Raw genomic sequence first — 144,179 nt, 5'->3', positions numbered from 1 at the left:
ACAACTTGGCCCTAATATTCCTGGTGGCATGTTTGATTCAGAAAGGGGCATCCAGACGAAATCACATTTGTTTTGTGAAGAAGAGAGAGAGACTTCATTTTGTACCAGGCTGAAGGTTTATGGCTGGTTAAGATGAAGTCAGTGGTGTCTGATTAACACCACTGGGTAAGCCTTCACTCTGGCAGGACCATCCCGTTGCCTGAATTGGTCTTAGTGAATTGTTAGCATGTAATGATTCGAAGTTGAGGAGACCAACTAGCAGATTGTAGAATGCCCCGTAGGACCTGATGGTCAGAGCTGAACTGAACAGAGCCAGGAATGGGAGGAAAATGGCAGCCAAACCTTTGGTGTCACTTTTTGTTCCTTGAGTGGTCAAGCAAGACTGTCTAAGTGACTGTGGAAGGCAAATGGTTTCGGTAAGAGCTTCAGATCCTCGTGGTGGCTCAGGAGCATGAAACAAGAAATGGACATGTGTCAGAAACTGTCAACCTTACAGTTACTAGTATAAGGGATCTTGTACACACCAACAGAGCCTATAGGAGCAGATAAACCCTATGTAGTCATTCACTCATTCACTTAGCAAATCTATAGCTCAAATGATAGGCGCTAGATAAACAGTGGGAAGTGGAATGACAAGGTGAGTGGTCGGGAGGTTGGTGGGGCTCCCTGGGGAGGGACACTGAAGCTGAGACTGGTAGATCTGAGTTGGATCAGCATGTGGGGTTAGGAGAAAATTTTGTTAAAGATGGAAGATACTAGAGTGTATTTGCGTGTTCATGGGAGCTCCCTAGTGGACCGGGACAGAGTTAATGTGCAGGAAGGCTTGTGGCTGAAGGAGCAGAGTCCCTGATAAGTTGTAGGAGGAGGGACTAGACTTCCACAGATCTAGGGATGCCACTTCCATTGCAGCAGAGGAGAAGGGGAGGAGAGAGTATGGATGCTGGCGTTTTGGAGACTGGCCATGGGAACATCAGGGAGTTCCGAATTCATGGCTCTTCTTCATAGTAAAGTATGAGTCAAGGTCCTCTTACTTGTGGAAGTGGGAGATGTAAGAGGGTTGAGGACTGAGGAACATGGTCCTTGGGGAGGGACGAGAGGAACACAGCATGATGACAGTGCAGTGCCAGGGTCCCACTGAAGGGTACTTATCCTGTACTTACAGTGGCATTCTTCTTGGTGATTTTGCTCCAGTAATCCTTGCTTTTAGATGCAGGTTCAGGGAAGGTGAACGGTGGGGGTTACTTAGGGTTCTGGGGTTGTCAGAAGAATGTGATAGAGGTTAGAAAGGGCAAGGAGGCTGAGGCCAGCTGCAAGAGAAGGATGTTTGTGGTGGACCATGGAGTCTGAAAGGAACAAAGAAGAAAATGAAGACAGGTGGGAAAGGTGACAAAGAGGAAATGGTGGAGAACAGTGCATTAGAGGCCCGTTGAACCCGAGGCCCCTTTTTCCATAGGGCATTTAAGCCATAGGTGTAGTCAGAGAGTAGGATTATCAATTCATGGTTTTGGAGGCAGAGTTCTAGTGAATTTGAAATCCATGTGTAAGAAAGGAAATTCTGATACATTCATGGAACTTGAGGATATTATGCTGAGTGAAATAAACTAGACAGAGAAGGACAACTGCTGAATGATTCCACTTACATTGAAGCATCCATCTTATATAAAAACAGCTGTGTGAAATTTTAACCCTGCTATTTGGCTTCTGTAAATTCTTGCTTGCTAAGACTACTCCCACTTCAGAGAGGCCATTAAACCTTCCCCAGACAAGGTTATCAGTGCTGGCGCCAGGCCAGGCCTCTGGTTGAGGTCTCAAGGCCCCAACACATACGGGCTCTTTAAGCACTTGCAAAAGGGGCTGGAAACACCCCATATTTGGGAGACAAAGAAGGTAAAAACATATAAATAGGGAAAATCCTGCATGTTGGGGCCCAGAATTTGAGAGACATTTTCCTCTGGACCAATGCGTAATAAATGTAACTCCATCTCTCTAAGTATTGCTTTGTTCTTCTTCAGTTTTCTGTAACATTATTGGTTCCCTGAACCGAGGAACAACTGTGCTTGGCCTTTTTGGCCTCCGGTGAATGGGCCAGGTTTGGGGCCCGGGGAGCCGGATAGGCCTCCGGGAGGTGCCACTCTGCTGATTTAGAAGAATTGAACCAGGGGACTCCGGGTGCTCCCGGACCTCAGCCCAGGACTCGGCCGGCATCTGGAGAGAGTGGATGGACACTTCTGGACCTGTCGACAGAATCTGTAAGGTAGGGGCCCCATCAGTTCAGCCCACTCCAAGTGAGTGGAAGGGGGAGCTTGATCACCTCCCCGGAAGCTATACGGCTTCCTCAGGCAAATTAATCAGGAGTCAGGAATCAGGTGATTGTTTAAACTCTGGGTAAATATCTGGTAGAAGTCAAAAACTCAGACTAGCTAGTATATACATGTGGGACTCTGGAGATGGATGAATTCAGATTCGATTAAGGAATTATGAGTTCACTCTGCTGTTTGTTTGTGTGGGACTAGCCAATTTGCTACCAAGAAGGGGGACTGGACACAGTCTTAACTCCTCTGGTAGGTTCTCACCAAGATGTTGGTTGAGAATTCTGTTCTGGGGCATGGGTGCCGGAGTGCCCCCATGCCCATCTGGGGAGTTGGGCATTGTTTCGTTTATCTGCTCAGCTCCAGTTTGGGCTAGTCTACTGAGAGAGTGTGAGTATGGATGTTTGTTGTCATTAACTGGTCTGTGTGAAACGAAAGCTACTTTGATTTATTCTGCATTTCTGTTGATTCATCTGGCTAAAATGTTTTATTTATTAAAGGCTGAACCTGTAATGGCCTGCAAACGTCTTAAGCAGCGCTGCTGAGTTATTTTTCTCAGAGATGTTTGCTCTCTATCACAGTGGGAAGGATCAGCCCACTTAGCTAATAAAAATTTCTCTCTAATTTTGTATAAGTAAGGGTTTCAGTTTGCTCTGATTTGTGAATTGGCTGTATTAACTTGAAATTTTAAAGTCCTAGGGTTAATTTAAAGGTATAAATTTATGACATTTCAAAGAACAAAGAACTTTTATTTATGGCTTTCTTATCTCTTTTGGTGATCGGAGACTTCCAGGGGCAGAGCTTACAGCTCCGCAGGGTGGAGAGATTTACAGGCCCTGTTCCTGCCTGTGACATCATAATCCAACGTGAGGACAAAGGCTGAAGTTATTAACTATCTATGGACCCCCGATTCTAATAGCATCTGTAACTGGATTAAAGATCTTTTCTTTTAGGAGGCCTTCCAGGCTTTCAGTTCGCAAGAAATCTCCCTACACACCCTTATCTTCCTCCTCCCTATCTTTCCAGGCTGACTAAGAGTCATTTTTCTCCACAGGTCGGACCTCAGCCTTCTAAAGGGAGGACTACTACAGCGGTAGTCTGTAGTTTTCTCTGAAACTCACACTGTTTCTATTTCTCCCCTCTGTAGGAAGTGTCTTCCTCTGACTCACAATTGGAAAGAGAGACAAGCAACTGGACTGGGGGACAGGACGGGGGAGGGGAGGGGTTTGTCCGCAGTTAATTATGAAGCAGGGAGAGATAGGTTTTTGTTGATTTTACTGGCTGCAGACCGCTCTGCTGGCGTAGGGGTATGGTCCAGGTGTCTTATCAGAACTTCACTAGATTTAAGGTCGCAAGTTTTCTGCAAGCATAATTAATCTAGCTGCCCTGGTGATTTAAAACTAGTTGCTAGGCAGACTCATCCCCCAAGAGCCAGATGAAAGAAGGGGGTGAGGGGGGCTGGATGCCTGAGCTGCCTGCAGTGGCCCTGGAAGAAGCCTCAGCAGCAAGAAAAGCGGGGGACACCAGACATTTACCTGACACTAGAGCTGCCCTGCTGCTGCCCAGTGAGTAATGAGTGTTTTACAACAAGCAATACAAGACTTAGGCTTTTGGCTCCTTGGCTGCAGCAGTTAAACCAGAAGCCAGTGACTGCTACTAGCCTTCCTGCAGCCCCAGGAATGAAGCAGCAGGCTCGGGATCTGTAAAAGCAGCAAATAGAGCTAGTGAAAGCTCCCTGTTTGCAAATGTACTGAAAGGGTTCAGTACCTTTTGCTGCTGGAGAGGAGGGGCTGAGATCCCTTTCCAGTGCACTCCCTTGGGAGAGGCCTGGTCCCTGCTCTGCCACAAAGGGGACTGGCAGGAAGACAAGGGGTCTAATACCCAAGCCACTGCCACAGAAGCATTTTGCAATATGCAAAGCTGTTTCTAGCCGCAACTCTGGCTGTTTTGGACTGGCAGCTTAAAGTCAAAGAGCAAAGGAAAGGCATTCTCCCTGGACCGGGGAGCCTTCAGTACTTTGAGATTCTCCAGGAGAGGAGGAGTCTGACTGAGGGATGGCAGAGACCCTGTTGGGTTGGAAGGACGATTTAGATGATACCTGTGACTTCATGGACATGACTCCAGAAAGACAAGGACAATTTTGCTTTGTGTAGGAAGGTCAAGAATAGACTTTAGTCACCACCCTAAGATATTTGTATAGTCCTACCATATGTCATATATGGTAGCAGAAGATTTGGCTACCTAAGGTGGCCACAGTGCCAATGTTATTATCTTGCAGGCCTGTGTGACCATGCCCATATCAGGGGTGGCACAAACCTCAACTTTAGGAAACTGGGTAAGGCCTGTTTGGAACAGAGGGAAGTAGTGAGTACCAGCCCTTGTTACAGGAATTGCAGACCCTGTGAGGTCCTGTGACATATGAGACCCTGTAAAGCAATAAAGCTCCCTTAGTCCTTTCTCAGAGGGCATGTCACCCCTCCCAGAGACCATATGAAATTTTAAGGACAAGTTAAGTAGGGGGAACCCTACTACAAGGACAGCTATAATTGTCTACTTGAATATAGACACATTTTGAATTTCTCCTTGTCATTTGAAGACAGTTATATTACTCTGAAGAATCCATAGAAAGGACTGACAAGGAAAATCAGAAGATCTTAAAGCAGGTCAGTATATTTTTCTCCTTATATATAATTCCTCTGAAATTTGGCAATGCTTAATAAATCATGGCAATACATTTCTCTGCATAAATTCAATAAGACCGGTTTCTAATAGTGGTTTTATTGACCGGAAACTTTGACTGGAGTGTCATGTTTTAAAGAGCCCTGTCTGAACTCTGAAGACTTAAAGCCAATAAGAGTGCCATGGAGAAAGTCTGGTATCCTGCTTGGGAGCCCTGAAAATGGCTGGCGCTGGAGCGTCAGGCCCATGCCCTATCATCACTGGCAGTTGGTCAGAGTAGAAGGGGAGCAATAAGGGCACCTCTGCGTCCCTGCGGAACCCCACACACTCTAGGCCGTGACGAGTAGGAGGGCTACTGAGATGGGCCTTAAAACCTAGGGCATAGGCCCAGGTGGAGTCGCTGCAGGTGAGGGATTCACCTAACTCAGCAGATACTACAGGCAGGCCTGAGGGCAGCTGGATGGCTTGGCTTCCTGGCCCTACAGGGCACAATAAGATTCAATCATGAAATTTCAGCAAAGGTAGTCAGTTACCATTCTTGTTGTGTTTATGCAAACAATCAGGCCAAATTAAATACAATAGGTAAATTAGTCTTTATCTGGCTCTTTTGATAAACATAGAGGTAATTTTGAGGACAAAAATTCTATTTCAATAGAGGTCATTAAAACTGAAATGTTTTCTTTCCCTTCCACCAGACCAATTGTTACAGTTTGTCTCTGCCAGGTCAGTCACAAGCCCACCTCCTTCTGTGCCCAGGCCTCATCGTCCCTATGACAGACGGCAAGGATCTCTTGGTTCTGAGAGAAAACTCCTTCCCTCCTCAGCACGAAGCAGCTACAGACGAAATTCAACGTCCATTTTCCCTAAAAGAATTCAGAGCCAGGATCCTTGAGGTAATATATTAGGCAGTTAGACAGACATGAGCAGAGCAGGAATGATGGGCCAACTAGCGCTACAGGATGTAACTAAGTCTTTCCGCCTCAATGTATGTGAGACAAGGGGCATAGGCAAAGAGGTACTCACCAAAGTCTCAGCCCCTAGAAAAGGCTGGTAGCCTATTTGTCCAAAAGACTTGACCCCTTTGCATTTGAGTGACCTACTTGCCTCTGGGCAGTAGCAGCAACAGCTATGCTTATTGAAAAAGCAAATAATTTAACCCTAGGGCAGTAACTAATCCTAACTGCCCCACATGAGGTCAAGGTTTTACTCCAGAACACACTAGAGCACTGGATGTCAAACACTTGAGTCACCCAGTTTCAGGCTCTCTGGTAGACAAAAGAAAAATCAGTAACAATTTATACTGATAGCAGGTACGCATTTACAACAAGGTAAGGGTTCTCCACAGAAGCAAGAGGGAACTGGGCCACAGATGAAGCTGCCCGGGAGGCTGCCCTAAAACCAGTGGGGCCTCTATAGATTCTAGTGACTTTTCCAGATCCTGACCTACCCAATCTAGAAAAGCTAAAATCCATAACCAGTCTTTATTCAAGTTCTTACAGGCTTTACAGTCTATCCAGGAAGCAATCCAGAAGCACATCTGAGATGCTCTGCCTGTACCAACTTCTGGTCTGGTTCATCCCTTCCACCCTGGTGACTCTGTTTAGGTAAAGAAATTTGCCACCCAAGGACTGACTCCTACCTGGAAAGGACCACCTCCATGGCAGTCAAGGTCAACGGAATCCCAACATAGCTTCATCACACCCAGCTTAAGACAGCCCAGGAAAAATTGAGAGTCCAGGACTCTTTGGACTCTCTAAAGATTACTCCTGGCCCTCATTCCGGGCCCTTATTTATAAGCAGGCCCACTAACTTTATTAGGCAGAAAATTAAGATTATAGTCCTCAGGGGTAAATATAACTACAATGACTAAGAGTCAATGATTTGACTCATGTACATAAAACCAGTGGGGAATGAAGCATCCATCTTATATAAAAACTGCTGTGTGAAATTTTAACCCTGCTATTTGGCTTCTGTAAATTCTTGCTTGCTAAGACTACTCCCACTTCAGAGAGGCCATTAAACCTTCCCCAGACAAGGTTATCAGTGCTGGCGCCAGGCCAGGCCTCTGGTTGAGGTCTCAAGGCCCCAACACATACGGGCTCTTTAAGAACTTGCAAAAGGGGCCGGAAACACCCCATATTTGGGAGACAAAGAAGGTAAAAACATATAAATAGGGAAAATCCTGCATGTTGGGGCCCAGAATTTGAGAGACATTTTCCTCTGGACCAATGCGTAATAAATGTAACTCCATCTCTCTAAGTATTGCTTTGTTCTCCTTCGGTTTTCTGTAACAACATGAGGTATTTAGCATAGTCACATTCACAGAGACAGAAAGTAGAATGGTGGTTTGCCAGGGGCTGGGGGAGGGAATGGGAAGTTATTTAATGGGGACGGACATTCAGTTTTGCAAGATGAAAGAGTTCTGGAGGTGGGTGGTGATGGTGGTTGTGAATGTGCTCCATGCCACTTACAAATGGTTAATGGTAAGTTTTTTATGTGTATTTTACCACATTAAAAAAAAAATCAGGTGTGACCCCAGGGTGGGAAGCTGAGGAGAAGGACCTCAGCTATGAGGTGGTGAAGGGAAATTCAGAGGTGGAGGTTCTGAGAGCTGGAGAGGCTGCGATCCAGGGGCTTCAGTCTTCCAGGAGCAAGGGCATGGTCGGGAGGCTGGCAGAGGACAGCCCAGAGGAGAGGAGGAGGTGGCAATGCCGACTGGGATTAGCATCGGGGGAGCAGACCTGACAAGATGGCTGGGTGTTTAGAGGGATGAGGAGCCTCCCACTCCACCTTGGCTCTGAGATACACACATGGTAGAGAAGGAAGAGAGCCGGTTGAGAGGCAGCAGGAGAAGCACAGTGTTGGGGGAAAGCAACGTTCTTGGTAAGGCAGGAAGGCAGAGGGAACTGTCTAGAGAAGACAGACTATCAGACATCCCAGGGTGCACAGGGAGGAAAGGGGTGGTGGCGGTGGTTGCAGAGTGACTGTGTCAACAGGGAACTTGAGTTTAGGAGACATGCAGGGCATCAGCCCCAGCCTCCTGCTGCTGAGGTGTGGATAGGGTTTGAGGCTTGAGGAGGTGTGCTGCAGTTCCTGGAAGTAGGGTGTGCGATGGCAGTGCCTCTCCCACTCAGCTCAGATATGAACTTAGACACAACACAGTTTCCCAGAGAGCCAAACCAGGAACCTACTTACCAACCCTGCCTTGCTCATTTCATGGACAAGGAAACTGAGGTTAAGAGAGGACAAATGATTTTCTCAAACCAACCAACCTTGGACTGAAAACTCAGATTTCCTGTTTTCCACCTGGCTGTGGAATGTCAGTAGCTCAAGGGCCCCGATGGGGTACTGAAGAAGGCTGAGCACCATGAGCTGCCCTACAGGGTTAGTAATAAAGAACGTGTGGCAGGGAAGCAATTCATGGAAGTGGAAAGGGTGGGAATGAGAGAGGAGGTGAGTGAGAGGCCACAGGGAACCCAGGCTGGACCCATGCCCCCTGATTGGCACTTGAAACTGTGGAACGGGTCAGACAGGCACCCACCTTCCCTAGAAAAAGCAAAGGCTCTGTTCCGTTCCCAGCACCAGGTCACTCTGACAGAGAAGCAACACTGTCCTGTTAATAACTGAGAAAGCCCAAGGCCAACCAGCAGAAGCCAGCTCCCTTGTGGTTGGAGATTTAAAATTCATGAAAGGAAACATAAGGAAATCTCTCTGGGGGGATCTTCAGCAGTGGAGGGGGGTAGTTAGGACAGGGTACTTGGGAAATTTTATAAGCTATTGCTGGGCCATATCTGAGATAGATTGTAATAATCGTCTATGCCCTCCAGCTATAAGCAGATGCTGGGTTTTTGCATTTGTGAAATGTCCTGGTCACTGGCAAGAAACATCCCTTGGTTTATGTGTTTAATCCAGATCCTGCAGAACTGACCCCATGGGTGGAGAGCCATGGGGAGTGTGACATTTGGGAGACACCCGGAGCCCTGATCTCAGGGGTGAGCTGGACCAGGGCCCCTTCTCCCATTCTCTCTTTATTCCATTTGTTTTCTAAATCCATGAGTTTATCTGAAGAAATCTGGGGGAAGCTGCAGAGTCGTTTTAGAATACAGAGTTGGGGGCAGGTACCCTGGGTTCTCTGGTGCTCATCTGGCAAATACTAAGTATGCTGTGTACCCCCACATCCAGTGGCGATGCCTTTGTTCTAAGGGGCTAGAATACTTCCTGTCTCATCCCCTGGCATTGTGTTATGAGCTGAATCGTTTCTGTCCCCACCCCAATTCATAAGTTAAAGTCCTAACCCCTAGTAGCTCTGAATGTGACTGTATTTGGAGACAGGGTCTTTACAAAGGTCATTTAAGTAAAATGAGGTCATTCAGGTGGGCCCTCATCTGATAAAGCTGGTTCCCTTATAAGGAGGGGAGAATAGGACCCAGGCATGTACAGAGGGAAGACCGTGTGAGGACGTGGGGAGGAGAGGCCTCTCCAAGCCAAGGAGAGAAGACTCAGGAAAAACTAACCCTGACAACACCTTCATCCTGGACTTCCAGCCTCCATAATTGTGAGAAAATAAATTTCTGTTGTTCAAACTGTGAAATGTTGATATAGTTGAAGCCATTTAAAAATAGAAGTAGGGAAGCCTTGCATATCTTACTCCTCCAACCTTTGGAATGTTTGAACTTGGAAAAGTAACCTTTGGACTGGGCCAGACAAATATTGTGTTTCAAACCACTGTTTGCAAGTTAATACGGAAGCAGGCATCCTGAGTACTGGACTGAAAATTAAAGGCATTCTTTAGAATTAGCATCACCATGTATAGTTAAGAATAACAGCTTAATAGCTCCTTTATTCATGTAATTATACCCCTTCCTTTTCCTCATAAATACCCCTTGCTTTCACTCCCTAATCAAAAGACTATTTGTGTGTGAAGAGTTTCAGTACAGGCCTCCCCAACATGTGCCACTTTGGCATTTAAATCATTTTGAGCTGAAGGCAATCAAGACCCTGCAGTCTCATGAAAAACGTTTACCTCTCCCTTACATAATTTAAATTTGGGTCCTTGCCCAGAATAAGTTACCATCAGAAGTAACTTTTCATGACCTATCTAGATAGTAGGGCGGGACAAGACTTTAATTACTGAACATATGCTCTTCTTATTGTTCTCCAGTGACCTTCCTCCCCTCTGAAGCCCTAAGGCGCCTTTCCTCATCCTGAGTTCCGAATGCCAAATATAAAATTTTCCCTTTCTGTCTCTGAAACTTTCATGTATGTGGGTATCTGGTTCTCCCAGGTATGCAGTGTTCCCATACACATGTATGGAATTAAATTTGGTTATTTTCTCTTGTTAATCTGTCTCATGTTTATTTGAATATTAGACCAGCTGGAAGAACCTAGAAGGGTAGAGGAAAATTTCTTCTTCCCCCCCCCCCCTCACAGGTTTCTGCCTTTATCAGTGTTTTCCAAATAGCTATCCTTTTTTATCTCAGATAAACACTTGTTGCTTCTCAATTTGGTCTTTTATTTCCAGGTTAACAAAACCAGCCAATCCGTATATTTTGTTATGGCAGCCCAAGCAAACTCATACAGCGTAACTGGGGACACCTTATTAAGTGGGAAAAAGGGCTATTTCTTGGCATACACCCCTCTCCAGGACCATAGGGCAGGATGGGAGGTTTGTCTGAATGGAGCTTCTCCCTGACCCTCCTGATGTATACTAAATACCCACCTGAACTGAAATGTGCAAGAAGATGTGTGGGGAAGGTCACTGTCAGTGCAGAAGCATGTACCTTGTTCCTGGTTGCCTGTGAGAGGAGAATGGATGAATGTGGCTGCCTTAAGGCTGAAGTCCTTACATTTTGGGTTTCTTTAAAAAACAAAAAACAAACAATGTAGCCTGTAAAACCATGTAAAGCAACACAGGCTTCTTACAACAGAGCTCAGGAATGTCTAGTCCTTTCCGGAGCAGCCACAGACACACATGGTCTTCGGCTTAGCAACCTATGGGAACAAATAATTGACATAAGAATTAAAATTTTGGACCAGACCCAAGGAGGGGCCTGTGCCTGTGGGAAGGCATCCTGAGCGGCTGTCCTGAGTATGAGTAATCTAGCTGCCGTAGTGTCACCGCAGCTGGCCGCTGTCCAAGCGCTGAGCGAGTAATGACTAACCCAGCTTCCTCTGGGAGGGAGGAAACAGTTAAAATCTTGCAGCAGCTGCAATCACCTGGGCGTGGCTCTCTTGTCTGACTTTGGCTTCAAGGATCCTGGGCCTAGGAGCAGAAGCAGGAAAGCTCGGGCAGGGCCGGGCCGCTGTGCATTCCGGATGGCCGAGTTGGACCTAATGGCCCCAGGGCCACTGCCTGGGATCGCAGCTCACTCCCTGGTCACTCTTAGCCCAGACTCTGGGTCAGCCAGCCCAGCAGAAGAGGACAAGGGCTCCCTGGAGAGCCCCCAGGGAGAGGTGGAGGGGCCGGGCGCTGGCTCTCAGGATGGTGGCAGTAGTGAGGAGGAGATCCCATGTGACTTCTGCCTGGGGACCCCCAGGGTGAGGGCGGTGAAGTCCTGCCTGACCTGCATGCTGAACTACTGTGAAGAGCACCTGAGGCCACACCAGGAGAACAGCAAGCTGCACAGCCACCAGCTGACCGAGCCCGTGAAGGACCGGGACCTGCCCACCTGCCCTGCCCACCACAGCCCGCTGGTTGCTTTCTGCTGCCCGGATCGGCAGTGCATCTGCCAGGAGTGTGGCCAGGACCAGCACAAGGGCCATGCCTCTGTCTCCCTGGATGTTGCCCGCAGGGAAAAGGAGGCAAGTGCCAGGGTCCACTTGGGAGAGGGAGGTGGGGAGGTGCTGTGCCCCGGGAGGGGCTGAGCCACACTGCACCTCCCAGGGTGCTCACTTCACTTCTGAGCTCTGGGTTTACCTGAGAAGGACTTGACCCCTGTAGCCAGCTGCGCCCAGTGTCCATATCTGTTTCACTTGGCTTTGGAAACTGAAGTAGGTCACTCTGTCCCCATAGAAGTCCTGCTGCCTCTGTTCTGTCTCTGCCTGTGTCTCCTCATGCTGGCTTGTTTCCTGCTGTTTTTCACGCAGCTTCCATCCTTGTTCCATGTTTGGATGTGGGGTGCAGAAGCTTTGGGGCTCGGGGCAGTGATGGTCCCCTCTGCCTAGGTCTCTGTGGCAGTCAATGAAATGTAAAGCTTGGCACAAATTCCAGAAAAAAGAATCAAACCTTTCCCCTAATTTCTCTTCTTCCCTCTCCCCCAAAGAGGAGACCAGTAGAACGTGCCCCTTAGAGGTACCCAGGGTGAAATTCTAGAGCTTGAAAAGGGCTACGATAACATAGAATTGGAAACTTACCTCCAGGCACAAAGTCAAGGACACTTGACTCAGGAAAAATACAAGTTCCTTATCAGATAGAGGCATCAGGAGCGGCAGAAAACACTGTGCTCATAACCTGTAATTTTATTCCCATCAGATAGGGAAACTGTTCTAGAACAGCTATCCCTAAAGCTGAGAGCCTGGTGTTCTTGGGAATGGATTTAGCAACTTTCTATACTTTATTTCTCAGCCTTGGACTTCCCAGTGAGGAAGTGCAGTTGCTTTTGTCCCACATTCCTTGTATTCTCACTGCTGGCGGGTTTCTGTGATGCTCACTGCTCACACGGCAGGCCCATTGTTGTCTGTGGACAGGAGAGGCAGCAGGCTTCTGGGAAGGGTAGTTTACTTGTCAGCCCCACTCCCCGCCCTGGCCCTTTCTTAGGCATAGATCCCATTAGTGTTGTGGGAATTGTTTTGGAAAGCACTGTAGTCCAGATGCCAGTGAGTCTCCGTTTCCAACTCTGGGAGCCACTCGCCAATAGTTCCTGGAGTTTCCAGTGTCAGGGAATGTCACCCATTTCTCTACTTTCATAACCATGAACAGGCTCTCATGAACAGATAGACAGGTCAAAGGGAAAAGCTCATATAACTGAGGAAATTAGTCTCTGCTGAGCACTGCTATGTGCGAACTGCTCTCCGTGGATTTTCCCATCCAGTCCTCAGATAACTCTAGGAGGTGGCTATCTTTTGTCTCCACATTAGTCTAAACTTGCACAGATGACTAAGTCATGGAGAGAGGAGTGAGAGCTCCTGGGAGCCACCCCACTGGAGGAACCCGAGGGATGGACCCCAAGATCACAATATGGTAACCTGACTTTTTTTGTACTAACAGCCTAGCACACATACAGCAGAACTCTTAAGACAAAGAGCACTGCTTTTCCTTGGGGTATAATGTCTGGATTTCTTACACTTCACTGGAAAAGTGATGTGTGCATATGTTGAAAAGCAATATCCACCAAATACTGCAATAGATTATACAGGGAGAAGGTTCCACGCCCATCCTGCATCTCCATCTCCCTCCCTGGAGGCAAACACCACCATCTACACTTCCTTCTGTTTTCTTCTTTAAATTTAATTGAAAAAAATTTTTAATCCTTACCTGAGGATATTTTTTTCCCTTGCTTTTAGGAGAGAGTGGAAGTGAAGGAGGAAAATGGATAGAGGGAGAGAAAGAAAGAGGGAGAGAGAGAGAACTCAAACATCATTGTGAGACACCTCTATTGGTTGCTACTGGCTGACTCCCTCATGCACCCCAATGGGGGACTTGGAGCAAACCTACAACCCAGGTGTGTGCCCTTGACTGGACCTTCAGTGTGTGAGCCAACATGCTAACCACTGAGCCACCGGCCAGGGCCCTTCTGTTCTCCTGAAGGAATGTTCTGTGTCTATAGCAGCATAGATACAGAATGAATTTTAAACGTAGTGTATACTGATGCATTACAGAGACTTAGGGTAACTGCAATTCTGAGCAAAAAGTTGTGTAGAGCATGTGTGGACCCCCAAATTCAGACGCCCTAAGGGAACTGGTAGGATAAAGTAAAGACAGCTGGGTAGGGGTTCTAGGGAAGGTTTTAGTGCTTAAAAGCAATCATGGTTATAAATACAGTGCGACAGCCCCAGACCCCAGATTTTTGGTGATGGCCCCAATTCACAGGCTCTGCTTTCTGGTCTGCCTAAGAGAGTTCTTATCCTGCCCACCCTGGGTCCTTGTTTTCAGCTCCAATAGTCAGTTTACTCTGTCAGTGCAGCCACACTCTAGATGGCTTTGCCAAATCTTAGGAGCCAAAAGGTTTCCTGCGCGGAGCCCAAGGAACTAGTCCAGAAGACGCAGTACCTCAAAGAGGCTGCAACTGCCACCAGGATTATTTTGAAAGTTTTATTAGATAACATTACATTCCCTTCAGCTGGCCCAAACCTGCTGGCATTACTTGCTGAAAATCACTTTGGATCGTGTTAAGGGCTAATTACTCAAGCAAGCATGTTGTGCATAGAAAACTGTAAGTAGCATGGTCAGCCATGAGGACACAAAGTAGCCGAAATCCGCATCAGCGCAGAGCAATTTATGTCTCAGTTAACCAAGGGAGCCCTTTCTGAAGCTCCCATAGCCTTTAACTATGCCAGGGGACAAACACTGAGTTTGGGAGTTCTGGGTGTTCTCGATTATTTGTTCTATTCTGCTAGACTCTTCCTAATGGGACCTCAGCACTTCCCTTTGCTCCAAACCAGCTTCCCAAGGCCCCTTCACTCCAAAGAGCCTCTGATCTTACCTCCTCTCCCTCCTCCCAATCTCAGGCTCGCTGCTGTGGAGCTGTGCTACGTGCATGCATGGTCAAGTGTGCACTCTCTCTGACTGCTGTCCTGTTTGTTCTGCCCCATGAAATGCACTAGGCTCTTTCCTGTTTTTCCTCAAGTTTATCACTTATTATGGAGTGCTTCCAATGGGCTGTGTCCTCACAGCTGACCATGCTATTTACCCTGTCTGTCCTTAGGGACAGGAAACCAAGGCGCATTCTGTGGCTCCCTGGAATGCCAAAGGGCTGAGCAACACAGCTGCCACGTGATCAAAGAGGGTGTGGTCATGGCGCTGAGGTCAGGGCAGGCAGGGTTCTTGAGGGAGGGAAGACTGATCTGGGCCCTGACTCAGATCTTGAATTCCATTAGTGACGGCCACTGCACTCCACATGAGCACTGGTTCCAGGAGTTCAGGACTGTGTGCTGCCCGCAGACACTGTCTCCGTGTGGAACAGGAGCCCAGTTTCTGAGAGCTCGATATCAGTGCATCTCTGGGAATCAGTGAACCAGCGTCGCTTACAGCCTGTTTGCTGGCATCCGGGAGGCAGTGATTGAAGGCCTCTCAGGAAAAGAATTTCTTCTAGAAACTGAGGAATGCCTTCGACTTAGTCTTATGTAACTTGTTTTTCTTAAACATTCCACCAGGCTGTGTGTCTTTCAAGAGCAGGGAGGATGTCATATTTCACTGGACTGGCACATGGCCGGTTCTGACCGATGACTGAGGAGTGAAGTCAGGTGGGAACCAAATGCAAACACTCCCGAAGGACCAGCATCTTGTGGTGGGAAGTACAAAGGAACCTCCACCATCCGGAATGTTCTGCTCTTTTCTCGTGCTCTCTGCTCTTCCTGTTTGCATCTCTAATCTGGTTCCTGGCCATGGAGCTCTGGGTGGCCATCTTTGCCCTGTAGATAGAAACGAGGACAAATCTGTGACATAGTCCTGTGGCCCTGCACCAGAGGGGATACTAAATGACTTGATGAAGATAGTGCAGGCAGCAACCAGGTCTCCAGACTCCAGATACGGTGCCTTTTGCACATTTGTCATTGTCCTGCTGAAGTAGGCAGGACGCTGTGCCCTTCAACATAAGGGTGTCTCTGCCATTGACACTGCTGTCCTGCTTGGGTGCCCTGGCCTGAGATGTGTATGGCTGGCACTGTAGGAAACCCTGAAGCCACAGTCTGAGCCACCCCATAATTTTTGAGGAGGAGGAACAACTGGATATACTGGTTTCTCAAAGTGACCCCACCTTTTGTGGTAAACAGGAGTAACTTCCCATGGGGTGACTCACTCAGAGAGGTCACCCTTAGGTTTGTAGGAGCCTTTTTCTCCTTTTATGGTGGTTTGCAAAAGTGAGAGAAGTGCCTCCCTGGAGACTCTGGGGTCTCCCTGTGGCTCTGGCTCACACTGGGGCGCACTGCTTCGCCATATTCTCACATTGCCAGGGTGCTCTGTTGTGTCTGCATCCACTTTTAAACAGCGGCTCATGTTCCTTCCCCTCCTCTGGAAAAGGTCACTGCGTAAACCTTTTAGACCAGCAATCGCCAACCGGAGGTCTGAAAGGTTGGCAACCGCTGTTTTAGACAGATCAAGATTCCACAATTGCCCCCAAATAGGCCAGACCCCCGCCCCCATCCTCACTCCTGGACATCAGATCTCAGGTCTCAGGAGTGGGAGGGAGGTCACTGGGGTTCCCTCGGCTCTAAGTCAGTGCCCCAGAGCTGAGCAAGCAGTACCTGCCTGCCAAAGCTCCCTCACTGGGAGGCCTGGGTGTCCCCAGGTTTCAGTGGGAGAAAGGAGAGACACTTCATTTGTAGCCTCTGAGTTCTATTAGGGCACAATGACTCACAGCTCTGAATGCAAACAACCTATTAAAAGCAATGACAGCTAAAGCTATTCTTTTTCTTTTTTGCTGCCTCATGCCCTTGTGGAAGCAGGAAAGTGAGAGGGCCTGGAAAGTTTTCAAAAGCTTATGTTTCATGCCTTGGCACATTTTGTGGCAGAAAGTGCTTAGGGTGTCCCAGGAGATGAGAGTGAAGCTGGGCAGTGGGGTCAAAGCAGGCAAACTGAGGTTCCCAGGTGGGCACTTGCCTTGCTGGTTCACTATGCCTGCCTCCAGGAGTGAACAAGAATGCGTGGTGGAAAGCAGCTGTGGAGCAACAATACTAAGGATACTGACGAAGGTGATGGCACCACTGGCACTGATGCAGCATTTACAATGCTCCAGCTACTGTGCAAAGTTCTTATTAACACAAGCTACCTCATTTGACCCTCACAGGAACCCTGCAAATTATGACTACACAGGTGAAGAAAAGGAGGTGCTGAGGTGTTAAGTAGATTTTTTCAAAGTCTCAGCTGCCGAGTAGAAAGCCTGGGATCCCCTCCATCAGCTCCAAGCCCATGCTCCTTGTTAGGTTATTCTGGCCTAGGTCAGATGGCCTGGATTCAACTCCATGATTGCTTGATGTTATCATCTGTAAATGGAGATAATGACCTTAACCTTATATGGATGTAGTCAGGATGATATGAGGTAATCTATATAACTGCTTAAAATAATGACAAGCATGCACCATGTATGTGCTCCCCATATTATAGCCAGTTCATGCTGCGTTCAGCCCCAGGAGGTGCTGGCACACAGATGACCCTGGGCACCTCCATTTAGGGTGCTTTGGGGTGACTTTGAGAGCAGCTTCCGAGGTCAAACTTCCTTTCCATGGAAGTAAGTGGAAAGTGCTATTGCTCCTGGGACCTTCTGTGCATGCTGGACTCCTTCCTACCTAATGCTGTCCTTTTCTTTTCTTAGGCTGAGCTTCGGAGCACCCAGCTAGACCTGGAGCGGAAACTCAAGTTGAATGAAAATGCCATTGCCAGGCTCCAAGCCAATCATAAATCCGTTTTGGTAAGTCTGATCTGGGTCACCTGTCAGGCTTCAGTACACATCTGGATGCAGCTGCAGGCTCAACAAGGCTCATCAGGGTTGTAGAACATGGGGCTGCAGGCCCAGGGGCTCTTTGGGGTCTCTCAGCAAATAAGAATTATAGGAACAGATACAGTCAGCTACACCACTGGGTGGCTAACCTTGCTGTTGGGATTTCCTATGAAATTCAAAATTGGTAGTGAGTGACTTTTTCATAATATAGAGTAAAAGCAAGACTAGTCCTGTAATAACAGCATTATTTTTACATTTGCATATTCTTTCTTGAGCAGGAGAAAAGGGTGTGGAGGGCTGCAGGGCGTGTTTAGATAGCGCTCCAGGAACTATACATAATCATTGCTTTTCCACTTACATGTGTGTCACTATGTCCTGGCAGCCAGAAAAGAGCATTGGAAACTGCTGGATTAGTGGATGGTAGTTGTTAAGGTCAATGGTATGCAGGCTACTTAGTGTTAGTCTCTCTGGTTTTGTGACCACTTTCCATATAAACTGTATGTAGACCCAAACAGTCCCACAAATGTTTCTCATTAGTGGCAAACCAATAACCACTACTCAGAAGAGAACTCAATACACCTACCCTATGGCAGTGAATCAGCAGCATCATCTTTGTATAACAAGAATGATTCTATCCCATCCATCCATCCATCCATCCATCCATCCATCCATCCATCCACTCATCCATCCATCCATCCATTCATCCATCCATCCACTCATCCATCCATCCATCCATCCATCCATCCATCCATCCATCCATCCATCCACTCATCCATCCATCCATCCATCCATCCATCCATCCATCCACTCATCCATCCATCCATCCACTCATCCATCCATCCATCCATCCATCCATCCATCCATCCATCCATCCACTCATCCATCCATCCATCCATCCATCCATCCATCCATCCATCCATCCATCCACTCATCCCTTCATCCATCCACCCACCCATATGTAATGCATGTATTCATTTCAACTTAATTTCCTCCTCCTTAGTTCTTACAACTAACTAGCTGCTGAAGGGTAAACACCTCTTTCTTATCCACATAATCATATGAAAAAAAGAAAAACAATTGCCCATTTGAAGCCTTATAAACCTCCAGAGATTGTTGATTTCCAGGCTCTCCATAATCTGGAGAACCACACAGAGCGCCTTGCCTTTTCCCAGTTCTTTCATTTTCAGACACTTAGATCCCTACCCAGCTCTCTTCATAATTGTATGGTAACTGGCGGAGGTGGTTATCACCAGGTCACCATGTACAAGGGACATGAAGACAGAGATATGATAAAACTTGTCTGGGGCCTCCAGACTGATGGAACAGGTGAACATGGGACTGTTGCTCCCTTGACCTAAGAATGACTCAACACATTGGCAGATATGTGCACCATCCCTCTTTACACCATTACCTTTGGTACTTCTATATGTTCGTGGTCCCTCCTTTCCATAATCTTTATTTGTCATCATTTGGGCAGTAAATTAAATCCTTCACACATTCCATTTACATGCAAGGAAGAAGTACTTCTCCATGGGAACGTTTAGGAGTGAGAGGCTACACATAATAGCAGAAGAGTAAATCCACCAGCATCATTTGAGGCCTCCTGTCTACAACTCTTCCTCAGGAGGACCCCTCTCAGGAGGAATTTGGACCCTGAAGTTTGTCTTTAGCCTTATGCCTCTGAGCTTGATGAAATCATGCTTCTATGAGGAACCTACATGTCATCATTACAGGGAGTAAGTGGATTGGTCTCCATTCCCACAACATCCCAGGCCAAACCAACCTTGTCTTGCTAAGGCAACAGGAAAGCAAACACCTGACCAGAAGGACTAAAAATCACGGACTCTCTTCCTGAAGAAGAATCAGAAACCAGCCATTTTCAAATAAAGAGTGACCCAGCTTGTTAGCACCAGCAGAAATTTATTTTTTTCCTGTTCATGTAGTTATTCCCTTCTTTTTCTCATAATAAACCCTTGCCCTCATCCTGTAATTGGGACACTGTTTGGGTTTTTGCCAGAATTGGTGTTCTCTGAGCTGCAATTCTTTTTAACTCCAAATAAATGCTTGTTGCCTCTGAGGAAAGAGTGAAAATAGGAAATATATAAAATGAAGTCACTTTTGCAAAGCTGCTGACATTATTAACATTATGGAGGCTGAGGCATGAGGCAAGACTCTAATCTTGTCCTAACTATCCTGGGAACTTAAACTTTTTGAACTTTCCAGTCCTGTGTCAATGCCTGTATACCCATCCAGCAGACCTCCAAGAACCCCAATTCCCTCCTGAAGGGCTCACATGCCCAGACTGCCTGACATCGGAGTGACATTCATTATACAGACCACTGTATGTGGCCAGATCCCCTGGGACCCATCTCCTAGCTTACTTGACACCCAGCATCCAGACCATCTAACAGCCAGTTCTAGGGCTAAGAGTGTAGGGCTCATTGTTCATGAGAATGCAATATTTTTACTGTATTTTAAGAAATCTTAACTATAGTAAAAGAGAACTATTTATTAGAAGAACTGTAAGCATCCACTCATCCATCCATCCATGGATGTTTGAGAAAGCATGTATGCAGGCAGGGAGGTTTGAGAAAGCATGTATGCAGGCAGGGAGCTTTGAGAAGTGGGACTACCAAAGGGAAGCGGAAACCATTCACCATTTGGATTGATATTGTAAATGTGAGACTGACTGAAGGCATTTATAAGATGTTCACCTGTGAAAGAACAGAGTCCCACATGCACAGTGCCATTGTGACAGCTATCACTCTGAGTTTGTTTTTCTGTTATTTGAATGTGGCACTCACTCTGCACCAAACATACCCTAAACATTCATGCCTGGCAGGGTGCTGTAAACTTACTTGTGCTTTTGGCGCTGATGGCCTCAGTGGGCTGTTTAAGCAGATATAACAAAATGCTAAGGAAGCTAATTCATGCTTCCTTGTACAAAGATGCCAAAATATTAGTAACCACAATAAATATAACTCTAAAGTACATTGAATTCTTGAATTACCCTGGTAGAGAAATTGATTTCAGAATGTTGAATAGCAGCCCGACTGTCAGAGCCGGAAGGCGTCTGGCACACATACAATTCACTCTCATCCAGTGGATGAGAGCCTAAGTGAAGGATGGGTACACAGTACTTTTACATGCTGGGGAGTAAATCTTTTCAGAACCCAGGGTTCATATGAGAATAAAGCTTCCTTTTACAATAGAAACTTGTTCCTTAATCTCTTTATCAGGTTTACATTTCTGTGTGTTTAGCTTCGATAGTGGTGGACACCTTGCTAACAGGTTCTTCGCTGTCCTCCCCCCCCCTCCCCGTCCTTCCCGGCAGGTGTCAGTGTCAGAGGTGAAGATGGTGGCTGAGGAGCAGTTTGGGGAGCTCCTTGCTGCCGTGAGGAAGGCCCAGGCCGACGTGATGCTCTTCCTGGAGGAGAAGGAGCAAGCTGCTCTGAGCCAGGCCAATGGCATCAAGACGCACCTGGAGCACAGCAGCGCGGAGATGGAGAAGAGCAGGCAGGAGCTGGGCAGGATCGCTGCCATTAGCAACACCGTGCTGTTCCTGGAGGTGCGGCTGGGTGGGGGCAGAGGTGTCCGCAAAGGACCACCAGGGAGTGAGCTGGCAGATGTGGGGATGGAGCTGCCCTCTGATCAGTGGGAGCAAGGGGGACAGAGAGGCAGGGCTTGATTCAGCAGAGCACAGGAGAACAGGAAGGGCAGGGGAGGCTTCGAGAGCCAGAAGCTGGAACCAGTCAGGGCAGATGAGTACTGCTCAGAAGAACCTTTCAGGGGTTTGAGAAAGCATGTATGCAGACAGGGAGGTTTGAGAAAACATGTATATAGACAGAGAGGTTTGAGAAAGCAAGTATGCAGGCAGGGAGCTTTGAGAAAGCATGTATGCAGGCAGAGCTTTGAGAAAGCAAGTATGCAGGCAGGGAGGTTTGAGAAAGCAAGTATGCAGGCAGGGAGCTTTGAGAAAGCATGTATGCAGGCAGGGAGCTTTGAGAAAGCATGTATGTAGACAGAGCTTTGAGAAAGCAAGTATGCAGGCAGGGAGGTTTGAGAAAGCATGTATGCAGGCAGGGAGTTTTGAGAAAGCATGTATGCAGGCAGGGAGGTTTGAGAAAGCACATATGCAGGCAGGGAGGTTTGAGAAAGCATGTATGCAGGCATGGAGGTTTGAGAAAGCACATATGTAGGCAGGGAGGTTTGAGAAAGCAAGTATGCAGGCAGGGAGGTTTGAGAAAGCACGCTGATTTGGGGGATTAGGTGCTTTCCCAGAGATGGGAGAGGAGGCTGGCCAAACCTGGCAGGCATCTGGCTATGAGAGAACTTTGCTCTTTATCAGGGAGTCACAGGAGTGGTGGAGGACTTCAGATGGAGAAGGGATGAACTCAGAGGAGTGTGCTTTAGAATCACTGTGATGTGGTGAGGCCTGCCTGGCAGGGTGAGGCTGGAGGCCTGTTACATGTGCAGGGATTGAGGAAGGCCCTGCGAGGGGGGACTTTCATTGCAGTGCACGGCATGCAGGGCACAGCCATTAGAGCTAGACCGAGCCCCTGTACTATTGCAGAGGAGGAACACTTGGTTGGGCTTCAATTCTGTCATCTTGGATCTATCACTAAGTAGCTGTGTAGTTTTTAGCAAGTCACTTAACTTCTCTGGGTCCCAAACTCCTCATTTATCAAAGGATCAGGGCAGAGTAAATACTTAGTTTCTTCAGATCCAATATCCCTAAATACAGATAATTTTTCTCTATTGCATTTTTGAAAATTTCCCTTCTAGTTATAACAAACATAAATGTTTACTGTGTGAAAACCAGAAAAATATGAAGGAAAATAATCACCCATACTCCCACCACCTAGGCAAACATAGTTAACCTTGTAATGAGTGAGAGAAAGAGAAGCAAGGACAAAAATATGGATGGAATATCTTTTTGTTAGTTCCTTGCTTTCCAATATCAAAACATGAAGAAATTATGAATCAAAATTGATTCATGTCAAGAATTTCTCCAAAGAGCCAAAACCAGTTTGGCTCAGTGGATGGAGCGTCGGCCTGTGGACTGAGGGGTCCCAGGTTCGATTCCTGTCAAGGGCATGTAACTTGGTTGCGGGCACATCCCCAGTAGGAGGTGTGCAGGAGGCAGCCGATCGATGTTCCTCTCTCATTGATGTTTCTAACTCTCTATCCCTCTTCCTTCCTCTCTGTAAAAAATCAATAAAATATATTAAAAAAAAAAAGAATTTCTTCAAAGAGAACATACGCAATTTCTTCTCATTTTCCTTTTATAGCTTTAGCATAAAAACTTTAACATGCACAAAATATCTTAGAATAAGTTAACTTATTTACTTTGGGGAAAGATAATTTCCTTTTCCCCAAATTTCTAGCCAGCTGACATGATAACAGCTATTGGATAACCTATCCTTTCTCCGCTGGCTACTTTTATGGTGTATGGTTCAAAATCTATATATAGTGTTACGATGTTCATCTACCTTTTTCTATCAACTCTCTGGTTTGGACTGTTTCGTCTTTCTCATTGATCTATCTTATCATTTTGGTACAACTGTTTTCATCACTAAGTTTTACACTGTACCCATTCTGCTCTTCAATGCTTCAATTACGTTTGAGTTTGGATAACGTGTTATGTCTGAAAACAACATTTCCTGATCATCACATTGTTTTGAAGCATCACTGACTTAATGTGATTATATCTGTGGAATCACTTTTCAAACTCCAAATCACAGTACAAGAATGAGAGGAAATCGTGAACTCAGACAGGAAAGCAGCCAGCATTCTTGTCTGAGGTCTTATCCGTGCACCTCTGAGCATCATACCGGTTCCTCCATTCCCCACTGTGGCTTATCTATATAATAAAAGCCTAAGCAACCATAACAGCAGAATGACCAGAACGACTGGTCGCTATGATGTGCACTGACCACCCGGGGGCAGATGCTCAATGCAGGAGCTGCCCCCTGGTGGTCAGTGTGCTCCCACAAGGGGAGCGTCACTCAGCCAGAAGCCAGGCTCACGGCTGGCAAGCGCAATGGTGGTGGCGGTGGTGGCGGGAGCCTCTCCCACCTCCGCGGCAGTGCTAAGGAGCAGGGAGCCGAGCAGTAAGGAATAGTGAGCAGGCGAGCAGTAAGGAGCAAGGGGTCCTCGACTGTGAGAGGGATGTCCGCCTGCCGGCTTAGACCCGCTTCCTAGAGGGAGCGGGTCTAAGCCGGCAGGCGGACATTCCTCGAGGGGTCCCAAACTGCAAGAGGGCTCAGGCCAGGCTGAGGGACAGGTCCCTCCCCCAGTGCATGAATTTCATGCACTGAGCCTCTAGTGTCTAAATAATTCTAAAAAGTCCTGAGAGTATGAGCATAGCAGGAATATCACCTCCTTTGGCTGTTGGCATTAAATGTGTTTTTGGCTTCAGTTTGGGCTGTGTATTGGAGTTGCTCATGGGCATCTAGTATCTCTTGATTTTTAAAAACCCACTTTCCCAGCATAAAAAATAGATGGTTTCTATGTTGCTAGCCCCTGAGCTGCACATATGACATACTTCCTTTGTGAAGTGCACATTGCCATCGACCCATTTTATAGCAGCAGAGAGGGACAGGATGAGGAGAGCAGCCAGTTAAGGAAACACAGAAAGTAGGGCAATGCCATGCTTCCCTCCCTGCAGGAGTACTGCAAGTTTAAGAACACCGAGGACAGTGCCTTCCCTAGTGTTTACATAGGACTCAAGGACAAGCTCTCGGGCATCCGCCAGGTCATCATGGACTCCACCGTGCACCTAGTCCAGTTGCTGCACAACTATAAGGAAAAGCTCCAGGCGTTCGCGAAGGATGGTGAGAAACTTCCTGTGGGCTGTGGTGTGTGTCTCTCGGAATGGTTGATGGGGAAGGTGAGAGAGAGAGCCAGGGGAGGAGGCGAAATCAGGGGGACATCTCATTTGCAAAGCCATCAATTGGCTAGACTGTATTCCTAATGGACAGGTCTTGATTTCATTTTCCAATTGAGACCCAGATAATAAGGTGGGCTAGTCACACCATTGGCTGATATTTCTATATCTCTCAGATTGCTAACACCTATGCTTTTAAGTGAAATACAGGCCAGTCTGACATCTTTTTCAGACTATTTTGCTTCATCTATGAGAGAAATGTGGTCCATTGAGCATGGTTCTCTGAGATGTGATGAGGCTCCAGCCCCATCTCCCTCTGGGAAACCTGGGGAAGGGTGGCTGGGAAGACCTGCTTCTAAGTTCTCTGACCACCCGGATGGGTGTGCATTCACAACTCTCTGCCTTTCTAGAGGAATATGACATCAGAACTCAAGTTTCAGCTGTGGTTGAGCGCAAGTATCGGACCTCAAAACCTGAGCCCAGCACCAGGCAACAGTTCCTCCAATGTAAGTGTGACAGCTCTCTTCCTGGTTATTGACATCGGTGCAATGCTGTGCTGAAGCAAGAATACCTTCTCTCACATAGGTTTCGGGTTCTTGCAATCTTTGGTCTGTCCCTAAATGGTACATTTAGAAAAGTTTAATTACAATTGTTTTTAACTTTTCATTTTGAAACAATTTGAAACTTAAAAAAATATTGCAAAAATAGGACAAAGAGTTCCCATGTACTTTTTATCCAGCTTTTCCAAATGTTAACACTTTGCATAACTGCAATACATTGATCAAAACCAGGACATAAACATTGTTGCTACAGTGATACTAACTAATCTACAAAATATATTTCCATTTGACCAAGTGTTCTAACCAATGTCCTTTTTTTTTTTTTTTTAACCTGAAGTCCAGTCCAGGATCACAGGTGTTTCCATGCCTCCTTAGACTCCCCCAATCTGGGTCTGGTTCCTTAGTCCTTCTTTGTCTTTCGTGACCTTGGCACTTTTGTACAGCCTAGTCAGCCGTGGGCAAACTACGGCCCGCGGGCCGGATCCGGCTGTTCTATCCGGTTCTCTTGCTCTCCCCTCCGCTCCTTTACTTTGAATTTATATTAGTTCACACAAACACTCCATCCATGCTTTTGTTCCGGCCCTCCAGTCCAGTTTAAGAACCCATTGTGGCCCTCGAGTCAAAAAGTTTGCCCACCCCTGGCCTAGCTAGATACCAAATGGTTCCCCATGAAGTCTGGCTTGGCCAGGATTGCATAACACACTGTCCTATCATTATGTGGTATTGACCTGGTCTGTTAGCATATTACAACACTGCGCTGCCAGTCAACACTTTATTATGGTTAACAAGCCCATGAGGTTTCATCGCCTAGTAGAGGAAGGACTGCATCTGCATGCTAAGGCTCATTTTTGTGACATGGCTAATTCATCTTTTTGGAATACACCATTGAACTCTGCTTCTTATTGTTTTGGGGGATGACCCCTGGCTGACCAACTCCTGGGCCCCTTTTTCTCCAGTTATCACATGCAGCTTCAGGTTCTGATGCCTGCCTCCTATTCCTGCCACAGCTCTGACTTTTTCCAGGATCTCTTGGTTTCCACACAGTTTCTATGATTTATTCTTGCCTTCTCCTGACAGTAGAATATCTATATTTTACAAACATATATGATTAATACAAGAAGCCAAATAAGCTTCATTCTTAACATTAAAACAAAAATGACACATATCCTATTACTAGAGGACCGTGCACAAAATTCATGCATGGGGTGGGGGGGGTCCCCTCAGCCCAGCCTGGACCCTCTCCAATCCGGGACCCCTCAGGGGATGTTCGACTGCTGATTCCAGGGATTGGGCCAAAACTGGAAGTCAGACATCCCTCTCACAATCTGGGACCGCTGGCTCCTAACTGCTCACCTGCCTGTCTGCCTGATCGCCCCTAACTGCCCCCCCCCCCCCCCGCTGGCCTGGTCTCCCCTTAGTGCCCCCCCTGCTGGCCTGGTTGCTCCCAACTTCCCCTCTCTGCTGGCCTGGTCACCCCTCACTGCCCCTGGTCTGGTCACCCCACACAGCCTGCTGTTCAGTTGTTTGGTTGTCCCTCACTAACCCCTCTGCTGGTCTTGCCCCAAGCAGCCTTCTGTTCAGTTGTTACTGTGAGGGCGTCATGACCAATTTGCATATTACCCTTTTATTAGTATAGATAATCTATTTTCTTTTGCATGACAAATATATTTTTGTACACCCAATATTAACTATTTCTCTTTGAGTGTTGTTATGAACCTTTAACCTTTGTAGACTCAGATGTTTCACTTTTCAAAGTTCTGGAGCTCAAATTGCCAATTTGATCATTTGGAGCCACTTGCACGCTGGCCTCTTTCTCTTTTAAACATTGGCATTCTACCTTTGATATCCTTAGAAGTATCATTGCTTTTAGGGGTATTCCAGACCTATTCTGATTTTCTTGTCCCCAAACATAGAATCACCTACTCTCCTGGGAGTCCTTCATCCCCTTAAATGAGAGGAACATTTTTGTTCAATATCTGGTTGCCGAAGATTGCCCAAGGAGTTGGTGGTGGGTAAGAGTGATACTGGGGATACTGTTGGGGCCACTTTTAGTAACAGCTGCAGACTATATGCCTTTGATGGTCCTCAGTTTACACTCATTTTCCCTTTAATTCCCTACACTGCTGTGTCCTTTTATTCCAGGATGTAGTCTCATTGACTACTAAGAATTCCTCTTACCAAAGGAATTGGGAAAGCTCCAGATTAAACTAAGGACTTTTTAAGTTAATGGATTTTAAAATAGCCTTTAACATGCACACTCATTTGGCAAGTACATACTACGCATCTTCTCTGAGCTAGAACCCCAGGAGAGAGTCCCACATAAAATGCGCCTCTTACAGGAGGAGGACAAGCATGAAACAAACATACCAGTAGATTATTACACATTGTGATGAGTACCACGAAGTTTAAAAAAGCCAGAGAGCCCAGTGATGGGAGTGCTTTGGTCAGGAGTCACAGGGAGCCTCTTTAAGGACAGGAATCTCAGCCACAACCTGAAAGGATCAGTAGGAATCCCCAGACCTGGCTGGGGCAGCAATGACATCATGGAGGGAATGGCCTGTGCTTAAGCCCTTAAGGGGGTTCAGTATTTGGTGAGTCTGAGGTCAGTGGAGAGGGCAGTTGACAAGGCTAGAGACACAGGCAAGGACCCATCACGCAGGGCCAGGTAGGCCAGGGTGAGGTGTTGCTGCTTTATCTGAAGAGCAAGGGGCACCACCCAAGGGCTGTAAGCTGGGGGACATGATTCACCTTGACCTATATCCTGAAACAAACACTGTGGCTTTATCCTGGGGAGGTATGAGAGGGGGGCGCGGGAGAGCAACATGACCAGAAAGGAGCCTGTAGTCGTAGTCTGGGCAAGATCCGTGGGAGGGGGTGGGTGAAGCAGTGCCCTGGAGAGAAGTGGGTGGCATCTACAGCGCTTGCTGATGCCTGTGCGTGTGGGGAGGGGCAAGGTGGGGGTGAGGATGAGGGCAAAAGAAATGTTGAAAATAACTTTAGTGAGATTTGAGCAACTGGATGCATGGAGGTGCTATCATTTTCTGGGACTGAGAAGAGATGTTTGGGGATTGTTTGAGAGTTCATCAGGCTAAATATTGGTCAGATATTAAAAACCCTCACAAGTAACGGATAAAATGTAGATATACACTGAGTGGCCAGATTATTATGCTCTCTGAACGCATAATAATCTGGCCACTCAGTATATATTAGAGGGCCGGTGCATGAATTTGTGCATGGGTGGGGTCTGGCCAGCCTGGCCAGGGGGAGGGGACATGGGCGGTTGGCCAGCCTGCCTGCTGGTTGAACTCCTGGTCGAAGGGACAATTTGCATATTATCCTATTATTATGTAGGATATACACTGAGTGGCCAGATTAATCGGGCCACTCAGTGTGTAAGTGCCTGTTCCCCCAAACCTTTGCCAACACTGGATAGAATGGTGCCTGGTTTTCAGCACATATTTGTTGAAAGAATGAATAAGTGAATCTATGGATTTTATTTCTTGATTCAGTTCAGCAAATAATACAGGAAATGCCAAGCAATTTGAGCTTCAGAAAGAAAGGAAGTGGAGTGACGTATTGAAAAGGATCTGGGACCACTTTCAACATATGTGTGTGTGGGTTTCTCAGACACACAATTCTCTGAGACACCAGCTGGGTGGGCTATAATTTAATTCAATTCTGACACTGTCTACCTGGAGATGGTGTCAGATCCCACAGGCTAACAGCTCAGTCCCATAAAATTGCTCCCACCCACTTCAGATGCTATTCACAAGTAACAGGTTATCCACAACTTCCATGCAATTTAGCTACAAATTGTAGGTTCCCATGACCCCTCCTTGGTTGGGTTAATTTGCTATAGCAGCTCACAGATCTCAGGGAAACATGTCTACCAGTTTATTACAGGACATGATAGTGGACACAGGCGTACAGCCAGGTGAAGAGCTACAGAGGGTGAGGTCTGGGAGCGGCCCGAGCTCAGGGGCTTCTGTCCCCGTGGAGTTGGAGTGTGTCACCTCCCAGGGTGGATGTGTTTACCCACATGGAAGCTCTTCGAAGCCCTTACTAATGGGATTTTTAAATGGAGTTTCCTCATGTAGGCATGATCAATTCACTCCATTTCCTGCCTCTCTCCCTTCTTTGGAGAAGTGGGGGTGGGGCTGAAAATTCCAACCTTCTAATCATGGCTTGGTCTCTGCCTCATCCAGGAGCCATCCAGAGGCCCACCCCAGTCACCTCATTAGAACAAAAGTCAGTCCTATCACCCAGGAAACTACAAGGGTTTCAAGAGCTCTGTGCCAGGAAGGGGTTGGGGCAGGGACCAAGCATGTACTTCTTATTATAAATCACAGTATCACATTGTATTCCATTTCCTGGTTCGCTAACCACGGGGCAGCAACTTCCTTCCAGGGGACAGAGCAGCCTGGGTAAGCAGAACAGAGAGATGGGTGCCTTCTCATACTTTGGAGGACTTATTACAGGTTTGAGGTGCTCTGTTGGCTTTCTGACCAACTCTCCCTGACTTCTGTATCTCCTTAGATGCCTGTGACATCGCGTTTGACCCTGATACGGCACACAGGTATCTCCGGCTGCAGGAGGACAACCGCAAAGTCACCAACACTACACCCTGGGAGCATCCCTACCCGGACCTCCCCAGCAGGTTCCTGCACTGGCGGCAGGTGCTGTCCCAGCAGAGCCTGTACCTGCACAGGTACTATTTCGAGGTAGAGATCTCTGGGGCAGGCACCTACGTTGGCCTGACCTGCAAAGGCATTGACCGCAAAGGGGAGGAGCGCAACAGCTGTATTTCAGGAAACAACTTCTCCTGGAGCCTGCACTGGAACGGGAAGGAGTTCTCGGCCTGGCACAGCGACACGGAGACCCCACTCAAAGCCAGCCCTTTCCGGAGGCTGGGCATCTACATCGACTTCCCGGGAGGGATGCTCTCCTTCTACGGCGTGGAGCCCGATGCCATGACTCTGGTTCACAGGTTTGACTGCAAGTTTTCGGAGCCAGTCTACCCAGCCTTCTGGCTTTCCAAGAAGGAAGACACCGTCCGCATTGTGGATCTGGGCGAGGAGCCTGAGAAGCCTGCACCGGCCTCAGTGGAGGCTGCTCCTTAGACTCTGGATCCACATTCCAGATGTTGGCTAACTGCAGGGCAGCACCTTCCCCGCTGGGGGCAGAAATCTCTGCCAGGAGTAGCTGGCTTTAGAAACATGTGGGTCAGTGAATGAGAACAAGAGTTGCTAGCTTCTCCCTTTTGCTCTATGCTGTGCTGTTCTTCGAGTCATGTTCAGGTGAAAGTCCCTTTTGAGTGATACTCTAGTCTCCCATCTTTGAGTGACATTCTCCTGTCTGACAGGTGAACGGCACATTGTACTAGAACTGGTAACCAGGAATCTTCAGGAAGATAAAAAAAAAAAAATCACAGAGTAATCACAATAAATTGCTAACTTTATCACGCATTTCCTAGGTCCCAGACACTGTTTTGAGTGCTTCCTGTGCATCAACCCAGTGACCCTCATACAATCCCATGGGTAGATGCTCATATCAGCCCTAATCTGCAGATGCGGAATCTATGGTCCAGGGGGGATAGTTCACTTGCTCAAGGTCACTGTGGTCACATGGAAAGTGACAGAGCTGGGGTTCAGACTTGAAGGGATAACATTAAACTTTTAACCACTATACCATGCTGCCTTCCTCACTACATCGGGGGTGTTGTGATAAGGGAATAAACTACATGATGACCTGTTTACATGGCAACAGAGCATCCTAAACCCTCCTCTGAGAGTTTGCAAATCTCTTTGCAGCCCCCATCTTTGACGGGACTCTGTAGCTGTGCTGCAGCAGACGACTCACTTGTGCCTGTTTGGGACAGCAAGGATGATAAGAAGTGTGTTAGTGCAGCCAAGTCTAAGACCCCATGACTTCTGGGCAAGGGGCTCATTCCTCTCTTCTGAAGTCACCTGGAGTATGTGGACTCGTGATTTCTCCTTCAAAGGACAGTTCTTCAAGTATTTAAGGGTGGCGTTCACAACACATCCTCCCAGGAAGTTCTTCACACTGTATTCCCCACTTTTCTTGTTTTCACACTTTATTTCCCATTTTCCTTCATGATTTCCAGGTCTTTCACTCCCCTAGTATTTCATCCTCCTTTCCACAGAGGTGGAAATCCATAAGATTTATGGCGAACATTCACATTTTTTATTTAGGCAAACGACAAACTATTTTTAAATGAGTTTCTGAGATATAACTGGAAGCCCCTGTAGGAAATATAACTTCTGGTTTTGTGTCAAAGAAAACCTGTTCACCCGGCTGCTGATCCCCTGTAAAAGAGGTAGGTGAGAAAAGAAAACAAAAATGTGATATTGTGATTTATAATAAGAAATACGTACTTGGTCTCTGCCCCCTCCCTGCCACTGCCCCTGTTCCTGGCACAGAGCTCCTGAAACCCTTGTAATTTCCTAAGTGATAAGAGCACTAAGAGCATCTCTTGTTCTATTTGTCTTGCCATTGACCAGTCTGATGTTCCTATCTGAAGAGTACATTATTACAGCATCACTTGACTTTTTCCAGAGACCCTGAACTATTATTTGTATCTGAGAATATATATGGTGTAGGATTTGGCATCTTTACTGAATTCTTTTTTTTTAACATATTTTATTGATTTTTTTTACAGAGAGGAAGGGAGAGGGATAGAGAGTTAGAAACATTGATGAGAGAGAAACATGGACCAGCTGCCTCCTGCACACCCGCTACTGGGGATGTGCCCGCAACCAAGGTACATGCCCTTGAATGGAATCAAACCCGGGACCCTTCAGTCCGCAGGCCGACGCTCTATCCACTGAGCCAAACCAGTCAGGGCTCTTTACTGAATTCTTAAAAATTTAAATTCTATTGAATTATTTTTTTTTTACTTGAATTTTAAATTTCATCACATTATTGCTGCTTGCTGAGATGGTTTTGATTAATCATTCTATTTCCAATATATTAGCTCTCCTTCCTAGCCTAGAGTCACCTATACAATTGTTAACCTTTTCTTCTTAAGTCTTGATCTTATTGATACCTACATTGTTTAGGGTAGGGCCAAATACAGAATCCTGCAGCACACAGTCAACACTCTTTGGGTTTAATTACTCAATAAGTTATGCATCAGTAGAACTTTTGCCCCTTTGTCCACTGGACCCAAAGAAGACCCCTTTTCAGTGGCAGAGATCAAGATAAGCATTCCTTGCTGCATTCCTATGCCTGCAGTCCTTGATGTTCCTGTCTAACTATCCTCTCAAAAGAGAAAATGAGATCCTCTTGGCCTGCTTTGCTTTATTGAGCCCCTGTGGGCTGGTGGTGCTTGTCACTTTCTTTTCTAAATGCTCACAAAATATTTAATAAACCATTTAAGAATTCTGCCGTGGGCTAACATTGTTTACTAGTCTGTTGTTTCCAGAATCTACCTTATTTTTCTTTTTAAAAATCAAAACAATTTTCCTGTTCCCACCTTCTACCATTCTCCTTAATTTCTCAAACAATAAAGCCTAGTGTTTAGTCACATTGACAAGTTGTGTCTGTCATGAGATGTAATCCGTTTAGACCAGAATACTTGGCTTAGATGAAAGGAACCCTTTGGGTGTCTCCTCACCTGTTGTGAACGTTGTTCCCTGTCAGCTCTTTTCACCTGTTCTCAGTTTCAAGACTTTTCTTCTTGATATAAAAGATCAAAGCAAAATTGAGAGTTGGGGATATTTGCTTTCTTTCTGTCATTGCCTCAACTGATAGGCTTTTCTCTTTTCTTGGTCTCCAAACTGAAAATTGCCTAAGACTCACAAATTTTTTTGAAAGAAAATAAAGGCCTATTTTATATTCTCTGTCTTTTCCCCAACTGTGTATGTCATTTTTCTGTATTTACCCACCTTTATTTCCTCTCATTATGTAGACTCATTCTGGAAAGAAAAACAAACAAAAACTGAACTCATCAAGAACTCCTTTTGGTGCCAAATTATTTGATTCCATTACCAGATCATTTGTGATTGGAAAGTCAGAATGCGATTTTAGCCACTACATAAATGTATTCTATGTCAACTCTTTTTTAAAAAAAAATATTTTTTAAAATTTTTAAATTATAGTTGCCATACAATATTATATTAGTTTCAGGTGCACAACCCAGTGATTAGACATTACATAACTTACAAAGTGAGCATCCCAATAAATCTAGTTCCCATCTGACAAAATACATAGTTATTATAATATTATTGACTATACTAGTGGCGTGGTGCACGGGGGTGAGGGGTGTCCCTCAGTCCGGCCTGCACCCTCTCCAATCTGGGACCCCTCGGGGGATGTCTGACTGCCGGTTTAGGCCCAGTCCTGCAGGGGACATCCCTCTCACAATCCGGGACTGCTGGCTCCTAACCACTCGCCTGGCTGCCTGCCTGATTGATGCCTAACTGTTCCCCTGCCTGCCCGATCGCCCCCAACTGCCCTCCACTGCTGGCCTGATTGCCCCCAATATATTTTACTATCCCTTTTTTCAGTCTGTCTCTTGGACACAGCATATGTAAGGATCTTGTTTTGTTATCTATTCAGCCACCATATGTCTTTTGATTGGAGCATTTAATCATTTGCATTTAAAGTAATTGTGGATCGATATGTATTGCCATTTTATTATTCACATATTTTTTATATTTTTTTCTTATCCTTAAATTCCTTTAACATCCTATATAATAAAGAGCTAATATGCAAATGGTCATCATACCCTCACGCTGTCACACCGTAATGGCTCAGACACTCAACAATGGGGAGAAAGGAATGAGGACCAGCCAGGCACAAATGAGCTCATGAGAGAGGAATGGTGACCGGCCAGGCACAAATGAGCTCTCGAGAGAGGAATGGGGACCAGCCAGGCTGTGGCCCAGGAGAGGGACAAGCCACCAGCCCTGTGGTCCCAGGCGTCTACAGCTGCAGTCCGGGTGAAGCCGCCTACCCAAAGTCCCCTGTGGCTGTGGCCAGCCCAGGCAAAGCCGGCCCGGGTCCTGGGTACCTGCGACCGGCCAGAGGGAGGGAAGCCTGGGTCCTGGGTGCCTATGACAGGCCAGAGGAGGGAATCCTGGATCCCAGATGCGGGGCAAGGCAGAGGCGGTTAGGAGCAATAAGGCCAGCAAAGGAGCAGTTAGGGATGATCAGGCCGGTAGGGGAGCAGTTAGGGGCGATCAGGCAGGCAGGCAGAGGTGGTTAGGAGCCAGCAGTCCTGGACTGCAAGAGGCAGTTGGACATCCCCTGAGGGGTCCCAGATTGGAGAGGGTGCAGGCCAGGCTGAGGGACCCCCCCACTCTGGTGCGTGAATTTCATGTACCAGGCCTCTAGTTTCTTATAATACTGGTTTGGTGGTGATGAAATCTTTTAACTTTTTCTTGTCTGGGAAGCTTTTTATCTGTCTTTTTATTCTAAATAATAGTGTTTTGGGGTAGAGTAATCTTGATGAAAGTCTTTACATTTCATCACTTTGAATATTATTTGGCAATCCCTTCTGGCTTGAAATGTTTCTGTTGAGAAATCAGCTGATAGTTTTATGGGAGCTCCCTTGTAGATAACTACCTGTCTTGCTCTTGCTGCTTTTAAGATTTTCTCTTTGTCTTTAACTTTTTGTATTTTAATTATGATATATCTTGGTGTGGGCCTCCTTGGGTTTATCTCGTTTGAGACTCTTTGTGCTTCCTGGACTTGAAGTTTATTTTCTTCACCAGGTTAGGGAAGTTTTCCACCTCTTTTTTCAAGTAGGTTTTTAATTCCTTCTTCTCTCTCTTCTCCTTCTGGCGCCCTGATCATGCAAATGTTGGTACACTTGAAGTTGTCTCAGAGGCTCCGTAAATATCCTTTTTGGATTCTTTTTTCTTTTTGTTGTTCTGATTGGGTGTTTTCTGCTTCCTTAGCTTACAAATCACTGATTTGATTATGTGCTTCATCTACTCTACTGTTGATTCCCTGTAATGTATTCATTTCAGTTATTGTAGTCTTTGTTTCTGACTGGTTCTTCTTTATGTTTTCTATCTGAATCTTTATTTTTTTCTTTCTCTTTGTTGATGTTCTTCTACTCTTCCCTTAAGGTCACTGAGCATTGTCATAACCAGAGTTTTGAACTATACAAAAGGTAGATTGACCTATTTTGTTTAGTTCTTTTTCTGGATATTTTTTCCATTGGTTTTTATTTATTTTTATTGGTTGATTAATCCTCACCTGAAGATATTTTTCCATTGATTTTTAGAGAGAATGGAAGGGAAGGGAAGAGACACACAGAGAGAAACATCGATGTGAGAGAGAAACACCGATGTAATGGTTGCCTCCAACACAGGCCTCAACCATGATCTGGGATCAAGCCTGCAACCGAGGTATGTGCCCTTGATTGGAATCGAAACTAGGACCCTTCAGTCGATGAACCAATGCTCTATCCACTGAGCAAACCAGTTAATGCTCCATTGATTTTTAGAGAGGGTGGAAGGGAGGGAGGGAGGTAGAGAGGGAGAGAGAGGGAAACACTGATGTGAGAGAGACACAACAATTGGTTGCCTCTCATGTGTGCTCCAACTGGAGCCAGGCATCAAACCTGCAACCTAGGTACACTCCTTTGACTGGGAATCAAACCCATGACCCTTCGGTGCATAGGCTGATACTCTAACAACTGAGCCACACAAGCCAGGGCTAGTCTGTTCTTTCATTTGGGACAAGTTTCTTTGTCTCCTCATTTTGGCTGCCTCCCTGTGTTTTTTTTTCTCTCTGTATGCTAGGTCTCCCAGACTTAATAGAATGGCCTTATGTAGTAGGTGTTCTGTAGGTCCCATTGGCATAGCCCCCTCAGTCACCTGTGCTGGGTGCTTCAGGTGTGCCCTCCATGTGGGCTAAGAGCACCATCCTGTTGTAATTGAATGTTGATTGCTGCTGGCACATTAATGGGAGGTATTTACCTTCAAGCAAATTGGCTGTGAGGACTAGCTACAACCACTGTGAAGAATCTATTGTGCAGGATCATGACACTTCATTAGGCTCCAATACCCCAAAAGTCCTTCCCTTGAGTGTGTTGCTAGTGGAGGTGGTTGGTTGGTGTTTATGTGTGGTATGAGCTGTTCACTGGGTGCACTGGCTCTGGGGTCTCCTGGGAGGTGCAGGCCAAGGTCAGCTGACACATGTGTCTTGCCTGGGGCCACCCAGCATAAGCTACAAAGCAATATGTAGATGGCTACTATTATGCTGAGGTTAGAGGTGCCCAGGAGAGACCCAGCTGTGAACCAAGGCTGGCTGCTGCTAGTGCCAGGCCTGGGGCCACTTAGCAAGTGGTTTGGGGCATTTTAAGGCCAAATGCTGCTTGTTTGAGAGATTTTAGGGAAGTCCACAACATGAGTTAAGACAGGCGGTTTGCATGGAAAGGCACTGGGTGGTCCTGAAACTTGAGTGGGGTAGGGTCTCAGGGAATCCCCAGGTTGGGGGGGAACAGTGTTTGCCAGGTTGATGGAGACTCAGATATGGTGCCCACCTGCCAGCTCTGCAAGAGCTCAGCAAAGGAACAATGGCCTTTGCCAACACTTCTGTTTGGGAGAAAGCTGCCCTTCTAGCCCTTGCCCTGATGCCAGACAATTCAGTTCCTCCCTATATGTCCCTGGCCCCTTTTGAACTGCTGCCCCAGTGCTGGAGCTCAGAGTGAGTGAGTCTGAGTAAATTTGTGCACAGGCCCTTTAAGAGGAACATCTGGGACTCCAGAAGCTCTCCATGTCACTCAGCCACAATCCCTGTGGTTTTTATAGCCAGAAATTATGGGGACTTCTGTACTTGGCACTGGAATTCTGGGCTTGGGGGCCTGGTGTGGGGCTGGAATGCCTTCCTCAAAGGGGACTGTGCAACTGAAACATCCCTCTGGAATTTTAGCAGTCACATGTGGTTGCGAGACCCACCTATCCACATCTCTGTCCCCCTCCTACCATCTCCACATGGCTTCTTCTTTATATCCTCAGTTATAAGATTTCTGTTCAGCATTTCAGGTGATTCTCAATGATGGTTGTTCTGTAGTTTAGTTGTAATTTTGATGTGGTTGCAAGAGGATATTAGTATTGCACTTACATGCTGTACCAACTTGACTGGACTTTTTGAAATACAAAGGCATATGCCATTTTCTTCTAGATATCTTATGAATTCTGAGTAAATTCTCACAGTTTTCCAAGACTCATGATAAAATGATGAGATATGAATACTTGCTCAATCTTAGAGCCCCTGTCTCTTCAACTTGATTCAGCATGTTTTTGGAATGACTGTCTTCAAATCAAATCAATTCAATTATAGCCACTGTGTTAGATGCTAAGATATAGTAACTTAGAAGATAACTAGCTGTGTCTTTTGATCACAAGAAGTTGATTTTGGCCAGTGGACATATGATAAAATGCTTATGTCACTAATCATCAAAGAGATGCAAATTAAATGACAATATATCAGCTCACACCTGCCAGAATGGCTACCATCAATAAATAAACAAGTGTTGGTGAGGCTGTGGAGAAAAGGGAACCCTAGTGCACTGTTGGTGGGAATGCAGACTGATGCAGTCATTATGGAAAACAGTATGGAGTTTCCTCAAAAAATTAAAAATGGAACTGCCTGCTGAACTAGAGATCCCACTTCTGAAAATATACTCCAAGAATCCCCAAACAGCAATCATAAATAACATATGCACCCCTATGTTTATAGCATAATTATTTATAACTAGAGGCCCAGGGCATGAAATTCATCCCTCAGCCCAGCCTGGACCCTCTCACAGTCTGGGAGTGGGCCTAAGCCATCAGTCGGATATCCTTAGCACTGCTGCGGAGGCAGGAGAGGCTCCCGCCACCATCGCTGAGCTAGCCAGCCATGAACCCGGCTTCTGGCTGAGCGGTGCTCCCCATGTGGGAGCACTCTGACCACCAGGGGCAGCTCCTGCATTGAGCATCTGCCCCCTGGTGGTCAGTGCACATCATAGCAACCAGTTGTTCTGCCATTTGGTCGATTTGCATATTAGCCTTTTATTATATAGGATAGCCAAGATCTAGAAACAGCCCAAGTGCTGATCAACAGATGAGTGGCTAAAAAAACTGTGGTATATTTACACAATACTACACACTATAAAAATAGAAGGAACTCTTACCCTTTGTGACAGCATGGCTGGACCTGGAGAGTAATATGCTAAGCAAAACAAGCCAGTCAGAGAAAGATGTATCACATGATCTAACTTATATGTGGGATCTAATAAACAAAATAAACTGGCAAACAAAATAGAACCAGAGGCATGGATACATGGAATAGACTGACAGATATTAGAGGGGAGAGGGGTGAGGGTAACTGGGTAAAAGAAGGTGAAGAGAGTAGCCAAAAAAGATATATAATAGCTTATGGACACAGACAACAGAGTGGTGGAGGCAAGGGGAGGGGTGGCAGGAGCTGGGTGGAGATTGGCAAACAGGGGAGGGCAGGGAATGAGGGACATTTGTAATACTGTCAACAATATAAAATTGAAAAATATGTTAGAAAAAGACAATAATAAGAAAGTTGGCTTAAATTAAAGTGAAAAGTGTTTATATGTGAAGACTAAATAGGAGTCTACTATTCAAGACAATTATAGATAAAGCAATATATAAAATAAATTCCTGATTTACATGTCCTTCTAATTTAACATTTTCTCAGGCCATCTTCAGTGACTGAATTTTATATTGTGTCATTGACTGACCTCCTCCTTGATTGCTTCCCATTTCTATGCCAACGGCCCCTATTCCAGAGGCCACCAATCCAGCCCCATTAGCCTTAGACAGAAGATGCAAGGAAAAGTAGTGGGCACATGTCCTGCTTCTTATAGCTTCCTCCAATATGAGCACTGACTTCCCCCTCACTACACACCTGTTATGAGACATGGTGGTGAGGCAGAAGCCCTTGTAGGGCATTCACTGTACCAGATGTATCTGATAGGCACATGCAGGTACATACTGTGGCTGGCTCAAGTAGAGTGACTGGCCATCCTAACTTTGCTGGAATATGCTTAGTCTTTATCTCTATTTCTGGTTTGCTCCATAGTCTTATTGAGAATCTCTCTGAAAGGAGGACACCAGGTACTGGAAAGGAAGAAGGGAAACAGGTCATCTAACAAGAATCAAGGATTGGCATAGCAGTGATCAGTCATTTGAGGTTCAAATTTTCACCCTAAGTTAAAGACTTGCATAGTGAGTGACCCTGATGATAACCTGAAAAGAGGTGTGTGTGTGTGTATGTGTGTGTGTCATATTAAAAAAAATCTTTAAAAATCCTACCAAGCTGCCATTGGGTGTTCATGGCCTTTTCAAATTATAATGTACTCTCCAGAAGTTTACATAAAACTCTTGTTATTCTTCTTTTCCAGCCATGCCTCTCAGACTCCTCTTGCTACTTCTTTCTGCTTCTCCTTCAGTTCAGCCAGTTTAAAGATTAATTTTGAAGTTGACTTTTATTTTCTCACAGGATGCTCTAGGCCTGTGGTTGGCAAACTGTGGCTTGCGAGCCACATGCGGCTCTTTGGCCCTTTGAGTGTGGCTCTTCCACAAAATACCATGGCCTGGGTGAGTCTATTTTGAAGAAGTGGCATTAGAAGAAGTTTAAGTTTAAAAAATTTGGCTCTCAAAAGAAATTTCAGTCGTTGTTGATATTTGGCTCTGTTGACTAATGAGTTTGCCGACTACTGCTCTAGGCTTTATGCTGTGATAGTAAGGCAGTAGGATTGGCTTTGTGCGCCTGGTGGCTAGCCTCTGCCCTGGCACGCTGACCCTCGCTGCTGGAAGGGCCCAGAGAAACCTGTGTGAGGTGGCAGGTGTGGTAAGAAACGGAGACTACCTTAGAGGTCCACTCAAGTGGCTGACTCCTGGTCTGTCTTATCCAGCTCCCTCTGGAGGAAGACTAGGATGACTGGTTCTGTGCGATGAGCTTATTTGTCCTATTAGTTGGTAAAATCAACATAAAGTGGAATAATAGCCCAAAAAGTATGTGGTCTGCTTGTTAGTAAGTTTGCTTACTCTTCAACAACCAGTGTTTCCACTTGGCAATATTGTTCATTTCATTGTTCTCATCCATTCTTCAGTTTAGTTTTCCTTTTCCTTTTACTTTTCATCACATAAATTCTGTGCTTATCTCAGTAGCCATGGCTAGTACTGGCCAGGGCCAGGACCCCAACTCTGTATCCAGTTGGATGGAAGGGGGATAGGTTGCCAGGTGAACATTACTCTTCTTACTATTTTTTCTCCATCTTCTCTTCTACCATCCTTTCTCTTTTCTCTTTCTTTCCTCATTTATTCCATTTATGCTGTTTTTGACCTGCTCCTCAAACTGGCTACTGTAACTTTGGGGTTTCCTAGGCCCTATCTCAGAGAAGTGAACTTCCAGTTTTACCCCAGACCACAAAGTCCTATGAAATGTATTATTTGTCACTCTAGTTTTCATCATTGCGGCCTTCAACTTAGGCATTCTACTGGTGGTATTTGGCTGTCTCAACTATTCCGGGCCTCAGCTTACCCATATATAAAATGGGAGCATTGGAGTCCCCACATGTCTCCTAGAGTCATCCAGGTCTAAAAGCTGGCCCTTTTCTTTAATTTTTTTTTAAATTATTGAATTTATTGGTATGACATTGGTTAATAAAATTATACAGGTTTCAGGTGTACAATTCTATAAAACATCATTTGTATATTGCATTGTGTGTTCACTACTTCAAGTCAAGTCTTCTTTTGTCACCATTTATCCTCCATTTACCCTCTTCTACCTCCCGCACCCCACCCCTTTTCCTCTGGCAATCACCATACTGCTGTCAATGTCAAAAATATGGAAGGCTTCCAGAATTTACATGTCATCCTTGAGCAGGGGCCATGCCAATCTTCTCTGTTTCATTCCCATTTTAGTACATGTGCTGCCGAAACGAGCACAAACCTGCCTTTTTTCATAGTCACTTTTGTAGCCTTAACCAACACATCCTGTGTTCACCAATGATAAACATAGAGCAGAACCCATAAAAAGCCATTAAAGCTACTGTGACATGATTTTTAGGGCCTAGATTTTTAAAAAAATAACTAAACTAGACAACTACCACACAGAAGCCCTCACCGTCTCTGATATCTCCTCAAATATGAATAAGAATGTATGATAGTGTATTGAGCTAGTCAGATACATCAGAGGTTCCGGGTCCTCTTTCTCTCTTCAAACCTACCTCTGGCTGACATGTTCCTGTGCTGAAGGTTTGCTGAGGTCCTTAAGTACCCTCCAAAAAGCTTAGATTTTTTTTTTAAAGATTAATGAGAAGAAAGGGCTGTAAGATTGGGAGTACCATTTTTAGATACCATTTCCCATCTCTTATCTCACTTAATCTTTGAAGCCCTGTGAGGTAGATAATACTTTCTCTATTTCATGGAACAAAAGTGAGAAACTGGTGGCTCAGACAGGTTAAGTAATTTGGGCAAGGACACTCAATAATACCTTTTGAAAGAGTTAGGCATTATGTTTATTTCTAAAGTGAAGTCATATTTACAGGTATTAAGACACAAACATCAGTGGTTTTCAAAGTGTGGTTTCCTCAGCAGTAGCAGCACCTGCTGAGAAGTTACTAGCAATGCCCGCTCTGGGCTTCAGCTTAGGTGTACTGATGCAGAAGCTCCAGGGGGCCCAGCACTGTTTTCATAAGGCCTGCAGGGAAGCTGGCGCACATTTAGGTTTGAGAGCCACTGGTTACCTCCGTCCTCTTCATTCTGGTCTGTTCTTCAGCCACCAATAGCAGGTGCCTGTGAGTTTTAGTACAAACAGGAAGTTGTGCCCCCCCCCCCCCGCCCCCAAGGAAACACTGTCTTCCTGGGGATTCAGCGGTTTTAGCGAGGCTAAGAACTTTTCTGTGCTCTCTTGGTTCTCCCCGTTCTGGATAGAAAACATTTCTAGCCGGTGCCCTTATTTCCCATCTGCTTCTTTCATAGCCAAAAGGCAAATTGGCGACCTGGAAACTCAACGATTTCTCATGGACAAAGACTTTATCATTTAACTTGGTCATCATGATGGGAAAGTGATGGTTCAAACGTGACAGTTTTCCCATTTTCCCTCATGATAACAATACAGTAGACCCCCTTATCCGTGGTGCTGCTTTTTGTTGTTGTTAATCCTCACCCCAGGATATTTTTTTCCATTGATTTTTAGAGACAGTGGAAGTGAGCAGGGGAAGACAAAGAGAGAAACATCAATTGGTTGCCTCCTGCATGTGCCCCAATCAGGGCTGGAAATCCAGCTGGTAACCAAGGTAGGTGCTCATAACCAGAATCAAATCCCAGACCCTTCAGTCCTCAGGCTGATCCTCTAACCACTGAGCCAAATCAGCTAGGACCATGGTGCTGCTTTTTAAAGTTACCTGAAGTCAGCTATTGTCCAAAAATATTAAATGGAAAATTTCAGAAATGAATAATTCATGATTTATAAACTTGGCATCAATTTGAGGAGCATGATGAAATCTCACGCTGCCCTGCTCCTTCCTGCCTGGGATTGAATTGCTCTTTTGTCCTGTGTCTCCATGCTGGATACACCACCTGCCTGTTAGTGACCTAGCAGCCACCTTGGTGATCTGATATTTGGAGAGAGAGACCCCAGTCACATAAAATTTTTACAGTATATTGTTATAATTGGTCTATTTTCTTATTAGTTGTTGTTAATCTCTCACTGTGTCTAATTTATAAATTAAACGTTATCATAGCTATGTACCTATAGGAAAATACATAATGGATACAAGGTTCAGTACTACCCAAGGTTTTAGGCATCCACTGGGGGTCTTGGAACAAATCTTCCACAGATAAGGAGGGACTACTGGTATTTTGCTTGTATTTTTCATCTCACATTATAAAGTGCCTTTTACATATGTCCATTCATTTGACCCTGACACCTGCCTGTGAGCTAGGTTGAATTATAATTTCCATTTTATGAAAGGGAAGCAGGCAGAGGGCAGAAAGTGAGTTATCCGGGGGTATGTAGTTGCTCAGAAGCACAGTCTGACTTCATTCCACACTCCCTTACCCTGGGCCCTGAGCCCTTTCCTGACTTCCCGCTGGCTAACCTGGGCAGGCAGCTTTGGTGAGAACCTGAAGAGCCTCAGGTGCAGTGTTAGGGAGGCACAGAGCCAGGCGGGAAGCAGCAGGTGGACCTGCCAGGTTCTCTAAACCACATGGCATGATGGGAGAGGATGTGTAGATTTGGGGCGGGATGGCAGGGCTTAGTCAGAATCATGAACAATGAATATATCAGTAGAGGGCAGAGAGGAAAGCTAGGGGTCTTGTCTTCAGGGTGCTGATAGCCTGGATATCTGAGAAATACCTATTTCTCAGCCCAAAGCCTTCCTAGGAGAAATGTTTCCTGACCTGGGTCTCACTCTGGCTGAGACCTGTTTGCCTGCTCACCTCTTTGGCTATCACCGAGCCACTTCTCCACTATGAGAAATCATTGAATTTCCAGGTTGCCTATTAGCCCTTTGGCTTATCCCATCTGGTCATCTTGTCCTGCCCTTCACCAAGGCCACTTTCTAAACTCTACCATCAGATCCCAAATGACCCCTGAGCCAGGTGAGAGGCTGTGTGTGCGTGCCCATGTGTGCACATGTGCATGTAGGGTGGTGAGTGGAATGGAGAGGCAGCAGAAGTAGCATGATCATCTACTTTGATGAATGTAATCCTCACATTACATTCTGCAGGGTAGGGAGGATCATGTGTCATCCACAGGAAGGAAACTGGCCTCAGTGAGGCTGGAGGTACTTGTTTAAAGCCACACCTCTGGGATTCCACCTAGTCTCTCTGACTCCCCTCCACGGGGCCACAGTGGGCCTCTGAGCATGGGAGTAAAGGCTGTTGGTTAGTAAAACTGCTTCCTTCATGTATATAAGCCTCACAGATTAAAATCTTAACTTGGATTTTAAAAAACAAGCTACTTTTAATTTTAGTTTGTAGTCCTCTGCTTTGGGCCTCCTGCCTCCTACCCACCCTCCTTTGTCTGGCCTTCCGGATAGATTACTAGATACCAATCTCCTCTTGCCTTTCAAATATCTCTTCAGATAGAAGAGGCTGAGCTATTAGTACTGTCCTCCCCAGCTTGATTCTTGTCCCACACCCAACCCTTGTATGGGACTGCCATTGCAAACCACCTCTGGCAATGATTTCCAATGCCTATCTTTAACTGCCAGGTCTCTAGGCTGGAAGTGTTTATGGCATTGCAAATCTTCTCTTTAATCTGGAGTAATAACCATAAAAACAACAACAGTAGCAGTGACACTGGCCTTGCACATTTGCTTTAATCCCAGAAGGTAGCTATAATTTTTATTACCTGCCTTCATCTCTGCCATCTTCATCCAGGTAGCTTACTCAAGACCATGTGGTTCCTAAGTACCAGAACCAGTGTTTGAACCTCGTCTTGTTTGAAGCAGAATGGTCTCAGTGTGCTTTCGAGTCTCTTCTCTGTACTGCCAACATTTATAAGGGCATTTGGGCTGCAAGAACAAGCTGGGTAGCTACGTTAGGTCATAGTCTAGTACAGTAATTTTTCCCAACTTAGCAGCAGTACATCTTTGTTAATTATTTTGAAAAATTTCTAACGGCTATGTGCACCCTTATGTTGGCTCTAATGGCCCCAGTCATCACTCCTGAATGGATCATAAGCCAGAGTTGAAAGGTAAAGATCTCATGAAATAAGTAAGTTATTTTCATGTCATTTTTCTTTTAAAAACTACACACACACTCGCATTATTTCTTTACATGCATCTCAATGTATGAACATACACACATATAAACATCCTAGTGAACATTGATTGCCTGGCTGCCAGAAGAGTGATCCCAATGACAATAATGATGATGGTGACAAGGGTACAATAATTAGCATTTATTGGGGGCTAATTATGTACTAGACCAGTGGTTCTCAACCTTTCTAATGCCGCGACCCTTTAATACAGTTCCTCATGTTGTGGTGACCCCCAACCATAAAATTATTTTCATTGCTACTTCATAACTGTAATTTTGCTACTGTTATGAATTGTAATATAAATATCTGTGTTGTCCAATGGTCTTAGGCTCCACAACAGCGGTTCTCAACCTGTGGGTTGCGACCCACAGGTTGAGAACCGCTAGCAGGGTCGCCAAAGATCATCGGAAAACACAGATATTTACATTAAGATTCATAACAGTAGCAAAATTACAGTTATGAAGTAGCAATGAAAATAATTTTATGGTTGGGGGTCACCACAACATGAGGAACTGTATTAAAGGGTCGCGGCATTAGAAAGGTTGAGAACCACTGTCCAGACAAGCTCCTAAGTGCTTTGTGTATGGTAGCTCATTTAATCCTCACAAGGACTTTACTAGTATGAAGTAGGAACTGTTGTCTCAATTTCCCAGATGAGGAAACTGAAGCGGAGAGGATGAAGCAATGTACCTGTGTTCACAGAACTAGTAAGCAGGTGGGCTGGGATCCAAACCCAAGAGTCTGGCCCAGACCCCACACTTTTCCCTCTGAAGCTGCCTCCTAGGCACAGGGGTGGGCATGTAATTGAGGTTGGAAGTCCCCAAGTACTCTCTTTGTCCCAGTGAAAATTTTTCCACTAAGGAGTGCTTCCCTAAAGAGGTTTCTGGTTAGCATTCTCAAGCAGCTAAATAACTTAAATTTATATTAAACACTTGTGTTTTTACTTTGATGATGAGTTAAGAAAATGAGTGTAAATATATTCACGATCATTGGGATAGCCACTTTATAATCAAACAGCTATAACCATAAGAAGTTACATCTAATTTTATATTCACAAATATTTAAAAGTCATTATAACAATACCAATTGAAGCTCAACATCAGGCTACACAATATTTTATCCCTTTAAAAATGGTCCATATATTATTTAAATTTGACTAACACTATTCTTATTCTAGAAATGAGATGACCAGCCCTTTCAGAATATACAGCAACTGCCTCCACAAAAGCAGTGCCAGGTTTAGGAGATTTACGGTAAAACCATGTTTCCTAGGAGTTCAGTACCAAAAGCCAGACTTCTACTGGCAGTTTCTGGGAGAGCTAAGCTTTCCATCCATCTCAGAGGTTTGCTTTTTCTCTGGGAGATGTTTGTAATAGAAAAGCGTCATTTGGGATATTTATCAGCTTCTCCTGTCCCTCTGCTGTTTGGTGGAGCTGACCACGGGCAAGTATAAAATGAGCTGGTCATCTCGGGATTATGGACAACATGGAATCAAGGCTCAAGACTGTCCCCTATTTTCGCTGTGAGAAGGGAAATGAAACTGTGCCCGTGTGTCAGAGGTGTGAAACTTGCATCTTGGCTAGGAAGATCTTCTCCACCAAAGAGTGGTTCCGAAGGGTTGGCGACATAGCTCAGAGGAGGTTTCTAGTGAGCATTCTGGGACAGTTAGATAGCTTATATTTGTTACACTATTTCCAAACAATCCTTCAGACCACACAGGGGAAGGATTTCATCTATAACAGGTCCCGGATCGACCTCAGCAAGCAGGAGGGGGACATCATGAAGTTCTCCGTGAACCAGATGTTGGATAGGACAATAGAGCAGAATATGAGGGAGATATTGTGCTGGTTTGGGAGCAGCACCCATCGGACTAAGGCAAATTACACACTCTTGCTGCTGCAGATGTGCGACCCCAAGTTACTGCTCATTGCTGCCAACGTCATCAGAGTCCTGTTTCAGAGGGAGCAGGATACCATTTTAGGTAAACAAGGCTACAGGTAGAGACCAGAGGGCCCAGAGACCAGGAACCAGGCTCCCGGAGTCAGTAAAGGAGCCAGAGTTGTGGACAAACTTAGGTAGATTGGGATTTTCTAGAAAGCAGAATAGAGTCCTTTGCCCCAACACCAGATCCTGTTTACCAAAGGAGAAATTGCTGAATGTAACTTCCTTCCAGAAAATAGTTAAATGACAAATGCAGGAGGGTGTATGGAACTTTTAACTGTCAAGCCTTTTTAAAACGGGTTTCTGCCTCCCTTCGGCCCAGAAATGGCTAGTCTGTGTGTTTATCACTTAAGGCTGGTGTGATTCCTGCATCAGTGAGCTAGAGATTGGACTGGCCTTGGGAGGGATGTGAGGGGGAAGCTATTGAATTGTTTTGTCCTTTACCCTTCACTGCAGAAACCAGGCCAACAGGTCAAAACCTAGGGCTTTATTTTTTCACTCATTCCACTATGTTCCTTGCTTGCACATAAAATCTAGCCTTGAAATGGAGTTTATCCAAGGCTGGAGCTAGCGAAAGGGCTAAGTAAGGCTAGCACAGTTCTTAAATTTAGCTTGTATCAGAATCCGAGGTAGGGCTTACAAAATCACAGCTGGCTGGGCTCCCTCAGACCTCCTGACTCAGCAGGTCTGACAAGGTGCATTTCTAACAAGTTCCTAGCTGATGCTGATGTTGCTGGTTGGGACTTCACTTTGAGAGCCATTGATCTAATGCAGTGGTCGGCAAATTGCGGCTCGTGAGCCACATGCGGCTCTTTGGCCCCTTGAGTGTGGCTCTTCTACAAAATACCACGGCCTGGGTGAGTCTGTTTTGAAGAAGTGGCATTAGAAGAAGTTTAAGTTTAAAAACTTTGGCTCTGAAAAGAAATTTCAATTGTTGTACTGTTGATATTTGGCTCTGTTGACTAATGAGTTTGCCGACCACTGATCTAGTGTGTGGGTGAGAAGATCTTGGAAATGTTTGGCCAGCTCAATCAGGGAAGCAAAAACAACCAGAAAGGAGGCAAGAGGTAGATTTCTCAGGGGTCCAGGAGTGAAAGGTCCAGTGTGGGGAAGCACAGGTTTAGTGGAGATAAGAGCAGGCTGGGAGGGAACTATCAGGTGCAGGAGTTTCAGAGTGTGAAGTCTTGAATGATGGAAATTCCTAATGTCCAGGGGACCTTATAATTGTAGATGAGTGGAATCCAAAAGGATTTTTAAGCTAGATGAACTATGGGCTATTAGATCCCAATATATGCCACTTGGCTTCTTTTTGCATTAGGGAAGTGAAAGAATGATAATCTGAAAGGAAGAAGTGATGAAAAAAATTAGTCCAGCTCCTGAATTTCATAGATAAGGAAATCTGAGAGACTTGAACTGGGTCACCCAGCCAAGGGGGTTGAAAACCAGAACTCCCTGAGCATCTCCCACTGTGCAGTGCTACCCCTCACCACAAGGCAGGGCAGACTACAGCAGGCCTGGCCTTTACACCCACATGCACTGCTCTGTGGTTTACTCTCAAAGGTTTTCATCACCCTCCACAGCAATTAGCTACTTATATTAGGGTCGAGCCCAGTTACAAGTTGTGCAACCTTCTCCTTGTCCTAGGGGAGCTTCTTTCTTAAAAAGTTAATTTTTTTTTATTTTGACTAAAGGATACTTATTCATGTCATTGAAGAAAATTAAGTAAGAGCTCCAGAAAAGCAGTCCCTCTTCCAGCTCTTGCCCACAGCTCTCTCATGCTCTCTGTTAAAGAGCTCTGATAAATTTTGCTTGTAGGTAGGCTGGCAAAATCTAAGTAGGGGCCTTCTGTGATTTTTGCATAGAAACTCAGAGGCCCCAAATGAAAACAGACATAATTGGCCTGGCCCATTTTATGTAGATTTAAAAGAAACAAGTAGAAATTAAATAATTTACTGCCATTTTTCTTCCACACACCTGCTTAAAGAACAACCTTGTCTTGATCTTTTGTTTTTCAGGACTTGGTCAAGACCCCAATCATATGCTTTTATTTCCTGAGAAATACTACAACCCCCAGCTTGATCCTTCAAATGGCTACTGGACAGCCAGAACCAAGAGCACATCCTTCCCTTTGTCCAAAGATTCAGGGGGAAAAAGCTTGCTTAAAAATGTTGGGTGGGAAACATCTAATACTGGTAAGTTGGCTTGTAGTGAGAAAGCCAATAGATATGAGATTGGGCAGCCCCAGTGGAGTTGGAGGGGCTGAGAGGGCAATAGCGTCTGGGGATGACAGATTTGGGGAATTAACCTTCATTTTTCACTTATGCTGTGTTGGAATCTCTGGGAAGGGGAGAAGCAAGGATAAAATCAGTTATTATGACCCAAAAGTCTCCAGCAAGGTGCCTTCTGAGAGCTACCTGAGACTAGAGATCAGACAGGAAACTCTCAAGGGCTTCTTTGGAAGCCTCTCTCTGTCCCAGGCTAAGTTCCTTGTTTAGCCCCTGACCTGTGGCATGGTTGGCACCCCTAGAATTCAACCCACTCTTTTTGAAAAATGCAATGGATGTTTTTGCAGCACTGGATTCCTTGAATAGGAAATACAAGCAGTGGGGGATTTGAACCCTGACCTCAAGGCCTTTCTAAGTTGGACATCAAAGCAAGACATATACAAGAAACAATGACAGGAAATATAACACATAGGTTCTAAACCATTTTTGTATAGAAAATTTCAAAAGTAGATAGATTCCATCTATATATATAAAAAGCCAGTGATCAGAATGCCATAATGACCTAAACGACTGGTTGCTATGATGCCCACTGTGGCCAGCAAACTGGCCTGATTGGGGGTGGGGCTGGCGGCCAACCTCCCACAACCCCTCCCCCCCCCGGCTGCCCCATCCCTGATCGGCCTCTCCCACCCCAATTGAGGGTGGGTCGGCAGGCCAACCCTCCACAGCCCTTCCCTCCTGCCACCCTTGCCCCTGATGGGCCCACCCCACCCCAATTGGCCTGCATCCCTTCCCCTCAGCTGGCCCTGCCCCGGATCATCTCCCCTACCCCAATAGAGGGTGGGGCCAGCCAGCCAACCTCCTGCAGCCCCTCCCCCACCTGGTCCTACCCCAGATCCGTCCCGCCACCCCAATCCAGGGGCAGGGCTGGCCGGCCCACTGCCCACAGCCCCTCCCCATGGCTAGCCCCACTCCAGATCAGCCCCCACCACCCTGATGGGCCCACGGCCCCTCCCCATAGCCAGCTCTGTCCCGATCATCGGCCCCCCCACACCAGTCGGGAGTGGGGTTGGCCGGCCAACCTTCCACAGCCCCTACCCCGGCCGCTGACTTCCACCCCATTTGGGGGTGGGGCCCACCAGCCAATCGCCCTCAGCCCTCCCCCCAGCCAGCTCAGCCCTGATTGGGCCTCAATCTGGGTGGGCCAGCTGACCAACCTCCCGCTGTCTCCTCCTCCCAACAGGCCTGGTCCCAATCCGCTGATTGGAGCCAGGGTGGCCGGACCCCATCCACGCATGAATTCATGCACTGGGCCTCTACCATTCACATAACCATCACCTAACTTCAACAATTATCAACATCTTACCAATTTATTTCATCCATTCCCCTCTTTTAAAATTGTTTACAGTGCTTCCTTAATTTGAAGGAAATTCCAGATGCCATTCCTGAGCAGGGCAGGCTTTAAAACTACAGACATCTCCTTGAGCTGGGAAGGTTGGACAGTACTTGCATATTTGGTTAGGGAGCTTCTAATTTCATTTTTGCAGAAGAAATGACAAAACTCCAGTAGCCTTAGGGCAGACTCTGATGCATTCTGGCCTGGAGTTACACGGAGACAAACCATGTTCCTTTCTCTGGCTTGGTTCTAGAGGGACAGTGGAAGAGTTCGCTCCAGTGCATTTCCGAGATGAATAGGCTATATTCCAGAAGAGCACACATGCTCAAGGCAGGGTACATCCCCTCCAATCTGTTGGTTGACCTGGATGTTGTCAGAGACTTGTCTTCTGGAGCCTGCAAATACCGGGACTTCATCCGTCAACTGCCCATCCATCTCTCCAAGTATATTCTAAGTATGCTGGGATGTATTGGGGATTTCTCAAGAGTCTTCCCTTTGCAATCCAGTTTAAAGGGTCCCAGGTTTATCTATTCCCGCCCCCCGCCCCTCCAGGTATGCTCGATAAAAACACCCTGAACAGATGTGCCTCTGTGAGCCAGCACTGGGCTGTATTGGCAAAGAAAGTCAGGAAGGACTACTCGATACATTCGTTCATTCACAACCAGATCGCCTTACTGCAGGTACTCGTCGGGAGGGGCGGTCTGCAGACTGGCCTCACTTCCTTGTGGAGGCTGGCTGACAGGGGCCTTTCAGTCCACTGAGCAGACCCTTTGAATGGCCTTCTGCTCCATTTTGCTGCTTCATAGGCTTCAACAGTCACTTCCTTTCTGTGTGGACTCCCCATTAATCTATACCATTGTGAGTGCGTTGAGCAGGGACAACATGTAGAAACCTATCAGGAAGAGAAAGGCAGAGCCTTGGGAAATCATGTGAAGCAGGGAATCACCTCCTACCCCTGCCCCAACCCCTGACCCCCGGCCCCGAGAGCTGCACTGTGGCTTAGGCAATCAGGAAGTCATGTGTATGTTTCTAGGTCAGCCTGACACAGTACACAGATGTCTACAAGGCCACAAAGTCTATTTGTAGGTTAAAATGCAATTTTCTCTGGCATTTTTACTTCCGTTTCTTATCTGAAACCTAATTCAAATCAAGGATTCTTGGGAGCTAGGATTTTTCCCAGCAGACAGATGAGAGAAGAGGAGAAGAAGCAGGCATGGTGAGGCAGTTCATCCTCTGGAAAACGGGATGGCTGACCATCTCTTTCTGGTCTCGTTCCAGATCTTTAGTATTATCCTCCGTAAGCCAGTCTACACACACTATTGCCTAACTGGCCAGGCTCAGGCCTCCCTGAGTCAGAGCTCACCCCTGTTTCGGATCTTGCCAAACACTAGTTTTTCCCTTCTCTCGGAGAGAGGAACCAAGAGTAGCCATTTTCTGTTTCCCCACCAGGGTTCCTACACAAAGGGAATCGATCCCACCTATGCCTGCAAGCTTTTCGTCCCAGTTCCTAAAATGACAGATGACATAAAGCGCATACGTGTGAAAAATCAGAAATGGAAACTGAGAACAAAGGTGGGTTCTGATGGCATTAGGGGCAAATAACTGTGAAAATCATATCTTATTGGCCAATGAAGGCTGAAGTCCAGGCTCAGTCCTTACATAGGGTATAGGAAATGGGAGGATATAGGATATAGCATATGGATATAGGATACTGGAAGTGATATTCCCTACGAAGACCAGAATTCTGTGCTATGTGTCCTTTAGCTTAAGTTACTTCCTTTCTTTAAGCCTGAAATGCCTCATGTGTTAAACAAATGGATTAATTTGGTTGTCCTCTCAGGGTTTGTCCTTACTTCAGATCCCATTGCTATGTCCCCAGCACCAAGTCGTCTGGTGCAGAGCTCAGAGCCAGGAGCAATGCTAGTGATAGCTGGGGTTTTCCTCCACACCTATCCGTCCATGCATCTAGAGGCTGCAGGAGTCTGTGGCTCTGGAATGAGAACAGGAGGGCCAGTCCAGAATGTTCAGGGTCCAGAATGAATTAAACTTTCTCACCTTTCACATCCAGGTTCATTCTGATTCTAGGATGGAAGGGGAGAGTTACTTAACCATAGATCTCCCTACCAAATCTTAGGCAATAATGAAGAGCAGATGGAAGACCCTGAACTCTATGTTCTGCCTATCCAGGCATGGTTCATTCCTAGAACCATTAGATTACTGCTTCCTCCTCTTTGCTCGAGCGCCTTCTATTTTGAAACTATTCAATGGGTCCTAAAAGAATATTTAATGAGGGGTGGTCAGACTGTAGCTTCCCATAAGAAAACTGCATTATAAATGATAATTTGAGAAATAGAAGTGTCCAGAGAGACCATCTAGTTCATATGTCTGTAGAGGCCAGACAGGTCCCATGAATGAGGGAGGTGGTGGTGTAAGTAGTAAAGAACAGTGGAACAGTGGTGGATTAGAGGGTTCAATTCCCATCTGAAGGGGCCTGTTGATATTCAGCTAGAGCTAATTATTGCCATGGGAGACTGTGAAGCTCAACCCCCTAGACCACCTGAACTTTCGAGAGAAGTTAGAAACCTAAATTATCATGTGACATTCTTTGCTTTTTTAAATGCTGGCAACTAATTAAAAGCATTTTTAAAAAAATATGGGCCAAGGTAAATACACTTTTTTACCTCATTTGACTTGCAATTTTTTAAATCTTTGAGTTGGTCCATTCACTCATTCTATAGATAAAGAAACTGAGGCACAGAGAGTTTCAGGATCCTAACCAGCAGAATAACAGAGACAAATACAAATGAAATGCTGACTTGCTCTTCCAAAGCCTGTTGCTCTGTTAGGTATAATGAAACGAACATGCTTCTTCCTTAGGTGAAAGAGCTATAAGTGCCTGACAAAAAAGAACCACCCAGACAGGGTTTAATATTTTAGAAATGTATAATTTAGGGAAAATAGAGACAATGTGAGGCCAGATGAGGACATGTGAAGCAGTGAGACAAAACAGTGAAGGGGTCTGCTAGGAAAAGGTGGAGGTTGAGTGCTGCTGAGGGGTGCTGATTGCAATAGGTACTGAGCTCAAACCGTGTGCCAGGCATGGTGCCTAGGGCTTTGTACACATTATGTAATTGATATTCATCATAGGCCAGGTATATAGCATTGCTCTCAGTTTATGGATGTGGAAATGAAGGCCATGTTGCTGGAAAACTTGCCCAAGCTCCCATAGCTGGTCAGTGGCAGAGCTGGAATTTGAACTCAGGTCTTGTTCCTCCCAATGACTCTACCATGTAGATTCTAAGCTCTCAAAACTTAATTAATGAGCAAGAGCCAAGGAATTCCAGCATGACTGTGAGAAGCCAGGGAAGCCTCATTTAATTCAAGGCAGATAACAGAGCTGTTTGGACTCTGGACTGGCCCTCTGGAGGGGAGGCAGTTTGATAGATTCTTCTGGGAAGAGACTTGTAGGTGGATATCACTACTTAGTTAAGATTAAGAAGGAGAGTAAGGTGCCCTAACCAGTTTGGCTCAGTGGATAGAGCGTTGGCCTGTGGACTGAAAGGTCCTAGGTTCGATTCTAGTTAAGGGCATGTTCTTGGTTGCAGGCACATCCCCAATAGGAGGTGTTCAGGAGGCAGCTGATCCATGTTTCTCTCTCATCGATGTTTCTAACTCTCTATCCCTCTCCCTTCCTCTCTGCAAAAAAAGCAATAAAATACGTTTTTTTAAAAAAAGGAGAGTAAGCTGAGGAAAGCAGCCATCCTGAGGAAGAGTCTACAGGCATGAAGATGCCTAAGATTTGGAAGGAGACTTAGGAAGAGATGTCCCTAGAAGGTCTGTCAGATGCAATCATGATGGTTTGGTCTTCTTTGCTTTCATGACAAACTCACCCTGTGTTTTGGTTGCCTGGTCGTATATTATTTTCTGCTTTTGGAGAGGGAAGAGTATGGCTGGGAAGAAGAATGGAACTAGGAGTGCAGTTGAGTCATCTGTGCCAGAATTCAGCATGCCTGGCAGGCTATAGCTGCTCAGAAAGTATTTGATTAAGGAAGGGAGAGAAAGAATAGGGAAGAAAGGAGGAGAAGGGAAGAAAAGAAGGAGGGAGGGAGGGAGGGAGGGAAGGAGGGAAGGAGGGAAAGGGAAAGCAAGCACCTCTGCTGATATTTGATATATTGATTTCTCCTCTCTGGGGCTCAGATACCTCATCTGTAAAATGATGAGAGCACTTTGTAGGGTGAATGATGTACTTTGCGAGGCAGCTGTAAGGAGAAATTAAGGTTGTAGATGTATGAAAACTTTGAAGCGCGAATGCATAGTGTGTGTAACAGTAATTTCACATATTGCAGTTCCCATGAATATACTTTGTACGATTAAGTATATGTAATGTAAATGTGAAACCCTACTTGTATGAAATGGCTGGTCAAAAGGGACCTGTGCCTTTATCTGTGAGTATACCCTTTGTGAGCTCATTTTTTAAAAAGTTGAGCATCAGTAATATTGAAAGTTCATGGAATCAAAATGCATATGAAACACAAAGAAATGGGAGAAGAATTAGGACCTTGAACTCAATATTTTCTAACTTACAGATTACCTTTCTGCCTGCTTCTTGGCCCTTCCCCATGACCACATAGCAACAGCCACAGCCTGAAGAGGGCCCTTGTGTCCTTGCCAGGGGAGACTCTAGGGCAGGGGTGGGCAAACTTTTTGACTCGAGGGCCACAATGGGTTCTTAAACTGGACCGGAGGGCCGGAACAAAAGCATGGATGGAGTGTTTGTGTGAACTAATATAAATTCAAAGTAAACATCATTACATAAAAGGGTACGGTCTTTTTTTTTTTATTTCAATAGTTTTAGTCATTTCAAACATTTTAACAAGAAGAATGTAAACACTAATTATTATAATTTGAAACTTCAAAAAATGGAGGAATCATAGCACAATAACATACCTTATATTGAAGATGGCAAAGGCAAAGTAAAATTGCCTAACAAAGGAAAGGTACAAAAGCCTTTCAAATTAAACTTAAATATAATAAAATAATTTAAAACTAAAACAAATAGAAAAGAACAAAATGTGTAAACAGTAAATTAAACATTTTCTTTAGTGCAACTTCCAAATTATGCCCGGGACGTAAATGTAGATGGCAATGTAGACTGGGTTGAAAGGTTTTTGGTCTTTAAAACATCAACTTCAGTGGGGACAGTGTTGTTGGTCTCCTTTTTAGCTAATGCTCTGATACTGTGCTCTCCAGGGGCGTGTCTCCCTACATCATCACGATAACGTGTCTACGCATTCCCAGGGTGATGTCGGGGGACGCGTCCGAGGGCATTACAAGGAGCCTCTGGAAGATTGAGCAGTCGTTCCTTCTACTGAATGGGCGGATATAAATCCGCCCACTCAGAAGAAGCAGCTGCAGCCGTTTCCCGACGTTGCCATGTTAACACTGCTGCTGGTGAAGGAGCGGAGGGGAGAGCAAGAGAACCCTCCGCTCTTTCGGCTCCGCGGGCCGGATAGAACAGCGGAACGGGCTGGATCCGGCCTGCAGGCCGTAGTTTGCCCACGGCTGCTCTAGGGGATACAGGGGTAAAGTTGACACTGTGCTTTGACTCCAAGTGTTCCCTTGTTAGAATGACAACAACTTGTGGACAGCATACCAGAACCAGGAAATCCAGCAGATCCAGATGGAGGAGAGAAATGTCTTCTGTGGGAGTTACAACATCCATATTCTTTCTGACACGTAGGTACTAGGGTCTGAATCTAGGTCTTCAGAGATCCTTGAATTGCCCACACTGGCATCTTAGGATTCCCATGACCCTTGTTCACTTGGAAAGGCAATCCTTCCTCACCTCAAGCTCTAAATTAACATGAGAATAGGTGCTTGATTTTTGCACTATTATCAGCAGTGAGTGGGGGATATTTTCCCCTTATAAATTTTGGGTATACTGACCAACAAATTTATGGACAATTTATGTGCATAAAATCTTTCTTTTTTAAAATATTTTTATTGTTTTATTCTAATTTCAGAAGTAAAATATGCTTAGTGGGGGGCAAAAATCCACCAAATGCCAGAAAATGTATAGAGAAAAGCAAAGATCTCTTATAATCTTGTCTTATAGAGATAACCACCATTAATATTGGTGTCTATTCTAGAATTTTTTTGCATGCATAAATATATATTTTAAATAGAAGTGGATTATGCTATCCATATTTCTGTAACCCACTCCAGCAAAATACTGTGGGTATCTTTCCATATTAAATATGAAAATAGTATTTATGATAACTACATAGTGTGACATCATTTTGATATGCTGTAAGAAGACCCTTTAATAATCAACTTTCTGCCATACTTTAGGCCTAGGATTTCACTCCTCTTTCACAAGGTTTTGTGAAGGCCATATCTATTTTATTTTTGGCTGTGAGTCATACTAACGAATTGCATATTGACCAGTCCTTTAGGGAAAGACAGAGCACATAGGAGACAGGCAAAGTTGACTTTTTATGAGTGGTATGGTGATAGGTACTCTTTAGAAAAGATGGTGACTAATTGGACTCAAGGTAGGACAAATGCAATGAGGACAAAATTGCTTCTCATATTTAGAGTGACCATACATCCCTTTTTACTGAAACAATCCCACTTTACTCTGTGATCCTGGAGTAATTAATAATAGTGTCCCCTTTCACAATAAAAAATATTTGGATAATAAATTATTTGGTTATCTTGATCATATTTTATCTATTTGCTAATAATAGTATGACTGAAAAATTAATTCAACTCACTTTGTTTTATCAGACTACAAGCTCAATGAAGTCAAGGTCCATATCTTACTCATTTTTGTATTCCTCATGGCTCCTATTAGCTCAGGACTTGGAACTTAATAGATGCTCATTGGATATTGGTTAAGAAAAAAAGAGAGAGAGAGAAATAGTGGTATATGCAGTGGGTATAGGGCTTCCCAACTGTGTTCCTCTGAGGTTTTCCATGAAAAAGGTTTCTGTGTTTAAATAAGTTTGGAAAATACTGCATACTCTATTCTCCTATTCTCTCTCTTGGGGATTTATCATACATTAATTAGCAGATTTTTTTTTTTGTAGTTTTTGCCCTTTGTCTTTAGGTTTTAAATTTACCCAAAATGGATTTTTTGTTATGCTATGAGGTAGTGATCTATCAGGGCCCATTAATACTAGGCCTTTATCTCTGCTACTGTCCTTGTTGGAAGGCCTTGACTTTTCATATACTTGCAGGTGAAACCACTGTGCTAGTGAGTTCCAGGCAGGACACTAACTCTCTTTTCATGGATCATCCTTTTTCCTGGCAACCTAGGTGGGACAGAAATAGAGTCATTCACTATTCCGGGGGAGATGTGGTAGCTGTGTCATCCAATCGGAAGATCCAGCTTCTGGACGTCTTACGAGCAAAGGAGATCCCTGTCCAATTCCGAGGCCACACTGGGAGTGTCCGTGCCCTCTTCGTGTGTGAGGCGGAAAACTTTCTCCTGAGCGGGAGCTATGACCTGAGTATTAGGTGAGTGGGCCAACGAGTTGTGGTTCCTCACCAACCCAGGGCCTAAGTCCAGTTTGTGGAACAAAGAAGTACATATACTTTTTCCCTTTTGTAGTTATTGAAAAGTTATCCTAAATAATACCAACTTCTAGAATAGCCCACATTTTGCTTTTTTGGCAAGGTAAAAACCAAAAACGTGTATATTGTTTAAACTTTGGATGAGATGGGCTTATAACAATGATCAGATCTACTAGTATTTTCTAGTTGAAGACTGTGAATCAGAAAGTATCTTTTTAACATTTCTAGATGAAGGCCCAATTTATATTTCTTTTCATAGATTCCTTCAGGGGAAAGCATTTTTTTGTGGGTATGAAATAGGATATGGAAGTAAAATAGTGTTTGAAATGTATATATACATTTATTTTTAAAGAATTATAAGGACCATTGTACTCATTACTCAGGCCAAGAAATCAAACATTGTCAGTCTCCAAATCCTATTATGTGCCTTTCCCTTATTGCTTCTTTCTTCTTCCCACCCAGAGGTAATGTTATTATAAATTTTATACTAATTATTCTCTTGTATTTTTTATTGGTTTATTTATAGTTTTGCAACCTAGTTTTATATCTCCAAATATATTTATTACTTTGGTCCATTTTTTAACTTAACATAAATGGAACTGTTTTGAAAATTCATTCATATTTGATTTCTTGCACTGAACTATGATTTTGAGATTCATCTATATGATGTAGGCAGCAGTAATTAATGTATTTTTACTGAGATATAGTGTTTTATTGGACGAATATATCTTAACTCGTTTATTTATTCTGTTGTTAATGGATATTTTGATTGTTTCTAGGTTTTCTATTCTTTCAAGGAGTGATGCCATAGGTGTTCTTGGATTTGTCCTCGGTGCCTGTATATATGAGTTTTTAGAAAAAAATTGTATTGGGGGTATAATTGTCATATAACATTTCTGTTTTAGGTATAAACAAAACCCATCACCACACATAGTTACAATTTTTTTTGTTGTTATGATGAGAACTTTTAAGATCTCTCTTAGTAACTTCGAATATATGGCACAGTATTGTTAACTGTAAGTGCATGAATTTCTTATCTTTATTTTTGACAGTATTGCAGGTGTACTCCATTTCCCCCCACTTTGCACCCATCCCCCCAGCTGCCACGCCACCTCAAGTATTCCTCACACTATTGTCTGTGTCTATGGGCTATGCATATGTGCATATATGTTCTTTGGTTGATCTCTTCCAATGCCCCCCACCCCACTCTCCTCTGATGTCTGGCAGTCTGTTCCATGTAACCATGCCTTTTGTTTGCCAGTTCATTTTGTTCATTAGGTTCCACATATAAGTGAAATCATGTGATATTTGTTTTTCTCTGACTGGCTTATTTCACTTGGCATAATCTCTAGGTCCATCCATGCTGTCACAAAGAGTAAGAGTTCCTTCTTTTTATAGCTACATAGTATTTCATTGCGTAATGTACTATGGCTTTTTTATCCACTCATCTATTGATGGGCACTTGGGGTATTTCCAAATCTTAGCTATTGTTAATGCTGCAATGAACCTAGGGGTGCATATATTCTTTCTGATTGGTGTTTTAAGTCTCTTGGGATATATTCCCAGAAGTGGGACCTCTGGATCATACTGCAGTTCCATTTTTAATTTTTTGAGGAAACTCCATACTGTTTTCCACAGTGGCTGCACCAATCTGCATTCCCACCAGCAGTGTACTAGGGTTCCCTTTTCCCCACATCCTTGCCAGCAATAGTTAGTTGATTTATTGATAGTAACCTTACTGGTAGGTGTGATTTGAGACCTCATTGTAGTTTTAATTTTCATCTCTCTGATGATTAGTGAGCATTTTTTATATGTCTATTGACCATCTTTATGTCCTCTTTAGAGAAGTATCTATTCAGGTCCCTTGCCCAAGTTTTAATTAGATTGTTTGTCTTTCTGTTGTTGAGTTATATACGTTGTTTATATATTTTGGAAATGAACCCCCTATCAGCTGTATCATTAGCAAATATATTCTCCCATACAGTGGGCTCCCTTTTCATTTTGTTGATGGTTTCTTTTGCTATGCAAAAGCTTTTTATTTCATAACTAAGAACTTTATAATGTTGCTATTGTAAATAGTAGTTTATTTTCATTTATATTTTATTTTTTTAATCTTTTTTAATTTAATTTTATTTTTTTACATTTTTTTAATTGTTTGAAGTATTAAAAATAGTAGTACATATGTCTCTTTTTTTCCCCCCAATGACCTCCCCCACCCTCCCCTTCCCCCCAGTACATGCCTTTACCTGCCCCCCCCGCCCCCAGGGTCTTTTATCCATTGGTTATGCTTATATGCATGCGTACAAGTCCTTCGGTTGATCTCTTACAGCCCGCCCCCCCCCCCCCCACACACACACAAAACCTCCTCTGCTTTCCCACTGTAGTTTGACAGTCTGTTCAATGCTTCTTTGCTTCTGTATCTATTTTTCCCCCTTTTCTTTCCTTTAAAAAATCTTGCCTCTGCAGACTAGAAATAAACATATAATAACAAAAAATGTTTGAGTCCCAATTTCAATGTCCAACAGTTCTGATTCCCCGTTTCAATGTCAAACAGTTCCTTATGTGTACATGTCAGCAATGATATCTGGATGGTGGGCACATGGTGGCAATGCAGGTCCGACCCTCTCTGGTTTGGTCCTAGGCAACCTGCTGCGTCACATAGCTTCTGACTGCTAGCGTGGCAAGGCGTCGTCAGCGTCTCCCATCTCTGGACTGTTTCTCCTCTTGTCTTCGTGGTTGGAGCAGACCTGTCAATTCCTCTCTGTTGCAGGAATCCACATGGTCTTGGAGTTGTTTTCTAAAAATATACAAACATATTCTCGACCAAAAGTTAATAAAGGAATCTTTTCTATATAATTGATTTGGGATCCTTTTAATTTTTGCCCAAACAATTTTCCTTTGTCTTATTTAGACACCATGTGTGTTTTTCATGGGTATCTTGCTTTATCGGGGGATCTCTGCCCTTCCCAGCTGCAAACTGTCTCACCAGCTGCACCTCCTTTGCCAATTCAGGCTGGATTCCACTCGTTTCAGCTGCTCCCTCTATCTGCTCTGGGACAAGGCTCAGGACACGTCCGTCTATTCTGCCGCCATTTTGTCTCCCCCTCATTTATATTTTAAATTGATTATTACTGGTATGGAGAAATGATAAAAATTTTTCTAGTTTGATTTTGTATCCAGCAACTTTGCTAATGTTTCTTATTAATTTTAAAAGTATGTGTGTTGATTTGGTTTGTCTATGTAGATGACCTTATCAACTGGAAATAATGACAATATATTACCTTTTTTCCCAATAATTGTAGTATTCTTTTTTTGTTCTTTCATCCTGACTTTGCCTGGGCCTTCCAGTTAGACAGTAGTAGTAAGAACAGGCATCCGTATCTTGGTCTCCTTTTTGAAGGGAGTACATTTATAGCAAGTATATTTATAAGTTTACAAAATCAAAGAATTTTTTTCTATTCCTATTCAACAAGTGTTTATCAAATACATATTCTGTATGTAGTTAGAAAAGCAACCTGGACACATGGTCGACCATGTTGCTAGAGATGGAAATTCAAAACATGTGTTTTTTTAGACTACTGGGACATGGTTAAACACACTGTGGGTGCATAGCAGGCTCTGACAAACAAGTAAGGCCATAGGACACTTGGGAATATTAGAAGAAAATCTTCACATTCAAAGAATGTATTATTAATAATTATTATATTTTACCATTAATCATATATTATGCCAAATCTAATAATAACTGTATGAGTCAAGTGCCATTATTATCCTCAGTTTACAGATGAGGAAACTGAGGTACAGAGTGGTTTATTAAATTATCCAAGATCACACGGCTAATAAATGATGGACCTGGGCTTGGACCTCAGGCATCCTGGCTCCAGAGTCTGTAACTAAGCATTACCCTGTGACCTGCCACAGAAATAATCTGGCTGAAGTGGAAATCTGTCATAATGGTAGTTAAGAGACCTCAGGCAAGCCTGTTTATTAAAAAGCAAGTATGACACATACATGTTTTCACATATCTATTAGATATGCTTCAGAAATATACATAAAATATTTTGGATCTACGTGGCTGTGGTAATTTTTCTATTTCTATTATTCAACAAGTGTTTATCAAATATATTTTTTATATGAATTTAGAAACACAACCTGGATACATGGTTGGCCAAGTTGCTAGAAACCGAAATTCAAAGCATGCTTTTTTTTAGACTCCTGGGACACCGTTAAACACACCGTAGGTGCATAGTTGGCTCTGACGAACAGGTAAGGCCATAGGAAAGTTGGAAGATCAGCTCTATCATTGAATCAATGCCATGAATTTTAGGCCTGGTGGTCATTCCAGGGACCCTCCCACCTATTACCAAGTAACAGTTATCGAGCATTTTCTACACGTTGGTTACTATTCTAATGTTACATGCCTTAATGCGGGGTTTCTCAACTTCAGCACTATTGACATTTAGGGCTGGATAATTCTTTCTGTGGAGACACTCCTGTGCATTGTAGGAGGTTTAACAGCATCCTTGAGCTCTATACACTAAATACCAGTAGCATCTCCATCCCCTCTTGTGACAACCAAAACTATCTTCAAGCATTGTCAAATATTCCCTGGGGGTGGAAATCACCCTGGGTTGACAATTACTGCATTCATGTATTTAATTCTTCACAAAAATCCTATGTGGTAACTCTTAATATTATCACTTCCATTTCACCTATCAGGAAATGAAGCCTACACAGAAATTAAGTAGCTTTCCCAAAGTTACACCTAGTAGGTACTATAACAGATTAAATTCCAGGCCTCTGAGCTTGACCAGGAAACTTTCCTGCCTTACAACTTTTTGATCTACAGGAACGCTATGCAGTATGAGCCCTTGGGTCCTAAGAAAATCTGAAAAACATTTTTTGGCCTAATTCTTGCAGATACTGGGATCTGAAAAGTGGGACTTGCATACGAATCTTCAATGGCCACCAGGGGACAATCACTTGCATCGATTTATATAAGAAAAGGCTCGTGTCTGGAGCAAAAGATTGCCAGGTGAAAGGTGAGAAGAAATGCCCTTAACTTTCTAAGAAGTTTCCCCAAATCCATAGGTTGCCAAAATAAATATTTTGCTCCTTTCTACAGGCATCCACCTATTTTTTTTCATCCACCCACCCATCTATATACCTATTGATCCATTTCTTTGACAATTGTTGGTTGAATATGTGCAATATGCTAGACACTGTGTGAGCTATCCTATATAATAAAAGGGTAATATGCAAATTGACCCTAACAGCAGAACAAGGAACAACCGGTTGCTATGACACACACTGACCACTAGGGGGCAGATGCTCAATGCAGAAGCTGCCCCCTGGTGGTCAGCTTCCACAGGGGGAGCTCCACTCAGCCACAAGCTGGGCTGAAGGCTGCTAGCGCAGCGGTGGTGGTGGGAGCCTCTCCCGCCTCCATGGCAGTGCTAAGGATGTCCAACTGTGGCTTAGGCCCACTCCCCTAGGGCTCCCAGACTGTGAGAGGGCATAGGCCAGGCTGAAAATCTAGAATTTTCATGCACGAGGCCTCTAGTTAAGGAAATAAAATGAGTATGATATGGCTGTTTCAATAAAGCTTTTTATTTCCTCCAGAGGCTTGTCATTTCCTAAGGAAAATAGATATATAAATATATGATGGGGAATATAATAAAATATGTGACTAATAACAACTGACACTTATTGAGTACTAACTTTTTCACTGTGTTAGGTGCTTTATATATATTATCTTATTTAACCCCCATCAGAACACTATGAGGTGGATACAGATGAGAGATCCAAACTCAGAGAGAAAAACAATTTCCCCTAAATTAAAGCTGCTGAGTGGTAGAGTGTCTGACTCTAAATTATACGCTCCAAACCAACATGCAGAGTTCTGTGGGACCATGGAACTAAGAGCAGGAGGGAAAACAGCACAGACAGGATGCTATTTAGTTCCTGAGAGAGAGTGGAGGACATTCCAAGTAGAAGGAACAGCACAGGCAAATCCATAGAAGGTTGAAGAAAATGGTGTGTTCAGGGAATTTCCCCTTGTTGGTATGGCTGGGTGTGATGTTGAAGATATTTGTTTATGGCCAGATTATCAAGGGCCTTCTGCATCATGGAAGGAAACTGAACCTTATCCTATGGTACAGTGGTCAGCAAACCGCGGCTCTCAAGCCATATGTGGCTCTTTGGCCCCTTGAGTGTGGCTCTTTCATAAAATACCACGGCCTGGGTGAGTCTATTTAGAAAAAGTTTAAGTTTAAAAAATTTGGCTCTTAAAAGAAATTTCAATCCTTGTACTGTTGATATTTGGCTTTGTTGACTAATGAGTTTGCCGACCACTGATATAGGTCATGGGAAGCTACTAGTATAAATGCATCTTAAGCTGAGGACTGACATGATCAAACTAGAGGCCTGTTGCACAAGGAGATTCATGCAATAGGCCTTCTTTCCCTTGGCTTCCAGCACCAGTTTTCCTCCGGCACCTGGGACCCAGGCCTTCGCTCCAACTGGAGTCTGCCTTCTTCATCTTTGCTGCAGGCTCCAGCCAGAGTCTGCCATCTTTGCTGCAGACTTTGGCTGCAGTCTGCCATCTTCGTCTTTGCTGCAGACCTGGGCTGGAGTCTGCCATCTTGGTCTTCACTGCAGATCCCGGAGTCTGAAGTCTTCATCTTCGCTGTGCCAGAGTGCCACTCCTGTAGATCCCTTCACCCCCCCGTCCTCCCTCTCATAGCAGGCATCCTGCTTTGCCTGGCCACTCCTCATCTGGAGCAGCTGGGCGGGTGCCATCTTTGTCCTTCTAATTTGCATATTCCCTCCTGATTGGCTGGTGGGCGTAGCAGAGTGATGGTCAATTTGCATGTTTCTCTTTTATTAGTGTAGATGTGATTTTGAGAAAGATAACTCTAGTGATGGTGTGGGAGAAGGATCTGGAGGGCAGTGACCATGTGGAGATAGGGGACAAAGTGAGACACTACTCAATTTAGAGACTGGTGTTTTTATATTATTGGAGAGCAGGCAAGTGAAGAAACTTAGAAGGTGCGAGTTTACATTAAATGGCATAGACTCCCTGAAGGGAGATTTCTAGAAGGAGAATTGGCAGGGCTTTACCCCCAATTGGATATGAAAAGTAAGAAAGACAGAAGCACAAATGATGAGGCCAGACTTTTAAACTCAGGCCACTGGGGATATAGAAGTGCCATTGATATAAATAGGAACTACAGGGGAATAGTAGTGATATCATTATAATAATCTGGTTATTAATTAACAGAAACGTAATAAAGGGGAGACTAAATAATATAGGCATGCTATTTATACAGCTTTGCCAGAAAGCTACAGTTTAACATTCTCCAAGTCTGTTCCCACAGATCAATGGGTTGAAGGGACTGGACAATAGGTGCATGCCCGACAGAAGGGTGCGAAATCTGAGACACTTAACTCCAGAACCAAGGGAGTTCTCTCTCTTGGCTCTTGCACTCTGGAACTAGCTCTTGGCTGGGGACACACTCCCTGGAATTCACTCATGTGGCCCATGGTCATGTGGGACCCACACAATGGACTAATGGACTAATGGTAGCCTAATACTATATCAGACCCAGCTCCACCATGGAACGAAAACTCTGGACACTGAACCTGCTTTAGGTTCTGCTGGAGGCCCAGCTATGTATTTTCCAGGTCTGGATTAAGAGACATGGGACTGTGCAACCCAAGAAATATAATTCCATGCCAATAAAAACCACCCTTTCTTCCATGTGAGTCTTAGAAAATTCCTTACTAAAGATATTGGAAGAACCCCACCTCCACTAGTGACAGGGAATCGCAACCTACCCAATCTCCTGGCAACAATAGGGAAGAGTGAGGAATGGAGGAGACGTAATGGCTTCAATTTTGGACATGTTGAATGTGGTGGGCAGAATAATGGCCAACCAAAGATATTCATGTCTTAATTCCCGGAATCTATGACTATGTAACATTGTATGGCCAAAGGGACTTTGCAGATGTAATTAAGTTAAGGACTTTAAAATGGAGAAATTATCCTTGGTTTTCAATGTGGGGCCATGGGTAATCACATGGATCCTTAAAAACAAACTTTCTTGTCTGTGATCAAAAGGAGATGTGACTATGGAAGAATGGCCAGAGAGATGCAATGTTGCTGGCTTGAAGATAAAAGAAGGGAGGCATGAGCCAAGGAATGTAGGTGACTCTAGAAGGTGGAAAAGGCAAGGAAGTAGATCCCCTCCCTCATAGTCTCCATAAACGAACACTACCCTGCTGACACTTTGATCTTAGCCTTTTGAGGTCATGTCAGATTTCTGTAAAATAATAAGTGTGTGTTGCTTTTAGCGTCTAAGCTTGTGGGAACTTGTTACAGAAGCAATAGAAAGCTAATAAATTGAGTATGGGATTCCCGAAGTTACCCAGGTGAGAATTGCAGTAGGAAGATGCAGGTGTGACTATACCAGTCTGGAGCTCCAAGTATGTTGATTTGGTGGTTATCAATGATAATAAAAGATGAAAGCTCTAGGTATGGGTGAGAAGTTCACTGCAAATCCAGAGGAAAAAGTGACAAGAAGAAAAGCGAGGGACCCAAAAACCACAGCATATTAGGGGCAGGTGGAGGAAAAAGATGTGGAAAAGGGAGAAAGAGTGGTGACATACGCAAACACTCAGACCTGCTTAAGATACTCCCTACCTTTTTGTTCTCCTTGATCTGAAAGTGTCTTGTTGCCATGATTGCTTTAAGGAGTAGAGCAGAAAGGATGAAAGGGTGAGGGTCTGAAGATGCAAGGGTAGACAAGGCCTCAAGCTTGAGAGAATCCTGTGAGACCACAGGCAGAGCCGGAACTAGGGCAAAGGGAGTTAGGCCTTTAACTCAGGTATAAAACTTGAGGGAGCACCAATAAAACCTCATAATCAAATTAAATATTTTAATGCAGTATTTAAAAGTCAAAACTAATACACATGATGAAAAAACTATCAAAAGAACTCTCTTACCCTAAGCCTGGCCCTGCCAGCAGCCCCTGGGCTCTTCCCACCTGCCTGGGTTACCAAAACCCAGGAGGAAGAGACAATTGGAGACCTGAGAGGTAACTCCCCATGTTTTAAATCCTTTAAATCAGGGCCCCTTCCCAAGGATATTTTAATTAACATTTCAAGTTTCACACATCTAATTAATAAAAGAGCCAGTATGTATGTAAAATAAGAAAAACATACTTAAAATTAATCTGGTATAATGGTTAAGAGCATAGCCTCTGGATCCAGACTCCCTGGGTTCTAATCACAGCTTAATCTGCTAATCACCTGTGTGATTCAGGTTACTGATCCTCTCTATGCCTCAGTTTCCCCCTCTGTACAGTGGGAAATAATAATAGTATTTGTCTTGTGAAGATGAGTTAATACATGTCAAGCAATTTGAATGATGCTGGGCTTGTTGTCAGGGCTATATAAATATTAGCTGTGGTGATTTTGTCTTAGGTTATTCATTCTGCTGCCAGGGAGGTACTTTGGGGCTGATGAAGCCGACTGTAACAGTCTTATCTCTGAATTCATGATGCACACTTTCAATTTTTACCTTTAAGCTCTGTTCTCCCACTCCCCCATTTATTTTCATATCCACCCATCTTATAGTACACTGGGCTGTTGCTCTAGCACCATCTATGTAGAAGAGCACTAAACCTGCCCCCAGCTGTGATAACCTCTCAATTAGTACAATCCAAATCAGATTCAGAAATATTAAAAAATGTAAATGGAAATAGACAGCTTTCTTTTCTTTTGGGGATGGATGGTGTCAGTCAGGAGCATAGCATCTCAAAAGATGATGCCACGAAACACGTGCCATCATTTTTTCAGCATCTCCATGGCAAGAATTTTTCAGGCTTGAGAAGTATCATTGGAGATGAGCCGTCCAGCACTTGGACCCCAAGGCTAAGTTCCTCAAAGCCACGATCTAGGCATTGCTGGATCTCCCAAGGGCCCGTGATTAGGGAGCTCTGTGTTGCAGGTACATGGAGCGATTGGTGAAACTGTGGGGGTGCTGGGCCAGACTAAGATCTTTTGGCGTCTGACTTGATGGACTCCACTAGTCTTAGCTTCTGTGATGAGGTGTTGAAAAAACCTGTAACCTGCTTTCATCCCTCTGTCTGACCTCACCTTTCTCTCTCCTCCTTTTCAGAGTGGGATGTAGACACGGGGAAGTGCCTGAAGACATTTAAACACAAAGACCCCATCTTGGCCACCAGGATCAATGACACCTATATCGTGAGCAGCTGTGAGCGAGGAATAGTGAAAGTGTGGCACATTGTCATGGCTCAGGTGGTAAAGGTGGGGGCAGTAGGATGTGGAGGGAATGGGGCATTGGCGGTGATGGATTGGAGGAAACTGATGGTGGCTCCCTAGACAACCTTGGAGCAATTGAGTTACAGTCACCAGAAGGGCAGTCCTAAAGAACTGAAGGGGAAGCCCCCCTCCAAAAAAAATGGGCCATTGACTGTTGGTGGAGTGTCAGGGCCCATGTGACCCATGCTGTCATGGGGGTGGTATTGGAAGGCTGCATTCTGATTAGACATTATATATATGCTCAGGATATTTTTACAGCAATAGAGAATATTCTACCCTGATTTTGGCATGGGTAAGGGAAGGAACAAAGTCCCAATGGTTTTTCCCCTTACTCTCTGATGAGAATGTTGGCTGTATTGAAAGTGACTGAATGTTCAAATACATAAAATGTTCTTGCTGGATTTGAAACCTCCTGGCCCTAGTGGGTGGTGGTGAAATATCATTTATGCCAGGAGCACAGGCATTTTTACCACTAATCTTGTTGTCACTGTGGTCTAACCAGCATTTGCAGGCACAAGGATGCCCCAGCTGCCCACTGGGTCCTGGTAAGGAGCTGGGGATGGAACACCTGGCTCTTCTCCTTCTGGCAGAAGAGGACGATGATCCCGGCCCTCTCTGGTACTCCAGAGAGATGGGCCTGCCTCAGTCACAGACCCACCAGCAGTCTTCTCCCTGATCCATTCGCCCTTCACTGGGGAGGGAGCTCTGGAGAGAGGGAGCCTCCTTAGAGCAAAAGTAAAGTTGGCTAGCTAATACCAAGTGAGTAGTACTCATGGATTGGTGGAGAATGGCTTTGGAATTTACCTAAAGAAGCTTCCAGCTTTGGCCCTTGGAGGAGTCAGACTTTGAGTTGAGGATTGGCTGAAAACAGGAGCAACTTTTCTTGCAGATTCTCAGCGGCCATGAGGGAGCTGTGAAGTGCCTATGCTTTGACCAGTGGCATCTCCTCTCAGGAAGTGTTGATGGCCTAGTCATGGCCTGGAGCATGGTGGGAAAGTATGAGCGATGCCTCATGGCCTACAAGCATCCCAAGTATGTGCCAGGAAAGCCCTGTCTGAAGCATGTAGTGCTCTCTCCTTTTCCTGTCATAGCCTTGACCTTGATTTTTGGCAGATCAGTCTCTTCTGCTGTCTACTGACCTTTTGTTCCCTTTGCTCCTCACCCATTTCTTTTTCTTCCTCCTTTACCTATTACCTACCACCCGCTCTGTTTGGCCAGTCCCTCTACCACCCTCACTTGTTTCTCTTAAGAAACAACAATACTAGATGTGGATTTAGAGAAATGTTTGAAATGTTATACGTATGACACACGTGATATACTGATATCTGTAACCTACTAAATGTCTGGATTTTGGCAGAACTGTCCCAAATAATGCCAATTCCAGTAAACTTAATATGTTTGGAATTGGCATTTACCCCAGGAAGCTTGTGTTCACAAAAGCTTGAAGCGTTCCAAGTGAAAAGGTTTAAAAATAATTGAGGGCCTTCTCTGTCTGATATGCTTAACTTATATGTGGAATCTAAAGAGCAATATAAATTAACAAACAAAATAGAAACAGACTGATAGAAACTGATGGTTGCCAGATGTGCGTGAATAGCAAGCTGAGTGAAAAAGGTAAAGGGAGTGATAACTGCAATTGGTAGTTACAAAATAGTCATGGTGGGGGGGATATAAGTTACAGTATAGGGAATATAGTCAATAATACTGTAATAACTATGTATGATGCCAGGTGGATACTAGACTTATTGGGGGATCACTTCTTAAATTATATAAATGTCTAATCACTATGCTGTACACCTAAAACTAATATAACACTGAATGTCAACTGTAATTGAAAATACTAACTGAGGGCTTAGAGAAGGAGCTTACTTAAAGTCTGTGGGCTCAATTCTATTCTAGGACAGAAATGGATTTCATTTTACAATTCCAATCCCAACTTAGTGGTGGTGGTTGCTTAGAGCCATTTGAGAAGTAGTCTGAGGTCACATTGGGGCTTATTTGGAAAGGGTATCGTGGTCAGTTAATGGGTTTTCCATGGACAAAAGTTTTACAGGCTGTTCTGTGCCACTCCCGTACTATGTGAATAATTCTTTTTCCTCTGAGTGCAATATAAACAACCCCAGGGAATGAAATGCTATCCCAATTGATTAAAAGAGTAAATGGATCTTCCAGGGGGATCTATCAGGGGATAGCTATTTAGTAAAATATGTACCGAAATTTCCTTATACCCTCCAAAGAACTTCTTGGCAGGCACACTGGCTTCATAAGAGGTAGAGGGGTTTTGGGTATATATGTGTACTAGTGATCCAGTGCACGGATTCGTGCACATTGAAAGGAAATTAATTAGAAGGTGGCTGGTGGAGTGGGACTGGGTGAGATGGGCCAGACCCACTGTGGAGCCAACCTCCCACCGTCCCTCCCTGGCTGGCCTCACCTGGGGTGGCGCTGTGGCTCGAAAGGCATCTGCGGAGTGAGCAGGAGGTCCCTCTGGCAGGTGGGGTCCCTTGGCCTAGCCTGCGGGGATCGGGCTGAAACTGGCTCTCCGACATCCTCTGAGTGGTCCCGGAGTGCAAGAGGGCACTCTGCAAAGTTGCTGTCGTACAGGGTGTGGAACGCAAACACAAGTGTGCAGTAAACCAGATTCGGGGCCGACAGTGCCCCAGCAACAACATAACCCACGGCCGAAGGTGGAATCACAGGGCCCCATGAGAAATTGTGCTCCCTCCTCTCTGGTTCAGGGTGCGTCACCGAGAACCACTGCTGCCAAGTCATTGCAGCTCGGCAGCTCCTGTGTTGAGCGTCTGCCCCCTGGTGGTCAGTGTGCATCAGAGAGACCGGTCAGACAGAGGGAGGGACACTTAGCACATTAGCCTTTTATATAGATAGGTATCCGCTGTCTGTGGTGCATGACTGCATTCTTGATGAGTGGGTGCTGGGAAGGGCCTGTGTTTGGTGATTTATCCAACCCTTAGGTGACGGTCAGCAACTCTCCTAGCATGTCAAACCTGGACCCCAAGGAGGGAGTCAAACCTTATTATGTCATCTGAAATTTGTAACTATATGTTTTTAAAACCTCCCAACCACAATTCAGTAGGATTTAGTTTAAGTATTGGAAAATAATTTGTTCCCAGAAAACCCAGTAGTTTAGTCACTATTCCACCAATCCATGAGCCTCCCACTCCACCTCAGCTATGAGACCTTCTTTTTTTTTTTTTTTTTAAATATATTTTATTGATATTTCACAGAGAGGAAGGGAGAGGGATAGAGAGCTAGAAACATCGATGACAGAGAAACATCGATCAGCTGCCTCCTGCACACCTCCTACTGGGGATGTGCCCGCAACCAAGGTACATGCCCTTGACCGGAATCGAACCCGGGACCTTTCAGTCCGCAGGCTGACGCTCTATCCACTGAGCCAAACCGGTTTTGGCTATGAGACCTTCTTAAACCATTGTCACTCCCATTGAATGGGAGCCCCAACATACCATTCACATTGGTTCTTTATACCTTGCATAGTTACAGTGAATCCATAGACAGCTGGCGGACATGGTCAATGCTCTTGTTTATGGGGCTCCTCCTCCTCCTCATCTCTTGTGTATATGTACTGGTAAGTGCTCAATAAATATTCTCAATTGATTTTTAATAAGGACTAATTTGGTAGATTGCCTTTCTGGAGAGTTGTCATGATTGGGCTGATACCCATCTTTTGAATATGATAGAGGTGTAAAAACAGACATAGTTGCTATCTGTCTTTTTGACCTAACATTTTTTTCCTCCAAAATTAAGATTATGCATATAGTGTGGGAGACAAGGGATAAGAGAAATAAAATTAGAGGATACAAAGTAGGAGAGATAGAAATGATGATCCCTAGAAATGTTTTGTACTCTGTAGTATCTTAAAAAACACACACCCTTTATTCTTTAATGTTTTATAATAATACATTCTTAAATTTTTAAATAAAGATAGAATTTGCCTAACATAGAAGTCATAGTGTACAATTCAGTGGTTTTTAGTATATTCGTAATGTTTTACAACCATCACTACTATCTAATTAGAGAACATTTCCATCAGTCAATAGGAATGTCCTCTGCTTCATTTCTGATTTTAGTGATTTCAGTTTTCTCTCTTAGTTTCTTGGTCAGTCTAAGTAAATAATTGTCAGTTGTCTAGCCAAAGGTTTGTTCATCTTTTCAAGGAACCAACTTTTGGTTTCATTGATTTTTCTCTATTGTTTTTCAATTCTCTAATTCATTGATTTTTACTTCAAGCTTTATTTTCCTTCTCTGTGGCTCACGTTTAGTTTGACCTTCTTTTTCTAGTTTTTTAAAGGTGAAAGTTAGGTTATTGATTAGAGAAATGTAGACATCTACTGCTATGTATTTCCCTATGAGCAAATTTTCCATGTTTCCTTCTGTTATTCATTTCTAAGTTGATTTATTGTAGTCAAAGAACTTAATATGATTTAATCTTTCAAAACCTATTGAGATGTGTTACTTGACCTAACGTAAGCCCTATCCTAGAGAAAGTTCCATATGCTCTTGAGGTTAATGTGCACTCTGCTGGTATTTGTTGGAATGTTTTGTATATGTCTGTTAGGTCTAGTTGGTTCCTAATATTTTTCAGGTCTTTTTCCTTGCTTATCTTCTGTCTAGTTGATCTAGCCATTATTTAAAGTGTGGTATTAAAGTCTTCATCTATGATTGCTGAGTTGTCTATTTCTCCCTTTAGTTATGTGAGTTTTGCCTCATGTATTTTGGAATACTGTAGTTAGGTAAATATGCACTTATAATTGTTACATCTTCTTGATGAATTCACCCTTTTGTAATTATATGATGTCCTTTTTTATCTCTTAACAATTTTGTTTGCAAGTCTATTTTGCATGATATTAGTGTAGCCACTTCTTTTTCCATTCTTTTCCATTTAACCTCTGTGATTTTTATTCTAACAGGAGTCTCTTGTAGACAGCATACAGTTGAATCATGCTGTTTTAAATCTTTTCTTCCAATCTCTGCCTTTTATTTGAAGAGCTTAATCCCTTTACATTTAATATAAAAATAACTTATTTTATCATTTTACTATTTGTCTTATGTATTTTTTGTTGCTCAGTTTTTCTATTATGGCCTTCTTTGGTCTTAAAAGGATATTTCCTAGTATGTTATTTTAATTCCCTTGCCTTTTTTTCCCCCTTTCTATTTTGAGTTATCTTCTCAGTATTTGTCCTGGGGATTAAAATTAACATCTTACTTTATAATAATCTAATTCACATTAATATTAATATTAATATTAACCTAATTTCAATAGTATGCAAAAATTGTGCTCCTGTCCTCTCCTTTATACTCTTATCAGAAATTGTCTTTGTGTCCTGTGTATCCATCAGCAGCTGTCTTTAAATGAAATAGAAAAAAGAGTTATAAACAAAAGATACAATTATATTGTTTTCTTATATTTACTAGTACCTAGATAGTTACCTTTATTGATGCTCTTTATTTCTTCATGTGGATTTGAATTGCTACGTAGTGTCCTTTTATTTCAACCCAAAGGACTCTATGTAGCATTTTATGTAAGGTAGGTCTGCTAGTAACAAACTCTCAGTTTTTGTTTATTTGGGAATGTCTTAATTTATCGATTTTTTAGGATGGTTTTGATGGATATGTAATTCTTAGTTTATAGTTATTCATTTTTGTTTCAGCTCTTTGAATATGTTACTTCATTCTTCTGGCCTCCATTGTTTCTGATGAGAAATAAGTTAATGTAATTGAGGATCCTTTTCATGTGATGAGCTGCTTGTCTCTTGCTGCTTCCCATGCTCTCTTTGTCTTTGTTTTTTTACAGTTGATTATGATATGTTTAGATATAGATCTCTTTGAGTTTATTTTAATCAAAGCTTGCTGAGCTTCTTAGATGTGTAGATTATTTTTTACCATATTTGTAAAATTTTGAGCCATTATTTCTTCAAATATCTTTTCTACCCCTTCTCTCTTTCTGGGGCTCCTGTTTTGCAAATGCTGAGGTTTGATGATGTCACAAAGGCTTCAGAGGCTCTGTTCATTTTTTTTTTTTTTTCTGTTCTTCAGACTGGATAATCTCAGTTGACCTCTCTTCAAGTACTTTGCTTCTTCTGCCTGCTTGATTCTGCTGTTGAACCCTTCTGGTGAATTTTCATTTCAGTTATTGTCATTTGCAACTCCAAAATTTCAATTTGGCTCCTTTTATAATTTCTAACTCTATTGATATTCTCTATTTGGTGAGACACTGTTCTAATAATTTTCTTTAGTTTTGTACATGTTTTCCATTAGCTATTTGAACATATTTAAAATAGATGATTTACAATCTTTGTTTAGTAAGTCAAACCACTAGGTTTCCTGGAGACAATTTCTACTGATTACTTTTTTTGTTATATAGACTATACTTTCTAGTATTTTTATGTTTATACAAGAGGCCTGATGCATGAAATTTACGCAACAGTAGGCCTTCCTTCCCCCTGCTGCTGGCACCAGCTTCCCTCTGGCACCTGGGACCCAGGCTTCCTCCAGCCGCCGGCAGGTACCCAGGACCCGGGCTTCCCTTGCAGCCCCGGCTTCGTCTGGAAGGTCGTCCAGAAAGATGTCTGGTCCCTCCCAACTGCCCTCCCCTGCTGGCCATCTTGTGGTGGCCATCTTGTGTCCACATGGGGGCAGCCATCTTTGACCACATGGGGGCAGCCATCTTGTGTGTTAGAGGCTAGGGTTGCCCCCGGCGATGGAGGAAGCCAAGCTTTCCACACACCCTGGCTGGCCAGGCCTCCGCTTAAGGCTACAAAGTTTAAATTATAGAACATACATAAATCCCAACAGAAATGGCTGCCACCACGGAGCAAGCAGAAGACTTGGCTCCGCTCCAGGCTACAAAGTTTCAATTGTAGAAGATAAATAAACCCCAGATACCAGGGCCTCCGCTTGGGTCGCCAGGGGGTGTGGCCGGCCTGCAAACCACCACAGGCCCCTTGCCCAGGCCACCCCACGCCCCAAGGGAACCCACACCCTGATCTGGGGCACCCTTCAGGGCAAACCAGCTGGCCCCCACCCATGCACCAGGCCTCTATCCTATCTAATAAAAGAGTAATATGCAGATTGACCATCACTCCAACACACAAGATGGCTGCCCCCATGTGGTCAAAATCCTGCCCCCATGTGGACACAAGATGGCTACCACAAGATGGCCAGCAGGGGAGGGCAGTTGGGAGGGACCAGGCCTGCAAGGGAGGGCAGTTGTGGGTGATCAGGCCAGCAGGGGAGGGCAGTTAGGGGTGACCAGGCCTGCAAGGGAGGGCAGTTGGGGGGGACCAGGCCTGCAGGGAAGGGCAGTTGGGGGGGACCAGGCCTGTAGGGGGAGGGGGGCAGTTAGAGGTGACCAGGCCTGCAGGGGAGGGCAGTTAGGGGAGAACAGGCTGGCTGGGGAGCAGTTAGGCATCAATCAGGCTGGCAGGGGAGTGGTTAGGAGCAATCAGGAAGGCAGGCAGGTGAGCAGTTGGGAGCCAGCAGTCCTGGATTGTGAGAGGAATGTCCGACTTCCCATTTAGGCCCACTCCCACTGGGATCGGGCTTAAATGGGCAGTCGGACATCCCTCGAGGGGTCCCAGATTGGAGAGGGTGCAGGCTGGGCTGAGGGACACCTGCCCCATGCACGAATTTCATGCACTGGGCCTCTAGTATATATCTCATGTCTTCTTCATTCAACCAAACAAAAATTGAGTAGTTTCCATGTCTTGGCTATTGTAAATAATGCTGCAATGAGAATAGAGGTACATCTATCTTTATGAATAAATGTTTTCAATACCCAGAAGAGGCATTTCTGGGTCACATGGTAGCTCTATTCTCAGTTTTTGAGAAACCTCCACACTATTTTCCATAGTGGTTGCACCAATTTACATCCCACCAGCAATGTATGAGGGTTCCCTTTTCTCCATATCCTCTCCAGTATTCACTACTTCTTGTCTTATTGATAATAGCCATTCTAATGGATGTGAGGTGATATCTCATTGTTGTATTAATTTGAATTTTCATTATAACTAGTGATGTTGAGCATTTTTCCATGTATCCATTGGCCATTTGTATATCTTCTTTGGAAAACTACCTATTGCGGTCCTCTGCCCATTTTTTAAAAATGGGATTGTTTTTGGTTTTTTTTGCTGAGTTGTATGAGTTATTTATACATTTTGGATATTAGCCCCTTATTGGATGCGTCATTTGCAAATATCTTTTCCCATTCAGTTGGTTGCCCTTCTGTTTTGTTGATGATTTCTTCAGCTGTGAAGACGCTTTTTTATTTGATGTACTTCCATTCATTTATTTTTGCTCTTACTTCCCTTACCTTTGGAGAGAAGTTTACAAAGAACCATGTGAGACCAAGGTTCATAAGTTTAGTGCCTATGTTTTTTTTTCTACTTATTGTTTCAGTTATATTCAAGTTTATAATCCACTTTGAGTTAAATTTTGTGTATGGTGTCAGATAGCAGTCTAGTTTCATTTCTTTGCATGTGACTTTCCAGTTTTCCCAACACCATTTATTGAAGAGAGTTCCCTTTCTTCATTGTATGTTTTTGGCTCTTCTGTTGAAAATTAGTTGCCCATATATGTGTGAGTTTATCTCTGGGCTCTCAATTCTGTTCCATTGATCTATGTGTCTGTTTTTCTGCCAATGCCATGCTGTTTTGATTTCTGTAGGTTTGTAGTATAGTTTGAAATCAGGGATTGTGATACCTCTGGCTTTGTTCTCCCCCACTTCCCCCCGCTTTGGGATTGCTTTGGCTATTTTGGGTCTTTTGTGGTTCCATACAAATTTGAGGATTTTGTTTTTATTTTATTTCTGTGAGAAATGCTGTTGGGATTTTTTTCTTTTTAATCCTCCCTTGAGGATACACACACACACACACACACACACACACACACACACACACACACATATATATATATATATATATATATATATATATATATATATACATATATTTTAGAGAGAGAGAGTCAAAGAGAGAGGGAGAGACAGAAAGACTGATGTGAGAGAGCCACATAGATTGGTTGCCTCCCACATGCCGCCGACCAGGGCAAAGAGCCTACAACTGAGGTACATGCCCTTGACTGGAATTAAACCTGGGACCCTTCAATCTGAGAGCCAATGCTCTATCCACTGAGCCAAACCAATTAGGGTGCTGTTGGGATTTTGATAGGGATTGTATTCAATCTATATACTGCTTTAGATAATATGGCCATTTTAACAATATTAATTCTTCCAATCTATGATCATGGAATATCTTTTCCATTTCCTTATGTTTCTTTCAACAATGTTTTGTCGTTTTCAATGTACAAGTCCTTCACCTCTTTTGTTAAGTTTATTCCTAGGTAGATTCTTTTTATGGGGACTGTAAATGGGATTGTTTTCTTCATTTCTCATATTTCATTGCTTTCACATAAGAATGCAACAGATTTTTATATATCAATTTTGTACCCTGCAACTTTACTGTACTTGTTTATTGTTTTGAGTAGTAGTTTTTGTGACATCTTTAGGGTTTTCTATATATAGAATCATGTCTTCTGCACACAATGACAGTTTTACTTCTTTTTTCCCAGTTTGGATGCCTTTGATTTATTTTTCTTGCCTGATTGCTAGGACTTCCAGTACTATATTGAATAATAACAGCGAGAGTGGGCATCCTTATCTTTTTCCTAACCTTAGAGTAAGTTTTCAGTTTTTCACCATTCAGTATGATATCAGCTGAGGGTTTGTCATATATGGCCTTTATTATGTTGAGGTACTTTCCTTCTATATCCATGTTATTGAGTGTTTTAATCATAAATGGATGCCATATCTTGTCAAATGCTCTCTTTGCTTCTATTGCTATGATCATATGATTTTTATCTCTTATTTTGCTAAAATGGTATATCATCTTGATTGCTTTGTGGCTAATAAACCATTGGTGTATTCCTATTTGATCATGATGTATTATTCTTCTAATGTATTTTTATATTCAATTTGCTAGTATTTTGTTTAGGATTTTTACATCTATGTTAATCAGAGATATTGGCCTTTAATTTTCTTTTTTTGTGTTGTCCTTCCTGGTTTTGGTATCAGGGTAAAGTTGGCCTTGTAAAATGTGTTGGGAAGTATTCCCTCTTTTTCCAATTTGAGTATTTTAATATGAAAACTCTGGAAGTCAAATCTTTCCCACCTCTGGGGTTTGTTTTTATTGTTGCTTGTTGTATTTTTGCTTGTTTGTTTAGTGTATCTGTGTTCTTTGTCTTGTTTGGCCACTGAAGTCTCTGATTTATTGTCTTGGTGGTATACTAATGACTGGAAAGAGATTTACTTGAACACCTGAAAAGAAAGTATCTCCAATTTTTTGCCAAGATACTTGTGTGCCTACTGATGGAAGCCTTCATCACTCAGCCACGCAGGTTAAAACTCTACCTTTGCTCTTACTTCCTGTTGATAGAACACCATGGTCAGCCCAGAGTGAGCGATTAGGCCTTTTTCAGTTCTTTCCCAAGACTGAGCACAGCCCCAGGAATATGTACGAACTTTTTAAAGTCCCATGGACATTTTATCCCCCAGATTTTTCTCCAAAGCTTTTTGATTAATCAATTGTTTGCCCCAACAGACATATATTGCCCTGGGAAGCAGTGATGAAAACTCTGGCTTATAAATGTTTTCAATAAATTCCCTCGGGCAGCAGCCTTAGCACTGGGTGAGTTCCTAGTAAGGTGAAATAAAGACAAATGTTTTGAGTTAGTTTCCAGGAAACCACAAGATAGGCCAAATAATTCATTGTGAATGAGGGCTGTTCTGTTTCCTCCAGTACCAGGAATGTGGGCTGTAATTTTCATGGCTACCGCTGGACTGGGGAGTTTGGAATGGGATGAGGGTCCATATGAAGACTAAGCCATTTTTCATGTCGAAGTGCTCTCTGGCTGGCTACAAGCCTTTGATTATTTTCCAGATTTCCTGAATAGTTAATTCTGACAGGTTCCCCCCCACCCATTGGTTTCATTGCTTTAGTGGAAGGTCAGACTTTTAGAATTCTTGTCTTCTCCATTTTCATTGACATCACTCTTAGTAGTATATTTTAACAAAGAAGAAGACAAATGACTTATTTATAGGACAGAGATAAAACCTGGAAGGAGTCTAAACTACGATAGGATCATAATAATAATATTCCTGATAGCAATTCTCTGAGGCAGAAATCACTATCCCTTCTTCATAGAAGTAAACTGAAGACTGAGAGGTTGTTACTTTCTCAGTGTTACACAGCCAGTAAGGGGTAGAATCAGGTTTTGATCCCAGGTTTTCTGATCCCAAAGCTGTGCTTTTTATTAGTAGGCTGTATTGGTACAGAGTGAACTACCAAATGTCACAGAAACCTATGTAAAATGCAGGCCCAGCTCAACAGGATCAAAAGAAATATGGAAAGAGCTAAACACTTCTATCACCAGGCATCTTTCCTAGTGCTGGACTCCCTGACAGATGGACTAAGGGCACCGATAAAGTCACTGTATTTCCATGTTGAAAAAAACCTAGAACTTCGTTGGACTTTCTTATACTTATTCTATCATCTATCTGCCTATCTATCTATCTATCTATCTATCTATCTATCTATCTATCTATTCCCCCACCCCATCCATTCATTTATCATCTATCACATGAGATAGAATTCAAGCCACATTGGCCTCTTTGCTGCTCTCTGAATATGCTAACATGCTCCTGCCTTTCAAGTTCTTTGTTATTTCTATTTTGCTGGTGGTTGGGGCTTTGAAAAGTCTTAATCTGGCCCTTGGATCTGACCAAGGCTCATGCTAAATGGTATGATGCCATTTTTTAAATACACTGTAGCAACGATCATACTCAAACACGAGCTGACACCCACTTTTTCAACAAATATTTATTAAGGGCCCGCTATGGGTTAGGCCCTATATAGGGCATGAAAAGATGAATAGACATAGGTTGTATCCAAAAGAATCTGTCATATACCTAGGTGTGTATGTGTGTGCACGTGCGTGTGCGCACAGGGGTGGGGGAGGAGGATAAGAGGTAGTTTTAAGAGCTAAGCCATGGGTGGACTTAGATGGGTAGAGATGGCAGGGATGGGTGGACTTGCTTTGCATATAAAATCAAACAAATTGGTGGCATCAAATTCAACTATTCAGAATCATTAACAGGAATGTGTTAATTACACCTCTCAGAACTGATTACTACACATATCTGGAGTCCCACTTGGACCAGCTGTTGTAGGGAGGATTTTGTTGGAGGCATCTATCTAAGTCATCTCCTGCTCCTGTCTTTTTTCTTACTGGTCATAACAAAAGGGAACTGATAAACCTCGTACCTGGGTACAGTTTTCCTTCAGGATGTTTAACTGGAAAAATAAAAGCTACCAATTTAAGATCCAAAAGAAACTGCTCAAATACCAGATTTTTGCTTCGTATAAAAATGAGCATCTTTGTTTGCTTTTTTCCCTTTCTTTATCTAATAACTAGTGGCCCAGTGCATGAATTTGAGCACATTGAAAAGAAATTAATTAGGAGAAATATTTTAATATCGCTATTTGCCCTTTCTCTATAATAGAAGTGTCAACCACATTCATAATCGACAATGACAGATTGAAATACACACATGCAATTGGCACCCGTAAGAGCTTTATATGTATCATGCATGCACGAGTCAACTTAGCCTTTTATCTATACTAATAAAAGGGTAATATGCTAATTAGACCAGGCCAACTAGACATCTTCCGGATATCCGACTTCCTTCTGAGCAGTTAAGGGGCGACCAGGCTGGCAGGGGGGCAGTGAGGGGATGACCAGGCCAGCAGGGGGCAGTTAGGGGGCGATCAGGCTAGCAAGCAGAGGCAATTAGGGGTGAGCAGGCCAGCAGGGGATCAGTTAGGGGGCAACCAGGCCAGCAAGCAGAGGCAGTTAGAGGCAATCAGCCAGGCAGGCAGGCGAGCAGTTAGGAGCTGGCAGTCAGACATCCCCCGAGGGATGAAGGCTGGACTGAGGGACCCCCCCTCCCAGTGCACAAATTTCATGCACCAGGCCTCTAGTATATATATAGAATAAACTTGCTTAATTAGACCTGCTTTCTGATTTAGCTAAACTTTTTCCAGCCCAGTGAAGCACTCCAACTTCTCTTTCAGGTAATTGTCAGCAATACAGCAGTAAATATCAACAAGAAGCAAATTATTGTAGATCACGCAGGGAGAACAAAGGGTAAAATATTTAACTGCAGCAGTGTTTGATGATATTCTGTGCAAACCTGAAGTCATTTTCAAGGTCCACCACTTCTTACTTCTTTTCAGTCAGGTCAAGTTTCTAAGCTTTCTAAATCTTCATTTTCCCAGCTAATGAAAAGAAAATAGGATTCTACCGAGTCTCCTATCTACCTACTCCAGGACTTCTGTGAAGATCAAATGAGATGAGGCACGGGATAACGCTTCACAGACATTTGATTACAGTGTGAAATGTTTGCACTGGCTATAAAGCAAGTCATATTCCTGGGCTGAAGAAACTTCAAGGAGGCTAGGTGTCACTAGAGAGAGGAAGCCAGGTTGCTACATGACATTGCAATGTCATTACCCAGCACCCACAGCCACCATTTTGGGGCTGGGCTGGGCTGTGGGCTGCATTTTGTGCCATGGGGTCTTGGCAGCATTGGCTGCGATTTGGTGGGGTGTCACTCCAGGGTGGTGGCAGCTCCTGTGTCCCACTTGGGGGAAGCCAAGTGTTGGTTTGTTGGCACCAGGTCTGTGGTGCCGGCCAGTGTGCGTCATGGCAGCTCCTGTGTTGAGTGTATGCCCCCTGGTGGTCAGTGCATGTCATAGCGACTGGTCAGACAGTTGGACACTTAGCATATTAGCCATATATACCGTGTTTCCCCGAAAATAAGACATCCTCCGAAAATAAGACCTACTTACAGGTTTCCTTCTGAGTGAAATATAAGGCATGCCCCGAAAATAAAGCCTCCAGGCTCTGTCTCAGAATGAAAATTAATTTACCATAAACTGGTCGCTAGGGCCGCCCCGACTGGTGTCTAGCAACCAGTGACGTTACGCGGAGTCCTGACGTCACTGCTGTGTGGAGGCGGAGCGGAGGTCGGAGTGAGCGGTGAGCGCGGGGCGGGAGAGAGGAGGAGACTTTCGCAGATGCGTGTAGAAGAACAGGAGGATTAGAGCGGACGGGACGCGGCGAAGGTGGTGAGTGCTGGTCTGTCTCTGGTGACACTACCTGATGCTCGCGGCCGCCTTCATGATGACTGAAGGTTCTCAGTCAGTGGCAGACCCTGCTCCAGCCCAGATCCAGGCCCCAGCAAGCCCAGTGACAGTCCCCAGGCAGGCCCCAGGGGGTAAATGTCTGATAAAAAGGTAGGGGGGATGTCTGGTGAAGGTGTTCAGTGGCACAGGGGTGGGGCGAGGGGGATCACTTAAAATGACACAGGAGGATCAGAGGGGGCAATCAAAATGACACAGGAGGATCAAAAGGGGTTACTAAAATGGTAATCCCCCCTCTGATTCTGCTGTGCCATTTTGATTCCCCCCTCTGATCCCCTCTGTGTCATTTTGAGTGATCCCCCTCCCCCCACCTTGATACCCCAATTCCTTTTTTTTTACCCCTAGAAATGAGCGCAAAAAGAAAAAGCTACTCCGTGGAGTACAAGAAAGGAATCATGGAAGACTCTTGGGGCCAAAATCTTACTGCTTTCTGCAAAGAGAAGATGTTGAGTATCTGATTGGTCCGAAAATGGCGAGCAGAGTATGGTAACCTCATTGAACAAGTGGACAAGGGAAATGCTAAAAAGCGCAAGTGTGGATCAGGTCGGCAACCATTATTTTCTGAGCTGAAAGACCTGATCTGTGAATGGGTTGTTGACAGGAGAGCAAAGGCTTTGGTTGTGAATAGGGCTCAGATTCAAGAATTTGCCCTTGCAATGGCACCACAGTTTGACATAGCCCCCAAAGACTTCAAAGCATCACAACACTGGCTGGATAATTTCCTTCAGCGAAGTGAACTGTCTTTAAGAAGATCTACAACATTGCTTAGGTTGGAAGATACTCAAGTTATTAAGCGAGCACTTGCATTTAAGTCCTTTATTGATGATGCTGACTTCTCTAAATACCATCTTTCCAACATGATTGCTATGGATGAAACTTCAGTGTTTATGGGCCAATCATCTCAAACAACAATTGAACAGCGGGGTGCCTCCTTAGCATACATTCCCTCCACTGCTTACGAAAGTGCACGTGTTTCCTGTATTTTGGCAATTCGTCTGGATGGCACTAAAATCCCACCTTTAATCATTTCTAAGGGCAAGAAGGAAAAGATTGAACGTGTTTTGGGCGTTTTTATTCCTGAAACTGAAAAAGCCTGGGCCACACAAGCAGTTATAAGGAAGTGGGTCGATTTAATGCTGCCACTTGTTAAGCGAGGGAGCCAAAGAGGTCTGCTAGTGTGGGGTGCAGCCAGCACTCACCGTGCTAAAGACATGAAGACATTTCTTCACGAAAGAAAAATAGATCAGATAATGATTCCCGCAGGAATGACGGCCTATCTCCAGACTCTTGATATTGCAATAAACAAGCCATTCAAAGACAATTTGCGCATGGAAATTAATGACTACATTGAAAATAGAATGGAGAGAAATCAGTGTGGAAACTTTGTGAAACCTAAACTGCAAGAAGTTGTGACTTGGGTGAAGAATTCATGGGAGAAAATCACTGACAGTTGCATTGCAAATGCACTGCAAGCAGGCTACCTTGACAAGAAGTACTCATTTAAAGACAGTGCTATTGCTAAACATGAGAGATTTGGTCCACTGATTCTGAAAGAAATGGAGTCACAAGAAATTCACCAGGAAATTCAGGAATTGGATTGTTATGATGATGTTCCAGAAGATGATGACATGATTGTTATTGAATAAATGAGTAAATTCTTGATACTGTAGGATTCACAGTTTGTCTGGTTTGTGTTGACAACTACCGTACTACTGTACCGTATACAGGTAATAAATTTCCTTTATTTTCATTTAACAATAAATGTGTACCGTATTCTTCTTCATGGAAAAATAAGACATCCCCTGAAAATAAGACCTAGCGTGTCTTTGGGGGCAAAAATTAACATAAGACACTGTCTTATTTTCGGGGAAACACATACATACATACATACACTATTTGAAAAGGAATCAAAATGTTAAATAATTCAGTCTGGCCAGGTGGCTCAATTGGTTGGAATGTCATCCAGTGCACCAAAAAGTTATGGGTTCGATCCCTGGTCAGGGCTGTATGGGAGGCAGCCAATCGATGATCCATGTCCCCCACCCCCTGCCTTTTCTATCTCTCAAAATCAATGAAAACATATCCTGGAATGAGGATTAAAATAAAAAAAATTAAATAATTTTTGGCAGGACTTTTGTAGAAGTCAATAGCTAGGAATCAAATTATAAAAGTATGATCATCTATAAAACAGACCCCACAAAAATTCGACATAGGCGTTTGCACTTTGCTATCTTTGGGCACTGTGACCAAATTGCAGGAAAAATCATCACAGAATGGGAGGAATGAGTAGAGCCATGTCTTGAGGGTTCATGGTTTACAGCCAGAATTATGAAATGATGCCAAACATCACTTCAGGGATAGTTATAACCACTAACTCCTAACCATACACAAAATACCCTGAACTACAAAAGTCCCAAGCAACTTACCAGAAGACAGACCCTGCCTATTGCTCTGTCCCCTTCCAGGGAGGTTCTCCATGTGGCCCTGCTCTTCCTCCGGGTCATCAGTGCCTGTGCAGATGGCAAGATCCGCATTTACAACTTCCTCAATGGGAACTGTCTGAAGGTGATGAAAGCCAATGGCAGAGGTGATCCCGTGTTGTCCTTCTTTATTGACAGCAACAGGTGGGTGGTCCGAGGTATGAACAATTCTGTTTGGATGATTTTGCCTCCTCTGGGACACCAGCCCTGGACTTTCTGGCAGTAAAGCTGGGCTTTGGCTGGAGGAGAATCATGGTCTCATGGGAGACTAAGTGGACTTTGCACCAGACTTAGCAATCAAGGTTCACATCACTCTTGATTTGTCCTGGATGTCTGGGCAACTCATGCAGTGAGTGCAGCATGGCTTAGCTGCAGGGACCACAGCTCTGAAATGGGCAGCCCCTGCTTGCTCCAGAGCTCCACCCACTGTCTCTGCAGCCTCACTTCAGATGCCCAAATGTGCAGGAGGCAGGGGAAAGCAGGGGCAAAGGGTCCACTGACTCCTGGAACAGTGCTGAGCAAGTGAATTTACAGACACCAGAACTGGGACTAGACTAATTGTATATAGTACTGTGCTTGATATATGCCATGTTCAGGGTGCTATTATGTGAAATATACCCACGTAGAATTCACTTGTTAAAAATTCTACCACAGGCTCACTTTAGACATCAAGTTAATCTCCATGAATCATATTGCCTTCTCTTTAATGAAACTTCACTATTTCTCATCTTAAAGAGGGAGGACTGGTAATAAGTCTCAATAAATAAACACTTTTCAGTCAGGAGGTAATAATATTTTTTTAAAAATCACCCCTGAATTTTTCTCATCCCTGACATCTGAAGAGAGACTATTTCCTTTTGGCTTGAGTAAAAAATAAATCTGAAAGAGATTTCTAATTGGAATGATTCCCCAAATTTTATTCTAGTGTTTTCAACCAAAACAAATCATTCTCTTACAGAGTTTACACTAACCATTGCGATCTTAAAATTGCAGCCTTTGGAGCAGAAAGGAACCTTTGCATAGTGTCTCTGTTCCTTGTTTATGGTGAGAGGAGGTCCAGGTAGAGAAGAGAAAGTGGCTTGCTCTGAGAACAACAAGCCATGGGCAGGTGGGAGGCAGTTCTTGGGGGGGGGGGGGAGGGCTAGGTTTGGAACTCCTTTCCCACCAGGTCATTAAAGTGAGGATTAGAGAAGATGGAAATCATCCTGCTTTAAAACATCCTACATGTTCAGTCTAAAGTAGAGCATGCTTGGAGACCTTGGAGTGATGGAGTGAAAGGGAGTGGGCTGGAGGATCATTGAGGCGGGAACCTCTCCCATTAAAGAGTTTTCCACATCCCCATCACAGCAATAGAAACATGGCATTTGGATGCTGAGCTTAAAACAAGGGTGAATTTCAGGACCTAACATTCATGCAAAGTACCTAAGCCTTCTGCCTCGAGCATCTGAGGTGCTTGGCACTCACTCCAAGAATGGAAATTCTTTTAAAAGTATTTTAATTCCAAAAGCAAAGTAATTAGAATATATGTGCCCTGGGCCCTAACCGGTTTGGATCAGTGATAGAGCGTTGGCCTATGGACTCAAGGATCCCAGGTTCGATTCTGGTCAAGGGCATGTACCTTAGTTGCGGGCACATACCCAGTAGGGAGTGTGCAGGAGGCAGCTGATCGATGTTTCTCTTTCATCGATGTTTCTAACTCTCTATCCCTCTCCCTTCCTCTCTGTAAAAAATCAATAAAATCCTATCTAATAAAAGAGTAATATGCAAATTGACCATACCTCCGCCACACCCACAAGCCATGCCCACCAGCCAATCAGGAGTGAGTATGCAAATTAACCCAACCAAGATGGCTGTGGCCACGGAGAGAGCAGGAGGCTTGGGTTTCCCTGGCAATGGAGGAAGCCAAGCTTTCCGCCTGCCCTGTCCTGCCTTGGCCTCCACTGAAGGCTACAAAGTTTCAATTATAGAAGATAAATAAATCCCAGATACCAGGGCCTCCACTTGGGTCACTGGGGGGGTGTGGCTAACCTGCAAACCACCACAGGCCCCTCGCCCAGGCCGCCCCACGCCCCAAGGGAACCCCCACCCTGATCCAGGACACCCTTCAAGGCAAACCAGCTGGCCCCCACCTGTGCACCAGGCCTCTATCCTATCTAATCCTCCTATCTAATAAAAGAATAATATGCAAATTGACCATCACTCCAACAGATGGCTGCCCCCATGTGGTCAAAGATGACTGACCCCATGTGGACACAAGATGGCCACCACAAGATGGCCAGCATGGAGGGCAGTTGGGAGGAACCAGGTCTGCAAGGGAGGGCAGTTAGGGGTGAACAGGCCTGCAGGGAAGGGCAGTTAGGGTCAACCAGGCTGTCAGGGGAGCAGTTAGGCATCAATCAGGCTGGCAGGGGAGTGGTTAGGGGTTGATCAGGCTGGCAGGCAGAAGCAGTTAGGGGCAATCAGGAAGGCAGACAGGTGAGTAGTTGGGAGCCAGCAGTCCTGGATTGTGAGAGGGATGTCCGACTGCCCCTTTAGGCCCGATTCTACTGGGCAGTTGGACATCCCTCAAGGGGTCCCAGATTGGAGAGCGTTCAGGTTGGGCTGAGGGACACACACCCCATGCGCAAATTTCATGCACCAGGCCTCTAGTATATAAATAAAATGTTAAAAAAAGTCAATGTATTAAAAACACACACATATGTGCCCTGTTCACATTTAATTAACAACAACAACAACAATAACAACAACAAATAGCTACAGAGCCCATGAACCCTGCTGTATGGCCTGCTATCCTAGACCCTTCAACAACCTACACCCCCTACTGGCACAGTAATTTCCTGGGGAATTTTCCTTGGCTGAGGATTGGACAGGACAGCAGTTGGCATGCAGATCTGGAGGCTGGGCATGGTGGCCTTCATGATCCTTTTCTGGGCAATCTTGTTTTCATTCCAGGATGGTTATCAACACAGAAAGCAATATCCTCACATTCCAGTTTGAGAATATCAAGTGGCAGTACTTCCTGGAACGGGCCAAACAAAGAAAGAACAAGGATAAAGAGGACAGGGAAGAAAACCTCCTGGAAGTCATCTCCAAGACTAGCACCCCAATTCACAACCTGGGGAGCTCCATATCCAGTAAATACCTGGTGGCCCAGGAGTCCCTGTTAAGTAAACCTCACAGGTCCCGCATTCTCCTGAAGGCAGCCAGGACACCAACAGGTAAGAGCTGACCCCCAGGCCATCAGAGTGGTACCCAATGGAGCAGGTCTCAGGCTTCCAGGACTAGTTTCTTCATGCAATATTTTGTCCAGTGGTTTTTTGATGATATAAATCTCACCTTTAAGGAAGGTGGGAGCAATTTTCTTTGATTCACCAATTTGTTAGCCAGCAAAGGGAAGGGAACTTCCTGATTTTCAAGGCCTAAGTTTTCAGATTATTAGAATCTTTGTACAGTAGCTAATATTAGCCCTTAATACTTGCCATTAAAACAAAAAGCAAGCAACCAACATTCTCCCTCCACACCCCCTAGCCAAACATATGGTACATAATTATTTTCTTAGGACAAAATCTATACTAATAAAAGGGTAATATGCTAATTAGACTGGACGTCTTCTGGACATCCTTCTGGATATCCTTCTGGACATCCTTCCTCCTTCCAGACAAAGCCACGGTGGCGGGGGTCGAGGCAGAGGTGGTTAGGAGCGATCAGGCTGGCAGGGGAGAGCAGTTAGGGGCAATCAGGCAGGCAGGCAGAGGTGGTTAGGGGTGATCAGGCAGCAGGCAAAGAGGTTAGGGGCGATCAGGCAGGCAGAGGTGGTTGGGGCAATCAGGCAGGCAGGGGAGCAGTTAGGGGCATCAGTCAAGCAGGCAGAGGGGTTAGGGGTGATCAGGCAGGCAGGCAGGTGAGCAGTTAGGAGCCAGTGGTCCTGGATTGCAAGAGGGATGTTCAACTGCTGATTTAGGCCTGATCCCACAGGGCAGTCATACATCCCTGGAGGGGTCCTATATTAGAGAGGGTGCAGGCCAGGCTGAGGGACCCCCCCCCCCATGCACGAATTTTGTGCACAGGGCCTCTAGTCCTATATAATAAAAGGCTAATATGCAAATTGACTGAATGGCAGAATGACCAGTTGCTATGATGCACACTGACCACCAGGGGGCAGATGCTCAATGCAGGAGCTGCCCCCTGGTGGTCAGTACGCCAGAAGCCAGGCTCATGGCTGGTGAGCACAGTGGCCGTGGCAGGAGCGGGCCTAAGCCATTAGTCAGACATCCCTTGAGGGCTCCTGGACTGCAAGAGGGCGCAGGCTAGGCTGAGGGACCCCCCCTTCCAGTGCACAAATTTCGTGCACCAGGCCTCTAGTCCTATATAATAAAGAGGTAATATGCAAATTGACCATCAGTCCAACACACAAGATGGCCACCCCCATGTGGTCAAAGATGGCCACCCCCATGTGGACACAAGATGGCCGCCACAAGATGGCTGGCAAGGGAGGGCATTTGTAGGCAATCAGGCCAGCAGGGGAGGGCAGTTGGGAGGGACCAGGCCTGCAAGGGAGGGCAGTTGGGGGTGATCAGGCCTGCAGGGGAGGGCAGTTGGGGGCGATCAGGCCTGCATGGGAGGGCAGTTGGGGGCAATCAGGACTGCAGGGGAGGGCAGTTAGGGGTAACCGGGCCAGCAAGGGAGGGCAGTTGGGGGCAACCAGGCCTGCAGGGGAGGACAGTTAGGGGTGACCAGGCCAGCAGGGGAGGGCAGTTAGGGGCAATAGGGCCAGCAGGGGAGCATTTTGGCTTCAATCAGGCTGTCAGGGGAGTGGTTAGGGGGTGATCAGGTTGGCAGGCAGAAGCAGTTAGGGGCAATCAGGCAGACAGGCAGGTGAGCAGTTGGGAGCCAGCAGCCCTGGATTGTGAGAGGGATGTCCAACTTCCCGTTTAGGCCCGATCCTAGTGGGATCGGGCCTAAACGGGAAGTTGGATATCCCTCGAGGGGTCCCAGATTGGAGAGGGTGCAGGCTGGCTGAGGGACACCCCCCTCTCCCCCCCTGCAAGAATTTCATGCACTGGGCCTCTATTATTATTATAAGGCAGAAGAAAAATGTTCTTTGCAGAATGTATTATCTCTACCCCTGATTGAGAACATGCATACCTGGAAATATTAGTTATGAAGCAGGAACCTCTGTGTGTGTGTGTGTGTGTGTGTGTGTGTGTGTGTGTGTGTAAGTGTGCAGTGGAGTGGCATGGCTCATGCCATTTATAAGACATACAATGAATAAATTGTGTGGGAGCTAGAGTAGGCAGACTTCTTTTATTAACCTATATTTGGAGTGTGAAGTTGGACCCATAGATCAATAGATCACCTCCCAGAATGTAGCACTGCAAATGGTCAGCTAGGAAAGAGGACGAAGATTTTCAGATAATGCTTAGAGCTTAGTAATCAGTAGGTGGGGTGATCAATCCTTAGGCTCCAGGTGACTACTTAGGTTCATATGACAAACAATAAGGTGATGGTTTGGGTGAAAACCAATCAAATTATCAGCTATGCCCCCATTATTCAGGCTTAATTGAATTATGTACTTACTATGGTTTTTTCATCAATCTTAATTTAGCAGGGTCATTAGAGGCGCCTCAAAGTCAAGTCAAGCTAAAATCACCCCGAAGAGATGGAGACAGCAAAGTGAGAGTGAGTGCTGTTTCTAAGGAAGTCATTAGCTTGGATAGTGGGCAGGAGAGTCTGGAAGCAAAATCCCTTTCAGGAGGTAAGATGAACAGTGATGCTTTAGTCTCAGTGGCATGCTCCAACTCTCTCTCTCTGTCTCTCTCTCTCTCTCTCCCCCCCCCCCCCCCCCTTTGCTCAGTCTAGTTTTTCAGCAGATCACTAACGTTGCTTATCTGAGACTTCACAATAGATAAAATGCCTGGCTTTTCCTAAGAGTGATTGGTTTTACTTAATTGTCTTAAGAGCTTGAGGCCACGGAGGGAGAACCTTTGTAAGAGCTAAATTTGGGCTCATAGTCTGACTCCCTTCCCTGCCATTCAGCCTCCTCAGTTCTTGGATGGTTACGTCATCAGTCTGAATAATGGGGAACAGAAGAAAGAAGAGGAAGTTGCGGCTGATTTCAGAGGGTGTTTTAGGGGATTTCATGGGGAAGGAGATAGATTTGGGGACGGGTGCTAAGTATATGAGATAAGGAGATAATCGAGAGATGAGGAAGGGGCTTTTAAGAAGAATTACTGGACAGCCACAAATACTACGTCCCTTTGTTGTTTTTGAGGAACTTCGATAAAGATTTGAAATGCCTTTCAAATAGTTTGGTTAATACAACAGTGCTTCTTTGAATCAAACTCCCTGTAGATACTAGTTTCAAGGTGAGGGGAAAACAATTAAGTTTTAGAAGGGGTCTACTAACAGTGGGCATCTTTGTATGTACCTATGTCTGTGTACCCATGTAGATATATACCTGTAGTGTAAAATCCTAGGAGAGGCTTTGCTGAGCCAAAGGATAACTGCATTTAAAAACCAGAAAGATATTGTCATGGTGGTCCTTTAAAGATGGTGTATCAATTTACCATCCCACCAAGAATGCATGAGGACTCCCACTGCACCCATGCCAACAATCTAGCATTTCTTCTCTCTCTCTCTCTCTCTCTCTCTCTCTCTCTCTCTCTCTCTCTCTCTCTCTCTTTGTTAATCCTCACCTGGGGATATTTTTCTATTGATTATTAGAGAGAGTAGAAGGGAGGGGGAGAGACAGAGAGAAACACCAATGTGAGAGCGACACATAGGTTAGTTGCCACCCAAACATGCCTTGACTGGGGCCAGGGATTGAGCCTGTAACCGAGGTACATGCCCTTGACCAAAACAGAACTCGTGACCCTTTCGTCTGCAGGCCTACCCTCTACCCACAGAGCCAAACCGGTTAGGGCTATCTATCATTTTACACTTGCTTGTATCATAAGAAAAAGTGGTCTTTGCATTTCTTGAAGAATGATCACTAACAAACTAAATGTTCATCAGTGAGCAATGACTAATAATGAAAAAAATATATTTTGCAATATTACACAACAGATAAAATTGTATCACAAGGATCTATATATATTGACTTGGAAAGAAATCAACAATATATTATTATATAAAAAAGACAAGTCAATGAACAAAAAGTTATCACAATTTTTATAAGAGGAGAAAAAATTGCGTGGTTTGTCACACATGTACACATATAGGTGTGGAATGGTTTGTTCTGGGATTGAAAGGAGAGTGGGGAAGATTTTGACATCTTAATTTTATTTTGTTTTATATGTTTTTATAAAATATTATTTAATTCACAAAGATAAAGGGAGAAATATGAAGTTTTATTCCATCCTAGTATGTCCATACACAAATATCTTGGGATAAAGCAATATAGTCAAGGAAGATTATATGCTTAGCACATGGTCCCATTTTATTTGCTAGTTATAGATTGCTATAGTTGGTGGTACAGAGTTTTACTTGCTGGGTCAGACTAAACAAATGACTTCCACTTTTCATGACTCAGTTATTCCTTTTGTAAAATGGGAATACTACTTTCAGTGTATCCATGAGGTATTGTAGGGGTCGAAAGGCCCAACTGAGATATGATAGATTTGCTCACCTGTGAAGACATTCTTAACTCAGATCTTAGGCACCTTGGTCTTGACCATGATCTAGTGTGACAGGATGAATCTCTGGTTCTTAATCAGCAGCTTTTGGTTCTGCTGCTATTGTGCAAAACATTTCAGGAACTCCTATTCAGGAGCTGCCTTTCAGTCATGCTGTGATATTTAGCATTTCCCAGGGGTGAAGATAGTTTTGACTTTAGAAAATGTCCAAAGATCATTTGGAGTCAAATTTGATTAATAAGATGGGAATACAATTTTGTCATTCAATTTTTCTTTAAAAACAGGTATGTTACTATGAATTTATAAGGCCTATTTTGATTATAAATGAGGTATGACATTTCAAAATATGTGTGGAGCATTGGGATTATATATGTTCCCTCCAAAATATGCATATCTAGAGGTTAATGCACACGTACACACAAGTACTAGCATATTTGTTAAAGACTTGTTGTATTGAATATGTCGTAATTTCTGGTATCATGGGGGATTTTTGCCCACATGATGGATGACATGTCCATTGGGCAACAAATATGTCAGTTTGCATCCCAGTTAGAACGGATTTAATTTTCATGCTTAAATACTTAATGCTTTTTCATGGGACACTGATTTCTTTTTCTTTCTTTCTTTTTTTTTTTGAAAAACTAGATGATATGGAAAGAGTACAAAAAAAGGGACAACTGGAAACTTCTGGACACCTGCCCAAACACTCAAAGAAAAAGTCCTGGAAAATCTCTATGTCACCTGACCGGTTCCTACTGACAGTTAATGCCCTGCAGCAAGCCCATAATTCAGGGGAGTATGCCTACCCGCATAGGGCCCAGACCCAAGTCATTGATGTTTGGGAACCTTTAATTTCACACCCAAGGAAGGTCCTTAATTTCAAAGGAAAATCACTACAACATGCAGTTGACAGTTTGAGAGTCAGCCACCCTTCCATAGATGTGAAAGAAACCAATATTTCCCTTGAAATCCAGAAACTGCAGCCCAACTTGAAGAACTCTTTGCACCATTCCCGAGTCCATTCTACCATACCCCAGCCCATGATTATCCGCTCCAGCTTAGTTGAAGACCAAGTCCCCAGTTCCATTGACAAGGCAGTACACAGCTTCAGACCCTTAACCAGCATGCATGTCATTAAGGCAAACCGCATGCTGGCTCCAAAAGTAGGCAAGACAACCCAGCCTGTCAGGAAAGAACGGCCTTGCTACTGCACGGCCCTCGATCCATTTAGAATGAACAGCGACTTCATGCTGCTGACTGTGAGGGAGGAGAAAGAGTACGAGGAAGCCAAGCTGAAAGAATACCAGGCCACAAAGCCCACTGGAGTGGTCAACCCAGAAAAGGCCAGAAAAGCTGCATGGATCAGGAAGATCAAAGGCCTGCCCATAGATAACTTCATGAAGCAAGGGAAAACCGCAGCCCCTGAACTTGGTCCAAATGTATTTATCTGAACCAGCCTTGTGAGATTACAATGTCTTGCAATAAAAAGGAAGCAAAGTAGACATTGGTGTTTGGGTTATTTTATTTTAGTGAAGTTGGACTGACCTAGGGAGGGTGCTTGCTGTCAGTCAAACCTGGGAACAGAAATACGTGGGGTCAATGCAAGCCTGTGAAAATTTGGGAATACATAATCCCCAGGAACTCACTCTCTTGGCTCGTGGGGCTCGCTTGTTCCTGCTTCCTTGCATTTGCCCATGTTTCCTCCATAGCCATGTGGCCCTGTGGACCCCACACGCAGTGGACTGATAGACTTCAGATGGGAACACAAGCTAAGCTAGCCTGATGCTGGACTGGACACTGCTCCAATATGGAGCGAAAACTCTGGACACTAGCTCTGATTCCAGCTCTGCTGAAGCCACAGCTACACGGCTTCCTCAGTGGGACAAGAGGACATGGGACCTTGGAAACTCAGGGGTTTAATTCCACAGAAATAAAGCTTTCTACAATATCTCATCCTCCCGTGCGAGTCTCAGAAAATTCCTTTTTCGGAATATCACAAGAAGCTCACTCCCACCAGCAACAGATGGAGATGTGGAGATCTCCCTACCACTAACAGTATCAGGGTCCAGGCAGGTAATTTAGAAGAGTGCAGTCCACCTTTGGAGAGTTCAAGCCCCATCCAAAGGGCACTGTTCCTACTCAGCGGCTCAGCATGGCCATAGGATGCTGTGAGATAACAGAAAATATATATTGGCCTCTGCCACTCGTTCCTGGCACAGCTCCTGAAACCCTTGTAATTTCCCAAGCAATAAGAATACTAGGAATATCTTTTGTTCTAATATTTGTCTTTGACCCCATCCCTGGCACAGAGATCTTGAAAACCTTTTAATTCCTAAGTGATATTAGCACTAGTGTTCTAATGATGTGACTGGGTGGGCTCCTGGATGGGCTCTTGTCACCAGAAAAACCAAGCCATGAGGTTTGGAACGAGAGGCTGGAAATGGAGTTAACCATTAGACATGCCTGCATGAGGAAGCTCCATAAAAACCCCAATAGCCGGGGGTTTGGAGAGCTTCTCAGTTGGTGAAGACATCCACATCCTGGGAGGTGACACACCCAGCTCCACAGAAGCTCCTGAGCTCGGACCCTTGCAGACCTTGCCCTATGTGTCTTCATCTGGCTCTGGGTGTTTTTTTGTTTTTGTTTTGTATCCTTTAATAAACTGGTAACTGTAAGTAAGTGTTTCCCTGAGTTCTGTTAGTTGCTCTTGCAAGTTAATTGAACCCGAGGAGAGGGATCCTTGCAACCTCTGAGCTATAGCTGGTTGGTCAGAAGCCAGGTGAGTACCTGGGCTTGTGACTGGCATCTGAATATGTGTGTGTGTGTGTGTGTGTGTGTGTGTGTGTGTGTGTGTGTGTGAGAGAGAGAGAGAGAGAGAGAGAGAGAGAGAGAGAGAGAGAGAGAGAGTCTTGTAGGACTGAGCCCTTAACCTGTGTGAGCTGATGATGTCTCCAAGTGGATAGTGTCAACATTTAATTAAATTGTAGGACACCCAGCTGGTGCTGCAGAGAATTGTTTGATGTGGAGAAAAACCTCGACTTATTTGGTGACAAGAAATGAAGTGTTTTATATGAGTAGTAAAGAAGACACACAGGAGAGAAACACAGTAGGGAAGAACTATTTTTTTTCCTGCTCAGGATATAAACTGAATTGAGATTTTTCTATACAGATGGTAATGAGTTCAAATAGAATGCAAAACAAAAACAACAAAAACCCCAACCCACAACCCCCCACAACCTGCATGGCATGGGCTGTCTAGATGCACAGGTAACCTGTTCACTGCCTCCACTTTTCACTTTCAAGTGCAGGAATACTAGTGTTTGCCAAACTGAAAACAATTTCTTTTATTATTAGGTTTAAAGTAGCACTGTCAAATAGCCATGCAAAAATAGTGATTTTATTAGAAAGAATTCTCTCAATTAAGGAAATGTGCTAATACACATTATTCCACACGTCTTCAACAGCGGCTTGACCTGTAGGCCACCCGGGGAGGATGCTGTTATGATCAGTGTCAAAGATGATTTACGATCCCCGAGTTTCAGATCCTTCATATGGGCAAGACCACACCATTAGCAGCTGAACTTAAAACAGTAATACGAATACCATCTTCTATTTACGAGGTACTTATCCTGTATGCTACCATTATCATCCCCACTTTAAAAAAAAAATGTACAGAGGTTAGATAATTAGTAAGTAGAGGAGCGAAGGTGGGGAGCCTTGCGGCAGCTCAAACCCAAAAGTTCAAACTCCGGGACCAGCTCTCAGCCTCTCTATTCCTTACTCTTTCAAGGTGTGTTTTCCTCTCATAATTAAACCCTCCACTACTTATTGGAGTCCTCCTGCTTTGTTCTCCTTAATAACTTTTTACCCCTTCGTAGGAGCACATCGATTTTTTTCAATTGCTTCTAAAATTTAAGGTACAAATATGATACCCTCGCCTTCGGACATCGATGCTGGTAGGAATAATACCACTCAGGTGGCAATAACACCTCCACGCGGCAAACCTAGCCCCCGCCCGCGCAGCTTGCCGGGTCCCTGGCTGCCCCACCCCCGAGCCGCCCCGTCCCTGGTCGCTCCGCCCCCGAGCCGCCCCACCCGCCCCATCCCTGGTCGCCCCGCCCCAGCCCGCTTCTCCCGACCCTCCGCCACGCACTCTCGGGACTCCAGCTCGCCCCGCCCCGGGGTCGCCCCGCCCACTCCCTTGCTCCGTTCCCAGGAGTCCCGCCCCCACGATCGCCCCGCCCCCACGCTCGCTCTGGCCCGGGTACTTGCTCCTCCCGCGAGGCTCTGAAAAGCGGAAGTGGGGACGGGCTGGGGCCTGCACTTTGACTCCTCCAGGACTTTGGTGACCGAGTTGCGTCAGTTCCCCTCCCCGCCCAGCGGTCGGCGCTGACGTAGCTCCCGGAAGTGGGCTGCGCTGGGCCGCCATGTTGCATCAGGTGAGGGGCTGTGGAGGCAGCGGAGGGCGGTTGTGCCCGACCTCGGCCTGGAGTGGGTGGGCCGCGAGCGGAGCGTCCCGGGCTTTGGCGTCCGCGCCCCGGTGGCTGCCCGAGCCCGAGGAGGAGCGGCGGGGGCGGGCGTGGGCCGCTGTCCAGGCCGCGGCGGCTTCGGGGTCGCCGCTGGTGCCGAGCAAGAGCGGCTCGGTGTGGACGCGCACCCTGGACAGGCGCGGGCGCTGCGTGCCGGGGCGGCTGCAGGAACAGGGCGGAACGGGGTTGCCGTCTCAGCGCCGAGTGTGGGAGGCTTGGCCTGACCCCGCGGGGCGCGCTGCCCAGCTAAACCAGAATTGGTGGTGGTTGGTGGATTTAATTACAGCCCACAAGTTTCCAGTCAGAGATTACTATGAATAATTTAGTAATCCTTTCTTTAAAAAAGAGTTCTGTGAAGTGCACTTTCACTTGATGATCATAGGTGTGCTTTCTCTTATTGGAGGCATTACTCCGGCCCAGGCACCGTTTGTTGTGGAGCGAACGCGAGTAAAGACCACTGGAGTCCAGACCAAATTAAAATTTAGGGAGCCTTTATTGCCGGCCGGCGACTGTCCCCTCTCCACTCAGGGAGATCAGAGAGCAGCCCCGACCCTTTGTGTCCGACCGTATTTAAACCCATTCACTACAGTTTTTTTTTGCAGAGTAAACAGTCTAAAACAATTTAAAACAAAGCAGTTTTCCTTAATTAAAGAGCCAGCCCTATGTGTGCTTAGTGGTTATCTCGCTGCTGGCCTTGAAAACAACACAGTTCTATCCAATTAAAAAATGCACCTGGCATGGCATTGAGAGTATGGGCATCTCTAGTCTCTGGCCTACAAGGTCAGACAGCTAAGTTTATCTTCCTCATTATTCAAGCAGGCTAGAAAGCAAAGTTATTTTTTAGAATAAGAGTTCTTCTAAAAAACAGCAGAGAATTCCAAACAGTAGTTTTACAAAATAGGCGTTAGCCTTCTCACTAGGAGGAAGCATGCTCAAAAATTCCCACTCTCCAACACGTTCTAGGCCCTGCCCTCCTGAAACTGCTGTCAGTGAGGTCACTGATGATCTGTTGGTAATGCAGTGGCCACTTTCCGTCTTGTGAGCTCTCCTTTCATTGTCTCATCACCTTCCCTGGCTCTGACCCTCCTGGGCTTCTCTTTCAAGGACCATTGTAATGGCATCATTGGGGCCACCTGGATGATCTCCCCATCTCAAGACCATTCATTTAATCACTTCTGCCAAATATTTTTCCCAAGCAAATTTACATATCCACACTATTCAGGGATTAGAACTTGGACTTCTTTGGTGGAGTAGGAGGAGGCATTATTGGTCCCACCACAGTTAATGGAGGGGATGGCCTGAGACGGCTTAGAGGTGAGCAGGGCCCAGGTTGTGATATGTCAGTCTCTTTTTCTGCCACAGTGCTGTAGGTTGTAAGTAGGGGAATGATATGACCTCATGTGAAAAGGTCACCTTGGCTGCTGGGTGGAGATTGGACAATTTGATCAAGAGCTGAAGGCTTCATGGGTATTTAATGTTCTTATTAGGACAGTAATTCCATAGCATCATACTCTTGGCTGCACACTATTACTATCTAGAGAGCTTTCAAAAATCCAGATGCCCACACCACACCCCAAACCAATTACACCCGAACCTCAGGGAGGGACCCAGGTGATTCCAGCCTGTACCCAAGGTTGAGAACAACTGGTCTCTGACCTGAGTCCATTTTACCTTTCTAGCTTTAGTTCCTCCTTCACTTCTTCCACCTTTCTCTTACTCTGAGGGCTCTGCGGTTCCCTGTACATACTTTGCTCCCTGTACATACTTTGCGTATTCTCACTTCTAGACCTTTGAACATATTCCTAGTTAAGGGACTGGAATGAGCAGGAGGCCTACTTGTTCTGTCGAGGCCCGCTGGTAAACTCTCCTCCCTGAAGCTTCTCCAGATCCTCTGACCTGTGCTTCCACTTGCACTTGTATTTTTCCTGGCCCTGATCAGTCTGCCATGCTTTATAGGTGATCGCCTCCTTTGTGTTGGATTGTATTGCCTGGCCTCATGATCTCCTAGACACTAGGACTCACTGCAGTGCAGGGACAGACCTTGCCCCCCAGTAGCTTACAGTTTGGAGGGAGGGAGGAGTACACTTGCATAAGAATATCCTGAGATAATTGTTCAAATGGAGATTTGTCCAGTGCTGTGGGAACGGGAAATGGTATGCCTGGGATTTCAGGGAAAGTTTCTCTGTTAAATCAGTATTTGAGCAGAAATTTGAAAGATGATTTGATGTTTGCCTAATGGTGAGCTATTAGGAGATGGGAAAGGGAAGAGCTTTCTGGGTAAACATGAAAGGCAGAAGGAAGGGAGAGACCCGGTGTTTTCAGAACATGTAGTAACTATTGCTGTAGTGTCCAGCGGGAGGGAGTGTCAGAAGTTAAGTAGGGGGATCAGATCATGAGATCTAAGCTATGTGTGAGGGAGTTAAGTTTTATTCCGTACATGTAGGGGCTCCATAGACAATTTGGGCAGGCGAGTGACACGGTATGATTTTCATGTTGGGAGGATTACTCAGTAGATAATGAGAGGCTGGAGTAGAGCTGAGCATGCCAGTAGAACTAGAAGCAGGGTGGGATGAATGGCTGGCACTAGGAAAGGTATAAAGAGCAGATTTATTGTGGTGGAGGCTGAAGGTGAATTGCAGTGAGTTGAAATGTGAACCACTCTTAGAAGCCTAAAGTTGTGAAAGGAAGGAACCCTTTGGAAAGTGGAAGATGGAAGGAGAGATTCAGGATCAAGGTTTTTATTTTTTTTATTTATTTTATTTTATTTTTTAATATATTTTATTGATATTTTACAGAGAGGAAGGGAGAGGGATAGAGAGCTAGAAACATCGATGAGAGAGAAGCATCGATCAGCTGCCTCCTGCACACCTCCCACTGGGGATGTGCCCGCAACCAAGGTACGTGCCCTTGACCGGAATCGAACCCGGGACCCTTCAGTCCGCAGGCCGACGCTCAATCCACTGAGCCAAACCGGTTTTGGCTGGATCAAGGTTTTTAAAATAGCTTTTCACTTTATAAAGGACTTCTGAAGTTTCCATGCTTATTGGAAAGATCTAATAGAAAGCTTTGAAGATACAAGAAAGTGTAAATAAAGGGAAAATTAATGGAACAAGCCCCCGAGGAGGTAGGAAGAGAAGTGATTCAGAGCACAAATGATTTTGCTTTGGGTAAAAAGCGTTATGAGAAGGGGTCAGGGAAATAATGCAAGTCAGATGATTCTGTGAAGGAGCCAAAAATACTGCGTTTCCCCCAATGCAGGACCATCGTCTGCACCCTGGTGGTTTTCTCACAGGCTCAGCAGCTTGGGTACGGATGGAGACAGCAGATACTTGGATGGAGACAGCAAAACAAGCCCCCCTCCACACACACACATACTACCTTGATGGGGTGGGGAGGGGGGCTTGTTCTGTCCTTGCTCCAATCTCACTACGAAGGAAATCCAAATAAATTGCTCAGAGCAGCTACATTTTCTAATAACGTTTTACTACAAACTGCATGACTATGCTATGGCTGAAGCATTTTTCATCTACATCTACAGTAACTGTCTAAAATGTAATGGGGGTTTTGCCAGTCAATTCTGATGGGGGTGAAGGGGCTGCACATGCCCTTTCCTAAGTTCTGAATCCAGATGGCTTTGACCATGTCTTAACCTTGTTTTCCATTTTGACTAGCATGCTTGCCTTGTATGTAGTCAGCATGTACATGCTGAATTCGATTTGCTTCATGGGTATTTAATTTTATTATTAGGACAGTAATGATGACAGTGAAGATGTTGCACTGTTTGATGCAGAAGAGGAAACAACTAATCGACCCCAAAAATCCAAAATCAGGTATGAAAATAACATTTACGAGTTGTGTTAGTGTCCAGTACTGTTCTGCCTGTGAACTGGTGACAGTAGATGGGATTCAAGCAGAGTGGTTGTGATGTTCTTGTGAATACTGTATCTCACTACTGTGATATTTAGTCTTAGACAAAAATGGGGATATTTCAGAATCTCATTGTGCATAACTGACATGGAATTTTACTCAACAGTTTTCAAATCTGCAAATCCAATTATATGACCACTACTGTTTTCCTTTAAATACTAGTAGTTTCTGTAGCTGCATTATGACATTTTGATTTATTGTGCAAATTTCAGAATTGCATCATAAACTAACATGACAAACATTGCTATTCCAAATTTAGTTCTCTCTAAAGAAATTCACTTAATGGAATCAAATTCTACCTAAACTTTGAAAACCAAGTGAGAGATGCCAGTCACAAAAGACCATATATTGTACAATTTCATTTATATGAAATGTCCAGAATAGGCAAATCTATACAAAGGTACATTAATGGTTGCCTAGGGCTGGAGAAGGGATGGGGTTAGTGTAAATGGGGGTGAGTGCCCATGGGTAAAGGTTTCCTTTGGGTAATGAAAATGTTCTGAAATTATGGTGATGGTTATACAATCTATGAATATATTTAAAAGAAAAACATTGAATTATATACTTTCAATAGGTGAATTGTAAGGTATATGGACTATATCTCAATAAAGCTGTTAAAAACACTCTTCCTGATGGTTACTTTGTCTTCATGCCTGAAGTATTCAATGAGTTGTTAAAGTCCTGTTTACATAGTGTATTTGCTGTTTTACAGCAGGGCTTAGTTAAATAATGGGACTTAAGAAAAAAGAGAGGTTGGTGATATGCTTCTTCCTCAAATCATCTTTTATTTTGACTAAACTGCATGATTATGCTGTGGCTGAAGCATTTTTCATCTACATCTGCAGTAACTGTCTAAAATGTAATCACATCTTTTGTTATGTTTTGGTTTTCAGACATCCAGTGGCATCATTTTTCCATTTATTCTTTCGAGTCAGTGCAATTGTAGTCTATCTTCTCTGTGAATTGTTCAGCAGCAGCTTTATTGCCTGTATGGTGACAATTATCTTGTTATTGTCATGTGATTTTTGGGCAGTCAAGGTAGGTTTGTTTTTATTTTGAAACCATTTAATATGATGAGATTGAATGGTGTATAAACAGTACAAAAAATGAAACTCAGCATTTTGGGTTGGCATTAATTTATCTTTTTGTTACCTTGGGCTTCATCTGTGTTAAAGTGCCAGGTGTATCAAATCATGTTTAGATTATTACACTACTCGTCTGTGCCTTGTGTCAGCCTACATCAGCTTTAAAATCTAATAAATGTGACTACATACTGCTTCTAATCCATTTCACCTGTTTTGCTTAGAGGTCACTTCTGGCTGTCTAGATAAAACCTTGGGATAGTTTGTTCACACGTACTTAAGGAGTACCACCATCTGTGAAGGCTCTAGCTCAGTAGTTCTCAACCAGGACCTGTTTTGCCCTGCAGGGCATGTATGTCTCAATGTCTGATGACATTTTTGGTTGTCACAGCAGGTGGGGGAAGAGTGCTCTTTGCATCTAGTGGGTAGGGGCCAGCGATGCTGCTAAACATCTTAAATGCACAGATTGGATAGTTCCCCAAAACAAAGAATTATCTAGCCCAAAATGTCAGTAGTGCTGAAGTTTTAGGATAGAAAGGAATGTAAGAAATGGTTTCAAACTCAAAGGCAGTGATGAGTAGAGAGATGGATGGATAGATACATAGGTAGATGGACATGTGATAAAATAACTTTTAAAATAGAAACTGTATACTCTAGGTGGTAGGTATATAGGTGTTAACTGTAAAACTACTCTTCTGTGTGCTTGGAATTTTCATAGTAAAATGGTTTGGGACGGAGGGGGAAAAAAGTAAAAGCTAATTTTGGAATTTCAGAGACATATATTGATTCAAAGACAAGTAAGATGTGACAAGTCTGTTCACCGCCACCAATGCAGCAGTTTTTAGACCTTTTGATTCTTACAGATACCAGCAGTGGTTGGTTTGGTGGTGGCCAGTTTCCATAGGCCACAAAATGCTGAGAATGAAGAATACAAAAGTCTATCTTATTTAAGCTTTTCTTTTGTACAGTCTTCTTTGGCTTGCTTTTCTTTGAATTTCTTCTGTTGCTTTATGCTCAAAGTATTTGCTATATCTTGGTAACAATTTTGTTCTCTTTTGTTGTTCATGTAATTTCTGTTGAGCCGGATAGAACATGGCCATCAGTCATTTCTTCCTGATAATTTCCAAATTCTTATAATTAAATCCTTCTGGGTTTAGAGTTTTAAAAAATGTGCCCCAAAAGTATATTTTTTGATAACTTGGGGTTTTTTGTTTGTTTGTTTTTAATGAGGGATTAAAAAATGTTACCCTTTATCTGGCAAAATTACTTGCAGATATCCAAATAATTGCTATATGAAGCGTAATTAAAAAGTCAAGATGGGGAAATTATTGAATGAACTTGGGAAAGGAGGTAGGTAGGGTTCCAAACCTAGTTAGAACAGAGATGTTATCATAATTATTATAAATCTCAGTACAGTTGTCAAAAGAAGAGGTTATAATCATTAAAACAATAAAGCATTTATTTAAAAATTTAAAAAATTTAAATGTTATAATCTATATGGTGCTTTTGCTTTATTCCATACTCTGATGGAGTAAAAAAGTTAAATGGTTTTAAAATTTTAGTGGTAACTATTAGTAAAATGTAAAATAGGTTGTGTATCTTTCACAGCATTGGCAAAGATAGGAGCAACTAAAACATAGTTTATAAAGCAAGGGAAAGAAAGCACATGCCAAGGAAGCTTAAATGTCACAAGGCATAGTACAAGGTGGTGGAAGTAGTAGCAAATTAGTACTAACAGTAAATGTAATTTGATTAAACTCTCTTTTTAAAGATAAGAATTCTAAGATTGGGCCAAAAATCAAAAGTCCAACCAAAAAGTTCTAACTAAAATCATGACATTAGAAAAAAGTATAAAATGCAATGATAACATCAGACCAATTCAAAAAGAAACTTGACATTATTATTATTAGACAAAATAGAAATGGGAGTAAGATAGCATTCAATGGAAGAAAAATCATTTTATGAATCACAGTAAGGCTCATTCACTGAATAACATTACATCAAACTATGTTTAGTGAAAAACTTAGAAACTCGGAGAAAATGGAAGGAACATTTTTGTGATAATAGGAGTCTGACAAGCCACTGTCTTTGACCAATCAAAGCAACAAAAGCTGAATATAAATAAGGTCGAAAGGACCTGAATGGAATAATGAGGTCAGTTTAATAGTGGTATTTGTAACTTTTTACATGCAAGGATTCTATATAATAAAAAGCCAGTGACCATAATGGCGTAATGACCAAAACGACTGATCAACCAGTTGCTGTGAGGTACATTGACCACCTTTGGTCCCTCCCCCTAGCCTGCAGGCTCCGATTGCTGGATGGCCAATGGGGAACCACGGGGAATGGGGTAGGTGGCAGTGGGGTGGGACTGGGGACTGGAGAGCAGGCGGAAGATGGCCCTGATTGCAGGCTAGGTCTAGGGACCCTACCCACGCACGATTTTGTGCACTGGGCCTCTAGTAATTTAATAACAAGAGTTTAGTTCCTGTGCAATATTTATAAAATTAATCAAATATCACTGTGAAGGAAATCCAAATAAAGTGCTCAGAGCAGCTACATTTTCTAGCCCAGTGCAACAAAACTAGAAATTAATTAACTGGAATTTTAAAAAGAGACAATCTAAAAAATATCTTGGCTTAAAAAGAAAACAGAACTGTCTGCTTTTCTACCTAGAATGTTCTTCACATCTGCATATTACCTTAACACAGGGATTCCTAAGTGTTTTTGTGCCATGGGTTCCTTTTCCAGTCCCATGAAGCTATGAATAGTGCTTTTAAATACTATTCCGTGGTTTTTATTGTGACAAAACCACCAGTACTGTTAATTCTACTGTGGTTAATTGTCTATATTCGTAATTTAAAGGTAAATTAAGTTTAGCCAGAAGATAGTGAAAATAAAGATAATTTTCCCCATCCAAGTTCACAGAACCTCTGAGTCTGTTAGTGGATGCCACTAATTAAAAATCTGTATTATTGATTTATACTTATTCTTTAAATTTCATTCCAAATGTTGGTCCCACAGAGAGTCATTTTCTGATTCCTGACGAGATAATATTTCCCTGTTAGACTCTTAAGGCACCCCACACCTCTCCCTCACAGTACTTACCACATTTGGTAATGGAACTTAGGCCCATTGGTTGGCTGCCTCTCTTCCCCACAAACACTTGAAGCTCCAGGAGGACAGAAAATGTATCTGTTATCCCAATTTTATTACATGCTTAATAAATATTTGTTGAATAATAAGCATTAGAAAAGCTATCAAAATAATTAGTTATGTTCATAAGAGGAAAAGAACTTGGTACATTTGAAGTAATGAATGAAGTTCAGTACTTGGAACCATTGTCTTAGTTTGAGCAGATATAAAAGAATGCCATAGAAACTATAGGGATTTATTTCCCAAGGTCTGGAGGCTGGAAATCTAAGGTCAGGGTGCCAGTGTCATTGACTTCAGCTGAGGACCCTCTTTGGGGTTCCAGACTGCTGACCTCTCCTTGTAACCTCACATGGTAGAGGGCAGAGAAGAGGTCAAAAGCTCTCTCTTGATTCTTATAAGGGCACTAATCCCATCTATGAGGGCTCTACCCTAATGACCTAATCTAATCCTATCACCTCCTAAAATCCATGGTATAGGTAGAGTGCCAGCATATAAATTTTGGGGGGATGTAAACATTCAGTCCATAATAACCAATTTAAGAGTTATATAGTTTTAAGATATATGTAGCTGCAGTCAGAATATATAGGAAAAATAGGTCACAGTAGCCGAAGAGCAAGGGGTTTAGGAACAAATTACTGAACCAGAGAAAGGAGAAGAATTCATGAGGGAAAAGGAGGTGTTTATGGATATGCTTACTCTGTCACCTCCACCCTTGCTTGTCCTGCCTTTGCCGTTTGTTTAGTCTTTCGTCCAGGCATGGTATGTAATGGTCTTTAACTGAATATTATGGAGGTAAAGCTAATGCTATTTTGTTTGTGAAAGATTACACGGATATAATGACCTTATGGTAGATCTTTAAATAATGCTTTTAAAATATGTTGTATATATTAATCTTTACCAGAATGTCACAGGTAGACTAATGGTTGGCCTGCGTTGGTGGAATCATATTGATGAAGATGGAAAAAGCCACTGGGTGTTTGAGTCCAGGAAGGTAAACTCCTCCCTCCCCCAGTTTTTAGTATCATTCAATGAATTATGTATAGTTTACATTTGAGTGTTTATGGATGAAGTGTTCAAGATTAAAAGTACTATCCAAATCATTTGTCATATCAATGCTAAACCAGTTGGCCTTCTAAAACTAATTATATTTTTCTGACTAGTTCAGACTGGAAACTGTACAGGAAGGAATCCTCGGGGGGTAGACTTTGGGTTAGAGTTTATACAGTGTGCTAAGCTGCCTGTTAGGAGCTGATGACAAAGGGTCTCTTTCCTTATGTTGCCTGGCCTGGAATCACTGCTTCTAATAGCTTGTCCTGTCCTTGTTCCAATGGTCTTTTCCCATTCCTGGGCAGGAAAAAGAAAGAAGGTTTGCAACTGGATAGAAAATCTGAATTGATCAGCGCAGTGTCATCTTTAAGTTGGCCCTTCAGGAGCCCTAGGGGACCCTGGTCTGTTTTGGGCTGGCCTGCTTGTCTATAATGAACGTTGTTTGGGAGGCAGAGGACAAAATTCTTGGAGACAGTACCAGTGAAATTGCTTTCCTTCTGCTTGGAAGGGCCTTGACAAGTGTTTCTCAGAAAGCAGCATATGCTTAGTGAGCCCATATTCCTTCACATTATAAAATCTACCTTATAAACAACTCACCACCTTTTAAATTCCTGGGTTCTGCTGAGATATTGTGGTCATTGTCCAGAATCCCTCAATTCCATTTTTTTTTCTATGGACCCTGACTTGACTTTTTAGGATGACTATTATCTTGATATCATTGATCCTCACCTAAGAAGGTATCATTTAAAGCTTCCTTATGAATAAACATAAATGCAAGAAGAATTGAATAGAAGTCTATCAGAGATCATTCTTAAACAAACTCTCTACTCTGTCCTGAAAATTCTTGATTTAAAACAAGTGTATTAAAACCAGTTCCTAAAGTTACAATAGTGGTAGACCTACTAACTGTTTTGTTTTTTTGGTGTGTTTTTTTTTTGGTTGGGGGAGAAGGGTGATGGTTTTAACTTAGGACTTTGGTTGTCTGTATTTATTTGAATTTGAGGATAAGGTGTTTTTTATAAAAAATGTTAAATAGTCTTACTGATAAATATCACAAAACATTGGTTATCAAATTCATGTTCTTGTATAGGCATCCCCTCAAGAGAATAAAACTGTTTCCGAGGCTGAATCAAGAATCTTTTGGTTAGGACTTATTGCCTGTCCAGTGCTTTGGGTGATATTTGCCTTCAGCTCTCTCTTCTCCTTCAGACTGAAGTGGTTGGTGAGTATCAGTGTATAGCTATTGAATAATCCATTAAGATGTCTGATGGGTAATCATAGTAATCAGCCATTTATGTTAACATCAGGGTCCCATCTTGAATGGGCAGCTTGATCCTGAATTTCCCAAGTTTGATTTTCCAACTCTCCTTTTTAAGTATTGACTAGCAGAGTCCTAGTAAAGACCCCATTTCACCAGTTCTCCAGGTGTCTGGCAGAATTTTAATTTAACCCACCTGGTACAGACATTATTGTATTTATCACATTGTTAACTTGTGGGATGAGGATATTCAGTAAACTCTAGACAAACATGTTTAGCTTAGTTTGGAACTAGAGTGGTCTTTTTTAAAATATTCGTTGCTAACCTGTTTTGGCTATTGCTTATTTAGTAAATCTTCCCAAAATTTAGTGGCTTAAAACATCAACAGTCATTTCATGATCTCTCTCAGTTTCTCTGTTTATGAGCTTGGGAAGGGCTTGTCTGGAAGTTCTGGCTTCTGTAGTTGCAGTCCGACAGTTGCTGGAGTGGCTGGGAGCTGGAGTGGCATCTCCTCTTCATGAGGCCCACAGCCTCCCACATGGCCTGAACAAGTGGCTTGGGCTTCCTCATAGCCTGGTGGCCCCATGGCAATTAGATTGCTTACTTGGAGGGTCAAGCTCCAATTAAGAGTGTTTCAGCTCACAATCTGAATTACCTTTTACAACTGTATCAGTTTGCTCAGGCCTCCTCACCCCTAGCTGCCCCCCACCCCCCGCTGGCATTATCGCCCCCAGCTGCCCCACTGCCGGCATGCTCGCCCCCAACTGCCCCCCCCCCCAGCCTGATCACCCCTAACTGCCCCCGCTGGCCTGATCACCCCCAACTGCTCTCCCGTCCTGGCCTGATCGCCCCTAACCGCCTCTGCCTCGGCCCCGACACCATGGCTTTGTCCAGCAGCACTCCAGAAGGTCTTCCCATCTCATTAGCTTATTACCCTTTTATTAGTATAGGTAGATATCCTATATAATAAAGAGGTAATATGCAAATTGACAGTCACACCCTCGCACAAGATGGCTGTCACAAGATGACTGGCAGGGGAGGGCAGTGTGGCAATCAGACCAGCAGGGGAGGGCAGTTGGGGGCAACTGGGCCGGCAGGGGAGGGCAGTTGGAGGCGATCTGGCCAGCAGGGGAGGGCAGTTGGGGACAATCGGGCCTGCAGCGGAGCAGTTAGGTGTTGATCAGGCTGGCAGGGGAGTGGTTAGGGGTGATCAGGCAGGTAAGCAGGCAAGTGGTTGGGAGCCAGCAGTCCCGGATTGTGAGAGGGATGACCAACTGCCAGTTTAGGCCCGAAACTGGCAGTCAGACACACCCCAAGGGGTCCCAGATTGGAGAGGGTGCAGGCTGGGCTGAGGGACAACCCTCCCCCCCCCCCAGTGCACAAATTTCATGCACCAGGCCTCTAGTATATATCTATACTAATAAAAGAGTAATATGCTAATTAGACTGGGAGACCTTCCGGACAAAGCCGGGGGCTTGGTCGGCCTGCAAACCACCCCCAAATAGCCCTCAGCCCCTCGCCCAGGCTGGCCATGCCCCCCAGCGGGGACCCTCACCCCGATGGGGGCGTGGCCAGCCTGAAAACGGTCCTCAGCCCCTCACCCAGGCTGGCCACGCCCCCCCACGGGGACCCTAACCCCAATGGGGGCATGGCCAGCCTGCAAATGGCCCTCAGCTCCTCGCCCAGGCTGGCCATGCCCCACAGCAGGAGCCCTCACTCCGATGGGGGCGTGGCCAGCCTGCAAACTGCCCCATGCCCCTTGCCCAGGCTGGCTCCGCCCCCCAAGGGGACCCTTACCCTGATCTGGGACCCCCTTCAGGGCAGACCAGCCGGCTCCCTCCCATGCACCAGGCCTCATCTATACTAATAAAAGGGTAATATTCTAATTAGACCTGGGGACCTTCTGGATGTCCTGGACAAAGCCATGGTGGTGGGGCAGAGGCAGAGGTGGTTAGGGGTGATCAGGCCAGGAGGGGAGGGCAGTTGGAGGGTGATCAGGCTGGCGGGGGGAGCAGTTGGGGGACGATTAGGCCGGCAGGGGGGGCAGTTGGGGGCGAGCAGGTCAGCAGGGAGGGGCAGTTGGGGGTGAGCAGGCTGGCAGGGTGGGGACAGTTGGGGGTGAGAAGGCCAGCCAGGGGGGCAGTTGGGGGCAAGCAGGCCAGCCTGCAGAGTGGTTAGGGGCAATCAGGCAGGCAGGCAAGTGAGCAGTTAGGAGGCAGCAGTCCCGGATTGCGAGAGGGATGTCTCACTCCCGGTTTAGGCCCCTAAACTGGCAGTTGGACATCCCCTGAGGGGTCCCAGATTGGAGCGGGTGCAGGCTGGGCTGAGGGACACGCCTCCTCCCCCGTGAACGAATTTCGTGCTCCGGGCCACTAGTATAGATGATAGATAGATAGATTCGGGGGTACTGGGATTAGGATTTCAACATATGAACTTTTGAGGGACACAATTCAGCCCATAGTAACAACCTACCCTCAGAAGTCACAGCATCACTTTGCTACCAATCCCTGTTCAAGGGGGTGGAAATTAGGCTTCACACCTTGATGGTGGGGGGAGCTCATGTTAAAGAAGGTTCTAGAAGAGCATGTGGAACAGGAGATACTGTTGCTATCTTTGGAAAATGTAATCTGTTGTTTCACCCAAACTATGAGTCTTGTCCTTTTAATGGTTAAGTTTGTCTCACTTGATTGTTGATATCAGATATATTTGCTTTTTAATTATGTTTTTCCCTATTTTTTATATTTTCTTTTATCTGTTTTTCTATATAGGTTCTCTTTTTCTTTGCATGTATACATAAATACTTTCCCTTTTTCAAGTTGGAAGGTTTATTGTCTACTTTTAGTTTTTCTAGTTTTTATATTTATTACATGTTTGTATCATACCTTCTTTCATGAATTAGGAAATGCATTTAATATATGTTGATTTCCTGCTATGGAGATGGTAGAGTTAACACTTATGGTTTCTCCTACCTTTCCTCCCTGCTTCCACCTCTGGATTTTTGTTGAATATACAGTTGACCCATGAATGCAGTCAAAAATCTGTGTGTAACGTTGGACTTCCCAAAAACTTTACTACATAATCTTATTTTAGTTATTTTAAGTAATACCCTTAAACCTGTTTATTGACTTCGTTTAGAAAAGAAATGGAATTCTCCTAAATTCCCTCCTTTGTTTCTTCCCTTTCTATCACCTGTTTTGTTTGTTCCAGTATTAATTTTATTGTCAAGGTTCATAATAATTACCTTTTGAATGACATTTCAGTTCAGTCTTTGATCTACAGTATTTTAAAATACATGAATTCAATCTTTTTATTTCAGTTTTTCCTCTTACCTCCTGGATGGTTGGCTAAATTTCATTGTTGGGTGATTTAAAAAAACAAGTTGCACGTGTTGTTTTCCTTTGGCTCTGTCATATTTAAGGATATGAACCTATTGATTTTATTCTTGAACTTGAGGCCCGGTACATGAAATTAGTGCATGGGGGGTTGGGAGGGGCTGTGTCCCTCAGTCCAGCCTGCACCCTCTCCAATCTGGGACCCCTCGTGGGATGTCCGACTGCCCGTTTAGGCTCGATCCTGGTGGGATCGGGCCTAAACGGGCAGTCAGACATCCCTCTCACAATCCAGGACTGCTGGCTCCCAACCGCTCGCCTGCCTGCCTGTCCCCCTGCTTGCCTGCTTGATTGCCCCTAACCGCTTCTGCCTGCCGGCCTGATCACCCCCTAACCACTCCCCTGCCGGCCTGATTGCCCCTAACTGCCCTCCCCTGCCGGCCTGGTTACCCCTAAAAACCCTCCCCTGCAGGCCTGGTCACCCCTAACTGCCCTCTCCTGCTGGCCCAGTCACCCCTAACTTCCCTCCATGGCCAGCCCGGTCACCCCTAACTGCCCTCCCCTGCAGGCCTGGTTCCCCCCCAACTGCCCTCCCCTGCAGGCCTGGTTCCACCCAACTGCCCTCTCCTGCAGGCCTGGTCCCCCCCAACTGCCCTCCCCTGCAGGCCTGGGTTTCCCCCAACTGTCCTCCCCTGCAGGCCTGGTCCCCCCCAACTGCCCTCCCCTGCAGGCCTGATCGCCCACAACTGCCCTCCCTTGCATGCCTGGTCCCTCCCAACTGCCCTCCCCTGCTGGCCTGATTGCCCACAACTGCCCTCCCCTGCCGGCCATCTTGTGGTGGCCATCTTGTGTATTGGAGTGATGGTCTTGTGTATTGGAGGGCAGTTGGGGTGAACCCAGGCCTGCAGGGGAGGACAGTTGGGGGGGACCAGGCCTGCAGGGGAGGGCAGTTGGGGTGAACCCAGGCCTCAGGGGAGGGCAGTTGGGGAGGTAAATTTGCATATTACCTCTTTATTAGATAGGATGGCTGCTTGGCTAGGATAATACTCTCAGGTCAAACAGCAGAACAACCTTCTTGACGAAGCTGGGGCTGCGAGGGCTGGCCGAGGCTGTGAGGTGCTGTGAGGGCTGGCCAGGGCGTCAAGGGCCGCTGAGGCTGTGACGGGCTGGGAGGGCCAAGCCCCTTGTACGAATTTTGTGCATCGGGCCTCTAGTTTATTTATAAAACCATAGAGGTAGAAGAAGTAATTTGTAGAAAACGTGGGCTTAAGAAAGAAGTTATAGAGGTAAAGCAAGGGCCTTGGGAGTGAGGAAGGTAATGGTAATGCACTTGGGGGAGGGGGAGGGAAAACCGAGAGGAAAGGGAAAGGTGCTGGCCGCTCCCATGCTGGGTCCTCTGTCCTAAGGGTGTTAGGGAGGTCCCAGGGGAGAGCTTTTCTTTTTTCTTCTTAATTTTTTTAAGTTCAGAGAGGAAGGGAGGAGAGAGAGAGAGAGAGAGACTGAAACATCAGTGATGAGAGAGAATCATTGATCAGCTGCCTCCTGCACACCCCACACTGGGAATCTAGCTCATAATCAAACCTGTGACCCTTCAGTCCGCTGGCTGACGCTCTACCCACTGAGCAACCAGCTAGGGCCCGGGCGAGATCTTAATAGAATATTCAGCAGCTTTCCTGGTGAATCCTTTCAAGGTCTAGGTCTCCCCTGATTGGTTGGTCGGCGCCAGGGCAGGGGTCACTAGTCAAGGCAGCTGGTCCTTAGGCAGCCATGGTCATTGTCTGGTTTTGCTGCTTTTCTGGGCCTGGAGCTGAAATACAACTGAGGCCTAGATGTTATCTCTAGGAGGAAAGGTCAGGGAGTCAAACCACATGACCAGTGATATGCCAGGGGAGGGAAGGCTATCCTGGGATGAGGTTCCACCCTACAATTGTCCCTTGCTAGGCACTTAGGGCTTTCCACCCTGATGATCTTCTGTACCTGGCCCCTCATCCTTGCTCTGCTCATGTCTGTCTAACTGCCTACCACAGTTCCCCCACTTGATTCCCAGGGGCGACATGGTGCCTGCTGTAGCATGTGTATTTAATAAATGTTTGTTAGGCAGGTGATGGGGCGCTTTGTGCAGAGTACATGTTGGATAGATCTATTCTGGCAGGGGAAGGAGTCTTATTGGCACAGCCCCCTTCTTAGAGTTTCCTTTTCCTTCTCCCCAGGACACTCTGGGGTCTCATTTATGGTGTAGGTCAGTAATCATTGCTTATTTTTCTCTTCTAGGCAGTGGTTACCATGGGTGTGGTGCTACAAGGTGCCAACCTGTATGGCTACATCAGGTGCAAAGTGGGCAGCAGAAAGAATTTAACCAGCATGGCCACATCTTATCTTGGAAAGCAGTTTTTAAGACAAGTAAGTTTTTTCTGGCTGTGAGGCTAAATTTGATGTGTCAAGTGACTAATGCAGTGATTTCTAACTCTTGTGGAGTTTAGTTTTTATGAAATACTTAAGTTTTTTAAGGCACATATTTATTTAGGTATGAGTTGATGAAGTTATTTTAATTACTTTTTGGAGGCTTTTAAGACATTCCAGAGTATTGTCAGTGTCCTAAAATTATTTTAAAACCAGAGAGAGAAACTGTCATTGCTAATAGTTTACTTAAAAAAAAAGTTTAGTTACTTTTCATTAATTCTGGTGGTTCTAACAGTTTTGAAGAAGGATACTATAAGGTTTTAGGTTTTATATAGTAAGAACAATTAGAAACAAAATAAGACTGTATATTTAAAGATTGTTTTAAAGTACTGAGATTGTTTTTTAGAACATACTGGTTTTACTACAATTCCCCAATAAGAATATTTATGAGGGTTTTCTTTTTTTAAAAAATATAGTTTATTGATGTTTTACAGAGAGGAAGGGAGAGGGATAGAGAGAAACATCAATCAGCTGCCTCCTGCACACCCCCTACTGGGGATGTGCCCACAACCAAGGTACATGCCCTTGACCGGAATCTGGGACCCTTCAGTCTTCAGGCTGATGCTCTATCCACTGAGCCAAACCGGTTAGGCTATGAGGGTTTTCAATGGGATAAGTAGTAATCATAGATTGTTAAATCTCTTGGGGGAAAAATGATTAGGTCTTTGTTTCCAGGCAGTAGGTTGTCAGGTAGTATTGTATTAGACAGTGAGTCTCAAACTTGAACAGGTATCAGGATCACCAAGAGGGCCAAAACGGGTGGGGAGGTCCCCCTCCAGACTTACTTGTTTATTTGATCTGGGTGGGGTCTCAGTTTGCATGTCTAACAAGTTCCCAGTGGGTTCAACGATTGCATTTAGATAACTAAAGCCCTACTGAAGAATATACAGCTTATAAATGGTACAAAGCTCTCCTCTGAAATTCATTGTTCTTTTCATTCTGCTGTAGTTTCTCTTGTATAAAGGATGAGAAGTAGAGAAAAGTAATATTTTTGGAGGGACATGATTCTCCTCCTGAGGGTTTTTGCATGGTGCCAAAATAACTTTGCTGTGGTCCACCTATGGTAATTGTCAGGTGTGTGCTTAGGAGGTGTTTTTCCTTAGGCTTTTCAGTGTTTCTGAAATGGAGGTTGCTGTTGAATACAGTGTAAGGGAATGTTGTGTAGGATTAGTGGACTTACCTGGCACCTGGTGGTACTCTGCTAAAATGACACTGACCTGCTGGACATTGGGGTGGATCCATTATTTGCTTCTCCAGCATGTTTGTAATTTTTTAACATGATGGGGGCCATTGAATGTAAGTTAATGTAGCTGGCTCTGCTTACAAATATGGAGTATTTTCCTATTTCTTTGAAGTCTGTGTTAAGTAAAATAGCTTTTTTATTCAGGAGTTCTTACTCTTTTGCAGAACACTGGAGATGAACAGACTTCCTGAAGAGGGGGAGAAGTCCCGTGTGTTCTATTATATTGGGAACAACTGAAGAGATTCTTCACTCTGAGCTTTTTAGAACTCAGTACATGTAGCATAGAGGAGTGTTGGGTTTGTTTTTCCATTTGAAAATTTACTTAAAAAAAAAAAGGAAAAGTAGTTTTCATTTTCTTGCTAGCATTTGGGGCTTGAAAATATGGTATTGCTAGAAACATTGTCAAAATTTGGTTCATGGTGTACATATGTGTGTGCCCAGTCATGTAATATTCACGCACTGCAGTTTGACAAGAGTGTTTATGTTTGTGTACATATGTAATGAAGACGTTTGCATTTTGATCCATAGAATGTAGAAGGTTGTTCTTAATCTCATTTCAAAATTATGTGTATTTAAATATTTCTGTAGATTATTTTCAGAATAAAGTTTTACTTCCGTGGTAAGAGTGAGCACTTAGGCTATGTATAAGTTAGAAATAATTGTTAATTTTACGGCTTACTATGTACTTGATAATGAAACTCTTATCCTAGGCATTCACAGGCAGATAAAAAGCAAATTTGGATCAGCTAGTTTCTAAATTTTGTTTATTTTTATTGTAACAAGTCATGTATTTTAGGTCTATTAATATAAATGAGTTTTCATGGTTTATGTGTAAGGGATACTTAGAGATTGCTATGTTCTATTTGTTTTTGGAAAGTACAGCCAGCTTTTGCCTTGGAACCTCCCGAAGTGGTCCTTTGGCCTAACGAAATTTCTGTCATAGTAAGAATAATTATTTAAATACTTGGCATAATAAATGCCTAAGAGACACTTTATTTTATGAATCTATTTTTTTTTCTTGCTTTAGTGGGGATATTGTAAACCATGCATTTGTGTTAATGGTATTTCTTAAAAAGCAATATGTGTAACAGTCTATGAACTGTAAATTCTCTTATAGGTATTCTGTAACCTTTGTTGGAGTCTCAATCAACAAACTGTTTTGTCAATGTATTTATACATTGTTAAAATTTTTTAAAGATGTTTTGTTTAATTGAATAAGTGTATTTGGAGATATAGCTTTGAAAGTGCATAGCTTTATATTTGTATAAAACTCTAATGTTTACAAAGCACTTGACACGTGTAATCTCATTTGATCCTCGTGACATACCCGTTTTGTGTGATGCCTGGAACTTCAGGTTACTGAGTGACTTGTCCAAGGAGACAGGTTACAGGAAGTCTCATCAGTATACAGTTCTGCGTGTAGAGGAAATTTTTGTCTCTAATGTCTTTTCCTTTCTTAAGAATCATTAAGTTATTAAGTCATTCATTTATTAAGTGCCTGTTTGCCATTTTACTTGTATTTATCTGGTGAGGAAAGTCAGTGCTGCATACAGACATGTTATTTAATTTGAAAGATCTAAATCTTTAAAGTTGAGAGTCTGACAGGGGACACATTGATACAGGTTTTGATATAACTATGTTGTTACTTGATCCTGCAGTCGTACAAGCCAGATATGAATTGATTTTTGGGATATGCATGTGGCAGGGTTTGCCACTTATTCCTAATATCCATTTTCCCTTCTACATGTTTCCTACTTACTAGCTGGGACATGGCAACAAAGATAGCTTGTTCCAGATTTGCTTGCTGCAATTTATGTGGCCATGTGACTGAGTTCTGGCCACAGGCACATTTCCAGGAAGTATTCCTAAAAGAGGGGCATGCCCGTCCCCTCCCCTTTTCTTTTTCCTGCTAGCTGAAATGTGGACCACAAAGGTGGAGTTTGTGAGTAGCAGATAAATAAGCCGGGTATTGAGCTCCCTCTAATGGGAATAGCAACCCTGAACTGCCTATTGAATCTATAATAATAAAAGTGTAATATGTTAATTAGACCGGGTGTCCTTCTGAATGAAGATGGGGCTGCGAAGGAAGCCTGGGTCCTGGGTGCCAGAGGGAAGCTGGTGCCAGCAGCCAGGGGAAGGAAGGCCCACTCTTGCACGAATTTTGTGCATCGGCCTCTAGTTTTTAAATAAGAAACAAACTTCTATCTTGCTTGAGTGTTATTGTTTTGGCTTTTCTGTTGCTAGAGTCTAACTGAATTCTTCAATAAAGTGTAGTTTTAGCATTTCCCCCCCCCCCCACTAATTGTTTGCATTAGTATAGTATTTAGGATAGAATAATTCAGTAGGTACCTGTTCAGCTGTGCTAACTTTTGCTCATAGTGCAGTGATTTTTCATACTAGTTCAGTTCTTTCTTCCAAGTCTTGTGTCAAAACTTAATATTTATAATAAATAAAGCAGAGCTGCTCTAGTGGAAACAGAATTGGAGGCTCTGGAGTCACCCTCTCAGCCCTACCTACCAATTTCCAAGAAGCCTCCTGAGCCGCTGTTTGCAAACCACTACTAGGAAGAGTGAAACCAGTCCATTCCTGGTTTTGAAGAATACAGTCTCAAATCATACGTTAAATATACTTTTTAATTACAAATAAAATCAGAAGAATATCTAATTCTTATGAAAATCAGGAAACACTCCTTCAAACCTTACGTTGTTCTAAATAAGAAAGGAAGAAGCCTATCCTGAAGTTATAATTTAGTGCCAAGGAAAATGTAATCTCATTTGTAACTTTTTCCCACTACAACTAGTTAAAGAAAGAAAGAAAGCACCCATGGTCAGAAAATCAAGTAGTACAGAAGGGCAACAAATAAATGCAAGTCTTATCCCATTCTTAATTTTGTTCCCCAGGAGCAAACATTTTCAACTGCTTGGTTTTATGTTTTGGGATATTTACTGCTGTACCTCTAAATAATATGCTTAGTGCTTACATTGTTTCTTGACTTAGTAACTTTATAATTAGCTGTTGACTTCCTTCTGTGAAAAATGAAGATTTAACTCAACCTCCCCTCCCCATATATAGTTTGAGCACTGTTCTTTGTCCAATTGATTGTAATATTAAAGGCTTAGCATAAACCTCCATTTTTTTTTATTTCATCAATGACCTGTTGTAACTGTTAATTTCCTCTACTAGTAATTTGTTCAACTCCAAGTAACAGAAAATCCTATAAATAATGGATTTCAACAAGTCTGAAAGTAGGTGATTGCTGGTGTTGATGTAGTTACTAAACAGTTCCTTAGAAAGCTGGGTTTTGTCCCTATGCTCATTGCCTCAGGGTCATGACTGTCACAGCTGAAGAAATCACAGGAGACTTTTGCTTTTACTTAAATCTCATTAGCCAAAACGGTGTCACGAAGGGGTAAGAAAGTCTGGGAAAACAGGTTATTAAGGAAGGCACATTGCTGCCTTGAATAAAAGAGATTTTGTTAGTAGGGAAAAGGGACACTGGGTAGGCATCTAGCAGTGCCTTCCACATACTTCTCATGTGGGGCTTTCTGTAGGGGACACCAGCCCCTGTGGTGGCCAATGCTCTTGGCATCCTTTGGTCTAGATGGCCCTTTAAAGCAACTTTTTGTGCAAAGCCATTAAAGCAAGATAGTTCAGTGAGGGTGTAGGCTGGTGTACATTGCGGACGGATCATGAGAATTCTCGTGTTTTCTTGTAAGGCTTGTGGTCAATCACAAGAATTCTTTAAAAAGGTATTAGCTTGTAAGAACATGTAATAACTTCAAAATGCAATGGGTATTTAATTTTAAAGCATGCCTTTAACATTTATGTAAAATGTTTTTTGTACTCATTTCGATAGAAACTTACCAGGCCACTGGGTAAAGCTAGCAATAAAACTCCTGGTCCTCAATGTGTTAAGTATGTATCCTTACTTTGATATGATTAGGGGATTGGATTTAGAATATTCAGAGCAGTGGTTCTCATGGGGATGGTACTGCCCACAAGGGGGAGTGTTTTATAGTATGGAGAGAGAAGGATTGATTAACACGATGATTGGCTATTTTAGTGGGCGGATCCTAGGGATGCCAGGCCAAGCAGAGGACAGACCAAAAATTGTCATGTATGTCTAATAACTCCCATATATCTCATGAATAGTTATGTACATAAAATCCTGTTTATCATGAGAAAGAAAGAGCAACCCCTGGAAGCTGACCTGTTCTGACAGCCAGGCTGTGGTGGTCTCCTGTTGAACATAATTTTATACACCATCAACATCTGACAGAGCCATTCTGACCATGAGGGTGCAAGAAAAAATAAGGACCCTGTGATCATGATGTAGCATAGAAGTGCTGTGCAAACCTCAAAAAAGACTGAACAGCCCCTCCCCTAGCTTACATGAGTGGCTGCTGCTCTACTAAATACAGCTTCAGACCACTGTTCTTCCTACTTTGTAGATGAAAATTAGTAGGATACCACTCAGGCTTGCTTTACTTTCTGAAAGCACCCAATCCAACTATGATCCATGGAGCCAGCCTTTCATGAAGTCACAGGCCCACTATAGGCCCACATCCTATAAATAAGCCCTTCTTAACACCCTCAATGAGACACCCTTGATGTGGTCTTTCTTGTGCAAAAGGTTCTAATAAGCCCAACTGTTCAACCGCGGATATGGTCTCTAGCTGGTGAGCACTGACAATTATCTGAGCCTAGACTATCAGTACCATTGTACATATGAAAACTCCATTTTACATTTTTAGTTGCAGATTTGCAATACTTGACATCAAAAGCAACTATCAGGTGAAAGGTTATACTCTGTTCAGTATGTTACCAAGAGTTTTTCCTCATTTTTAAAACTCACCAATGGCAACCTTGCTCATGGCATTTGAATTGCAAGTCAGACCTGCAGCTGCATTGTCCGATTTGTAGGGCCACACTCCTGGTAATTACATGCTCATAAAAGCACCTGACTACCTTATTGTGTCTTCAGTAGTTGTGGCCATTTACTTTCATATTGAACTACATATTTCCATAAGTTGCTTCCTTTTATTTCTCCTTTATATTAGACATTGATTTTAAAAATGCCCGAGATAAGTTGTATTGTCTACCCATCTATATGGTTTTTAGAATAATAGGGTATTTAAAAATATTTGTAATAAAAATTTGCTGTGGGTCTGAAGGTGTGAAAAACACTGGTCTGCAGTTACAGGTGGACAGTCTGTCCCTTAGACTTCCTTGCTTAGGTAGAGCTGGAAAGGAAATTTGAGCTTGTACTCAGGTGTTCTAATATTCTGAGTTCTTACTCAGGATGGCTGCCATAGACTTTGGAAACTAGTGTTGACATTCTGTGAAATTTGAGAAGTCAAACAATTCTTGTTTGGGTGGTATATCATAGGTGGAATGTCTGATGTTCTAAGTGAATTCAGTATATGCTGTTGCATTAATTTAACAGAAATCCATTGTATCCCACTTTCTATTAAAAGAAATTCTGGAGAAACATTTCAAGAATGGTGGAGTAAGGGCCTCTAAAGATCTGGTCCTCCATAGAAACAAGGAGAACACTGGCAGAATTTGTCAAAATCAACTTTTTCAAGCTCCAAAAACTAACCAAAGGATTAATTAGGATACATGAGAAACGTGTATTAAATAAAAATTGTTGACTCTGTAATAATAATAAGCTTTGTGGTGTTTTACTAGTAACGTCCTCATCCTATCTCTCCCCAGCTCTGTGGTAGTCTTGAAAACCAGCACCACCGTAGCTGAGAAAAACAACCACTGAAATAGTTTGGAAGTCCCCAAATAGTTTTGGTGTTACCCAAGGAGTCCCATCCTCAGAGAATTGTCACTGTTTGATTTGTTTGGCAGCTCCCTAGGAGGTTCCAATGTAGGGCTTATCTTTATTTAATAGACTCAATGAGGAAAGCCCTAGCTCCAGGTTGTTTGTTGGGAATAATAATAAAAAAAAAAGTAGCAATTGTTTAAATAAACTGCCTGAGATACTAATACCTGTTGATACAAACAGATTGGTTAAAAAACATTTTTTTAAGGGAAATATGGGGAGTAAGATGTTCATAGGAGGCTTTAAAAAGCCCTGACAGTCCTAGCCAGTTTGGCTCAGTGGATAGAGTGTTGGCCTGCGGACCAAAGGGTCCCGGGTTTGATTCAGGTCAAGGGAACATACCTCGGTTGCAAAGCTCCTCCCCAGCCCGGGCCCTGGTTAGGGCTTGTGCAGGGGGCAACCAATCGATGTATTTCACATCGATATTTCTCTCTGTCTTTCCCCTCTCTCTTCCACTCTATAAAAATCAATGGAAAAATATCCTCGGGTGAGGATTAAAAAAATTACTAGAAAAATAAATAAACAAATTAATTAATTAAATAAAATAAAAAACCCTGATATACTCCTGGGCTGGGAGACTGGGGGTGGTGGGGGTGGGGGCAGAGAGCCACATGCATGTGCAGGGTTTGCAAGCCCAGAAAAAGATCTGAAAAGGCCCTGTCTCAGCTCTGGATTGTCTTGAGGCTCTGCATAAACAGGAATAAAGGCTTAGGCAGAGGTGTAAATGCTGGAGTCTTGAAGATGTGCCCCAATATGCTGGACCCCTTCAGTAAGGGAGACTTAACTGTCTTGGGTACTTAAGGAAATCCCTATCTAATTATTAGCTGAAGACTAAACTAACTTTAGAAATTTTAGTGACTACACATGACAAAGGATAGCTTTTACAGAATTAGTTTAGGAAAGTCAGTAAAAAAGAAAAAAATAGTAACAACAACAAACCTTAAAAGGAAGGGACAATAAATTTTATTTCCAGAGTTGCCATCTTATATTTTTAAGTTGTCCAGTTTTCAACAGAAAAATTATGAGTCATGCCAAGAAATAAAGTATGGTTCATACAGAGGGAAAATATAAACAAACCATTCCTGATGAAGCCCAGACAATTAAAGCCCAGATTTTAAATCAACTGTCTTAAGGAGCTAAAGGAATCCATGGACAAAGGACTAAAAGAAACTAGGAAAGTGATTTGTGAAAAAAAAAAAAATGAGGAAATTATAAAAAGAAGCCAAATTAAAATTTTGGAACTGAAAAGTACAGTACCTAACAAAAAAATTTAGTAAAAGAGTTCAACAGATTTGAGCCAGTCAAATGAAAGAATCAGAAAACTTGGAAATTGGACAATTGTCATTATCCAGTTTGGGGACTGGAAAGAAAAAAGAATTAAGAAGAGTGAACACAACCCAAGGGACCTGTGAGACAAGAATACCAATATACATGTTATGGGAGTCCCAGAAGGATAAAGGAGAAAGGGTCAGAAACAATATTTGAAGAATTAATGGCTGAAAACTTCCCAAATTTGATAAAAGATTTGAAAGAAGATAACATTAATTTACACATCATAGAAGCTTAATAAATTCTAAGTAGGATAAACTCAAAGATAGTCACATCTAAACACATCATAGTCAAACTGTCCAAATCCAATGACAAAGAATATTGAAAGCAGCAAGAGAAAACAACTCATCACGTATAAAGGATGCTCAGTAAGATTAAAGGCTTGCTTCTCATCAGAAACCATGAGGTCGGAATGCTGTAAGGTGATATATTCAATATAGACTTTAAGACAAAAATATTGTTAAAGGAGACAAAGAATGACAGTATCCAATATAATAAAAGGCTAATATGCAAATAGACCGAATGGCAGAACAACTGCTCGCTATGACGTTCGCTGACCACCAGGGTGTGTGTGTGGAATATGGCGGGTGTTGGTGGTGGTGGGATGGTGGAGCAGGTGAGCGGGGTGACAGACCAAGGTAGGGCGCTCATTGATGTCATCGGGGCAAGCCTTTGGTGGTTACTGAAAATTCTTTGTTTCTGCATGCCATGGTCCCTCCTGGTGCTTGCACCTGCTGCAGGTACCAGCCTTGCTCGTACCTGCAGCCGGCACCAGAGCTGCTGCTCGCCCTGCTGCCGGTGCCTGACGCTGGCCACAATCAGTTCGCGCCGTCAGCAGGTGTGAGTGGGCGGTGCCGGCAGCGACTGGGAGTGGTGGGAGCGGGGCTGCCAGCAGAGAGGGGACTGGGGGTGGGGGCATGGAGGATGGGCTGAGACCCGCCCCTGTGCCCACCGTAGCCTTGTGGCCTACAGTTCCTTTCAAGGTGCACGGATTCATGCACTGGGACCCTAGTACCGTGGTGGGCAAACCGGCTCACGAGCCACATGCGGCTTTTTGGCCCCTTGAGTGTGGCTCTTCCACAAAATACCATGGCCTGGGCGAGTCTGTTTTGAAGAAGTGGCGTTAGAAGAAGTTTAAGTTTAAAAAATTTGGCTCTCAAAAGAAATTTCAATCGTTGTACTATTGATATTTGGCTCTGTTGACTAATGAGTTTGCCGACCACTGCCTTAGTATATTGATAAAAGGGTCAACCCATCAGGAAGACATAATAATTATAAACATACTAGAGGCCCGGTGCATGGAATTTGTGCACAGGGGTGTGTGTCCCTCAGCCCCTCCTGCACCCTCTCTATCTGGGACCCCTTGAGGGATGTCCGACTGCTCGTTTAGGCCCTATCCTACCTACTGCCCATTTAGGCCTGATCCCGGTAGGATCGGGCCTAAACGGGCAGTTGGACATCCCTCTCACAATCCAGGACTGTTGGCTCCCAACTGCTCACCTGCCTGCCTTCCTGATTGCCCCTAACCGCTCCTGCCTGCCAGCCTGATCACCCCCTAACCACTTCCCTGCCAGCCTGATTGATGCCTAACTGCTCCCCTGCCAGCCTGTTTGCCCCTAACTGCCCTCTCCTGCAGGCCTGGTCACCCCTAACTGCCCTCCCCTGCAGGCCTGGTCCCCCCCCCAACTGACCTCCCCTGCAGGCCTGGGTCCCCCCCAACTGCCCTTCCCTGCAGGCCCGGTTGCCCCCAACTTCCCTCCTCTGCCAGCCTGGTCACCCCTAACTGCCCTCCCCTGCAGGCTTGATCACCCCCAACTGCCCTCCCTTGCAGGCCTGGTCCCTCCCAACTGCCCTCCCCTGCTGGCCTGATCGCCCACAACTGCCCTCCCTTTAAGGCATGGTCCCTCCCAACTGCCCTCCCTTGCTGGCCATCTTGTGGTGGCCATCTTGTGTCCACATGGGGGCAGGATCTTTGACCACATGGGGGCGGCCATCTTGTGTGTTGGAGTGATGGTCAATCTGCATATTACTCTTTTATTAGTTAGGATAGAGGCCTGGTGCACGGGTGGGGGCCAGCTGGTTTGCCCTGAAGGGTGTCCCAGATCAGGGTGGGGGTTCCCTTGGGGTGTGGGACAGCTTGGGTGAGGGGCCTGTGGTGGTTTGCAGGCCACGCCCCCTGGTGACCCAAGCGAAGGCCCTGGTATCTGGGATTGATTTATCTTCTATAATTGAAACTTTGTAGCCTTGAGCGGAGCCAAGCCTTCTGCTTGCTCCGTGGCCGCAACCATTTTTGTTGGGATTTATTTATCTTTTAAAATTGAAACTTTGTAGCCTTGAGCGGAGGAAGCTTGGCTTCCTCCATTGCCGGGGGCAACTCAAGCCTCCTGCTCTCTCCAGCTCTGTGGCTGCCGCCATTTTGTTGGGATTTATTTATCTTCTATACTTGAAACTTTGTAGCCTTGAGTGGAGGCCTAGGCCGGCCAGGGTGTGCTGAAAGCTTGGCTTCCTCCATTGCCTGGGAAACCCAAGCCTCCTGCTCACTCCATGGCTGCAGCCATCTTGGTTGGGTTAATTTGCATACTTGCTCCTGATTGGCTGGTGGGCGTGGCTTGTGGGTGTAGCAGAGTGATGGCTAATTTGCATATTACTCTTTTATTAGATAGGATGTATTTGACCACAGAGTCCCAAAATGAATGAAGCAAAAGCTGAGAGGATTGAAGGGAGAAATAAACAAGTCCATTATTATTATTAAATAACTGGAAGCCCGATGCAGGAAGAATCGTGCTAGAATGGGCTTTCCTTTCCCTGGCTGCTGGCACTGCCTTTCCATTCTGGCCCAGCCCCTTTCTGCTCAGGCCCTGGAGCCCCCTCTTCCCACTCCGGGAGCTGCCTCTTTCAGCTCTGGCTCTGCCTTCTCATGCTGCCCAGAGGCCCTGAGAGACTAGGGCTGGGGCAGAACGTCCCACCCCCGTTACTTGGTGCCTGTGTATGCAAATTAACCCGCCATCTTTGTTGGTTTAATTTGCATATCACTCCTGATTGCTGGTGGCATAGCAGAGGTACGGTCAACTTACATGTTTGTCTATTATTAGGTAAGATGATTCACTCTTATTTTTTAGTGATTAAAATAATCTATGTAAAATATTCAGCATAGGCATGTGGTAATTAGAAAGAAAAACTGTTATTTAGAACAAAAAACCTTAGTTTCTTTGCTGTTGAAAGGTGGTGAGATCAGGAAATCTAACTATAGTAGCCAGAGACTTCAATATCTCATTTTTAGTAATGGGTAGCCAAGCTGGCCAGAACAACAAGAAAACAGAGGGTCCCACAATGCTGTCAACGAGCAGAGTCACAGACACTTACAGAGTACTCTACCCAGTAACAGCACAACACACTTTACTAAAGTTCACATGGAGCATCCTCAAAGATGGGCCATATGTTAGGCCATAAAACAGCCCTCAATAAATGTAAAAAGATTAAAACCATACTAACCACAATGGAATTAAATTAGAAATCAACCACAGAAGGAAATTTGGAAAAATAAAAAACATGTGGAAAGTAATTGACACACTGTGAAATAACCAAGGATCAAAAAAGAAATCACAAAGAAAATTACAAAATACTTTGAGATGTACGAAAATAAAAACATAACATACCAAAACATATGGGAGGCAGCCATAACAATGGTTAGAGGGAAATTTATAACAAGAAACCCTTTATTAAAAAAGAAAACTTTTATTCGTTGCTCATGGGGATGCAAAATGGTACAGCCATGCGGGAAGGCAGTTTGGTGGGTTCTTACAGAACTAAAGGTACTTGTGTTATCACTGTAACTAGCTAGCTAATAATAACAGGAAAGGAGCAAAGGGGAGGCCAGACATAAGCATGTCATCTAGGCAGCTTCACCAGGAAGCTGCAACTTCATGCTCCACAGGGAGCCACAGTCCCTTTCCTGGCAAACACAGGTAAGGAAAGGGGGTACATGCACAGTATAGTTGGGGAGATGTAGGGAAGGTGCTGCTTTTCAGTCTTACCTGGGAAAACAATAATTGGCCAGAGGGATGGAGCCACTGCAAGTACACAGAACCCTGAGGTTTAATTGGTTATGCTCTAGTTAAAATGCCTAGAAACAAAGGAAATCTTGCCCTCTTGTTTCCCTTGTTTCACTCCTGCTTCCTTGCACTGGCTTGCTCTGTGACCTGTGCTAGTCTGACATTTGGCCCTAGAAACCATGCAGACCCTACATACGATGGACTGCAGCTGGGAACACAAGCTAACCTAGCCAGATGCTGGCCTGGGCAGGACCTTAATATGGAGCAGAAGCTCTGGCTTTGAGTCTAGTCCTGCTGAAGACAAGATGGGACTTTTTCCATGTGGGACAGAGGGAGATGGGGCCTTGGAAGGGATGCCCTCACCCCCCAGTGTCTTGCGTCCATTGGTTATGCTTATATGCATGCATACAAGTCCTTTGGTTGATCTCTTATCTCCCCCACCCCTCCCCAACATTCCTGCTATAATTTGACAGTCTGTTTGATGCTTTACTGCCTCTGTATCTATCTTTTTGTTCATCAGTTTATAATGTTCTTTATTATCCATAAATGAGTGAGATCATGTGGTATTTTTCTTTCATTGACTGGCTTATTTCACTTAGCATAACGCTCTCCATTCCCATCTAGGCTGCTGCAAATGGTAAGAATTCCTTCTTTTTTTATAGCAGTGTAGTATTCCATTGTGTAGATGTACCATAGTTTTCTGATCCAGTCATCTGCTGACGGGCACCTAGGCTGTTTCCAAAATCTTAGCTATGGTGAATTGTGCTGCTATGAACATAGGGGTGCATGTATCTTTTATGATTGGTGTTTCTAGTTTCTTATAATATATTCCTAGAAGTGGGATTACTGGGTCAAATGGGAGTTCTATTTTTAGTTTTTTGAGGAAACTCCATACTGTTCTCCATAGTGGCTGCACCAGTCTGCATTCCCACCAGCAGTGCACAAGGGTTCCTTTTTCTCTGCATCCTCGCCAGCACTTGTTGTTTGTTGATTTGTTGATGATTGCCATTCTGACAGGTGTGAAATGGTACCGCATTGTCGTTTTGATTTGCATGTCTCGGATAATTAGTGACTTTGAGCATGTTTTCATATGTCTCTTGGCCTTCCTTCTGCCTTTTTTAGAAAAGTATCTATTTAGGTCTGTTGCCCATTTTTTTATTGGGTCGTTTATCTTCCTTTTATTTAGTTGTATGAGTTCCCTGTAAATACTGGAGATTAAACCTTTATCAGTGATAGCATTTGCAAATATGCTCTCCCATACTGTGGGCTTTCTTATTGTTTTGCTGATGGTTTCTTTTGCTGTGCAAAAGCTTTTTATTTTGATGTAGTCCCATTTGTTTAGTTTCTCTTTAGTTTCCATTGCCCTAGGAGTGGTATCAGTGAAGAAATTGCTTTGGCATATGTCTGAGATTTCTCTGTCTGGATTTTTCTAGTACTTTTATGGTTTCCCGTCTTATGTTTAAATCCTTTATCCATTTTGAGTTTATTTTTGTGTATGGTGTAAGTTGGTGGTCTAGTTTCATTTTTTTTTTGCATGTATCTGTCCAGTTTTCCCAACACCATTTATTGAAGAGACTGTCTTGACTCCATTGTATGTTCATGCCTCCTTTGTCAAATATTAATTGAGCATAGTGGTTTTGGTCAATTTCTGGGTTCTCTATTCTATTCCATTGGTCTATATGCCTGTTCTTGTGCCAGTACCAGGCTGTTTTGAGAACAGTGGCTTTGTAATACAGCTTGAAATCTGGTATTGAGATCCCTCCTACTTTGTTCTTCTTTCTCAGGATTGCTGTGGCTATTCGGGGTCTTTTTTTATTCCAGATAAATTTTTGGAGAGTTCTTTCGAGGTCTGTGAAATATGCCGTTGGTATTTTAATGGGGAGTGCATTGAATCTATAGATTGCTTTGGGTAGTATGGACATTTTAAGGATGTTGATTCTACCAATCCATGAACATGGTATGCTCTTCCATCTATTTATGTCTTCCTCTATCTCTTTTTTCAATGTCCTGTAGTTTTCTGTGTAGAGGTCTTTTACCTCCTTAGTTAAGTTTATTCCTAGGTATCTTAATATTTTTGGTGCGATGGTAAATGGGATTGTTTTCTTAGTCTTTCTTTCTGTAAGTTCACTGTTGGTGTATAGAAATGCCATAGATTTCTTGGCATTAATTTTGTATCCTGCTACATTGCCCAATTCATTTATTAAGTCTAATAATTTTTTGATGGAGTCTTTAGGGTTTTCTATGTACAGTATCATGTCATCTGTGAATAAGGACAGTTTTACTTCTTTTCCAATTTGGATGCCTTTTATTTCTTCTTCTTGTCTAATCACAATGGCTAGTACCTCCAGTACTATGTTCAACAGGAGTGGTGAAAGCGGGCATCCCTGTCTTGTTCCTGTTCTTAGGGGAAATTGTTTTAGTTTTTGCCCATTGAGTATGATGTTGGCTGTGGGTTTGTCATATATGGCTTTTATTACGTTGAGGTATCATCCTTCTATTCCCACCTAGCTGAGAATTTTTATCAAAAATGGGTGTTGGATTTTGTCAAATGCTTTTTCTGCATCAATTGATATGACTATGTGATTTGTATCTCTCAATTTGTTTATGTGATGTATCACGTTTATTGATTTGTGGATATCGTACCATCCTTGCATCCCTGGGATAAATCCTACTTGGTCATGGTGTATGATCTTTCTGATGTACTGCTGGATCCGATTTGCTAGAATTTTGTTGAGGATGTTGGCATCTATGTTCATGAGGGATATTGGCCTGTAATTCTCTTTCATTGTGTTGTCTTTATCTGGTTTTGGTATTAGGGTGATGCTGGATTCATAGAATGAGCTTGGAAGTGTTCCTTCCTCTTGAATTTTTTGGAATAGTCTGAGGAGGATAGGTTTTAGTTCTTCCTTGAATGTTTGGTAAAATTCCCCTGTGAAGCCGTCTGGACCCCAGCTTTTGTTTGCTGGAAGCTTTTTAATGACTGCTTCAATTTCTTCCATAGTTATTGGCCTATTGAGATTTTTAGATTCTTCCTGGTTGAGTTTTGGAAGGTTGTATTTTTCTAGGAATATGTCCATTTCCTCCAGGTTGTCCAGTTTGTTGGAATAGAGTTGTTCATAATATTTTTTAACAATCCTTTGTATTTCTGTGGCGTCTGTTGTTATTTCTCCTCTTTCATTTGTGATTTTGTTTATTTGAGTCCTCTCTCTTTGCTTCTTGGTGAGCCTGGCGAGAGGTTCATCAATCTTGTTTATCCTTTCAAAGAACCAGCTCTTGGTTTTTGTTGATCTTTTGTATTGTTTTTTTGGTCTCAATGTCATTTATCTCCATTCTGATCTTTCTTATTTCCTTCCTTCTGCTTACACTGGGCTTTTCTTGTTGCTCTCTTTCTAACTCTTTGAGTTGTAGGGTTAGATAATTTATTTCCATTGTTTCTTGTTTTCTGCAGTAGGCTTGTAGAGCTATGAACTTCTGTCTCAAGAGTGCTTTTGTGTGTCCCATAGATTTTGGATTGTTGTGTTTTCATTGTCATTTGTTGCCATGATGTTTTTTTTTTATTTCTTTTTTGATCTCTCTGGTAACCCAGTCATTGTTTAATACCATGCTATTTAGTCTCCAAGTGTTTGATTTTTTTGGATTGTTTTTATTGTAGTTGATTTTCAGTTTTATGCCATTGTGATCTGAGAAGATGCTTGATATGATTTCTATCTTCTTGAATTTGAAGAGACTTTGCCTGTGTCCTAATATGTGGTCTATCCTTGAAAATGTTCCATGTGCACTGGAGAAGAATGTATATTCTGTAGCTTTGGGGTGAAATGTTCTAAAGATGTCAATTAAGTCCATCTGATCTAGTGTGTCATTTAGGATTGCTGTTTCTTTGCTGATTTTTTTTTAGTTGATTTGTCCAGTGGTGTCAGTGGGGTATTAAAGTCTCCTAGTATGACTGTATTGCTATCAGTCTCTCCCTTGATATCTCCCAGAAGTTGTTTTATATATTTGGGTGCTCCTGTATTGGGTGCATATATGTTTACCAGAGTTATATCTTCTTGTTGAATTGCTCCCTTTAGTATTATGTAGTGGCCTTCCTTATCTCTTGTTATGGCCTTTACTTTGAGGTCTATTTTATCAGATATAAGTATCGCGTCCCCAGCTTTTTTCTCATTTCCATCTGCCTGAAAAATGTTTTTCCATCCCTTCACTCTCAGTCTGTGTGAATCCTTTGTTCTGAGGTGGGTCTCTTGCAGACAGCAAATATATGGGTCATGTTTTCTTATCCATTCAGCTACCCTATGTCTTTTGATTGGTGCATTTAATCCATTTATATTTAAAGTTATTATTGACAAGTACATTTTTGTTGTCATATTTTTCCTTAATGTTTGTGTTTCATCTTGCCTTTCTCTCTCTCTCTCTCTTTTTTTTACAGCAGCCCCTTTAGCATTTCTTGCATTGCTGGTTTGGAGTGATAAACTCTCTTAGCCCTTTTTTGTCTGTGAAGCTCCTGATTCCATCTTCAATTTTGAATGATAGCCTTGCTGGGTATAATATTCTTGGGTTCAGTCCCTTGCTTTGCATTACTTTGTAAATTTTATTCCATTCCCTTCTGGCCTGGAATGTTTCTGTTGAGAAATCCGTTGATATTCTAATAGGAGAACCCTTGTAGGTAACTTTTTGTCTCCCTCTGGCAGCCTTTAAGATTCTTACTTTGTCATTGGTGTTTGCCAATTTAATTATGATGTGTCTTGGTGTCGGTCTTTTAGGGTTCATCTTGTTTGGGACTCTATGTGCTTCTTGGACTTGCATGTTTTTTTTCCTTGCCAATATCAGGGAAGTTTTCTGTCATTATTTCTTCAAAAAGGTTTTCTATTCCTTGCTTCTCTTCCTCTCCTTCTGGTACCCCTATTATGTGAATATTGTTTTGTTTTGTGTTGTCCCAAAGCTCCCTTAGGCTCTCCTCTTGCTTTTTAAGTCTTTTCAGTTGCTGCTGTGTTTGTGTGTTTTTTCCTACCTTGTCTTCTAATTCACTGATGCGGTCCTCAGCCTCTTCTAATCTACTGTTTAAGCCTTCCATTGTGTTCTTTATTGCAGCTATGTCATTCTTCATCTCCTCTTAATTCCTTTTCATGTTGGCGACATTCTCATTCAGCTTCTTATAATTGTCATTGAGTTGTGTGTATTTGTCATCCAGCCATTTAAACATCCTTATAACCATTACTCTGAATTCTTTCTCTGATAAGCTGCTAGATTCAATTTCATTTAACTCCCTTTTTGGTGATCCCTCTTTTTCTTTCCTTTGGCGATTGCTTTTTTGTCTTCCCATGTCTTCCTGCAATGTTTTAATTGTAGATCCAATTGCTTTGCTACCCAGGTTCTTTTGGGGATGGTGCTACTGGTGTAATCTCTCAGTTCTCCTGGGCTTGGTAATCTAGTGTAGCTCCCTACTTGAGCTATTTGGGTTCTCTTGATGTAGGCCTGAGAGCTTGAGAGGCACAACTGCGGTGTCTAGAAGTCAGCAGCCGTGGAGGGGAGTGTCCCCATTTTTGCTTCTTGCACCCTTGATTGAAATCACGCATGCCCAGCAGGGACTCACAATGGCACCCAGGAACCATCTGTTGGGGTGATGGGGCTCAGGCGGCCTGCACTCTGGAAAGGCATGACTGTGGTGTCCAGAGTTCTGTAGTTGTGGGGTAGGCAGACTCAGCTTTTGCTGCTGCACCTGTGGTGGATAGGTGCTCACTCCCAGTGGTGGCTCACAGGGGCACCCACAGTGATACGTTTGCCTGCGAGGCCCACTGAAGCACTCTGAAGGGCCCTGGCAGTGTAGCCACGTAATTGAGGCGCCTGTGGGCAGGTATCCAGGATGAGTGAATTCAGAATTTCTACTGCTGGGGGGGGGGGGGCGGGGGGGTGTGCCCCTGTTTGACCAAGATCACACCCGGGAGAGCTCACAGTGGCTCCCAAGAGCGCTCTGTGGGTAGATGGGTTCAGGGTGCCTGCCTGTTGGAAATTCGCATCTGTGGAGGTGTGTTTGCTGGCGCAGAGCTCTGATGCACTCTGAGGAGTCCTGGCACTGGGGTTGAGTAGCTGGGGTGAATATGGGCAGTTATTCAGGAAGAGGGAATTCAGAATTTCTACTGTGGGGCAGCGCGCCCTTGTCTGTGCAGAATCACACCCAGCAGAGTCTCACAGCTGCTCCCCTGAGCACGCTGTGGATAGATGGGCTCAGGGGGACTGCCTGTTGGAAATGCGCATCTGTGGAGGTGCATTTGCTGGCACAGAGCTCTGGAGCACTCTGAGGGGCCCTGGCACTGAAGTTGCACAGCTGGGGTGTCCCTGGGCAGTTATTCAGGAAGAGGGAGTTCAGAATTTCTACTGCAGGGCCGCACGCCCTTGTCTGTACAAAATCACACCCGCGGGGGCGCCCAGTGGCTCCCAGGTGCTGCCTGCGGAGTGGTGTGCCCTGGATGTCTGTGCGTGCTGGAAACGCGTGAATGTTTTTTCCGGAGTTCTGCCGCTGGGGAGGGGGAGGTTGCACTTACTGCTGCCGAGTGATGCACCTTTGGAGGTGGAGGTCCCAGGGTCTGCGGGTGGGGCAGCAGGATTTTGGCTGGAGTGGCTGCTTGGTTGCGGGGCAGTTCCAAGGCCTGTCTGGTTGGTGGTGCTGATGAGTTCCTAAAAAAGGCCGTTCTCCCCTTCAAGATGGCGTGGGCTCCCGGTATTTATTTAAATGGAATAAAACTTATGTCCACACAAAACCTGCACACAGGTGTTTACAGCAGCTTTCTTCATAATTGCCCCAAACTGGAAGCAACCAAGATGTCCTTTAGTATGTGAATGAATAAACTGTGGTACATCCAGACAGTGGAATATTTTTCAGCATTAAAAAGAAATGAGCTATCAAGCCATGAAAATATATGGAGGAACCTTATGTGCATATTACTAAGTGAAAGAAGCCATCTGAAAAGGCTACATACTATATGATTTCAACTATACGACATTCTGGAAAAGGCAAAACTATGGAGACAGTAAAACTATCGCTGGTTGCTAAGAATTGGGGTGGAGAGAAGGATGAATAGATGGAGACTAGAGGATTTTTATGGCAGTGTAACTAGTCTGTGTGATATTACAATGATGGATACATGTTATACATTTGCCCAAACTCATAGAATGTACATACAACACCAAAAGTGAGCCCCAAGGTAAACTATGAACTTAACATGATTATGATGTGTTGATAAAGATTCATTGACTGTGACAAGTGGGGATGTTGATGCTGGGGAAGGCTATGTATATTTAGAGAGTGTATGGGAAATCATTGTGTCACCCTCTCAATTTTGTTGTGAATCTAAAACTACTTTAAAAAGTAGTCTTAAAAAATACCAAAAGAGATTTAAAATCAATAGTCTAATCTTTAACCCTAGGAAACTAGAAAAAGGAAGAGCAAAGTAAACCCAAAGGAAAGAGAAGGAAGGAACTCATTAGGAGGGAAGAAAAGACTAAAGTTCCTAGAATAAGGAATGAAAGAGGGGACGTCGGTACTGAGAAAAAGCAATCCTTACTGAATACTTTAGTGAGTGGTTGTCCCAATAGACTATAAAGCATTTTATACCGATTTGTAGTGTTAACATTCTGTTATAGAAACATTCAAACATTGTGCTTTCTCCAAAAAGTGCTTTGCATGATTTCCATCCTTACAACCTTCTTGGCATGCTGGAGATGTATGTAGAAAAATGTAATCAAGAAGAACTTGTGTTTGAGTCAGTCTGACCTGGGTTGTGGATCCAGTTCTACTTCCTGGTTCTGAGTTTGAACAGGCTACTTATCCCATTTTTACAGATGAGCCAGTAAGCTGAGGGTCATAAGTAAGATTACCTACCCTTTTCTTGTGGGAGAGGAAGGTGTTCATAAGGACTAAATGAGGTAGATAATCTATATAAAATATTCAGCATAGTCCCAAGCACAGAGCAAGTGCTTGATAGTAGTAATTTATTCAAAAAGCAAAATAGAATTGCGTAGCTAGTTAACGATAAAGCTATCAGGAAATCCAACAGTTAGTTAAATGTCTTCTCTTTAATTCAGATTCACATCCAATCTATGGCGTGGAGAATTCCAATGGAGCAAAGCAGTCAGTTGAAGGAAAGGATGCAGATTTTTTTATTTTATTTTACCTAGAACTATTAGAGATCATAAAATTATGAGCTGGTAACTTGCTATAATGTTTATTTGTAATTTATTTTATATTTAAAACACATCCTGTTTTTTATGTTTTTCAGATTGTTGAAATTCAACTATACTGGTAAACATTTCTTTTAGGATTTACCTTTCCTTGAATCCCTTTTTCTTCTTTTTGCTTGTAGCTTGCATATCCTCCACTAGGTGGCAATACATCAACATAAAATGTAAATGAAACAGCCATATTGTCTCACCTTAGTCTCTAGGTCTAATGGGAAATAATGGTTTTCCTGGAAAATCAGCCTGCAAGTAGTGAGTTAGGACTAAATCCATGCTTCCTATTATGCAATTAATTAGAACCAGTGCTTATGAATGAACAAATGCTGAATGAATAAGTACAGTAATATATTTAGTACTGTAAATGGGGACAGATCTCCCTCATAGGGCAATGGGAAGGGGTCAAAGTGGTTCAGTATAATATATGTAGTACCTGCCTCAATGTCCCAGACACTGAGGCAGGTACTGCACCCATTCCCAATGGACAAATGAGAACTCTGAGGACTAAAGGGTTATGAGTTTTTCCAGGGCCATACAACTGGAGAGAGGGGAAGCCAGGACTTGTCAATCAATGGTGGAGAAGAAGATGACTTTGAATTGAATATATGCTGGATTTGAAGTCAATGGTTACATCCAAGGACCAGAATGCAATGGAAACCTGGAATTCTGCTTTAGAGTTGGGCCAGAGGCAGAGTTTGAGAGGATCCTGGAGAGCAGAGTTGAAGCTGTAACATGTAAGGGGCTGTCTATGGCAAAAGTGGCTGTAACAGAATGGTCAGCTGAAATGCAGTTCCCAAGGAGCAAAGTGAGAAGGCAGAAAGTTATGGGTGCCAGCACTGGAGACAGACAGACCTAAGAGTAAACCATGACTCCATACTCTCGGCTGGGTGTTATTGGGCAAGATACTGAACCACTTTGACCCCTTCCAATTGCCCTATGAGGGAGATCTGTCCCCATTTACAGATGGGGAAACTGAGGCTTCAAGAATGTGGGAATTAGCCCAAGGTCTGGGTGTATCTAGTACATGATGGATCCAAGATTAAAATCTGAGAGTCTGACTTAGGTTTACACTGCTGGGTACACACATGATGCTCCCAGTGATAGCGCTAGGATACTGCCTAGCAATGCCCTCGGTCTCTGAGTCTCCTGGGTTTGTCGGGATTCTTGAGAGAAACAGGACCAATGGGAGAGAGAAACACGTCTTTATATCTATATAACCACAGCTCTATATCAGTCGGGTATGTCCCTGGAAGTGAATCTCTTTACATATGTATATGTGTACACACACACATACACAAAGATATTTACTTCAAGGAATTGGCTCATATAATTGTGGAAGCTGGCAAGTGTGTTCAGCAGGGCAGACAGCAGCTGCGTCTCAGGCAGGGGCTTATGCTGCAATCTCCAGGCCAAAGTACTCTTTCCTCAGGGAACTCTGAGTTTTGCTCTTAAGGTCTTTTAAGTAATTGGATTAGACCCACCCCCTTCTCTAGGGCATCACTTTTACAGGGCAGCAGTTGAAGATGTTAACCATGTCCACAAAATGCTTGCAGCAACACCTAGGTAACGATTTGATTAAATAACTGGTACTACAGCCTAACCATGTCAACACATGAAACTAATTGTCACTCCCCTCTCGTTGTCTGAAAGCTCTGTGACTTTCTGCTTTGCCTTTACATTCCCAGTGCAGAGCCCAATGCCCGGCACCGAGTGACCCTCAACAAACATTTATTGGGTGTGTACCCTGCCCCCCTTTAACAGCCCAGGGATCGTGAACATATGCATCCTGTTTTCCACTGCAGACCTCTCACATGACAGAGAACCACACATTGATTTCTTTGGGGCCCCTGGATGAGCTGCAGGGGACAAAGATGAATCCAATGATGGCCACCACCAGCTGGGGCCGTGAGCAGGGCTGCCACCACCCAGAGCTCACAGGGGTCCCGGGACGCGGTGCTGTGCATATGCTGTCTCTGTTTTTTTTTCTGCTGGCACCGGTTTCTAGCTCCCGACTTTATTTGCAATTTTGTCAATGAAGCACAAAGGTTCTCAAGCAGCTAAACCTGCTGAGGTTAGATAAGGGTGGAGAACTGTGGGTCTGTGAGTGCCTGTGGTCACCGAAGGACGGGCCCTGCGAGCTCCTTCGGAGGTCCAGCAGCCGAGAAAAAGCGAGGCTGTGGATGCACTCCCTTTGGGAGTTTTCTGAAGCATCTGACTTTATATCTTCCCCACTTTAAAGAGAATGGCGTCACCTCCTATGATAAGAATTTAAAAACATCTTGGAATGCTTCTTCTCCTTTCTACTCTATCCTCTCTTTAGGATTACATCATGCTGCCTGCTAGAATTCTGTCCATCACCTCCTTCCTTAGATTTATCTACATATAGAGTCTGGCAACAAGCATTCATCTTGATCCCTAGTACCCAAGACAGAGACCGGCTTGTAGGAGAGGCTGAAAGACCTGTTGAGTGAAACAGGACTGGGGGAGGTGGAATATTTGCGAGGACTGACTTGTGTACCCCACCCTACCCCCCAATTCCTAAGTTGACACCCTAACCACTATTGTGACTGTATTTGGAGATAAGGTTTTTAGGAGATAATTAAGGTTAAATGAAGTCATAAGGGTGAGGTCCTAATCTGAAAGGATCTGTGGCATTACAAAAACAAAAAGAGAGATCTCTCTTTCCAACTGCACACACCAAGAAAGGGCCATGTGAGGACACAGAGAGAAAGCGGCTGCCAGCATGCCAAGAAGAGAGCTCTCATCGGGAAATGAACTGGCTGGCTCTTGGATCTGGGGCTTTCGGGCTCCAGAATTGTGAGAAATAAGCCAGCCAGTCTATGGTAATACAATACTAATCATAATGAATTGTAACATCTTAAAGCTTGTCTAATGGATGATGTCAAATGTGACAGAGAAGCATAAAGGTAGAAAACTAATTTTCATGAAGTCATTTTCAATTCCAGGAAAAAAATTGGGACAGGGATTCTAAGTCAAAGAATTACTTTTAAAAGAAATATATTTTTACGGATTTCAGAGAAGAAGGGAGAGGGAGAGATAGAAACATCAATGTTGAGAGAGAATCATTGATTGGCTGCATCCTGCATGCCCCACACTGTGGACCAAGCCCACAACCCGGGCATGTGCCCTGACCAGGAATCAAACCATGACCAACTGGTTCATAGGTCGACACTCAACCACTGAGCCATGCTGGCTGGGCAAGGCAAGGAATTACTTATGCAAAGGTGTGGAGAGTAGCATGCAAGTAGGTCACACACAAATACACACACACACACACCACCTTGTGGTACAACCATGGGAGACATCAGGTTCCTCTCCACATGTGATGGCTTCCTTCAGCAGTGCCTTGTCATGTGTATAAGACATCGGTTAAGTATTCTGGATATTTATCCTTGGTCTGTGACATGTGGTGAAAATATCTTCTTCCAGTCTATAATTTCAACTTTGTTTAGGGTGTTTTTGGCTTATACAAGTGTTTTTTTTTTCCCTCTTTAAATGTAGTAAAAAAACAACCAGTGTTTGGGTCCCCACCACAGACACCACCCTGGACCATGCAGCGAGGCAAAAGTCTATGGAATCCCAAACACCTGCAGCTGACACCTGTGGGAGCAGCTCCGTGCAGGGAAGGGAATACAATTCAGAACAGGGGGCATCAAGGCTTGAGACTCAAGGCAGACCCAGCCTCTGGGCTAAGGAATCCCCAACCACTGGACTACTAGGGGCTTCAACCTCTCAGACCTCCACCAGGTTGCCCAGGGCCAGAAAGGAACAGTGACTCAGAGAAGCTCCCAGGAGGCCCAGGATGGACACACCAAGGGACCAGATTCAGCAACATCAGAGAAAAACCCACTGAGCCCCACAAATAAGAGACCTAAAGCACCTGTATAATAGCTGGCATGACAACATTGGGGTTGAACCTCTCTGGCAGCAAATTGGAGGGGAGACCCCCCTCATGAACAGAATATCAATAATAAAGTCCCAATTACAACAGGAGAGCCCAAAAATGCACATAAGGGGGGTTTACAGAGCACCCAGCTCAGGTGAACAAAGAGACTGCACCACTGGACCCCTCAAGACACTTTCTAGATAAGGCCATCCACAAATGAGAGGCATAGCAGTTCTATCTAATACATAGAAGCAAATACAAAGAGACAGCTAAAATGGGGAGACACAGAAACAATCCCAAAATGAGAGAAAAGAAGGACGCTTCAGAAAGATAACTAAATGAAATGGAGGCAAGCAACCTAGCAGACATAGAGGTCAAAGCAATGGTTACAAAGATGCTGAAGGAATGGGCATATTCCTAGAAAAATACAATCTTCCCAACTCAATCAGAAAGAATAAAAAAAAACCTGAATAAGCTGATAACTGATGAAATAGAAGCAGTAATCAAAAAAGTTCCAGCAAACAAAAGCCCTGGTTTGGATGGCTTCACAGGGGAGTTTTTACCAAACATTCAAAGAAGAACTAGAACCAATCCTTCTCAGACTATTCCAAAACATTCAAGAGGAAGGCACACTTCCAAGCTCTTTCTATGAAGCCAGCATTACCCTAATCCCAAAACCAGATAAAGACACCACAAAGAAAGAGAATTACAGGGCAATATCCCTGATGAACATAGATGCTAAAATCCCCAACAAAATCCTAGAAAATAGGATCCAGCATTACATTAGAAAGATCATACCCCATGATGAAGATGGATTTATTTCCGGGATGCAAGGATGGTACAATATTTGAAAATCAATAAACATGATAGATCACATAAACAAATTGAGAGACAAAAATCACATAGTCATATCAATTGATGCAGAAAAGGCATTAGACAAAATCCAACACCCTTTCCTGATAAAAACTCTCAGCAAAGTGGGAATATAAGGATCATACTGCAACATAATAAAAGCTATATATGATAAACCCACACCCAACATCATACTCAATAAGCAAAAACTAAAACCATTTCACCTAAGAACAGGAACAGGACAGGGATGTCCACTTTCACCACTACTGTTCAACATAGTACTGGAAGTGCTAGTCATAACGATCAGACAAGAAGAAATAAATGGCATCCAAATTGGAAAAGTAGTAAAACTGTCATTATTCGCAGATGACATGATATTGTACATAGAAAACCCTAAAGACCCCATAAAAAAACTATTAGACTTAATAAATGAATTCAGCAATGTAGATACAAGATTAACACCCAGAGATCTATGGCTTTTTAATATACCAACTAGGGGCCCAGTGCACGAATTTGTGCACCTTGAAAGGAACTGTGGGCCACGAGGCTGCAGTAGGCACAGGGTTGGGTCTTGGCCCATCCTCCGCGCCCCCACCTGGCCCCTCCTGCTGTGGCCCCCAGTCCTCTGTCTGCCAGCAGCCCTGATTGCTGCCACCACTCCCACACACTGAAGGCGCCGGCCCCACTCACACTCGCAGATGGTGCGGAGTGATTGGGGCCTGCGCCAGCAGTGGATATGAGTCTGGCCAGCGCTATCAGTGGGTGCGAGTAGCAGCTGCTGCCCCGATCACCCCTCAGGAGCAGGGGGAGGTGGAGAAGCCCTCAGGGGCCATCAGGGCCAGCAGCCACCGCTTGCACCTGCTGATGGTGCCAGGCAATAGGAACCGGCGCCAGGCACTGGCAGTGGGTGTGAGCGGCGGCTCCAGCACCAGCTGCAGGTGCAAGCGAGGCCATTGCCGGCAGAGGGTGCGAGAGGTGGCTGCCAGCCCCTATCTCCCCCAGGATCAGGGGGAGGTGGAGAAGCCCTGAGGGGCAACTGGGGCTGGCAGCCACTGCTCATACCCGCTGACAGCACTGAGCAATCAGGGCCGGTGCTAGGTGCCGGCAGCAGGTGCGAGCAGCGGCTCTGGCACTGGCAGCAGGTGCGAGCAGGCCCGCGCCAGCAGCAGGTGCGAGCGCTGGGTGGGACTGTAGCGTGTGGGAGCAAAGAATTTTCAGTAACCACCAAAGGCTCACCCCAATGACAGCGACCGGCATCCCGCCTTGGTCTGGCACCCCTGCTCACCTGATCCACCATCTTCCTGCGGCCGACACCCACCATGTTCCGTGCACGCCCCGTGGTGGTCAGCACATGTCATAGCAACCAGTTGTTTGGTTGTTCGGTTGTTCTGGTTGTTCCACCACTTGGTCTATTTGCATATTAGCCTTTTATTATATAGGATTATTATGTAGGATAATGAACTCACAGAAAGAAAAACAAAGAAACAAAAACAATCCCATTTACCATTGCAACAACAAAAAAATTAAGATACCTAGGAATAAACTTAACTAAGGAGGTAAAAGACCTGTACTTGGGAAACTACAGGACACTGAAAAAAGATAGAGGAAGACATAAACAAATGGAAGAATATACTGTGTTCATGGATTGGTAGAATCAACATCATTAAAATGTCCATACTACCCAAAGTGATCTACAGGTTAAATGCAATCCCCATTAAGATACCAATGGCATATTTCACAGACCTAGAACAAACTCTCCAAAAATTCATATGAAATAAAAAAAGACCCCAAACAGCCACAGCCATCCTGAGAAAGAAGAACAAAGTTGGAGGGATCTCAATACCAGATATCAAGCTATACTACAAAGCCACTGTTCTCAAAACTGCCTGGTACTGGCACAAGAACAGACATATAGACCAATGGAACTGAACAGAGAACCCAGAAATTGACCCAAGCCATTATACTCAATTAATATTTGACAAAGGAGGCAAGAGCATACAAGGGAGTCAAGACAGTCTCTTCAATAAATGGTGTGGGAAAATTGGACAGATACATGCAAAAAAATGAAACTAGACCACCAACTTACACCATACACAAAAACAAACTCAAAGTGGATAAAGGACTTAAACATAAGATGAGAAACCATAAAAATCTTAGAAGAATCCATAGGCAGCAAAATATCAGTCATATGTTGTACAGCTCCTAGGACAATGGAAACTAAGGAGAAAATAAACAAATGATGCCACATCAAAATAAAAAGCTTCTGCACAGCAAAAGAAACCATCAACAAAACAAGAAAGCCCACTGCATGGGAGAACATATTTGCCAATGTTATCTCTGATAAGGGTTTAATCTCCAAAATTTACAGGGAACTCATACATCTTAATAAAAGGAAGATAAACAATCCAATAAAAAAAAATGGGCAAAGGACCTAAATAGACACTTTTCGAAAGAGGACATACAAGAGACATATAAAAACATGCTCAAAGTCACTAATCATCCGAGACATGCAAATCAAAACAACAATGAGGTACCATCTCACACCTGTCAGAATGGCCATCATCAACAAATCAACAAACGACAAGTGCTGGTGAGGATGTGGAGAAAAAGGAACCCTTATGCACTGCTGGTGGGAATGCAGACTGGTGCAGCCACTGTGGAAAACAGTATGGAGTTTCCTCAAAAAACTAAAAATGGAACTCCCATTTGACTCAGTGATACCACTTCTAGGAATATATCCCAAGAAACTAGAAACACCAATCAGAAAGGATATATGCACCCCTATGTTCATAGCAGCACAATTTACAACAGCTAAGATTTAGAAACAACCTAAGTGCCCGTCAGCAGATGAGTGGATTAAAAAACTGTGGTACATCTACACAATGGAATACTACGCTGCTGTAAAAAAGAAGGCACTCTTAACATTTGCAACAGCGTGGATCAACCTGGAGAGCATTATGCTAAGCGAAATAAGCCAGTTGGAGAAAGACAAATATCACATGATCTCACTCATTTGTGGAATATAATGAACAACATAAGCTGATGAACAAAAATAGAGCCAGAGGAAAAAAATATTTTAGAATATAATAGTAGTAATTTTGTTATTCACAGAATTTTAATATTTCCTACAACTTTTGTGATATTATACTATGTTAGTACAGTTTTGGTAATATTATTATATTTAAAATTGTTTTTCTTGAAATATTAATGTTTATTGCTTGTAAATGGCTATAATCTGGTAATAAATTTATTTTGTATATTTTAAAAATTAATATATATTAAATAAATAATAAATAAATTTAGTGAAATTTTTCTCTTTCCTTTTATGACTTGACTTTTCACTATTCATTTAAAACACTCTTTCCTTAAGCAGTGCATGATGATACTCTACATTTGCTTTAAAAAGATAAAGTTTTATCTTTAACTTTTTAAATAATCTAGACTGTATTTTGGTGTACCATGTGAAGTAGGGATCTCATTTTATCTTTTCCCATTTAGAAAGGCAATTGTCTCAACACCCTGTACTGAATGGTACAGATTTTCCTCACTGGCTTGTAATTCCACTTTCCTTATTTATTTGGAAGGGTGAGTAAAACGAATCCTTTGCCATAGATACATGTTGCAAATGTTTTGTCTCATTTTGATGAACAGAAGTTTTTAAATTTTAAGGTTGAAATTATCAATTTTTATAGTTTCTTTTGTATGTGTCATATTTGGGAATCCCTTTCTCACCCAAAGGATATAAAAATAGTCTCCTAAAAGTTTCATAACTTTGTCTTTCACATTTATGTCTTTAAGGTTAACTTTATGGTGTGAGGTAGGGAGCTGCAGTGAATTTTATTATTTGCTCACAAGTTTTCCTTTGTTTTCTGGTCTTACCATGGTTTATTATGGCCAGAATATACTCCACTGTCTTTGAAAATAACCATGTGACCTGCTTTGGTGAATGGAATGTGAGCAGATGCCCCACCCAACAAGAGACTTTAAAGGTGCTATGTTGTATAGCTTACCCTGTTGGTTCCTTACTCGCAACAAGACAGGTGCATGTCCCAGGTAGCCACTGCTCCTTTGGCCTGGTTCAGAGAATGACTGATACATGGAGCAGACCTGAATCTGAACTGATACATGTCATAGCTGATTGCAGACCTGTGTAAGAAATAAGTGTTTTTTGTTGTAAGCCACTGAAATCTGGGGGATGTTTGTTATGCAGCATCAATGCAGCAACATGGCTGACTAATACAAGATTTAATTTCTTCTTATTTTTGACTAGAGGCCTAGTGCACAGATTTGTATACATTGAAAGTAAATTAATTAGAAGGTGGCTGGTGGGGCGGGACTGGGTGAGACAGGCTGGTCATGCCCTGGAGCCAACCTTCCACGGTCCTTCCCTGGCTGGCCACATCTGGGGTGGTGCTGGGGCTCAAAGGGCATCTGCAGAGTGAGTGGTGTCCCTCCCACAGGTGGGGTCCCTTGGCTTGGCCTGTGCACTGCTGGTGGGAATGCAGCAGTTTGGGCTGAAACCACCAGTCCGACATCCCCCAAGGGGTCCTCGAGTGCGAGAGGACACTCTGCAAAGTTGCAGTCGCTCGGCAGCTCCTGAGTTGAGCATCTGCCCCCTGGTGCTCAGTGCGTGTCATAGCTACCGGCCAGTCGGTTTGATGGTCGGATGGCCACTTAGACTTTTATATATATAGCTATGGATAACCAACTATTGAAATGTCCATCCTTCCCACAATGATCTCCAATATAAACTCTGTCATTAGTTAAGTTTTTGCATGTATGTAGGTCTGTTTCTGGGCTCTTTTTTCAGTCCTCTTTCTTTATTTGAACATCCCTTATACCAATACTACACTAAATTAATACAGACTTAAACATAGTAGTTACTAATCTTATAAGGAACAGTCCCCAAAATTGGTTCTTATTTTTTAGAAGATTATGGTAGTTGTGTTTGTTTTTGCCTTCTTCCATATAACTTTTAGAGTCAGCTTGTTAAGTAGAAGAGCTCTATTGAGATTTTAATGAGAACTTTACTGAGAATTCCCATCTTTGCAGTATTGAGTCTTCTCATCCATAAATGTTATGTATCTCTACATTTCTTCAATTCTTTCAATAAAGATTTTGTAATTTTCCCCATAAATAACTTTTATGTTTGCTAGCTTTATTGTTAGGTACTTTTAATGTTTTTATTGCAATCATCAATGTTATATTTTACAATTACTTTTTTTTTAAAAAAATATATTTTATTGATATTTTA

At 43.8% G+C, this 144,179-nt stretch overlaps 3 protein-coding genes across 5 annotated transcripts; all 3 read left to right on the top strand.

Moving 5' to 3' along the window:
* The first annotated feature begins 11,176 nt into the window (after positions 1 to 11,176).
* Positions 11,177 to 32,892, top strand: TRIM16 (tripartite motif containing 16). The gene is made up of 6 exons (XM_080681093.1): positions 11,177 to 11,789; positions 17,456 to 17,551; positions 20,916 to 21,149; positions 24,252 to 24,417; positions 24,881 to 24,976; positions 29,567 to 32,892. The coding sequence occupies exons 1-6, from the start codon at positions 11,304 to 11,306 to the stop codon at positions 30,148 to 30,150; spliced, it is 1,662 nt and encodes a 553-aa protein (XP_080537219.1). The 5' UTR covers positions 11,177 to 11,303; the 3' UTR covers positions 30,151 to 32,892.
* Positions 32,893 to 46,273: 13,381 nt separating this feature from the next.
* FBXW10B (F-box and WD repeat domain containing 10B) lies at positions 46,274 to 94,146 on the top strand (the record flags this gene model as incomplete). The annotated part of the gene is made up of 14 exons (XM_080677391.1): positions 46,274 to 46,778; positions 48,754 to 48,930; positions 50,613 to 50,813; positions 50,912 to 51,039; positions 51,809 to 51,931; positions 55,986 to 56,095; positions 57,680 to 57,880; positions 62,858 to 62,979; positions 68,121 to 68,269; positions 69,174 to 69,316; positions 85,047 to 85,205; positions 88,014 to 88,279; positions 90,667 to 90,828; positions 93,341 to 94,146. 14 exons carry the CDS (start codon positions 46,274 to 46,276, stop codon positions 94,144 to 94,146), a joined length of 3,252 nt encoding a protein of 1,083 aa, XP_080533517.1.
* A 2,784-nt stretch (positions 94,147 to 96,930) lies between these two features.
* On the top strand, positions 96,931 to 120,380 carry LOC308253142 (Golgi apparatus membrane protein TVP23 homolog B). 3 transcript variants are annotated; one of them, XM_080678292.1, is made up of 7 exons: positions 96,931 to 97,134; positions 100,972 to 101,054; positions 102,045 to 102,189; positions 106,291 to 106,380; positions 107,527 to 107,658; positions 113,295 to 113,423; positions 114,891 to 120,380. In XM_080678292.1, exons 1-7 carry the CDS (start codon positions 97,123 to 97,125, stop codon positions 114,915 to 114,917), a joined length of 618 nt encoding a protein of 205 aa, XP_080534418.1. In that variant the 5' UTR covers positions 96,931 to 97,122; the 3' UTR covers positions 114,918 to 120,380. The 3 variants fall into 3 exon arrangements, with proteins under 3 accessions (XP_080534418.1, XP_080534419.1, XP_080534420.1); XM_080678293.1 differs by lacking the exon at positions 102,045 to 102,189 and having other exon boundaries at positions 96,981 to 97,134; XM_080678294.1 differs by lacking the exons at positions 96,931 to 97,134; positions 102,045 to 102,189 and adding an exon at positions 100,283 to 100,530.
* The last annotated feature ends 23,799 nt before the right edge of the window (positions 120,381 to 144,179 follow it).

The sequence above is a fragment of the Plecotus auritus genome (genome assembly GCF_963455305.1).
Source record: "Plecotus auritus genome assembly, chromosome: 7".
NCBI classification, from domain to species: Eukaryota; Metazoa; Chordata; class Mammalia; order Chiroptera; family Vespertilionidae; genus Plecotus; species Plecotus auritus.
This window is presented reverse-complemented; position numbering and strand designations above follow the sequence as displayed.

What these genes read in the sequence shown, in the direction of transcription:
- TRIM16 (XM_080681093.1), top strand. Translation starts at nt 11,304, where the DNA reads ATGGCCGAGTTGGACCTAATGGCCCCAGGGCCACTGCCTGGGATCGCA. An exon ending in TTGCCCGCAGGGAAAAGGAG is followed by an intron (nt 11,790 to 17,455) that starts GCAAGTGCCAGG and finishes TTCTTTTCTTAG; the next exon opens with GCTGAGCTTCGGAGCACCCA. An exon ending in ACACCGTGCTGTTCCTGGAG is followed by an intron (nt 21,150 to 24,251) that starts GTGCGGCTGGGT and finishes CCCTCCCTGCAG; the next exon opens with GAGTACTGCAAGTTTAAGAA.
- LOC308253142 (XM_080678292.1), top strand. An exon ending in GGGTGTTTGAGTCCAGGAAG is followed by an intron (nt 106,381 to 107,526) that starts GTAAACTCCTCC and finishes GTTCTTGTATAG; the next exon opens with GCATCCCCTCAAGAGAATAA. An exon ending in GAAAGCAGTTTTTAAGACAA is followed by an intron (nt 113,424 to 114,890) that starts GTAAGTTTTTTC and finishes ACTCTTTTGCAG; the next exon opens with AACACTGGAGATGAACAGAC.